Source organism: Mustela lutreola, chromosome 9 (genome assembly GCF_030435805.1).
Source record: "Mustela lutreola isolate mMusLut2 chromosome 9, mMusLut2.pri, whole genome shotgun sequence".
Classification (NCBI taxonomy): domain Eukaryota; kingdom Metazoa; phylum Chordata; class Mammalia; order Carnivora; family Mustelidae; genus Mustela; species Mustela lutreola.
In genome coordinates, this window is record NC_081298.1 from 56,729,011 (window position 1) to 56,846,906 (window position 117,896).

General features: G+C 47.2%; 1 protein-coding gene across 3 annotated transcripts; it reads left to right on the forward strand.

Moving 5' to 3' along the window:
- The first annotated feature begins 2,843 nt into the window (after nucleotides 1–2,843).
- On the forward strand, nucleotides 2,844–95,057 carry EDAR (ectodysplasin A receptor). Of its 3 annotated transcripts, none has more exons than XM_059134273.1 (12): nucleotides 2,844–3,140; nucleotides 63,251–63,319; nucleotides 64,045–64,167; nucleotides 64,943–65,124; nucleotides 72,886–72,971; nucleotides 78,941–79,021; nucleotides 80,508–80,633; nucleotides 80,749–80,823; nucleotides 81,127–81,199; nucleotides 83,692–83,848; nucleotides 85,063–85,123; nucleotides 90,870–95,057. In XM_059134273.1, exons 2-12 carry the CDS (start codon nucleotides 63,269–63,271, stop codon nucleotides 91,190–91,192), a joined length of 1,338 nt encoding a protein of 445 aa, XP_058990256.1. In that variant the 5' UTR covers nucleotides 2,844–3,140; nucleotides 63,251–63,268; the 3' UTR covers nucleotides 91,193–95,057. The 3 variants fall into 3 exon arrangements, with proteins under 3 accessions (XP_058990256.1, XP_058990257.1, XP_058990255.1); XM_059134272.1 differs by having other exon boundaries at nucleotides 2,846–3,140; nucleotides 78,935–79,021; XM_059134274.1 differs by lacking the exon at nucleotides 64,045–64,167 and having other exon boundaries at nucleotides 78,935–79,021.
- The last annotated feature ends 22,839 nt before the right edge of the window (nucleotides 95,058–117,896 follow it).

Sequence of the window (117,896 nt, forward strand, 5' to 3'; positions counted from 1 at the left end):
CTCCGAGAGGTGAACCATGCACTTGCTGAATGAGTAAATGGTGCCCAACGCCCAAGAATGCTATTCTGATAGCAGGAGCGGACATCAGGAACCTTCTCTCCAGCTCACTCAATGGTCATGACCCAGTGATGACCAGAATACAGCTCAGTGTTGCTCACTGGTTAATTATCTGATCTGCTAGATCATTCCCACCAACACATGAATGTTTTCTACAGGCTGGAGAGTCCTACTGAATCTCTGTGAGCCAAGGTTCTGCGGTGCTGGGAGCTGGCACCTGCCACAGGCAGCGAGCCTAGGGGGTGCTCTGGGCTCCCAGCTGCATCTGTGCTCGCTTGCTCAGGGAAGGGACACAGCAGGCTGGGCAGGGTCCCGCTATGTATATCAAGCATGAGTTCTAAATTACACTCCATTCTCCACAGCCCCAAGAGACCCCAGTCACCCAACCATGGTCTGCACTCTTGATTCAAGTTTTTATTTAAAGAAATTCTATTGATAAGCTTTTGCTATTTCTGCCTCAGTCTTCTGGAAAATGTACAAAACAGAAAATCACATATCTTCAAAGCTCTGGGGCCTTAAGTGATGGAGATAAGCAATAATCTCTCTTGTTCCATTCTTAATCAGCTGAATTAATTTGAATACTCCTTTTCATTTGGGCATGATGGTCATGAGCATTGCAAGTGTAACCATCTTCAACCCTTCTTAATAGCATAATGTTTGGGATTTTTCAAAAGAGAAAAAACTTTGGTGGGCTTCTTCTACATCATTCATATTCAGCACCTATTCTGATTCTTCCTCCTTTCTTCTTGTCTTTTGGAAATATCAGTGTCCTCTCTTTTTAGTGAATTTAAAGTCACCAAAAAATGTTGCATCTAAGATAATCTTTATCCTCAAACACATTTATCAAAATGAATGTGCTAAAGAGTCAAAATTATACACAATAGAAAACATTAGCCCAGGGGGCACCTGGGTGGCTCAGTGGGTTAAAGCCTCTGCCTTTAGCTCAGGTCATGATCCCAGGGTCCTGGGATCAAGCCCCGCATCGGGCTCTCTGCTCATCAGGGAGCCTGCTTCCTCCTCTCTGCCTGCCTCTCTGCCTACTTGTAATCTCTGTCTGTCAAATAAATAAATAAAATCTTTTTTAAAAAATTAGCTCAGAATACTTACTTCCTTTTCATTTTGTAGGTTCTTAGCTTAGTAATTTTTGGTGTTTTCAGTTTATCACAGACCCTCAGCTTGAGCTCCATGTGGGCATATAAAAGACTAAACCTGAAAGTTCAGGTTAAAATTCTTATTTGGGAACCTACGTTAACTGGATTAACCATTGACATTGCTCAAGTAAATTGGGTAAATACCATCCTGCCCCACCTCTCTGCCCCAGTCCCAGACATTTCTGTCTCTGTGTCTTCCTTAGGCTCTTCATTTTCTCATGTGTGAATTAACTTGCATCTATCCAGGACAGAGAGGACAAGATGGAAAGGGAGAATATAGAAGTTCAGCCCAAGTTGCTGCTCTGTTCCTCTGTGTGTTGGTGGGCTTGGGGGTGGGGGTGGGGTGGGGGGTTCCTCATGATTTAATTTGTGAGAAAGAATGGACAAACACTGAAAGGCAATGTCCTTTCAAAATGTTTGTGCTTCAGATAGCTTCCTGATTGTCAGCTGTAACTAGGGTAGAGGGATGGAAGAGCCCTTGGTGAGGGGATCACAAACAGACCAGGCTCGGCCACTCACTGCTGACAAAAGCCAAAGGCAGAAAGAGGAGTAGTGGCGAAATAAGAAGGCATTTATTTCAGTGAGGCCAACACTGGGAGGACTGTAGACTAACATCTCAAGACCATCTCCAAAGTGCTGAAAACACATCCAGGTTTACATAAGGAAAGCATGGAACAAAGGCTGGTGGTACGTGTAGGTGGAAAATAAAGGTCAGTTTGGTCATTGTCATGGGGTTGGTCATGGGGGCCTTCCTGGCTCAGGGAAGTCTTTACCACTTGAGGGAATAGTTTCAGTTCCCATAGAGGGGGCTTTACCCACAGGGTCTTTTGCCTGAGTTAAGAGATAAGCTAGAAAGAAGAAGTTAATCAATTAGGAAGTACAGACTGAGGTCAATATGGAGGAAACTGAGGTCTTCTTTTATATTTATATGTAAGAGATATGTGGAGTTACATGCAATATATATGGCTGTCTGGCATTTAATGGGGTAGATATGGCTATTTGGAATTTAATGGAGTATACATGGTATCTGGAATTTAATGGGGTGTAGGTGACTATCTGGAATTTAATTGCATATATTTGGCTATTTGGAGTTTAATGGGGTATACGTGGCTATCTGGAGTTTAATGGCATATATATGGCTGCCTGGGGTTTAATGGGTTATATGTGACCGTCTGGGGCTTTGTGGGGTATATGGTGGTGGGGTGTCAGGAGAAAGGAGAGAAAACAGATCTGGGGACTCAAAGCCTGCTGTAGGTGTAGGGGGAGAGGGAGAGGAGGACAGGAATGTGCATAGACATGTGAACATGTGTCGGAATGATGCAGGAGTATCCATGCCTGTGGCCAACTCAGTAGGGGGTCCTTGGGTGAACAAGACTTGATTAATGGAATTTTAATGCTAATTTAGTTTTTTGGTGCTCCAGTTGCCAAAGGCCTTGGTTGTTCTAATAGAAGCAAGTTTCCTTCTCTAAAAAGGAGAAAACGATGATTTTACAGATTCCAGCTGGTGTTTCTCAGGGTAGGAAGTCAAAAGCCAGGTGTGTGTGTGTCGGGGCGGGCTGCAGAGGGGGTTAACCTGCGCAGCGCAGCGCCGACATCTCAGTGCTGGGAGAGGCCTCTAGATGGTGCAGGTGAGTCCGCAGTGAGGGAAAGCCCCTCTTCAGGGACCCAGTTCGCACACTCGCAGACGGGACGGAGCAGTCAAGGAAGAGTTCCCGGACAGCCCTTTGGAGTAGAAGGAAAGTGGGGCCAGCCAAAGAGCAGTGCCTCGCCTCAGGCAGCTCTGCGGTCCTCCTGCGACGCTTGGCCACCTGCTGCTCAGAGCGCTGCCTGACGGCCATCTGGGAAACCTGGTGGCCCCGCACAGGTTCTGCCTGCCTTTCTCCACAGACCGTCTTCTGCTGGGATTAGAAACTGACCCGCCAGCAGGTCCAGGTAAGTCTCGGTCCTTCTCTTTGGGTTTCCTAAACTCTTTAGCTGTTGGAGACAGAGGTGTCATGGGCTGAGAAATGGCCTGAGTGCATTTTTGAAATGCACGTCATTTTTGGGTTGCGTTTGAACAAGCTTTACCAATTACTGTGCATCTGCACTACCAGTTCTAAGACCTGAGATTGTTCCTTTGTTTTCAGGAAAACATTAGAAACCCCACTTTGCTCCTGGTTGCACATTTGGTTAGTGAGTCAAATTCTCTGCGTGTTTAGCTGGCTTTAAGATTTTGGCTACCAAGTCCACAGGGGTCTCCGGAGAACATGAACAGTATGTTTCCGAGGTTTGCCCCGAGCCTGTCTCACGGGGAACACAGGCAGCTGCTGGGATTTAGCTGCATACCTGCGTCTCCCCTGAGTTACCTGCAGTGCGCTAAGAGACCTTCCCGGTGCAATTTTGTATCAAGTCTGAGACCCAATGTCTCAGATGTCTCCGTTTGGGGTGCACAGTGGGAGATGTATGTATTTCTGATGACTGAGGCATTTATTTACGGTCAAGAGGCTCTCCTGGGTGCTCTGACACACCAAGGAGGAGTTTGGGTCCTGCACAGGAGCCTGCTCTGATTCCCTGACATCCTTTAGCAACCGCTCCTGAGCTGCGGGGGCGGGAGGGGTTAGGGCCCGGCAGAAGGGGATCACTGAGTGGGAGGGTGGCTGATGGCGATCCAAGAGGGACAGTTAAAACAATAAGTGATGGGATAGCAGAGCAGAAGCCCATCAGCAGGGGCATTCCAGAGTTGGTGGGACGCAGGGTACAAGAAGGCTGGCGGGAAGGACAGACAGCAGAGGCTGACCCGCCTTCTCTGCTGTCCAGCTAGCCACTACTCTGTTCTGAGGTTGCATATCTGAGACACTCCCTAAGAATGAAACGGCAGCTAATTCAGAATATTAACAGGGTCAAAAGACATAATGGACTAAGGAGAAAGGAATCAATTCATATAGCTAAATAGAGACTATTCCTTGCCTGACTTGGTGCTCTGACATTTCAAAGGTAAAGCCATTTAAAGTTACTTTTTGACAAAGCCCACCAAAAAGAGAGTTACTCATCCAAGTTGGGATGTTCCCATTTGGCCTGGTGATTGCCCATGTGTCCACTTCCCCAGTGGAGGAGAAGACTGGGGGCCCTGCTCTGGGCTGGGTCAGCTTTCTCCCCATCCTTCCATGAGCCAGGCTGTACACAGGAATATTGATTTGTGATGGCACAGTGGAAGGGTAATCCTGGAAGCACATGCCTTGGGGAGGAAAAAGTAAATAGAATCTCCCTGAAATGTTTGGTTTTCACTCTCTGGCCACTACTTGATTTCTAAAAGTAAACAGATTTTCATTTTGTTGAAGATCCATATTCGCAAAGCTCAGAAGTGTCTGTCTTAAGCATCAGCATGTCCCCATAGCCAGCAGAGCACCTGCCACAGGAAGCAGCCCCATGTTGGCTCGGGGAAGTGAAGACAGACCTGGCCTTACCTCCTATTTCACACCTTACAAACCAGATTGACTCTTTTCACTGGGGAGCATCCTCTTATCAAAGCTCCTTAGATCCCAGAAGACCACAGTTAGAAGCCAGGTCATTCGAGTCTCCTCTCTGTGTCCGGCTGAGTAAGTATTGTGGTCTCTAAAAAAATGAAATTCATTCTCGAGGAATTGCCCAGGAGCCCAGCTGCAAAGACTCAAGCAGATCTGAAATTCAAACACAAGCTATAAACAGGATGGCATGTGTGAAGCCAGCCTGGTGCTTCCGTGGCTCAGCCTCTCCCATCGCCTTCCTTCCCCAGGCCTGCTGAACATCCTGCCTGCACGCCTCCCAGCAACTTTCCTCCAGGGCCTGGTTTGCCCAATTATCCCAGAGGACACCTGCCTACTCTCCTCTTTGATGCTGTGTGAGGCTCTGCCTAGGTGATTCCACACACCCCCCCCCATAGTATCATTAATTAACTTACATTAAGCTCACTTAGCACATTAGGTCAATTAGGAAACTGAGGCCCCAGGCCTGTCTCAGAGAGGGCTGCCCATCCCAGCGGGTCACGCAATCCATCCTGAAGTCACGTACCAGGGAAGGACTTTGATGCAATCTCCAATTATTATTTGCCAAAAGAGTGAAGAAGGGACGATACGCTAATTTCCCATCGCTTCACTTCTGCCCTACATTTCTAGATCATTTGCAAAAGTGTTTCCATGCATTTCTTCCCTATTTTCCAAACAAGGAAATGGAGCCTTAGAAAAGTTAAGTAGCCTGCCCAACCGCATATGGTCGATAATGACTGTGATGCCAACACTAACCCAGGGCATAATGTTGTGTAACTTGTAATTTGGAGGGGCGGGACTAGAACCTCTGTCCCCTGAGTCTGTGGTGGACACACTTGCCTCTGTAAGGACATGTGGCAAAGGTTCTGGGACAACCTTCCCAGATAAAACCTGATAAAACTGAGGGTAGCAAGAGCAAACTTCTGCTCTTTTTGGAGCTAGCCCTCACACCACACTGTTGGCTGGCCTCCCATCATTATCAGAGGCAGGACCAAGGAGGAAGTAGTCTAGGCTCCATTCTCTTGGGCTGTCCCCATGAAGGCTCAGTAGTAGAGGAGATCCTGGTGCGGGAAATACCAAGTTGCTCTTTGTATATAGTGCAAACAGTGTCGAATAAGGTGACTCCGTCCAGGAACTAAGAGAAATTGCAAATGGCTTTTAGGGTTCAGGCATCCCAATGATTTCTTGGCCTCTGTTAGTACAAATGAGACTGGACTCTAGTTTTTCACTGTTGTCTGTCGTGAGGTCATCAGAGAGAAGTGCCCAATGTGGGTAACCTGCATAATTAAAACCAAGGAAAAAACTTTGCCCTGGGTCTTAGCATCAGAGTGGGCCACTCATTTGCTGGTAAATAAGGGATCCTACAACCCAAGGTGTCTTCAGTCCTTCCATAGGACATAGTGGGCACTCAGCAAAAGTGCTGTTGACCTTTGAACAATGAAGGTTTGAATTGTGCAGGCCCACTTATATGCAGACTTTTCTTTTTTATAAATACAACACAGTATTTATACAGTAAGTGTGTTTTTTCTTCCGTAGGATTTTCTTAATAACATTTCCTTTTCTCTAGCTTACTTTACTATAAGACTATGATGTATAATACATATAACATAAAAAATGTGCATTAATCAACTGTTTATGTTACTGGTAAAGCTTCTGGTCAACCATTAGTAGTTAATTTTTGGTGAATTGAAAGTTCTCCATGGAATTTTGATGGCTCAAGGGTTGGCCTTCCTAACACCCACATTGTTCAAGGGTCAGCTGTATGTCCATGAATGAATGAATAAGATCCTTCCAAGAAAGGCCACCAGTTGCTCCAATCACACAATGGGGAGCAAGGGGTGCCTAACGTCAAAGTGTACCCCAAGTCAACAAGCAAATCATTACCAGTAGGCAGAGCTACCCTCTCTGGGTACAGAAATGCGTGTTATTTCTCAAAGGGTAGGTGCCCCAGGTGTCAAACACACTGTTTGGCTACAAGGTGAAACAGACACAAGCTGGCAAGGCTGGAGGACCTATCTCCAGGTTCTGCCCAGGCCTCCCCCAGAAAGGCCCAGGAGTCTGTATGCACAGTTTCCCACATAACCTGGAGGCCTTTGTTTTCCATTCTGACAAATCAAATCACTGTGCAAAGCAGATGGGTGGTAATGAGCTTTACATAGGGAAAGGCCCTTATGTTGATATCCACAGCTGTACCACCCACCAAGCCAGTTACTTCCCAAGATGGGAAATCAGACTGTGCTCTGCACGTGGTTGGAAGGTGCCCTGGTGTGTGAGTCCCGACAGAATCAGCAGACAGAGCCAGAACAGCCACAGTGGTGTTGTCATTACTCATAGTAGCAGGACCTAAGGTGCATGGAAGCCAAGCTTAGCTGTGGTGTTTCTAGATCCTTTAAGAATGGCACTGTTAAATGATACCATCCAGTAGCTGTGTACAAGCAATTAAAAGGTGAGCCTAAATACTGAAATAAGATATTAGTCTCTTGAAAATAATAGGGAGATAATTCTGCCAACAACACCGTAATCCTGACAAAAGGTGCTTTCTTAGGAGATAAAGAAAGACATGCAGATCTAGACTACAGATGAGAAATGGCAGGCAGTGGGGCGGGGGGCAGTGTCAGAGTTTTGACAACTGTCAGACCATTACAAATCTTTTCTGTTGAAGTTTCCATCCTGCCATAGTTCTAGTTCCGTATTTCTTAAATGCCAGGTACAGAAGAGAGAAGAAGGTAGAATTTCATGTTGGTTTTAATATATACATTCTTTCAGCGAATCTTTTCTGAGCACCTGCTTCATGGCAGGCACTTGATAGGGACACAGTGATGCAGTGTTACTGTGCCTGGGTGAGGACAGCAGATGTTCTGTTTTGTGGAACTTACATTCTAACGTGGAAAAAGAAGCCATAATACATTAATATGGATGGAGTTTTGGGTAAATCCAGGGCCATGAAGAAACAAGTAAGCAGGGGGAGCAGAGAGAAGGCCCTGGGGAAGGGGACCCCTTAACAAGATGTTATCTGGGTGAAACCCTAAGTGAAGTGAGGGAGAGAACCAAGGGGAGGCGCTGGGGATGAACTCAAGACGTGCCAGCACCAGCAGGAAGTCAATGTGATGACAGCAGAGGAAAAGGTGGGAAGAACAGGAGATGAGAGAAGAGAGCCAGGAGTCAGAGGATGTCAGGCTAGAGGCTGTGGTAAGAAGTCGGGGCTTTCACTGAGGGAGGTGGGAAGGCAAAGAAAACCATGTATTAATTCGGGCTGAAGTATTCACACCCCATGCCATTTGGGGACCATCAGTGCCCACAGCACCCTAGGTGGGACATTGTGAAACCCACGCCCACGTGCCATGAGTCTGGTCTCCAGCTGTGCTCTTCTTGAGAGGGCTGGTCTGGCTCATGTATAGACCAAGGTAGGACAGATCCCTTTCAACCCAACATCTGCTCCCTTTGCAATTAACAAAGGACAGAGGGGCCCTTCCTGAGAAATTTTTAAAGATACTAACTTGAAACACGTGCTTACTTTTCTTTACAATCTCAAACTCGAAAGAAAACACTGAACATGGGCGCCTGGGTGGCTCAGTGGGTTAAGCCGCTGCCTTTGGCTCAGGTCATGATCTCAGGGTCCTGGGATGGAGCCCCGCATCGGGCTCTCTGCTCAGCAGGGAGCCTGCTTCCCTCTCTCTCTCTCTCTCTCTCTCTCTCTCTCTCTCTCTCTGCCTGCCTCTCCATCTACTTGTGATCTCTCTCTCTCTGTCAAATAAATAAATAAATAATCTTAAAAAAAAAAAGAAGAAGAAGAAAAGAAAACACTGAACATTCCCATAGAGTCCCACATTGCCTCCTACCCTTTCGCACCCTCCCTGATCCTGGTGCAGCCAGCCCCAGGTCAGTTCCACTCACCCATTTCTCACTTGGAGAGATGAAGAGACACTTCCCAGCACTGGGAAAGATGGAGTTGGACGGGCAGAGCAGCTCTCATAGCGAAGCCCAGTGCCCTGACATCCAGTTAGGAAGCCTCCTCTCCCAGGATGCTGTGGAGGAACTAATTGAGAGATCAATTTCACAGCCAGTTTGGCATGCCAGAGCTATTCTTGTCCATTGCACACAGCCCTAGGAGTTTGGGAGAACCCTAGCTGCTCGGCCCCATGCAGCAGCAGGTGGCTCGCCAGCACCTGGCAAATTTGAGTTCCTTCCAAGTAATAGGGCTGTGGAGAAGGATGAGGGTGAGAGGTCAGCCTAGAGGAAAGAGATCCCATTGCAGGGAAGCCCAGAGCACTGAGGGCACATGCATGGGTCATGAGGGAAGAGGTCGGGGTGGACTCAGGGGTGTGGCATTTGGCCAAGCTCCTGAAACTATGTACGGGGCAAGGGGTGGGGGGCCTAGACCGCAGAGGACGGTCAGATGGGATGCACACGTCTGCTGCTTTGGCTGATTTTGTTTACCCGGCAAATATGGTTTTATGGCTTAATATTTTGATTGAGGTTTTTTGTTCTTGCATAACAAATATTACCTCTGGCCCAGAAAAACTGTAATCCTTAAAAATCCTGGAATGCACCACACTTGCTTAAAAGCACCTCAGAGGACTTTCAAGGTTCGTTTTCTTTAAGATTTAGTCCTTAATAACGGCTAGAAATGGCTGTTCCTAAACCCTCCTGTCCGTAATGAAGAAAATCCTTGAGAATGGACACTTTGGGGATGTGGCTGTTCAATGCTCCCCCCACCCCCCGCCACCTCCACAGAAAGCCGGCATCTCTACAGAGGAGGGGCTGGGCAGCTGGCTGGGTGGCACTGGTACATGGTACAGGGCGACTAGGCATGAGGGGATTTGCGGAGTGGTCTTCTGCTTGATGGATTCCTCCCTGGGTGATAAAGTCTTCAGTAAGTATCATTTAAGTTAGAAGACTTTAAAGCAATTCTGGAAGAACCCCTTTCAGGGTTTAGCTCATCCTTGCAGAGACTGGGGGAGAGAGACCCATCCACGCAGCAGACGTCTGATCTATCCCGGTGGCCTCTGGCAGAGACCAGCTCTGTTCCTACGACCACTGTGATGTGAGCAATTGCCTTGGTCCCCCTCCAGCACTCATTTAAGCAATTTCGCTCCTCATTTTATGGACAGAAGAAACCAAGACAGGGACATGCCAGTGACTTGGGACGCTTGGTTTTGAGTCAAGTCTGCAAACCAAGAGACCCAGTTTCCGCCACCATCGCTGCCAGTCAGTTTCCAACGTGAGTTTTCCACATGAAATTCATTATCCAAACAGACCACACACAGCTCTCTGACTTGACTTCTACAATTGGCGTGTGTGAGGGAAGAGGCGCTTCAGAATATTATTACCCTGATGATTATCACAGTTGTTGCTTTTGAAGGCAAATATTTATTTTGTGAGGATTGCAAAACTAAGAATAGTAGAATGTGGGGCTCCTCCTTATGTTTACAGAATAAACAGAACTGAGACACCGACAAATGCTATGTCCCCTGTTCTCGGAGCACCCAGCTATTCACCTCCTGCTTATAAAAAAAATGAAATAAAAGCAGGGGCCTCTGGAAAAGCAGGTATCTGTCGGGCTGAGCATCCTTCTGCCCACCCCACGGGGCTCCAGTCAGGAGGATGCAGGCTCTCTGCGGGTGCAGTGGCTGATGGGTTTGGGGGACATCTGTCCTGTTCACCCCGGTGGCCTGAACAACACTTCTCCAGGGTCTCCCTGGAGGTTTTCCTTGTGAAATTAGAGCGGCCACTGCATTTGCCATAGAATACCAGGCTGCAGATTTTGCTAGAGGTTTTGTAAGAAGAGCTAAAAGAAATGGAAGACCTGGCCCCTGTTCTTAGGGCATACAGTACCGAAAGGAAGAAGTAGGACAAACAGCCTATTCACACAAACAGAAAGACAGATTGATGTAAGAAATAGAAAAAAAGCAGCACTGGCCACGCTGCCTTGCATCATTCAGTGTAGGTCTCTGGTGTTGGGCTGCGTGCTGCTCTCTGAGGCAGGAGCACAGCTCCGTGGGGAGCATCCCAGAGCCTGTAGCACCGGGGATGTACCTGCCTCACACATAGTAGACACTCAGTTAATGTTTATATAAACCAGCCTTTATGAACACTTACTACTTTCACATTTGCATTTTATTTAATCTGTGTAACAATCCTGGAAGTTTGAAATTATCATCAAGGTGTCACAAATGTGTAAGAGAGGTGAGGTGACTTGCCCCGGAGCTCCCTCCTGGTAAGTGGCAGCATTTCAGCTGAGGTTCACAGACATCAACTTAGTGTCTTTTCCATGGGTTCCTTCAGAGATCAGGTCTGGGGTAGCTTGCTGCAAATTTGATTGAAATTTAACTTTATATCATAATCCTTTCAGGGGTGGGGCATGATTTTTCTTTGTCTAGATGTCTAGAACCCTAGACATCTCTGAGTTCCCCAGATCTCTTTTTTGGCAGGGGAGAGAGAGAGTGGTGGGGAGGGACAGAGAGAAGAGAGAGAGAATCCCAAGCAGGCTTCACGCCTAGCATGGAGCCTGAGCCAAGGCTCGATCTCATGACCCTGAGATCATGACTTGAGTTGAAATCAAGAGTCAGTCACTCAGGGGGTGCCTGGGTGGCTCAGTGGATTAAGCCTCTGCCTTTGGCTCAGGTCATGATCTCAGGGTTCTGGGATTGAGCCCCACATCGGGCTCTCTGCTCAGCAGGGAGGCTGCTTTCCCCTCTCTCTCTGCCTACTTGTGGTCTCTGTCTGTCAAATAAATAAATAAAATCTTAAAAAAAAAAAAAAAAAGAGGGTCAGTCACTCAATGACTGAGCCACCCAGGTGCCCCTCCCCAAATCCTTTGCAGTAGCCCTGTGTATATGTTATTTAGGGCAGCAGGATGCTGGGAACTGAGCAGAAAACAGAACCTCTCTTTCCATCCCCCAAGAGCAAGAGTAAACAAGGCAGCCAATGTCCTCACAATGGCAATGTTAGAACTGCACAAGACCCAAGACAAGTCAGATCCCACATCAACTTCAGAGGCCTTTCTTCCCTGATATTGGGCTGGACATGTCCTGTTGGGGTCAGACAGCAGTGGGCACACCATGGGAGGTGGACATAGCCACAGGAGGTGGCATGACTCAAGAAAGGATGCTGAGGCCAGGGGTTATGTGGAAGTGTGGGTCAGAGTGAGAGGGAGACATGGGCCCAAGTCCTGGCTCCTCCATGGGCTAATGATGAGATGGGACTGGTCGTCGGGGAACTATGGCCTACCGGTTACCCTGAGAAGGATAACAATACCCAGCTCATGCGATCTCTGTGCGGATTTAAGTGAGGTGAGGCAGGCAAAGCTCTGAGAACAGGACAGGGCACCTGTTAAGTCCTGCCGATAGTCTGCATGCTCTCATGGGCTGAACTTAATACATCAGCTAGACCTTGACTTTATTGGTCACTCACAGTGGTTTGGGGAAGGTCAAGGCCATCTGAGATGTCCATCTTTCCCTGGAATAATCTATCAGTTTGGCCAGGATCCAGAATAGCCCTGGGACCTGCAGTTTAGGTGCAGCTACACAGAGGACAGGGAAGAGTCTATGACCCCGTGGAGCATGGTATCTGGTTGGTCCCCCTGACGGCACTGGGGCCACTGCAGCCTCCCTGCTGCTCCTCACACATGCCACAAGGTGCTGCATTGCTGTTGCTTCTGCCCAGAATGTTCTTACCCAGGATCTTTGTGTCCTGTACATCCCCTTCCGGTCTCTGCTAACAAGGCACCTGATCCCAGAAACCCTCCCCAGCCCCACTCAGAATCAAAAAGTGGCTCCCACCTCCAAACTCCTGTTTCTTAGCGTTGGTCACTAGAGGACTCCTTATACACACAGTGTAACCTAGGGATCATCATATGGATGTGAGCCTAGGACTTGGTGGGCAATCAAGTTTAGAGTCTCATTTAGAAACCCGGGTGGCTGCTGAGACCAGACAGGCGTGCCCGCCAACCTGGGGATGGGAATTTCCTCCCCGGCTCCTGACAGCCTCCCAAGGCAGGTTTCACTATGCCCATCCCTGCTGCGGTTTCAAGATGGGACTCTCGGGAGACTTCCTGGGAGCCTCTCACTGCAGCTCCGTATGGAATCAGTGAAGCAAGTAGAGGAAAGGATGGACCACGCGGAGGTGGAAGATCTACTAGGAGGCTTGGCCGCTGTTGAGTTTCCTTCCCATGAGGAATTCCTAAAGCAGTGAGTGTCCCATGCCCCACCCACACCCCTGTCCCCACGCAACCTACAGTGGCCGGCGCAGCTCTGCACAGGGGTGGGCACAGTCATGCACACACAGAGCAGGCGTGGGGGGCGAGTTACCACACTCTGTTACAGGTCGGGGGGCTTCAGTCTCCTCCCCACCCCACCCCCGCCTGCCTCCCTAAGTGCGTAGTCAGGGGCCCATTAGGAAACACAGAAGGTCAAGGTAAAAACACTTCACTCAAGGGGCCAGTCATCCTCTGAGAGCCGTGCAGAAGGGTCGACAGCTTTGCCTCCCCGTACACCCCGAACTGTCCTTTCACCTGTTGGCAGCCACCGTCTGAAATCCGCCGGGGCCCTCCACCTGTCTTCAGTTCCTGCCCTAATGCCTCTAACCCTGGGTGGCGTGGCGGCGTCCGGCCCTCAGCAGCCTTGCTACTGGAACTCTCCCCATCTCCTGGGCCTTCTTTCCGTCCTTTCCTTCTCTTGTTCCTCATTCATCCTGCTTTGGCTAAACAGCTCTACCGCAGTGTGTGGTCCCTGCATCCAAATGACCAGGTGGGCAGGCTTTACCATCTCTGCTCCCCAGTCCCTGGCACCGTCCTCAGCGGCTCCGGAGTTGCACGTGGGGCGTGTGTGTGTGTGCGCAGTGCATCAACCAGAAGAGCTCAGGATGAGGCCGGGACGGGGCTGGGGTTGTGGAGGAGTGAGGGGCAGAAGCAGCCTGGCGTTGGCACTGGCAAAGGAGCTTGTTGGAGGAGCCGAGGTCCCCCCTATGGAGGCAGCAAACCTGGCTCGCAGTTTCTCCAACTGGATGATACCTTTACTTCCTGCACCTCTGGGGTCTAAGCTACAGTGAAGGGAGCTTAACTAACTGCAAGAAAGGTCTGTTCCTTAAGTGTGAGTTAAATACTTGAGAGGCATGACGAAGAAAGGCAGAGGGCGGGTGGGTGCATAGGTAAGAGTGCGTCGGCTTCCTCTGGTGGTGTGGTGTCTATGAGTTTCAGGTGAATCTCCTTTTCTACAACCCTGAACATCTTTTTTTTTAATAAAGATTTTATTTATTTATTTGACAGAGAGAGATCACAAGCAGGCAGAGAGGCAGGCAGATAGAGATGAAGGGAAGCAGGCCCCCTGCTGAGCAGAGAGCCCCATGCGGGACTTGATCCCAGGACCCCGGGATCATGACCTGAGCCAAACGCAGTGGCTTAACCCACTGAGCCACCCAGGCGCCCCCCTGAACATCTTTCAATCTGGCACTTCTCTGGTTTCCAAGTAGACACCTGATCCCTCACTGGAAGTGGACCATCTGCTCCTTATGCACCACTCCCCTCCCCCAACTGAAAACTCTTGAGGGTTAATGGTTTCCTTTTGGAAAACTTTCAAATTGTATTCATCTGAGTTTACATTAGCTGCTCCCTTCTGTTCTGTGTGTGGAGTATTCTCCTGCTGGGTTTAATTTAACCAGATTCTCAGCTGTGCTAACAAATTCATTGATGCCCTCCTGCTTTCAGAATGGATTTTTCTGAGCCTTTTCTCTGGCTTTACTAATAGACTGTGTCCATACTGAACACGCGGTGTGGGGCATTGTTTGGTGTTCCTCTTGCTTCGAAACCCATTTCCTCTGACCATACTTCTCATCTCAGAGGCTAACAGGTTAGTTTTAATATATTAATGGTTAAAATTTTTATAATAATCACTGTTAAACACAAAGAAACAACATAAAAAATGTTCCTCTTAGTGGAGACAGCCTCAGCAACTCCTAGAGGGATCTGTGTGTTCCATAATCATGAAGACCCCCTGGGGGCCTACTTTTTAGAAATACATTGTGAAAGTCTGAGTCTTGAAAAAATATTTTAAACATGCCGATTGGTAAAGACACCCAGAACTTGCCAATTTTAATTTTTTTTTTAATTTTTTTCAATTTCAATATTTTTGGTGAATTTTTCTTAAATGAACTTCTTGCATTTTATTTGACTTGAGAAGAGGCCTGTCCACCTAACAAGATGGTGGTTATTGGGAGCCAGAGAAAGAGATACAATGGGGTGTTCTAGGCCCACGGGGTATACTTTATCCCTTGAAACACTATTCCTATACTTTGCCTGAGTCCTTTTGTACTTCAAAGACCAAAGATGGGTTTCTAAAAGAGATTCTGGGTGAAGGCAGCACCCCAGCAGGCATGCCCCACGCAGGTCCAGAGCTGGCCGTCTTCGGGCCCTGGCACTTCCCTGTGTGGACGCCCTTTATCAAAAGGAAGATTGCCTGCAGCCCAGTTCTGTTGGAGGAGGTTGGTTGGAGGTCTTCTATTGGAAAGAGACTCCTTGAGGGATCTCGTCCATTTCCATTGATGCCATGAGTCCTGTCTATGAGTAAGAATACGCATGTGCTATAGGACTCCAGTCCATCCTACAGTATCATGTCTTGGATTTAGCGAGGGCTCAGTGATTAGTTTGTGTGTATGAATAAGAGACTGAGTGAGAAAAGAAAACACAAATGATGATTTTTCCCTCTTAGCAGTTGTGCTAAGGCCCAGAAAAGCCTACTGGCCTTTCACAGATACTGAAGCTCCCCGAAGCTGCCACAGTGGGCTCTGAAGTCTTATGTTAATTAGAGTCTTGCTGGCTTTTTCAGCAATGAAAACAACAAAGACTCAATGAGAAAGTGCCTTGAAGTCAAGGAAGCAGGTATTAGGACAGGGGACTTGCAGGCATGCTGGGTCCTTCATAACACCTGGAATCACTTTTTACTTAAAGACTACTCAGAGAGGGCAAGATCCTCAAAGAGCCAATGGCAAGAGGCCATGGACCTCTGAGGGCAGCACTAATGAGCTGTGAAGGCAGAGCTCATGGTAAGCAGTCCAGGATCTGGAAACATGCAGGGGCCAGCCACTGGCAGGCTGCCAGCATCATCAGGGCACAATCACTGACTTGCTGTCACAACACCGTCACCTGCGTAGTGGAAAGCTGGTTCTTTCCTGCCTTGGGAGGTAACGGGCACCCTCAGATATCTCCCCACCTTGCCCCACACCCAGACCCACATTTCTAAGGCCATTTGCAAGTGGTATCAGAATTCCTTAGAGAGAGAGGGCTCATCACAGGGTTGCGGCAGGGAAATAAAGAAAAGCCTGCAGCATCCTCTAGTGCCAGAAAGCAGAGAAGGGCAAAAAACAAACAAACAAAAATAAAAACAAAAACAAAAAACATGGGGTTAAGTCTGAGAGACATAGGAATCAAGTGAAAGAGCTCCCAGTCACCAGAGCCGGAATAATGGCGCAATAAGGTACTATTGGATTATAATCCAAAATTTGATGTACATATCCTTGCATCCAAAATTAATAATCATAAATGATTGCATGAATATCACCGGTGCAGAAGACTGAAATAGATTATGTGGACACACCCGTCTCAAGGAGGTGGAGCATAACTCCCCAGCCCTTAAGAGTAGCAGCTCACAGTCATCACTAAGAGGGTACAAAGGACAGTACAGGATGGAGAAACGTAACTGGAGAGTGGGAGGGCCTGGCACGTGCTCCAGGTCAGTATCAGCAGTGACACAGGAGGCTGACAGGATGTGCATCTGACAGGACGTGATGAAAAGGGTGCTTTACCCCTGTGGTCTCCCTCCCCCAAGCCCATAAACCCAGCCTGACCATAAGAAAAACCGAATGAACCCCTCAGTTGAGGGATTTTCTGCAAAACACCTTGACACTGTCCTCGACCAGACTTTCAAGGTCATCAAAGCAAAGAGAGTCTGAGAAAACTGTCATAGCTGGAGACGATGTGGAGATAAAATGTGCTGGAATATGCTGTCCGGGATGGCATCCTGGACAGAAAAAAACATGACGGGAAAACTAGAGACAGCTGAATAAAGTATGGATGTTAGCTACGTATCATGGACTAGTGAGGTCCATCTCTGGGTTCAGACCCAGAGCCCACCTTGCCCCTCTGGCTTTGGGAACGTTCCAGCTCCTGGGATGCTGGCCCAGGGTACTGCCCCATCTCGTGCCCCCTGAACACTGCCTGAGCCCTGTAGGCAGTGTCCTTGCACTTAGGTGTGGACTCAGAGGAAAAGCAAATTCAAGGACAGGTTCTGGTTCTCCAAGCCAGCTGTAAAGGCAGTCAGTCCTTGGGCAGGAGGCTACCAATGGCTGCCTGCAAGGTCTAGGGGACAACTGAGTTCCTGCCTCCAAGGGCTGCTGCAGCTCCAGCAGACTCCTGCAGGCTGCACGTGTTCTGTGCCTGCCCCAATGCAGGTGGTGACATGAGCTAGAATTCCACCTTTGCCACTTACATTAAATTCCTTCTCCTCTATGAATCCGTCAGTGAGATGAGAATAATGTCTACTTTCCATGGTTTAAGAATTGAAATAATGCTTATAAAGAGGGTACCTCTGATTCTAACCGATAATCCACCATCAATATGTGGCACCTGGTTGTTTCTTTTTTAAGGATCTTATTTGTTAATTTGAGAGAGAGAAAAAAAGAGAGAGAGAGAGAGAGCACAAGCAGGGGGATGGGCAGAGGGAGAAGCAGACTCCCCGCTGAGCAGGTAGCTGTACTCCAGTTGTGATCCCAGGACCCCGAGGTCACGACCTGAGCTGAAGGCAGGTGCTTACCTGACTGAGCCACCCAGGCACGCCTGGCACCTTTCATTTTTCTTATTCCTGTTTGGAGAATAAATGGACGGAAAGGGCTAAGGTCTCCTAGAAGCGGAATGTGGAGCCTTTTGAGAACAAAGCTGAGGCTTATAGGTCCATACTTCGTTGATGATGGGTAAGGACTTTGTGCTGAACATATCCTGGGGGGCTGATCTTAAACCCCAGGAAAAGTTATTAAGTTATTTTCATAAAAGCAGTGGCCAGTGGGGTGTCCAAAAGAGCCCTGTGTTAAGGGGCCTTTGAGAATCCTCATGTTTTTCTTACCAGGAGATGGAAAGCCAAGCTTGTGGCCAGATGCCAGGCACTTCGCTGCGTTCGGAGTCTATGGTGAACAAGTTATGAGTGCAGCCTGGGCTTCCCGACTGGCTCTCCGGAAAATGCATTCCTCGTTCCTTCCCTCCCAGAGAAAGCTAGTACGTTGGCAGGTAGAGAAGGAAAGGCAAGTGGTTCCCGGAGCCACTGCTTGTGGGCTGTGACTGTTCTAGCACAAAGTAGAGAGTCAGGGGCTTTGCTCAGTGCCAGGTTTCGGGCCCAAGATGTCCTTGGGCACCAGAAGTCTCTGGGCATCCCCACCTGTGCTACTGCTGGGACAGCTGGCCAGCTGCTGTTCACACCCCACTGCCCTCCTCCTCTGGCCACCGCTGGGAGGAGCCATCCCACTTCAGTGGCCTATTTTCACGCAGGGCAGGTACGTAGCATTATGAATACCTCGTGAAGGCCCTCCTAGGAAATGTGAAAGCCCAGCTTTGAAAGTTCACGAAGGCACAGAGAGAATCTCGCTAGCCAGGGGAGGTGGTGGAGAATGGGAGCAGGAAGAGGTATAGAGCCAGCAGCAGCAGGCAGCCTGGTGGCCACCACCTTTTCTCACACCCTTTCTGAGTCTCAGCATCTAGTTTCTGGGCCACCGGCCATTGGGTGGCCATGAACAGATCAGCTAGGTGTTGTTTGTTTGCTTTTCAAATTAGCCAGACAAGTTCCCACTCCGGTGCAATCACAGCCATGGCTGGGAGACAGGCAAAGTAGGGGAAAATCCTTCCACCCTGCTCAGACGCTGGTCCTGCCAACACTTGGCAGGCAGGGCAGACATCCCGCTCCGAACCCAGGTTGCATCTCTGTTCTCCGACGCTGCTGGCACCTGCCCCAGCCCTGCCCCCAGCACTCCCGCAGCCTGGCAGGGCAAGAAGGGGCAGTGGCTCGGAGGTTGCCACCGAGCCAGCCAGAAGGGCAGGGCAGATGCCTGAAGGGCTTCCAGAAAGGAGTGGGAACCATAGCACGATTGCGTGGGCTGGGGCTGGGCGACCACACTGTGCCAGGCCTTGCCTCCCTCTGAGTTTAGATTTCAATGTCATTGTCTGCTTTAAACCAAAGCTTCTAAAGAACTGGGGTCAGCTTGTCTATTTAAGTTCTGTAGAATAGAGCCTGATGCCACACGATGTCTCTCCAGGGCGCAGCCCACAGAACGGACTCACAGGTGAAATAGATCAAAAGACCCCAACACTTAGCAACTTCAGACCACATGCCTTTGCCATCTCACGCCATTCTGGAGGGTCAGGCTCAGGTGTAACTCAGAGTCTCACGAGGTTGCAGTCGGCTGGGCCACACCGCCTGAAGACTTGATGGAGGCTGGGGAGCCATGTCTACAGAGGCTGGCCAGCATGGCTGCTAGCTGGAGCCTCTCCATGGGCTGCTCCACGGGCTGCTTGAGCATCCCCACAACATGGCAGCCACACCGTCCAAGCCAGAGCAAGCAGGAAGCTGCAGTGCCTTTTAGGACTCAGTCTCTGAGGCAGCACAGAGCAACTTCTGCTTTTTCGGGTGGTTGCAGGTGAGTCACTAAGATCAGCCCGTAGTCATGGGGGAGGACATAGGCTCCACCTTCTGAAGGCAGGGTCAGAGTTTGTGTACACATTTGCAACCAGCACACCTGATTTCTAACGCTAGCTTGTCCCTGACTACTATGTGACCTTGGCCAAATCACTTCAAATCTGGAGGCTTCAGTTTCTTCTATAAAATCAGAGAGCTGACTAGGTGCCTCAGAGCCTCCCCTTGGCCCTCATGCCCCATTGTTCATTCATTCTATGTATTTGTTAACTAAACATTTACCCAGTTCTTCCTCTGTGTCTAGCTCTCTTTGCAATTCCCATCCTCATGCTAGAATAGCTGGAGAACTTCTAAAAAATGCTGGTGCCTAGAACCCACCCAAGAAACCCAGCTTTAATTTTTCCGGAGTGGAGCCCAGATCTCTCCCAAGGATGCCATTGTCCAGGAAGGATTGAGAACTGTTGTTCTAGACTCATAACCTTTAACATCATGAATCACCTGGGGATCTGGTTAAAATGCGGATTTTGATACTGTGGGTCTGGAGTGAGGCCTCATATTCTGCATTTCTAACAAATTTGTAGGTAATACAGTACATTCCAAGGACTATGCTTTGAATAGCAAGTTTGCAGTTGCTGGGGAAAGGTGAAGAAGTGCAAGGATAGTTCCCATCCCAAAGAGCAAAGAATCTAGCTCGAGGGGAAGACATAGCATGACAATGTAAACAGCACCCCAAGACCTCAATACCCCATATCTGGTCCAGATAGGATGTACCAGGAATTGTGTTTGAGGTGGTGAAGAGCATCCCAGGTGACCCGTTGACTCCTGCCTGGACTGTCACGGACATGACATCGTTCTCAATACCCCCCCAACCCCCGTTTCTCCATCAGCAACACGGAAGGTGGATAGAAAGCCTAGGTCCTTCTGTAAGCTACGAAAGTCTTTCACAAGTTAGTTTAAGTGAACGGTAGTTCTTTCCACAGGGAAAGGAAAAAATTAGCAAATCAATTATTTGTATTTGTTCAGTCTTGTAGTGTATTCCCAAGACACTTTTATTGTTTAGTAAGCCTGCTTTTATTGGTGCCACTAACAAATTAAAATGTGTTTTCTGAACTTATGTTAATGGCGTGAAATTCTAGGTTTATGGAAATTCTAGTAAAATTACTTTTCATGAAAGCTGCAAGTAACCATTGTCCTAGTTTTTCTTCTTTCTCTATCATGGCTTTTCTATTTGGTCTGCTGGGTTGTCTCCTGGTGCTCTGCATAGGAAGAAACTGAAAGATTCTCAGAACCTCAGTTCTTAGCAGAAGACCTGCTCCTCCTTGGTTACTCTCTTCCCTCAGAACTAGTCCTGACTCGGGTTCACTGCTGTGTGTGAGCTGACCACACTCACTCAGGCCCCGGCGTGGCTCCTGAGGGCTGGTCCAGCCGTGTCCACGTGGTGCCATGCTCTCTGTCAGACCGCATGACATCTGGAATGACCTCGGGCCCTCCTAAGCCCCGCAAACAGACTCCTAGTTGAACTCTGTCTTCCAGGTTCTCTTCCATTAACAGACTCGTTGTCCTGAAACAGTTCCTTTGCCCTGTTCCTGATTACACACACTCCTGGCTCCTCACATCCCAACGAAGTACTTCTCAGATTTTTTTTAAGTGCAGTATAGTTGACATTCAGTGTCATATTGGTTTCGGGTGTGCAACGTGGTGATCCAACATTTCTACTCATTATGCAGTGCTCTCCTCAGTAAGAGTAGCTACTGTCCATCACCTTGCAACATTATTACAATATTACTGACTACACCCCCTGAGCTGGACTTTTCACCTCCTTGACTTACTGATTTTATATCTGGAGGTTTCTATCAGTGCTTCTCAGATCCTGAGGTGCACCACCTGGGGACTCAGTGGAGGTGGGGACTGAGCTTGCAGTGCTGACCGGCTCCCTGCTGCTCCCCATGCTGGGGCTGGGTCTGAGCCGCAAGCTCCCCCAGGGTGCACTCCCGAGGGTGGACCATCCAGGGTTCACCACCCTCTGGCCGAATCCCGCCCATCCCACAGGGAAGCACAGGGCTCTGCACATCGCCCTGAAGCCCAGGATCCACTTTGTCGCGAGCCTTTGCACCGCTGTCCCCTCCATGAGCAGCTCTCCCACTTTGTTCCTCCCATGTTTAAATCTGTGTCATCTCTGTGACCCGCGTCAAATACTCACATCCCCTTGAAGCCTCCCTGGCTGTCGTTTCTTTTACCCTCTTGGCTCCCTCACAACTTGTTCTTGGCTGTTCTTTTCCTCTTAATCACACTCTGCCAGGCATTGTTATTTCAAATTTTTACATGTTTCTGACTGTCTTTCTAACTGGATGGTGAAGCCCCAGGGACTGGGACTTACTCATCTTTCACTTCTTTGTATTTCTTTCAGCACGGAAATGGTGTTGTGCATTTATTGGGCACTTAATAGATTTCTTTAAATGACTCAAGGTAAAATTCCTGCACTTAGTCAAAAATTAGTCTGAGAAATGGAATAAACAGCTAAATTGAAACAGAATCACCCTACTTTATAGCCGTCCCTGAATTGTGTAGTTGTCTGTGGACATTCCCCTACTGGATCCCCAGAGTGTGACCCGCCTATTGTCGGAGGCCTAGCAGGGTTCCTGGCCCAGCAAACATTTGGCAAATGGAGGGTTCCTGAGTTTGCTGACTCTTCTCTTCTTGCTGGAGGTTTAAGTCAATTTGTCTTCTGCTGTCACATTTATGAGTCGTACAAATCAATAGCAGCAAAAACAAGTCCAAGAGGAAAATGGGTAATTTCAAAAGAGATCTTAGAAAGACAGAATCTGTCTATCTTTTTAAAAGGTGGGGGAAGGGGTGCCTGGGTGGCTCCGTTGTTAAGTGTCTGCTCAGATCATGATCCCAGTGTCCTGGGTTCAAGCCCCATATTGGGCTCCTGGCTCAATAGGAAGCCTGCTTCTTCCTCTCCCACTCCCCCTGCTTATGTTCCCTCTCTTGCTGTCTCTCTCTGTCAAATAAATAAATGAAATCTTTAAAAAAAAAATGTTAGTGGAGGTACCTTGGGACCCAGACATAGAGAAGAACAGAAGTAAAGGAAGGGCGTAGGGCAAGTCAAGTTCAACCTCGCACATTCTCTTTGGCACGTCAAACCAGAGGGGACGTTGTCCTTTAGGCTCGTTTCTCAAAACCAGTGCCAGATAACTGAGAGGAAGAGAAGCCCTAAGAGCAGATGTGTGTTCTTCATTGGGTCTTGTGGAATCTCATTGTGAAGGAGCTAAAACCGGGGCTTTTACACAGAAACAGCATGTGTCAGGGACTTCTTCTGCTCATTAGTGACGGGGTCCGGGAGGTAACAAAGCCGCTTCCAGAAGCATCTGAGGAGCTGGATGTTTAGAGGCATTTTTTTAAAAAGATTTTATTTATTCATTTGACAGAGAGAAAGAGATCACAAGCAGGCAGAGAGAGGGGGGGAAGCAGGCTCCCTGCTGAGCAGAGAGCCCGATGTGGGGCTCGATCCCAGGACCCTGAGATCATGACCCGAGCCGAAGGCAGAGGCTTTAACCTACTGAGCCACCCAGGCGCCCCTTTTAGAGGCATTTTTAAGAAGAATGTTGAGGTAACAAAACTGCTTAGGGTTCTACAGAGCAATGAAACTGTAATCTTTGGGGTTACCTTTTCTACGAGGCCCAAATCTGCAAGCTGACATATAACTTCACAGTGATGTGGCCTCCAGACAGTGGCTAGCAAAGCCCCCACCGGGTACCCTCACCTGGAGAGTGACGTCTTCGTGGGCGGTCCTAGGTCATGATGGCCTGCACCGCCCTTCCAGGTTGCTTTATTTGCAAGTGTTGGTTCTTTGATCAGGCTCAAGCTTTAGGCCAGGGTGACCCAGAGGGATAAAGGGAATAAGCCCCAAGAAGAAAAGAAATTACCTTGGCTATTACCAGGGGACTATGGATAGTCAGGCCTCCCTGAGGCCAGAATGCAGCCCATGGTGCTGCTCTCCAAAAGCTCCTCCCTCCAGCCTGCCCCCCAAGGGGGGGGGGGGCTGGGCACAACCCAGCGGGCTGGTGACACGAAGGTCCTTCCTGCATCTTCTGCTTCAGCTCCCCAGGAGCCACAAGGGCAGCTCAGAAAAACCTGCCAGTTACTAACATGGAAAGCTACAACCCTGGTTTTCAAAGTTTAACAACCATAGGAGTTTTGCACCATTAGCAAATAAATAATTGCTTTTTTTTTTCATCTTAACCTCATGCTTTTACTTTCTGTATCTCTACATACAATGTACATAGTATCTTAGTATAATAAGATATCCCATATAGAGGATGCTTACTCCATCCAGATGCCAAAAAAAAGCTTGGAGACCTGTGTGCAAAGCCATTCCACCTCAGGTAGTTCAGCATTTCTGAATCACCTGGAATCTTGTTGAAATGCAGATTTTAGGAGCGCCTGGGTGGTCCAGATGGTTGGGCATCTGCCTTTGGATCAGGTCCCGATCTCCAGGTCCTGGGATCGAGCCCCAGGTCAGGCTTCTAGCTGAGTGAGGAGTCTGCTTCTTCCTCCTCCCTCTGCCTCTCCCCCTGCTTATGCTCCCTTTGTCTCTCTCTTTCAAATGAATAAATAAAAACAACCAAAAAATTTAAAAAAAATTTTTTTTTAAAACGCATATTTTAATTCTTATAGGTCTAGGAAGGCAGAAACTCTCCGCACTTCTCATGAGCTCACAGGTGATGCTGATGTAGCTGGTCTACAGGCCACACTTTGAGAAGACAGCATGTTCTGGCTCCTAATCCATAGAAAGTTGCTGATTCAGTGTCCCCCCCACAGGGGCGGTGTGCACCCAGACACCAGAGCAGAATGAAGTGCTCCCCAGCCCACCTGCTTTCAAGAGATGGGAACTGTGGCTGCGCTAGGGTTACCAAGCATGGGGCAATATTCCTAATCTATCACTCGCTGGTTATCATCACCTTAAATAAGTTATTTAGCCTCTCTGAGCCCCAGTTTCCTCCTCTGCAAAGTGAGATCAATAACAGTACCTCCCTCAGGTTGTTCTGTGAAAATCCAATGATACGGTTTCCGGGGTGTGCAGGGTGCGGGCTTCCGGGATGCAGGATTCTGTTTTGAACCCAGGAAAGCAGGATGCTTGGTCACATAGTCAGTGCTCAGCAGCGCATCTGTATGCTGTCTCTGTCGTCCAGGCTCCGCGGCTCCATTCTTGGGTGTTGGTGCAGTCATGGGAGAGAGCACAAGCTCTGCTCCTGCCAGAACACTGGCTGTTCTCAAAGCTGGGGCTGCTGGGCCAGGGGGCTCCATCACCCAGAGCTCTCTCTGACACATTTTAGGCTTTCTATTCTCTAGGGGTTTCCACAGTCTGTCCCTGAAGTTGCTGCTCTCGGTAACATTGTGACACCAGGAGAAATTTATCTTAATTGGCTCTTATTTTCCTTTTTTAAAAAATCCACACATGAAGCCCTCAAACAAACAGAAATCCATGGTCTACTTTTATTTGATAGATGGTGTTATCTGGAGCTCTGAGGGAGAAGAGGAAAGAAAATTATTTATGAAGTCAAAGTGAACCAATTAAAAGATCAAGCTCAGGTGCCTCGTTAGCGCAGTAGGTAGCACGTCAGTCTCATAAAAGATCAAGCTCATCTTAACTTTTTCTACAGAGACCCACTTCTCCATGTACGGAGAGCACCCAGTTCTCTTCAAGTTTTATAGCCACCTCATTTGGGCAGAAAAATCAGGAAGTCACTTGCTGCACATAGGACTGTTATAAGCCTTTTTGATAATAATAATTTTTTAAGACAGATGAAAAGCAAGGAAGAAACCAGTAAACACTCATTTTAAAACCCGAAAGTAGTGGGCCTCACCTTTCCTCTGCTCCCTTTCTCACCTGCAAACCCCCAACCATATTTTCCACAGCAGTCACTGCAGCCTCAGGGAAACATGAAGTACTGGAGTAAAAGAAAATTCTAGCCTTTGATATTCTTAATGTTTTTTTCTGGTTTTCTCTGTGAAATATGAACCCACCGCTGATTATCCCAGGGACTTGATCTCAAAAACACATGATGGGCCAGTGCCGGTGAGGGAGATCCTGGTGAAGGAGATCCTGCTCTCTGCCCCCTGCTTCTCTATGCACTTTGCCTTTGAGTACCATGTTTGCGGATTTGTCTGTCCTGTGTGGCCAGTGTTATAACAAAATGCCGTAGCTTGGTGCTCCTGAAAACAGATGGGTTCTCTTTCTATTGGGAGGAACTAGAGAGGTAGAGCTCTGTTATCACTGCTAGCCAGATGAAAGACAGAATCTCCCTCAGAGGCACTTGGCATCTTCTCGAGGAAGGCATGTGATGTGTGGCTGAGGTCACAGGCTCCATGCTATGGCCCCACAGGACCAGTGAGAGATCACACAGTGGGACTTCCTGTCCCCACGAGGAACACTGTCCCAGGGGACTCAAGCCTCAGTGGGCCTCCAGTGCCACTGCACATCTTAAATTCTCGGGGTGATCTCTTAGACCCTTCACCACAGCCCGTGCGTTCCTTGTAAAGATGACCCAGGGGTAGACGTTTGTAACAGACATGACAAAGATGGAAGTTGGAAAACTAGTCAAGGGCTGCCACAGATACACCGGTGAATACTTGGAGCGTAACTGGTGAGAAGAAAGCAGGGGCGAAAAAGACCAGGAGGAGAGGATTACATCCAAGTTAGTCTGATCTAAACCCTTGGTGTACAGATGCTACCAAGTACATCAGACCCAAGGATACGTGATGTCAGATGCTTTACCTGCGCACACTTGGAGCCCAGCGGGAGAGGGCAAGGCGTCACTTGCAGATAAGGGAACTGGGCCCAAACTCTAGAACCTAATTTAATTAGCACTGATCTGAGGTGGCTGGTACCCAGTTTTTCCAGTTTTCAGGAAATATATCTTGGCTGGGGGTGATGGGGTGCTGAGGGAGGGCGAGTTCGGGGAGGCTGGAGGGGGCTGGGCTGCGAGACTTGAAAGGCCTCGATATTGGATTTCACCTGTGATGTGATAAAACCTCAGGCCTCCCTCTCTTCACCTGCCAATGTGCACAGAGAGCCCCACCTATCCTACATCAAACATTCAATTACCATAAACCCCAAGGAAGGGCGAAGGAGACTTTCCACTGTGGCAGTCACTGGAAGGGAAATGATAGAAGTGCACAGACGCCCAAAGGTAAGAGGAAAATACCCAAATCCCTCTAAAGCCTGTGGAGCTCAGGAGGAGACCATCCTTAGGGGGCGAAAGCCTTTGAAGGATCCTCCTGTGTGTGCTCTCTCTTTCTGTCACTAGAAGACCCGTATCGGGGGACAACTGGGACATTTAGGATCATTAAAAGATAGAACACCTACACACACACACACACACACACACACATTTTCTGGTCTGTGGGATAATATTTAGAGGGGGGTAATATGAAATAAGGAGTAAGTTTTTAGGGAATTAGTGTAAAATAAGCTGGTTGTGTTACTCAAGGTGAAGAAACTTACAATATTCAACATACATAGAGTATTAAGCTGAACCTTATAGGATTTAATTAGAGTGAATAAATTATTCCTTATTCTCAAAATGCTGTTAAGTATGTTTCTATTGTACTACATGGCTTGGAGAATTTCTGCCCCACGTGCTGTATCTGCCACCCTCTGAAAGCTCATGATGAAGGATGAGTCTCCTGGGGGAAGCCTACCCAGGGGGCTGGTGTCAACCCTGAATGAGCCAAGAGCTCAGCCCAAGGGCAACAGCGAAAATCTCTTATCTTTTGAGCTTTTGTGTGGCTTTATCTTCAGTGTTTTTCTTTCTAGAGTTCTTTGCTATTTACTGTTCCGTTTTGCTTACAGAAACCTGGTTCTTTAAATAGAAGTGTCTAAGTTGTCAAAGTCTTATCCTCATTTCAGTCTTTGGTTACCACGTTTTGCCTTTTTTTTCCTCCCAAAAGTGCCTGTCTTTCTCTTAGTTAGAATATGAACTTTTATTGCCCATATTTTGGGTTTCATATTCAATGTAGGGGGAGGTTGGACAGTTGCAGGAGTCCCTTTTTTTAATCACAGTAAAATGTTGGTGGGGTTGCATTGACTCATCATGTAATACAAAGAAGGGGGGGTGATGTGGTCTAGAACTCACATGACTGTGGTGTGCTGCAGGCTCTAGCACAATTCACCAGTGGGACCTCAGAAAATTTCTAGAACTCTCTGAATCTCAGCTTCCTAAGGGTTAAAGTTCACCCCATCTCAGAAGGACAGCATAGCAGTGGGGCGGGGTGGGGGGGGACAATCTGGATAAGCTTAGATATTGTAATTAGAAAACATTTGAGAAGAGGGAGGAATCTGAAAGAGTTTCTCCTGTCCTGCCTGGTGGTATAGCCACTAACCCCATATGGCTTTACATTTAATTGATTAAAGCTAATAGGCATAAAAATTCAGGTCCAAAGTCACACTTGCCACGTTTCAAGCACTCAGCAGCCACACATGTAAAATGGCCATCTTACTGGGCAGCTCCAGCTCAGTGGCCCCATCTTATGGCCAAAGAAGAGGATCTGAGAAGAGAGTGCAGGACGGCCAGTGCTGGAGCCAGGGCTGATCTCTGTCTGGTTCACTGTTAGTGCAGAGGGTGTGGCCATCCCTCCAGCCAGCTCCCACTGTCCTCCCTCTGCCCACATCTTTTCACAAGAAGGTAGACTTACAGAAAGAAGGGGTCCCTCATTTGTAGTTTGCAGGTCAGGGGTGGGCACTTATATGAGACCTGCAGCCTGGGCATTGCCCTAAAGTTGTCACAATGTCCTGAAGAGCCCCGGTTCATTCTTCTGTCAAAAGAGCAACCTGTTCTTGCAGATGATAGAGTTTTACAAAAGAGCCTCTAGAAAGTCTCATAACTTATCTGCATCCTGACGGCATGAAGGTCAGCGGCCGCTGTGAGGTCAAATTACACTGTAATTTTGCAAGATGAAACCATTGGGGTCTAGAGGACACCGGATCTCTGCAGTATTTCTCATGACTGCATGTGAAGCTATAGTTATCTCAACACAAAAAGTTAATTTTTTAAAGGATTTTATTTATTTATTTGACAGAGAGACACAGCGAGAGAGGGAACAGGAGCAGGGGGAGTGGGAGAAGGAGAAGCAGGCTTCCCGCTGATCAGGGAGCCCATTTGGGGGCTCTATCCCAGGACCCTAGGATCATGACCTGAGCCGAAAGCAGATACTTAACTGACTAAGCCACCCGGGCACCCCCCAAAAGTTTGATTTCTTAAAAAGTCCTTTTGCAGCTCTTACAATTCACGTCTTTTTCAATTTAAGAACGTCTGCATTCTTAAACACCCTAGAAACAGATTGTGGACAGCCCCTAAATGCGAAGAGAATTTTCTTCTCCTAGCTCCTAAGGACCTTGGTTTTACTAAATTTAGATTTCATGATGATATTTCACTTACAGCAGCCATTTTGCATTGACACAGAATTTCAAATAAGAATACATAGCATAAAGCTTCCCAGTGCAGTTTTCTAAAACTAAAGCATCTCTATGATGGGGCTCGTGCACACGACACCAGTGAGCGAGGTGAGGGAAGGCACAAGGACGTGGGACCTGCACGTGGCAGTGACTGATCTTGACTGGCGCGCAGAGCCATGGAATTTTGTTCGGTTCCATTGAGTGTTGCTGCCAACAGGACTGGCAGGAGATGGGAGACGGCAACCATCCTCGGCAAATCCCTTTCCTCCGTATCTCTGCTGCCTTCAGTTCTCCCAGAAAATACTGGGATTGTTTGTGGACTTTAACACAACCATAGCAGAGTTAGGATCTTTGAATTTATGCTCGGGGTGCTGGATAAAAGGGTGATATATTTGGCCTTCAGAAGCGTGTGCACAATTGTCATGCTGGCAAGTGGAAAAGTGGTGCGGTGGCCACTGGCAAGAATGTGGGCCTCGAGTGGGAAGTCTTGGTTGGACTTCCTTTTTCATCACTTAGTATTGGTTGTGTGAACCTAGATAACCTCTCTAATCCTCCATTTCTTTATCTGTGAGACGGGCACAGCAAAACCCACCTATTTCATGGGATTGTCATGAGACGTAACTTCGGTTAATATGTGTGAAGTGGGGGCACCCGGGTGGCTCAGTGGGTTAAAGCCTCTGCCTTTGGCTCAGGTCATGATCTTAGGGTCCTGGGATTGAGCCCCGCTCCAGGCTCTCTGGTCGGCAGGGAGCCTGCTTCCTCCTCTCTCTCTCTGCCTGCCTCTCTGCCTATTTGTGATTTGTCTCTGCCATAGAAATAAATAAAATCTTTAAAAAAAAAAATGTGCAAAGTACTTGAAGGAATGAGTGCGGCTCTGCAGTGGGGAGTGTGGTTTGTGGGTTCACAGAACAACAAGGAAAGGCCAGGACAGGGGTGCCTTGAAGGCGTCCCATGCACTGGCCCCAGATGGGGTTCATATTCCCACTTAGATGTTTTTGTAGATTTCCCTTCTGTGTTTTACAGGCAAAGTCCAAGCAGGAGAAAAATCTCTCTAGGATTTTATCCAAACTGTTATATTCTGAGACCGAGTGTTGGGAGAAATAGCTCATGACTCATCTTACAGCTGCATATCCCTTCCTTGGTTTCCCTGAACACAGCTGGGGCTTTTCATACAAATATAAGCTTAGAAAAATGAGAGTTGGCCTGGCCATGTGTAGCATGGACACACAGCCTGTGCGCTTTCCCAGCCTGGCAACCACTCATGAGGCAGCGAGCCTAGCACACTCGGGCTGCAGAGCTGGGCCCAGAACCCCTTGCATGAGAACCAGTTCATTTTGATCCCAGAGCTTCAGAAAAGAAAACAGTTGTTAACACCTGCCTATGAATGCTCATTTAATATAAATATCTCTTCTTTTTAGCATCTCCACAACCAAAAAGGCAGCCCCACCTATGACACATAAATCTAATGTTTGCTCCACAAGAACTTGGTTTGTCTCTCTTGGGTCCCCTCTGCTCCAGGCATCTGCCTTGCCCAAGTCCACCAGAGAAAGAGTTCTTGGAAAGATTCCAGATGAGCGCCTGGCAGCAGCTCTCCTGAGTGAGTCCCAGAGCAGCTGAGCCCATATGAAGAGAAGCAGCTACAGCAGATCTGCTGCGAGAGGCCAGGCTGTGATGGAGTGGCTGGCCTCCAGGGGTGCTGTCCTCCAACTCTGCTTTGCCACACAGGAGCCCCCATCTGCGTGACCACAGCTAGGCCAGCCCAGGGCTGGTGGCTCAAGCAGGCAGAGGTGTAACCTTAGGCCCTAGCCTCCTTCCATGAGGATTTCCCTTCGGCTTATCTAGAAGGGAGAGAGCTGGATGGTGCCCCCTTGCTTCTATCTGATTCTTTGTTTCTGTCATTACAGATCATGCTCCCTTTTCTTCTTCCCTCTGCAACTCCAAAATCTAGTCAAGCACCACCAGAAGTCCTTGGTGGTAGCCTTCCTGCTGCTCCCTGCCTGCTGGGAGAGGCTCTGAGGGAGGGACGGTAAGGTGGCTGAGGTAGCCTCCATCTGTGGATCTTTGACCCAACAATTCTTTCCCTGGAAATTTATCCCAAGGAAAGGATTAGAGTTCCTCTTACTGTGTGAGTTACGTATATTGTAATGTTGATTGTAACAGTGAAAGGGTTTAGAAGATGGGTCAGCTACTCGTGGGTGATCCCTGTTGTGGAACACTGTGCAGCTATGCTCCTGGAGAACATTTCATGACAAAAGGAGAGGTGCGTTAAATCAGTAAGCAAAAAGAATACAAAACTCTATGCACAAAATGATTCTTGATTAGACATGTAGCTGAATAGATAAGATGATGAAATAAGATAAGATAAGATAAGATGAGATGAGATGAGATAAGATAAGATAGAAGATGATAATGAGAAACATCAAAATCTCAATAATCCTGGATGTTAGGACTATAGGTGCTTTCTAATTTTCTTCTTTATAGTTTTACATATTTGAAGGTTTCCTACGACTAGTAAGTATTGTTATTACATCCAGAGAATTATGAAAAACTGTCAGCGAGGCTGATGATGTGATGAATGAGATCATGATCCATTGTTCTGTTTGCTGGGAGGGCAGTGGAGACAGAAGTGTGAACCCCACCTGCTTCCTCAAGCTCCTTACAGACGTTCTAGGAGATACGCTTGATGATCTGGTTTTTTTTTTTAAGCTTTTTTTATTTATTTGACAGAGATCACAAGTAGGCAGACAGACAGGCAGAGAAGAGAGGGGAAAGCAGGCTCCCTGCTGAGCAGAGAGCCTGATGCAGGGCTTGATCCCAGGACCCTGGGATCATGACCAGAGCTGAAGGCAGAGGCTTTAATCCACTGAGCTACCCAGCTCAGATCATCACCCAGCTCAGATCATCACTTTTAAGAAAGTCAGGTATCAAGTATTTTGGAGGAGCTTAACCATGATCTGCAAAGAAATTCACCAACAGCATCACCTCATGAGCTCAATCCATCTTCCACTAAAAATTCTAAGGTATCGATCACCTGTTCTGTTCTCTTTTTTAAAATTAAGGTATAATGTATTATTTGCTGTGAATCATCAGTCTTGTACAATTCCCAGCCCTCACCATAGCACATGCCCTCCCCAGTGTCCATCACCCAGCCGCCCCATCCCCCCACACCTCTCCCCTCCAGCAAGCCTCAGTTTGTTTCCTGAAGTGAGTCTTATATGATTTGTCTCCCTCTCTGGTTTCATCTTGTTTTGTTTTCCCCTCCTTCTCCTATGATCCTCTGTCTTGTTTCTCAAATTCCTCACATCAGTGAAACAATATGATGATTGTCTTTTTCTGATTGACTTATTTCGCTCAGCATAATACTCTCTAGTTCTATCCTATGTCATTGCAAATGGCAAGATTTCATTTTCTGATGGCTGCATAATATTCCATCCCAATCACCTGTTCTTTGTTCAGTCTCCCAGGAAAGCACCAAGTCAGGTCCCAACAGAGAGTTAGAACTTCGGGGGTCCAATGCAACAATGTCCACCAATGGAGAAATGAGCCCAGAGAAACTGATGGTTGCCTAAGGCAGCCAGCCTGGCCAGGATTAGGGCCCACCCTCCCCACTCCCAGTCTCCTTGGCACTGTGTCAGACCTGTAAGTCCCTCCCATGCGCAGCCTTCTGTCCTCATTGCTAATCGAGAGCATTTTGTCAGCAGCATTTTGTCAAACTGCCAGGTGCCTCTCCTTAGTGCATCATGAGATTGATATAGTGGGTCAAGACTCATGTTTATTCGTTTTGCTGGAACGGAATACGTAGTATAGCATTGTATCACATAGTGGGAAATATCAGGTAGAAAGTGTGGTTTGTAAATCTTTTATTCCAGTTATATGTGTATGTGCCTCTGTGTACCCATGTTCAAAATACACTCATGGGGACAGACCCTTGGAAAAGTTAGCATCTCAGAAGACACATCTTCTTCATTTTCATGCAGCATTATGTGCCAAGCTGCAGAAAAGGTGTAGACATGCACTGAGGAAAGCCTTGGCCTCTGTCACCTCTGTGAGGCCAGCGTCCCACCATGACTGTGCCACTGGAGGGGCAGCCATTCACTGGGCACACGGAGCTGAGTGCTCAGGGTACACCCCACACCTAGGTGCTGGCCTGGCTGAGTGCCCCAGAGTGTGAGGCCCCAGCTCCCCCTCCGCCCAGGGACAATGGCTGCAACAGGGCTCCTGGAACACCTGAGACTTGAGTCATTTCACCCTAGGTTTGAATGTCACAGAAAAGCAAGCATTGAAAGAGGCACTGTTCTGGTCATGAAAAACCAGAAGGACCCCAGATTGGACCAGAGCAGGGGGAACTCCATGAGACAGGCCTGGCAACATGACACTTGAGCTTCTGCATACCAAGGTTGGCTTGCTTCTTCCCTCCAGGCCACACCTTCCTGGGACTTTCTCAACACCAGCTAAACAGTAGTTTGGTTCCCATTTTTTAGACTCACCTCCAGGCGTCTGGCTCCCTACATCCTCAGACAGTATCACAGACACCAGGAAACACATTTCCTTTGCATCCACTTGCTCACTGGGAAAGTTGATTGCCAACCTCATATCCCCTTCTCCTCTACCCGCTAGGCTATGTGAGCCCCCGACCTCAGGCCACAGGCGTCCGTGGAGCTTGGTTGGCCCTGCCCACACTTGGCCTTGCAATGCCTTCCTTTGGCTTCACCTGAGTCATCTCCACATCTATATATGCTGGCTTTATTAGGCACGATTCCAACATGTTCTCAGAGTCAGGAATTCCAGGGAAGCCACAGAGAGTTAGATGTTGACACAAAGGATTCTCTGGCTCTGGCCCATTTTCTAAGCATGACCTGGAGAGCACCGTGTTCCAGTCTCTGTGGGTGCCAATTTGAATTGCGTCAGCCCCCAGCCAGAGGCCGCTTTGTGCGGACTGGCCAGAGGAGGGTGGTTTGTCATGAGGGGGCCTTAGCTCCCAGATTCTTTCATGGCTCTGTTGTCATCCTGTCCCAAGTCTGGTGCCTTTTCTCAGCCAGCCATGAGCCTGGAGAGCCCACTCGCCAGACTGGTCTTTCAGATTGGCCTCAAGGTCACAGTGTCCCAAATTATCAAAGGGCTCGCTCTTGGGCTTTTAGGTTTCCTGAAGGACCTGATCTCTCAGGTTGTTAGGTCTGCTGCAAAGGCTCAAGAACCACACTCCAGCCCCTGACTCCAGGGGTGAGTGGCAAGAGTGGCAACGAGTCTTGACTCTTGGCTTTGCCATTTTAAGTGAGGGTCCTGAAGCATTGGAGGGGCTGTAGAGTGCCCCCCAGCTTCCTTTCCTATCCTCTGGGTCCTGTGCTGTGTCTGAGTCCTTCTGAACACTTCACTCCGTCCTCTGCTCTTCTCCTCTGCCCCATGCTCTCACCCTCTGACCCCTACCCTCACCCTTTGACCCCTGCCCCCACCCTCTGCCCTCTGGCCCCTGCCCTAAGGAAGCCCTTCCCCACAAGCCTTCAACCTCAGCCCATTGAGTGTATTTGCCTGTTTTCTTTTCTTTTTTTTTTTTTTTAACCTGCTGAAGGAAGGAATATTTCATGGTTATTAATGAAAGTGATAGCAATCCCTTGTGTATTTATCTTAGATTATGTGGTCGTTATAAGATGAAGTACCTCAAGCAGTCAGTCTGCGGTTGATTTGAAAACAGACGAGTCTCAACAATGAGCTTAAGGAAAGGTGTCAGGTATAAATCTTGTCTTCAAACAGCCAGGGTGCATTCCAGACTTCAGAGACACTTCTTTGTATAAAGGTGCTCCCCCCACCCCCCGCCTTTCTTTTCCTTGGGCCTGGAGGAGGATGAAAGTGCAGGGGTGTGTGCATTCGTTCGTTTAGTCTGATAATGAGGGCGAGGCTCACGGGCATGGTAATTTGGCAGCTTTGGCACTTCCTGTAACAGTTTTAATTTTTTTTTTTATCCAAAGACTGCTTAAAGACAAACATTTTTTGTTAAACTGCTGGTAGTTCATTTTCTGCAGGAACCGTGCAATTAATCTTGTTTATATTAAAGAGACAGGTTGCCTTTGTCAGCTTTCCTGAGCTATAATTAATGAAGATCAAAAACATTACAAAGACATAATATTTAGCTTAATGCAGATGAGGCTGGGCAACAGCTGCATCAATTAGAGGAGCAAAAGGGAAAACAAATATCCTTTCCTTTGGAGTACCTCCGATACATTAAAAAGCAAGGATCCCGAGGTATCCTCCCTCCGCCAGCCTTCCCAGGTAGGCCTGGTGAAAGACGGGGTTTGGATATCAAATGGTGGGTGATACCCCATCAATTACGCTTTAAAGGCAGTTGGAGGAACCGCACGTCTCTCTTCACTTAGCTGAAATGCATCCAGGTGTGTGGCTGTGGTCTGAGAATGTCCTCATGGAGGAGGTTGTGAGGAAACTGGGACGGCAGGTAGAACCTGGCAGAACCATCTAGCCCATGGGAAACACGAAACACAGCCAGACCACTTCACTTAGAGCCTCTGTTTGAGGGACCGTTATTGGGAAAGCCCGAACAGAACCGACGAGGTTGCTCCCAAGAGCAACATCAGCAGCCCCGCCCCGCCCGTGACTTCCTGACCTGGTGACTAAGACCTGTGGTCTCCAAACCAGAGCGTAAGAGGGATCGCCTCCGCCTCTAAACAACCTGGGCTTTCATCTGCTGCAAGAAGCCAGTGGCCTGGGAGCCCACAGCGGTACTTTGTGGAGACCTGGAGGGGCTGGGACTGGATGTTAGTGGCAGCCATGACAGACCCTTTCCCCCAAGCTCGGGACATAGGACTGGGGAAATTGGAGAAGATAGTGCAAAGTCAGCCAGTTGGAGTCATCACTTCCTCAGCTGGGATCCTAACTGCAAAAGTCCAGAACAAGGAAGAAAATGCAAAACAAACCATCAGCCAAAGATTTTCAGCAAATTCCAGTGATGCAGGATAATGGCTGAGCAGGTGGAAGGAGCTGCCCATAACTGGGTATCTACAAAGGAAAGGTCAGTCCATCAGCCAGGTTATAACCCTCTAACCAGAAAAGCCCCCCGTGGGACCCCTCGCATGACGCCACGTGCAGAGGCTACCTGGAGGGACTGACAAATGTCAGAAGCTTCCTATCTGAAGGACTTGGTGCACAGCTCGTGAGCAGTAGGTGGAGGACATGAAACGTTTTCAGTGGCATCAGGAACACCCAATGTTCAAAACCAAACTGTGTTCTTACCCGAAACTAAACCAGAGGTCTTGTCTGGGTCATAAAGGATGCCTATATAGGAACCATCCTCACACATCATGCCTTTAACTTTGTAATTGCCCTTTTATGGATCAGTGTCATCATTGACTATCATCAGACAGCCTTAAAGATGCTTATTGTTCAGTATTTGTAATAGTAAACATTGGAAAATGACCTGAAGATCAGATATTAGGGGATTTGTTGATTGAATTATGGTCCATCCATATAGAGGAAAAGTTCGGACCCATTAAAAAGAATGCAGTTTATGAATAATTAAAGCTATAAGGGGAAAAAAGGCAAATGCTGAGGAGCATGTATACTGCTATCCTAATTTCGTTCTTAGGGAGATCTATGTGCAAATAGAAGACTGAAAGAAAATGCATCAAAATGGATGGTTTGTGATTTTTATTTCTTCTATTTTTCTTTTATTTATCAGTTTTTTCATTGCAGAAAATTTCCAAAATTGGAAAATAGCTTGTGTTCATTAAACTTACTATGCACCAACCACTGTTAGCACTTTATACATCTCTTCTCTCTTAATTCTTGCATTCTGAGACAGGACCTAATGATATAATTTTACTAATGAGACACCTTAGACACAGAGAAAATTAAATGATTTGCCCAAAGTCACATAGCTAGTAAATGATCAACCCAGATTTTGAACCTAAGAAATCTGACTTAAGGGTCCTAAAGATATAGTCATCACCCTCTAATGCTATTATTCCAATCAGTTTGTGCGTGCCTTCCTGGGAAAGATGCCACAGTCACTTGCAGCCTTGTATGAATTTCTGCTTAAAATTATTTTCTTAGGGACAGTTGGCCGAATCTAAATCACGGAGGGAATGGGTAGAGGAAAGCAGGTAAAAACAGAGAATTCAGGGACCTGACAAAACACCATACAAGGCACAGGTCTAAGTGAGAAAGGCACTGACTGGAATGGAAAGACAAAGCATATGTTTCACAAGTTTGCCAAGAGGAGTTGGTAGGGAATCTTTTTCCAAATATAGTTTCTGGGTGGGTAGCCGTATGGATGGGGTAGAAGCCACACTTACCCAAACCTATCAGGGTCTCCAATTTGGAAGAGAGAAGACAAGTTGACTTCAGAAAATCTGTGAAATTCCATCAAGTCATTAACCATTTAAATGCTAAAAAGAAATTTCAGGCCATATATCCTTTGTTTCCATCCATAACCATCTGCCCAGCACACTACATTCATCCTGCTGGTTCTGGAATGGGTTTCTTGTTCTGAAGAGAACATGCTCCAAGATGCAGAATTCATGCCTTTAAATACTTCCTGTGCTCTTTGTGTGGCTGTAACTGAAGGATCTTATAAGGATGTGGTGAAGGAATTGGTGGGTCACAAGTGTTACATTTCTTCATCAACTTTCCTGAGTGATAATAGTTAGAAGTCTTGGACATGACAGTCTCCTACACAGAGAGGCTCCTTGAATTCTGTTTTTCTGACCCTAGAATTTTCATCATCCTTTTCAGGAGAGAGCTGAGAAGTGCAAGGATCTTGGCAATCTTTTGTGTCCCATTCGTAGTTTGTAGGAAAACATTATTTCAAAGAATAACCATGTTCTTGGTCCCTTCTACCTACCAGTCTGGTTCAACTTCAGTTGATTCTTGGACAAACAGATGACGGTAAAAGAGCAGAGAAAAGACTCGGAAACTCTGAACCATTTCCTTCTATCCAACTTGCCCCCTCCGTCAAGTTTTCTAGATGCTTCTTTTTTGTTTCCATTGCCACCACCCTACTTTAGGACCTTATTTTCATATACCCACCTCCAGTGTCTCATCACTCAGAGCTGTCCTGCAAGGACACCATCAAATTAATTTTCCTGTGTCCTGGCACATCAAAAAGAACTTCAGAACTGGACAGATATAGGAGCCAACTTCAACTGTTTTCAGGCATTGGGCAACAAACAACACAGTTTGTCTTGTGATCCTTAAGAGAAGAGAGACATATTCATTACCCAGCTTTCTGCTGGGAGGCACTTTCTATACCACAGTGAGACCAAGCAGAGAGGTCATCTCACTGAGATGAAAAGGCAGATGATATGGGAATTTGGGGCTGATAATGTATCTAGAATCTGTTGGACAGGACACCATATAGGAAAGAGCTACACTGAAGGGAACCCCATAAAATGACATGAGGGTTCCCCAAGGGTCCTTGGCTAAGACTCAACACAACACAGCAGAGAGCAGCTCCTACAGGGTTATGAGCTGAACAGAGCTCAGAAGTTTCACAAAGCTGGGAAAGTTTGGAGTGTTGGCACAACCAGGGTGGAAAAGCCTCACTGAGAACTTTAGGCCATCAAATGGCATTCCCAAAGTCCATGCCTTAAGTGTAAGGATCATGCATTAGGACTAAAGAGAAAAAGCTAAATAGATGTGCCCTAATAAAGAATGAAGTCCAGCCTGACGGTTCCAAAAGAATATGCCAGTAATATACACCTTCTGTAGTGAAACCCAACACTCTTCTGAAGTAGATGCTCTACAACAAATCATTATAATGTCCAGCATACAGTAAAACCACTACCAGACATAAGAAGAAGGATAATGTGACCCACAATTCAGGGAAAAGTAGTCAATAGAAACAGATCCAAAGACAACAAAAGTGTTGGAATTAACAAAGACTTTAGGACATTTAATATCCACATGTTCAGTGATTTAAAGAAGTTGGATGTAATGAGTGAACAGACAATAATTCTCAGCAGGGAAAGTGAAATTATTTTTTTTAAAAAGGGAACTCTAGGGCACCTGGGTAGCTCAGTGGGTTAAAGCCTCTGCCTTCAGCTCAGGTCATGATCTCAGGGTCCTGGGATCGAGCCCTGCATCAGGCTCTCTCCTTGGTGGGGAACCTGCTTCCCCCTCTCTCTCTGCTTGCCTCTCTGCCTACCTGTGATCTCTCTCTGTGTCAAATAAATAAATAAAATCTTTTAAAAACTAAAACAATAAAAAGGGAACTCTAGAATTGGAAAGTACAATATCTGAAATATATTCACCAGAGGGCTTAACAACATGTTGGAGATTGTAGAAGAAAGAGGCAGTAATTGAATTCAGATCAACTGAAATAATCAAATCTGAAGAAGAGAGATTTAGAAAACACATCCTGTTTTCCTGTTGTTCAGAAAACCCTTGTCTAGTTAATGAAAAGTAAATCCTATTATTTAAGGCCCTTTGCAATCAATCTCCAAACTACCCTCCAACCTAATCTGATAATACCTTTCATGTGAACACACCATTTCAACCAGAGCAGCAAACAAACTGCCCCAGCACCACCTTGTAACCTCCCCACCCTAACCCCTTCCACACGTCATCCCGACACCTCAAATTCTTTTCCCCACCTCAGATTCTTAAGACTATATCAAATGCCACTTCATAAATGAAATTTTCTTCATTCTGCCCAACCAGCAATGTAATTTTTCTCTTTTGATCTCCTCCCAAAAAAGCAAACAACAAAGCAAAGCAAACAACATCAAGAAAAAAACCCCGATGTTTGTGCTCCTTAATGGAAACATTCTTGATCCTACTTTCAAGGTCATTTGCCTGCTATCTAAGCCTTCTCGTTAGACTGGAAGAGCCTCAAGGGCCAGTCTGCATCTTACTCATCCTTATGTTCCTTTTGGTATCCCAGCAGCCCCTGGGAGGATGATGATGTTTGTTGAATTAATCAGGACATGATAAAGCAGTCCACAACACGGGTATTTGTTCTGGTAATAGTGTTGCCAAAAGTTTTCACTGCATATCATAGATCTAAGAGAACCTCATGGACTAGTAGAGATGGAGGAACATTTAGCTGTGATCTAATATAGTATCCCCACTTTACAGTTAACGAAATTGAGGCCTCTGGAAAGGAAAAACCATCCTAGTCCAGTGCTCCTTCCTCTAAAACCATGTTACCTCTATCTGTGTGCTGTGTCTATAAACAGGATTATGTATAGGATTTGAAACAAAGAATTTCAGTTTAAATTCTGGTAAGACTACCCTTCCCATCAAGATACGCTTGACATTGGAATTCCTTTTGATTCTAACTTTCACGATCTGGTAGAAAAGTAATCATCATACCCTTTCTGGTTGAGCTTTTGTCTGACCCCAGACACAGTGCTGCCCAGATAACAGAAATAACTGACAGATGACTTCTTTGTGATCATCTTCTAAGGTTAGGGTTCCTCTACTATGGTACTATGCTGTGGCCACTGGAATTAAGGTCCACTTGCCAGGACATATCTGCAAGATGGATGTTGACATGATTCTCACTCACCTGTGGGGTGACCAGGGAATGGGAAAGAGGGGCCTCTGCATGATGAGTCCACTGAGGAAGAGCATCAAGCTATACAGAATTCCTTCAGGATGCTGAGAAACCCCCAGATAGATGGGTCTCAGAATGGTGAGCAAGCACAAGAAACGGGTACCTCCCTGAGGCTGAGACAATGCCTGGAAGATGGCTCACAGCTGGGTCCCCTAACCTGGCAACTGTCCTTGGAGGTAGAAGGCTGCCTCACCATGGTCACCCCCTTCTCCTGGGTGCATCCCACATCCAGTGCGTGGCTGATATGGGGGTGTAAAGGCCTGGTCCCACTGCTCCAAATCAAGAAAATTCTGTAGGTCCTGCCTGGCTCCCTTGAGGTCTTTCTTGGGATTGCCTTTGCAGCCCAACTTCTCCCATCCACAAGTGTTGATCCCCGAAGCCCTCTCTGATAAATGATGTGTACTTCAGTCTCCAGTTCAGGGAGCTTTTTGGAAAACATGACCTGAGAAGGGAGATAAGGCAGGGGAAAGTTCCAGAAGAGCAGAGGTGAAGCCTAAAGGCCATTTGGTACTTCAGAAGCACCACTCAGAGCCCTGTTGACATGCTGTGGGGAGTCATGTCACACTGCAATGTGAAGGAATAAATAGTCCCTTGCACTTCCCTGATTACTCTGGCCCTGGCCAAGCTCACCTGCTCTTAACGCCTTCAGCCTTTATGAAAGAAATACACATCTCAGAGGGTATTATTGTCTGTTTTGCCTTGCAGGGTTGGGTATTTCGCTATGGCTGTAGCATTCAGTTCCCCAGCTGGGAAGCTCCTTCCTGTGATCAGAAATTGCGCCATCGGGCCTACCTCCCCACAGAGCCATAGCCCAGGCAGAGCTCAGTGAACACAACCATCTGGTCATTGACTTGTCCATTTTGCTGCAGCCAATCCTCACAGCTCTTAGAGGGATGCATTCCACCTCCTCCCAGACACACTAGCTTCTTCAAAAACTGAAGGAAATGAGGGCATTAGCCTCAGTGAGCTCATAGACTCTTCAATTTAGATGGGACATATTATTCTTAGGTCATTTTCCAGTCACATCTGCTTCGAAGGCAGCATGAAGACCTAGCCCATGATAAATCATAAGCAGCATACGTCATTATTTCAAGTGAGTCACTCTTTGGTGTTCAGGAAGAAATGAGAACATCCGTTTTCCATATGGCATACGGGGCTGGGGTGGGTGGGGAGGGCTGTCACCCAAGTGGGCTCTCTGACTCCACATCAGTCCTCAACCCCAGATGATTCTTGTTTACGATGGAGAAAGAATTGTTAGGGAAAAACTGTTTTCATGATAAAGCTAATCACAAGTTGTGTCCTCTTCTCTGAGGAGCTATGGCAGCAGGAAGACGATATTCACTTAGAGTGGGATGCACTAGGCAATGTCATTCCAAAGTGATGGGCCCTAGGCCCCAGCCACACATGACTATTTGTAAGGAAAGGATGGATGGGCTCAGGCCACCCATGTTCTTCTGGTAACTAGAGAGCAAAATCGCCAGACACTTCTTGTGCCTTTGCTTTTTCCCTTAGAATAATTATTTATTATTTTTATTCAAAATAGTGTATGCTCATAGAAAAAAATCAAGCAATATAGAACAATGTAAAAAGGAAAGTAAGAAAAATATTCCCAATTCTCCCACCCAGAAACAACCATTACCAACATTAAGTAGACATTCCAAGTGTATGCATATGTGTGTTTGTATGCGTGTGTGTGCATGTGTGTGTGTGTGTGTGTGTGTGTGTGTGAAGTCCTAGGGGTATCTTCAATACTTTTGCTTCTTACACTGGTGAAAACAAAGGAATCCATAGTACATGAAAGAAATATGAAGACCTCTATTTTAAAAATAGTCTCTTTGGAAAATAATTCACTCCAAGACCATTTTACTTTTTTTTTAAGGTTTTTTTAATTGACATGTAATTGACACATACCCTTCTATTAGTTTCAAGTACACGGCAGGATGATCCAATACATGTATGTATATATTGCAAAGTTATCTCTACCACAATACATTTCGTTCATACCCATCATCACACAGGTCAATTATTTTCTTGTGATAAGAACTCTTAAGATCTGCTGTTTTAACTTTCGAATATATAGTGACAATATTATTACTGTAGTCGCCATGCTGTAATTACATCCCCAGGACTAATTATTTTATAACTGGAAGTTTGTACCTTATAACCTTCTCAAAGCCCCCACCTTCTGTCTGGTTAACTGCCCAGCTCTTCCTTCTATCTGAAGTTTGAGGTGGGGTTTTGGTTTGTTTTTAGATGCCCTCTAGAAGTGAAATCACATGGTATCCATCTTTCTCTGTCTTCTCTGCCTTAGTTCACTTAGCCTAATGCCCTCGAGGTTCATCCATGTTGTCACAAAGGGCAAGACTTTGTTCTTTTCTGTGGTCAAATAGTATTTTGTGTGTGTTCATGTGTGTGTGTGTATCTGCGTGTGTGTCACATCTTCTTTATCCATTCATCTCTTGATGGACATTTAGGTCGCTTCCCTATCTTGGCTATTGCAAAGAATGGTGCAGTAGACATGGGAGGAGGGCAGATATCTTTTCGACTTACTGTTTCTGTTCACTTTGGGTAAATACCCAGAAGTGGAATTGCTGCATCAGATGGTATCATACGGTAGTGCCATTTTTAATTTTTTGAGGAACCTCCGTATCGTTTCCCATGATGGCTGCATCAATATACATCCCCACCATTTTTACTTTTTTTATTAAGATTTTATTTATTTATCTGACAGAGAAAGATCACAAGTAGGCAAAGAGGCAGGAAGAGAGAGAGAGAAGCAGGCTCCCCGCTGAGCAGAGAGCCTGATGCGGGGCTCGATCCCAGGACCCTGAGACCATGACCTGAGCTAAAGGCAACAGCTTAACCCACTGAGCCACCCAGGTGCCCCAATTTTACTTTATGATACATAAAAACTTTTTAAGTGTATAAGAGTTTTTAGCATATAGGCTCTGGACAGAGAATAAGCCCTGTAAGAACTGCTCAGTGCTCAGGATAGTCCTGCCATCAGTGCCCGGCGGGTTACAGTTACACAGAGTTGGGCTCAACATACCCCCCTAAGCCCCGTACTGTGCGTGAGCCTCAGAGGGATGCTGAGTGTGCTCAGGTGTTTGGGTCCCAGGATCTGCCTCCCATCACACCACATGGAGCCACCCTGCCCTGTAGGTACTGAGATGAATGTCTGAAAAGCCTCCGTGAAGTACAGGGAGAAATGGAAAGGGGCGGATTCCGAGGCCTCAGAATATCTGGTAGTGCACCCAGGTTAATCTTGTACCCTGACGGCCCCTTACATCTGGAATGCTCCCCAAGTACATTTTCCAAGTCCTGTAGAGGACTGCCTGGAGGAGGAGGAGGCTGGCGTGTCCTCAAAGACACAGCATTTGGAGGTCGTCCCAAACAGCTGACTCATTCATGCCCAGGGGGTGGATGCTTCTGGTAACAATGCAGAGAAATGGAGGAAATGCACACACAGGCCAGGAGACATCATTCTGGCTGATTGTGAGTTAGATAGATAGAAGAGAGGTCAGATGGGAGGACGGGTGGAGGGTCAACATACACATTACGAAAAAATTCTGTGAAGCTGGTAGCCTTTGCAATCTGACTGTTCTCTCCCATGGTCTGCACTCAGATGCACTTCAGCTCCCGCTGATCTCCCGGCCCCTCACTTCCTTCCCCTTGGACCTGAGGCTCAGTAAGCCCAGAATCTGTGATAGGAGCTTGTATGCAAACCCATGCTCTCTGCTCCTCCGGGAAAGTCTTCCTTGCCCTGCCTTTTCAGCTTTCTTTTTGATTTTTATTTTTTAAAAGCTTTTATTTCTGTATTTTACAGAGAGAGAGAGAGAGGGTGAGAGAGGGCACAAGTAGGCAGAGCAGCAGGCATAGGGAGAGGGAGAAGCAAGCTCTCCAGTGAGCAGGGAGACAGATGCAGGGCTCCATGATACCACCCTGGGATCATGCCCTGAGCCAAAGGCAGATGCTTAACCTACTGAGCCACCCAGATGCCCTGCCTTTGCTTTTATTCTCTATTCCCACCCCTCTCCACTTTAAAACCTTCTCACATCATACTCATCCTACCTGCCCCATGAAGCCAGGCAGACAAGGCCTTTTAGATTGCACTTCTCTTCCCTTTCTCTCTGCTCACTCTTCCCGGGGGCTTACCCATACAGCTGTACTTACATGAGGGTATGGCCTGCTGCCCTCAGAGGGGACACAGGTGGCCATGCAGGAGAGCAACTGTCCTCACAGACCTTCACAACTAGGCAGACTCATAGGCCCACACACCGGCCTGAGCCAGCATCTCCAAAACTCTGTTTTGCAAAGCTCTGGAGGGTTGCAAAAGTTCTACAAAGCAGCCATCACCACCATCCATCTCTGGAACTCTTCCATCTTCCCCACCGGAAATTCTGTCCCCATGACCCGCCAGCTCCCCATCCCCGCTGGTCCAGCCCCCAGCAACCTTCGGTCTGTCTCCAACTGGCAACTTGAGAGACCTCACATCAGTGGAGTCACCTGGTGTTTGGTCTTTGGTGGCTAGCTTGGCGTGGTATCCTTCAGCTGTGTGGCACACGTCCGTTTCCTCCTTTTATAAGGCAAACTAGTATTCCATTGCATGTGTCTACCATATTTGGTTTCTCCCTTTGGGATACACGCCATTTTAAAATATATATAGATCATTTTTATTAGCTGTATTTTTATTTTTAAATCATTCAAGATTCTTTTTCCTGGCACTCTTGCTGGCTGACATGTAAAACATTGGTGGTCCAAATAAACCAAGTTATATTCTTTCTACCCCGACCTCTAATTAGCTCCCCTAAAAACTCAAGAGACATTTTCACTATTTAAGAATTTAATATTTCTTTCTAATTACCAGGTTTCCAGGCTTTAAACATGTTTTTTTACATTTTAATACCAGTATATTCTAATTCCAAATCCTTTGGCATCATCTTAGGGCTGTTGGCATGGGAATAAATAGCATTCAGACTGCCAAAGTAATGAAATATGTAATGAAACACCTAATAAAAGGTGTCTTTAACTGTTGTGTACTTGGATTCGTTGGCATAACATTCCTTATCAGCCCCTGGAATAAACAGAGAGCTCCACTAGAGCAAGAATGGGGAGTGGGCTCGGGAGGGGCTCAGCCACACACACTGCCTTGGTTTGGCTGATGGCCACACAGCCATTTATCCTCCATGAGGACTCCTGTCCCCTCAGCACAGACAGTGAGGCAGCTTGGGATGCAGTCACAGCTTCTGAGGCTTTCCCCAGGTCAGAAAGCTATGAACTGCACTCATGCACGTTCTGGTTTAGAAGGCAGGGTGCAATTTCTTGAAATCACCAAATTCATATACCATGGTGATCCTGGAAACCCTCACTTCTTCCTACGAGGGGAAATGTCAGAACTTATAAATAAACAGAGCCACCACGGGCCCTGTGCTTCCCCAGATGTCAGCTCCTCAAGGTTGGTCCATATCCCTGGTCTGTGGAGTAAGAGTGTGGCCTCTGCAGCCAGATGTCTGGCTCAGCCACTCAGCCCAACCGTGTGACTTCAGGAAGGTCCACTCGTGCGCGGTGCTAGAGTTGCCTCATCTACACAGTTGGAACCCCGGCAGGACCACCTCATGGGCTGATGTGGCATCTGGACCAGTGCCTGCTCTGGGCAGCGCCCCAGGGGTGTGGGAGTCTGCACCCATCCTAACCCAGCACTGAGCTCAGCATGTCTTCACTGAGGTCTACTGAGTGTGTGAGTGCCAGCCTGTCGTCCTCCCCAGCAGGAGACCCTGCTTCACCCACTGTGAGCATAACAGCTGCCTCAGGTTAAAGGCAACAGTGTGGGCTCCATGGCCAACATCTTTCAGGCTTGGTCGGTCTATTTTACTTTTCTCGAAGAAAATACCATTCCCACGGAACAGAGGAGGACTTGCCCCTCTGTAGCTGGGCGGTGCTTGCTTGTGCACACTCCTGAGTAAGTACCTGCATGGAGCCTTCACATCAGGACACTTCTGCATAAGAGTATTACTCTCATCCTCTCATCAGAGAAGCAGGCAGGCAGGCAGTGCTGTGTCCCCACCATTTGAGACGTAAGGTGACTGAGGCGCAGGGAGTTTAGCCTCCGTCAAGGGCACAGGGCTATGGCTCATGGGAAATAGCGCTCTGCAGAGCTGGCTGGTGGTCACCCTTGTCCCACAGGGCCTGGGGCACAGTGCGGGGCACACTCCATGCACATGCGCAGAAGGGAGCCCACTAGCCCTTCTCCCAGGCGTGGAAAGCGGACAGCAGCAGCCAGGACACTCAGAGCAAGGGCCGACTCCTGCCACTCTCCTTCCACGCCCCAGCCAAGGAAAACACGCCGCAATCTAGGCTGGGAAGATATCCTTCCAAAAGCAAGCACTCCCCAGCCTGTGGTGGCTCTCCTCACGTGCGTCCTGGGTCATCCAGACTAGTCACTACCTGTCTGGGCGAGGGCAACGCACTACCTTCAGTTACTTTCTAAAAAGGATACGGTGACTCCAGCTCCTCCTCTTTGAAGAGAGGCGCAGGGTGGGAGCAAGATGAGGAGGTGGTGGCAGCACAGTCTGTGTCACATTCATGTATACCCTAGCCGTGCGAAGAGTGAAGGAAGCCATGGAGAAGGGGCTTCAGTCTCCGCCCCAGGGACTCCTTGGTGCCCCCTAAGGCTTGTCAGAGCAGATCCATCTCTGGGGGGCTCCGATGAACCCACAGGACGCCTTCCTTAGATTGCCCTCCCCAAGGCTTGCCCGTTACTGTGCTTGAACACAGAACATTAAAAAAAAAAAAAAAAAAAGAATCCTCTCTCAAACCGGTAGAACAAGACCTTGAGTTTGACAGGAAGGATCCAAGTGTACAAGTTGCTTTCTTCGTGCTGGGATTCCAATGCAGGCGAAAGGGCCTCTCGGAGGGGCACCGAGAGCAAGTTCCTGGCCCCGCACCCAGGTCAGCCACCGGCGGAAATGCCACCTGCGCTGGGCCGTTTCCACATCAGGAGACTAAGGCGGGAGGTGCAGCTGGTCCCAGTACTAAGAGCAGGGAGAGATCCATGGGCTCAGGAACAAACAAACAAACTCTGACTTCAAAGCCCAGGCACATGAGAATGTCGGTGTTGCTGCCCGTGGGTTGTGTTAGAGCCGGCCTTCCCAGGTTCTCGGGGCAGTCCACGGCATGTGTGCCCGGGAGTGAAGCAGCCGTGGTGCTGGCGCGGTGTTGAAAGGGGAGAGGAGATAACGGGAAGCCATCGCTGGAAGCCGGAGGCTGCAGGAGTCTTCAAAGGCCCCCTGTGGGAGGGGGTACAGAGCCCCGCTCCGAACAACTGACCCACTCAACGATGCTGCAGGGGCAGTGCCTCCCGGAGGACTGTCCAGCTCTCACGGGTCTCCATTCACGTTGCACTGACACTGGGCTCCTGTCCTGACTTGTCCCTCTCACCCTGTCCCCTCCCTGCTCTCTCTGCGGCTCTCTCTGTGGCTCCCCTGATCCCAGGATGAGCAGAATGGTGGGAAGTAGAGCAAGTCTGGGTTTGTGCCCAGCTCTCCAACCTCAGTCTGTGTGGCCTCAGGCGAGTGACTCAACCTCTCTGAGCCTCTGTTGGCTCCCAAGTTAAACGGGGAATAGTGAGGACCTACCTTGCAGTGTTCAGAGGATTAAACAAGAGTGTGTGTATGAACAGGGCCTGGCGCTGGGTACACTCTCCATAAATACTCCCAATAGGCTGAGAGGACATCTGCCTGCAACAAACAGACCTGAGGGCTCCATTCCCAAAACACGATGCCTGAAGAAACCTTCCACTCAGGCGCTCCCCGGGTTTTCATCAGACAAAGGTCACAGAAAAGGCCCCTGCTTTCTCCAGCTGGAAAGGAACCTTCGAGGGGGGAACTTGCCTCGCAGCAGAGTTGGAGTTGTGCCCGCTGATTTCCCCACACTTAGCATGTAGCCCTGCTTCCACCTTCCTGGATACACACGCTCCCAGCCTCTAAGGTCCCCAGGACCACAGCGTCCTCAGAAGTGAGGACCACATGCACATGCCGTGTTTGCTTCTTCTCTGAGCTGGTTCCATGTGTGACCATAAAAGCATCACAGGATAGAAGAATGTTGTTGAGGATGACTATTTATGGTGGCCAACAGGCCATTGTCTTCAGTACTACACCAGCAATCTTTCCGAAGTGACCGGAAAGCATCACTAAATTAGCTCTGGGCAAATGCTATCATTTTTCTTCTCCTTCGCTTTTGGCCACACTCAAGCTGGTGCAGGAGGGGCCTGCAGGTCTCATCTGTGGACCCTCACCTCCGGCGTGCTGCCTTTCTGTAGCAGCCATCAGTGGGGCTGTGGGTGGCCAGGGCAAGGGGTGGAGGGGAGCCCTTCGAAGGGAGCAGGTCAGTAGAAGCAGTTTGGAAGCTCTGGGGTGGTTCCTTCCAGACGGCTCTGTGACTAGAGGCAACTGAGAGTCCTTTTCTGGGAGCATCTAGAACAGACTTAGACCAAGCCCTGGAGCATCCATGCTGGGAAATTGCCTCATATTTAGGTCACTCACTGCAGATGCGCCGTCCAGGAGACAACCGAAAACGACTTCTAAAATGTACGCTGAGCAAAAAGAAATCAGACAAGTGAATGAATAAACATGGTGGTATATCAGTACCTAGACTATTTCCCAGCAAAGGAACAAACTAGGGACTCCCACACCTGGAGGAAGCAAGGAATTACATTCAGTGGAAGGAGCCAGATACAGAGAATGCGCATGGCATGGCTGCACTCCCGTGACAGCTCAAACAAGCAGAATCAATCCTTCCTTTCAAAACTGGCCCAGCGGGGTGGGCGGATGACAACAGGCTGCACCAAGACCTTCTAGAAGCGATGGAACCGTCCGTGTCACAACTGGGTGGTGGTTACATGGCGTACACGGCATTCACGGCCTCAGAGTCACTGCCCTGCACACGGGAAACCTGTGGGTTTTACTGTGAGTTAATTACACGTCAGTAAAGCTGATTGTTTTTTTAAAACACAGTCTTAGTGATAAGAACCTAGAAGTATGTACCCATAACCAAAACAGTAAGCCAGCGGCTCTTAGGAAACTCGTGGACTCTGAGACATGGCTTCAGTCACGCTGAACTGTTCCCCCTTGGATGTGCCCACCCACAGGTGGCCATAAGCGTGTGGCACACTGCACATGTGCGGTGATAGGGCTCACAGTCTCAGAAGCTGCCCTTCTCTCGCCCTGAGCCTCACTCCACACGCATGTTGCATGACGATGCTGTTGGGCTTTGGCTATAGACAATGAAGAGACTAGAAGCCCTGACCACCTCCAGCGTCTGTCTGAGGCTCAGGGCCTCCTGAGAGCCCAGAGTGCAAAGGCCTCCGCGCCAGGGGGCCATTTGTCTCTCTGGGCACAGACTTCAAAGAGAGGCGTGAAGCATAGAGCCCATTGAGGGTGCGGGGGGGCGGGGTGTAGGCACTGACGAGCGCCTGCCCTTCACCTGCCTTCTGCACACCCTCAGCTCACCTTTCCTCTCAGACAGCCGTCTGGGAGGCCCCCCTGCCCAGGCCTCTGCCACCCAAGTGGGAGCCATCTCAATTACCCACAATAACCATCCTGAGAGAGTAGCAGGCTGTCTGAGGGCCCCTCGGGGGCAAATAATAATAGCAACAATTTTTGGATCCTTCTTGCCTCATTGCTTGCCACAGCTTTGTAGCTAATTTAAGATCTATTGATCCCAGTGCCAATAAGTGGTTTATCTCCTTCAACTTCCTTTACTTAAAGGATATCTTCACCGTCAAATTAATGTCTCTTACTTGGCTGACATGGCTTAGGATTCTTGCAGTGCGTCTTCCGGTGATTGTTTTTTTTATGTTCTCATCTTTCCTGTGCTGTTGGGTAAAATCGGGTGCTTCCGATGAGTCTACACATCAGGCCTCACCTCCCTAACCCAGCCAGAGTCCTGTTCTCTAGTGGACCCAGGCCCAGGAAGAATGGCTGGATTCAGGACTGACAGGGTGGCCTGAAAGGATTGCTTTCCAGATATCACTGAGCTGCTGGGAGCAAAGAAACAAAGCCACTGAGCTGAGAGAGAATCGAGCATAGTAACCTCTTGCCAGAAAAGGAGAAGGAGCTCTTGATTTCTCCAGAACTCAGGTTAGGAAATAACTCAACTCCCTGTTGCTTAGAGAAGGGGACAGAGCGGTGACCTGGAGGGAGTGCTCTGCAGCTCTCAGTGGCCCCAGTGGGGCACACCCTGCCCAGGCCTCAGGCCACGCCCATCCTCCCTCCTTTCCCTGTCCCTGGCTGTTGTGATGCCAGACTACCCCCTCGGCCCAACAGCCCTTTCCCGGTCTATGCAGGCTTCCTGACTCCCCCACTGCTCCCGCTGCCCCCATCCCTCACCTCCACCCGTGTCCACCCCACTGTGCCTCCTTCATGTGGCACCCTTGGCATGGGGACTATGCTAGTTTGTTTGTTCAGCCTGGTCTGGAGTAGGTGTCCAATAACTATTGCATGTACAGAAGGACGGGGAGATGGATGGATGGATGGACGGATGGAAGGACAGATGGACAGATGGAAGAATGGATGGCATGCCTATTGAGGTGCTGGAGAGTGGCTGTTATTACGTCCCAGCAAAATTTTATTTATACATTTATATAAGAGCCCTAGAAAATCTTGGTTGTGTCATTTAAAGCAATGGACTGGAGTTACAATAACCTCCTTGATTTCACCCTCAAAATGCCTTTTGCTGATTTTGATAAGGCAATAAAAGAGGCACTCTTTTAAAGCTTCACCTGGCTTTATCTCTTCTACAATATCCGTTCAGCTCTGAGGCACAAAATGAAATAGAAATGAAATTGTGAGCACATATCTTTACAGCAGGAGCTCCGGGTAAGGATAATTGCTCTCCCTCTGAACTTTCCCGATGGATATTTGCTGGCCACATTATCTTCATGAGCGAGCCATCAGGACTGTGGAAGCATCCAGGCACCACATCCTGTCCCAAATGCAGGAGAGAGCCCCCCTCCTCTTTGGGCTCCAGCCCCAGCTCTCCCTGCACAAACGCAGATGCACCTGCTGAATGATGTAATTAGTATTCAGAGAAGCCGGGGCCTTGTCTGACAAACAACAATAATAATTTTGGTGTTTAGGGAGCGTTCTCGTGCCATGGCTGTCTAGAGTACTTCATAAACAATTACCATCAGCGCTGGTTTTTCTGTAGGAAAATGAAAACTGACAGGAACGGGTGAGTCACACAGAAAGATGTGATGTGAACAGAAATGCCTGAAATGCTGGTTTTCCTTGCTCTTTGCTGCCTTCCCGGATTCTGCTGCTGAAGAGCTAATGATCCCCATAGAATCTGAAATAGTTTGACTTGCTTATTTGTATTAGTAGTGATCCTTCAAAGGGAAAAGCTAAAAGTAGTCCAAAATAAAAAATGTTTCGTGTATTACATCCATCCTATCTGTGCAAGAGTGTCTATTTTCTGAGTATTATTTTGATTAAAACTGAAGAATAAAACGTAGGGGCTCTCATTTTCAACCTTCAGCTCAGAGCACCAGAGCCTTTGCCAATATCCTGTGGGAAAGCGCCTCCCAAGGGGTTTAGCCCAGCGGGTTATCCCAGCTGCCGGGTCTTCTGTGGGGGGGCCCTGTCTGTGGCTTGCCAGCAGAGTAGGTAGACTTCCTCTGGCCTTCCTGCCCAGTGGCTGCTCAGCCGGCCCCTTGCCCCTTTCCACTCTCGTCCTGCCCTCCCTGTGTATCACCCCACCTGCCCCCAGAACTCTGGGGAAAACAGGGTAACTCGTCCTGCTTCTCCTTGAGAACCCATCAACCCTGTGCCCTATTAATCTTTTTAGAGTACAAAAGGCATGAAATGATCATCTTATGATGAAAGCCCCCAACGGCCCCACTCCAAGATCCCACAGGCTGACACGAGAGGCAAGAGCTGGAGCCCTAGAATTATCCCAAGAGTAAATTCTAGTGGGTGCAGCTGGCTGGCACCAGAGCACAGTGCCTCCAACAGACATGGAAAGATCTTTGATCTTAGTAAAAATATTGTTATGTATATACACACATGTATGGATACGTATGTACATGTACATGTATATACACATATATGATGTGTTTATATTTTCAATCGGAATTATATCCTTGAGACAATGCATGGACACTGTCCCTACCCCAGAGATGTTGTTAAAGCTCAGTTAACCTGCCATGATCCTGAAACTTCTACCAAGGAGCTCTGGATAGAAGCTTCTCACTGCAGTGGTCAAGCATGGAGACTGGCCTTGGGACGCCTGGGAGGCTCAATGGGTTTAGCGTCTGCTTTCGATTCAGATCATGATTCCAGGGTCCTGGGGTCGAGGGGAGTCTGCTTCTCCCTCTCCCTCCAACCCTTCCCCTGCTGCTCATGCTCTTTCTCTCTCAAGTAAATAAAATCTTAAAAAAAAAAAAAAAAAAAAGAATGGAGGCTGCCCTTTAAAATCCTCTTGTGGTGTGATTTAAAGCTCTAAGATACCCTGACAAACTGCACTGCAGGAATTTCTCTGAGCCTTCCTTCTCGGCTCCTCTGGGATTGCATTCCTGAGTCCCTAGAGGCAGTGAGGGGCCTGTAGGCCTTGGCAAGGCTTTAGCACCTCTGCTCCTTTTCTTGTGCTCTTCCTGATCCCTGACTGCACTTTCCTGGGGCGGGAGGGTGTCCAGCAGCAGGCCCTGTGTGACAGCCTTGCCTGCCGGGCCAGAGAGGCCAAGAACAGGAGAGGCCATTGAACTTGCAGGGCCATGCAAAATGGAAATGGGGTGCCCCACCTTTAAAAATCACTAAAAAGTTCAAGACAGCAAGCTCGGGGTCTGCCCTATGGGCCGGTGTGCCTGCAAGGCCCCAGTCCCCTGTTGCAATGGGATGGCCTGTCCCAGGACATCTTCCAGACACTTCCAGTGAGACAGACCTGACTGAAACAGAAGTGAAAGATAATGAGTTAAGTGCTTCACAATCCAGCACTAATTAGCACTATCCAACTGAGGCGGGAGGTGGGGTGCTTCCTGAGAGCAATAAATCACATCAAATGGAAATGTTTTTAGCTGCTCTGATAATGACCTCCACAGGCTCCTGGAGGGTGAGCGAAGGTCTATCTCTGTTGGTGGGAAGTGGAGGCCTTCTGGGGAGTCTGGGGAGCAAAGGAATCCTGTGGATGTGTGGGGAGGAGGCCACCAGCAGCCTTCCCCCCAGGGCAGCCTTCTGTGGGAGGAGAGAGTATGGGAGGCCAGGGAGGAGAGGGTAGTGTTGGGTGGGCAGGGAGCAGGGAACAGCCTCCCCAGATCACAGGCGGCTGCCAGCACCCCGCCTCTCCACAAAGCACTTGTGCAGAGGACCAGGGTGGGCCAGCCACAGACCCTGCCGTCTCTGTCTCCCATCCCCCATGCTGCAATGTGGTCCGAAAGGACAGCACTGCACCCTGGGACCCTAGTGGGACCTCTGTCCCCAGTTGCTGCTGCTGGATGAGGATGAGGGGGCATAATCCGCTAGCACCACCTTCTGAGAATTCTCTGGTAGGTGAGCCCATGGGAGGGAAGGAAGTGGCCCAAAACATGACCCTCATGCTTCAAAAGGTAACTTGGAAGCCCTCATTCATGCAAAGGCTTCCCCAGCCCCATGGCCTCTGCCCCCTCCCAAGGATTCAGGGTGGGCAGTGCCTAAGGTGTGACTGTGTGGTTTATACCACCTTCCCAGGAGAGAAGCAGCCTTTTGGAAAGAAAGAACATCTTCACATTCCAGGCTGGCCCTACTGGATCAAGAAGGTGAAGCCATGGGCGCCTGGGTGGCTCAGTGGGTTAAGCTGCTGCCTTCAGCTCAGGTCATGATCTCAGGGTCCTGGGATCGAGTCCCGCATCAGGCTCTCTGCTCAGCGGGGAGCCTGCTTCTTCCTCTCTCTCTGCCTGCCTCTCTGCCTACTTGTAATCTCTCTCTGTCAAATAAATAAATAAAATCTTTAAAAAAAAAAAAAGGTGAAGCCATGAGACTCAACTGTCTGTTGGCCCCAGCCGTGACTGTCTGTTCCAAAGGTGATAGCTAATATGGAGCATGGCCATATTCTGCCATGGTGCCTACCAGCGACCTGAAGGTAGCTGTGATGACAAGTGTCTGCTGAGGCAGAGTTAGCCTTCTGAAGGTGAAGGTCATCCCAAGGGCAAACTGCTGTAGGGGAGGAGAATTTTTACTCTCCTCCTTTCTCGGTTCTTTGGCTGGTCTGATCATTAAGTTGACAAAAGACAGACGAACAGGGGGAAAATAAATTTAATTTTGTACCTATAGGAGCCCATAAAAACAGGAGACTCAAGTGGCCAAAGCAAGCAAGTTTCTACCTTTTAGACGGAAATGTAAATGAGGGAGGAATGGACAAGACAAGGAAGTTTTGGACTTGGGCTGGTAAACAAGTAAAGGATTTGTTTATTCTGCCTTCTGGGCCCTGAATTCCCACCTCTGGCAATAAGGATGTCTCCACCTGTGCAGGGAGGGCACCTTTCACTGGGAAGCTTTGCCTCTGCTTTCAGGGGCACAAAGGAGGGTCAAAGTGCCCTTCTTGTACCAGCTGTTCCTTGAGTGACTTAAATTCAAAATAATATGTCGACGTGGCATATGTGGGGGTGGCCCACCCTGAACCCCATTATAGCCCTGAATGAACTGATAGAGTGGCCCTAAGAAATGTAAGAAGTGGCCTGACATTCTATATGTAATTGTGTATCCTATGTCTGTCTCCTGGGCAGACAAAGATGTCCTGGGCCACAGCCCTTATCTGTCTGTCACAGTCCCCAGGGTGTCTGTCACACAGGAGCAGCTCACAGCTGTTGTTGCATAAACAATAAATGAATATGACTAAGAAAGCACACAAGTGAGTCCCCATGTCTAGTGCATAGTACAGGGTTGGGTGAGACCAAAGACAGCATTTGTTCCTTGGGAAAACATCAGAATTGAAGGAGAGAGAAACCCAGAAGAAGCCCTTGCCTGGGTCTGCAAGGACAAATCAAACAAGGACTGAGTAAAAAGTTAGTGGAGGTCCTTAGAGCTGCACTCCTCAAGCTTTCAGGTGCATACAGACCCACCCCCACTCCCACCCTCACCTCCCCACCCCCCTACCCTCCCACTCCCCTAGATGAGGCTGGAAAGCAGATCCTGAAGCAGCAGGTCCTCCAGGGGCCTGAGATGGCATTTCCACCCAGCTCCCAGGTGATGCAGCTCCTGTGGCTCCAGAGACTGCCCCCCCCCGGGGGGGGAGGCAGCAAGGCTGGATGGATACGATTTTTGGTATATTTTACCTTATTTCTGCCTTACCTGACTATCCAGTTCAGCTTGAGACTCAGAGGAAAGGTCTAGTCTGCATGTGGCTGTGTGAAGGGAAAGCCATTTCCACTCAGCTCATGTCCAAGGGTGAGATGGCCATGGCCTGAGGTCCATGGGCAGCCTCTTCCACCCCTGAAGGCTTTCAAAGACCGTGTTTCCCCATACCTCACATGTCCTGCCGGTTATCCAGTCCCCAAGGCAAGACAGGTGCCCATAATCCTTCCACACAAGCACGCAGAATCCTTCTGCTAGCCATGTGGCCTTACCAATGGGCAGGAATACCACAGGGAGCTTCTGAGAAAGAAAGGTAGGATGTCCTCTCCTGAAAAGACCACCCACATAACCCTCCTGACCTGCTGCCCTTGGAACACGGGAACCAACTGCCTAAGGACCCTTCTAGGAGCCAGTGTGGGAGAGAGTGAAACTGCCGAATGCTGTGAAAGAAAAAGTCATTCTTGTTCTTTCTAAGCCACTTGTGCAGAGGGCAGTAACTCCCAGCCTTGCCCTCAGTAACTCAGACCTGAGAAGGTCAAATCCCCTCCCACAGTCTGAGATGCAGCCACACAACAGTCAATGCTAAGAACATCATCAGCTTTTCCCTTAGTGGTGTTTCCAAGTCATTAAGCCCTGCCACACTTGGGGTCTCCTGCATTCCTCATAGCAATCCCTCAGTTGGAAAGGGAGCCAAATTTCCCCATTTTCATGGAGGAGAACGTGTGCTGCCCCTTGGGGTCATAGGACTACCAAGAGACCAAGAAAACAAAACCTGAGACCGGCCCCCAGGGGAGCCCACAGTCTTGTGGACCTTGTCATTCCCTTAGAATAAAAAGATATTTGGGGGACTTGGGTGGCTCAGTGGGTTAAACCTCTGCCTTCAGCTCAGGTCATGATCTCAAGTTCCTGGGATCAAGCCCCACATCTGGCTCTCCACTCAGTGGGGAGCCTGCTTCCTTCTCTCTCTGCCTGCCTCTGCCTACTTGTGATCTCTCTCTCTGTCAAATAAATAAATAAAATCTTTATAGAATAAAAAGATATTTGTCTACATCACGGGTAGCCTGGACTGTGTTTGCTTACATCCAGGGGGGGCAGTAGCAAGCAGTGGGAGCAGGTTGTGGGGACAGACTATGCGGGTTCAAATCCTGGCTCTGCCCCACTGCTGTGCAACCTTGGACAAGTTACACAGCCTCTCTGCGCCTTGGTTTCTGGCTGAGCAAACGGAGTTATAGAAGTTCCTACTGGCTCCGCAGCGGTGGGGATTAGGTGGCTAATACAGGCTAAAGTGCCCAGCCTACTGTCCGGGAGGTACCTAGCCCTCAGGAGGTGTTAGCGAGGAGGACGGTGGATGCTGTGTGCTGACACCACCAGCAAGCACCCCTGGCCTCAGGGAGTGAGTGAGCACAGGGTGTGCTACTGGAGAGGCCCTAGGCAGCAGGTCGGCACCGTCCGGCTTGTACAACTCCTGCACCCTCTGCCCAGATGGGGATCCAGCACCGGGGTTCTTGGGCTGCAGGGGCCAGTGAGGAACTCCCAGGGAGCCTGCAGCCCCTCGAGTCCCCACGGCCTCTCTCTTCACAACATCCTGCTTCACATGCAACTACAGGCACAGGCCTCATTTCTTGTCTTCTCTGGAAGACTGGCCATGGAGCAATTTATCTCCAAACAATCAAGACTTTTCTTTAGTCGAGGTGAAGCTAGGTGCTGGCATGTGGCATCCTTTCTTTCCTTTTTATCTTGAAATCATTTCCAACTTCCTGAAAGTTGCAAGCATTCATATCGTTTTGCCAGCTGCGGTGTCTGTTCGTCCCTGGTTTCCCTCTCCATAGGCGCAGAGGGTTATGCCTCCTCATCTGTGGGAACCTGGGCTTTCTCCGGAGTTCCAGAAAGGCTCCTGGAGTGGAGGGAGTGATCAGTGGTCTCCAGCCTGGAGCTTTTCTATCCAGAGAAAAGAAGGCTCCCGAGGACGGGGGCTCCTCTGTTTCGCTCTCCACCCTCCCCAAGGCCCAGACCAGGGCCTTTTCTCATGAACAGGTCCTTGGCCACATGACAGCGTGGGACAGCCTATTAAAACTGACACTGTGACAGCCATATAAACTCTCCCTTGCTCAGATCTTTCTCCCAAGCTCAACTTATATGTGAGCTGCCAGAGGCTGCCACCTCTTGGAGGCCCTCCAGGCTTTTCAATGTGTTCACATTTGTAACACCTCCCGTCTGCCCCCATTTTTGTTCAGTAGGAGCCTCACACACCTCCTGCGCACCCAGGAGCTGAGCAGAGGTGTGGGCCAGCCTCGATGCTCTGTCCCCTCTGACAATCTGTCTCTTTTTTTAAGTCCTGGACCCTCCACGCCCTCCTTTCCACCCTCTGGCTGCCCTGATCCGGACACTATCCGCTCCTTGCAGGCTTCCTCCCTCCTGCCTTGTCTTCATCTAGACCAGTGGTTTTCGGATCACACGTGGTGGTTTCCCCAGTCATTTTCGTGGGCTGCCGCTACCGCTGTTGTTCCCGTGGAAGGAGAACAACAGGATGGACTAGATCATAGTCCTCTGTGTGTGTAAGGTTTTATAGGCGAGATAAACACGACACCAGGCGAGGTAGGCACAAGGCAAGATTTATTAAAAGCACTCTCCGGCGAAGTTTCAGGGCTCAGGAGAAGGGGAGCCAGGAAAGTCGAGCAGGAGGAAGTGGGCACCCTCGGGCGAGGTTCCTCAACTCCAAAAAGGGGAGCGGGGAAGTCGCACTGGGAGGGAGTTCGTGGGGGGCGAAGGCAGGGCTTGGGCTCACATCCATATAGGTAGGGTATTTGGTGATCGGAGGATATGGGGTAGGGGGTCCTGATACTTCTGTTTCCTGCATAGGTATCGGGTTACCTATGGAGATGTGACCTGGGCATACATCCTTTTGGCGGGAGAGTCAAGGGTTAAGGAAGGGGGCAGGTAGGGTGCTGGAAGATGGTGGCCCCAGCGGTCATTTCTGTTGTTTCTCCTGCACTCCCGGAGCCCGCCGACCCAACAGTGTGCACTAAGGATACCGTTGTTTCACGTGACTTAGTGATACGTGTGTGTGTGTGTGTGTGTGTGTGTGTGTGTGTGTCTATGTATGTTGGGTGGCACTGTGACACATACTTCTTGCCAGACTGGCTCCTTCTGGCACTGCAGTGGGAAGGTAAGCTTGCCACTCTGTCACTGCCTTGCCCAGCCTGTGCACAAGGCCCATGACAGCCCCTGGACTTCCTCTGACCTTATGCTTACCCCTCTGGTCCAGCCGTGGCTTTGCCTCCAGCCACGTGGGGCCCCTTCCTCCTACTTTCTGGGAGACCTTTTTCCTACCTCTTTCCATGAAAACTCTTACCTGCCCTTCAAGACCTTTGTGAGACTTTGGCTGCCCTGATCTCCCCAAGAATGGGTCAGGTGCTTCCAAAGGAGCAGGCCACCTGCCCACCATAGCTTCTTCCTAGTCAGTGGCCTCTGTGGGTAACTTCAGTCAGAGTCTGAAATGGCCACAGGTGAGGATCTATCGCTGAAATAGCCCAACAGGACAAATCAGGCCCTTCCTGTCCTGCATACCACAGGCTGCCCCCGAGCTTCTTGGACTTCCAGGCCTGAAGCTATGGGTGACCGTCTGGCCCCCTCACTCCCCAGTCACCTGGAGGCCAGGAGGTGGGCCTCATTGTGTGAGTCCTCCACCTACAGCCCAGAATTGGCCCCGATCGGAAAGGCTCTGTAGTTTGGAATGCTATGAGAATGGCACCTCAGAGTTGATGTCTCAGCTGCATCCAACCCTCCAGGTTAACAGACCATAAGCTTCCTGAGGCCCGCACCTCTGCCAACTACCCGGAACCTTCTGGTTTTGTGTTAAGCCCCAAGCTCTCCCTGGAGCACTTCGAACCAGGTGCCCAACCGCACTCGTCCCAGCCCCGGGTCTCCAGAGTCAGCCTCCTTGGTGTCAGCCCAAGTCTTGCCACAAAGTGAGGATGTTATAGGAAAGACCTGTGCGGTAAATGTCCAGCTGGAGCTGAGGTGGTAGTCACAGCAAGAGAGGCCAAGTTCAAGCTCAGGAATAGTCAGGCCTGCCTTCCTCTCCCACATGAGGTAGGCATTCGTCTTATGCCCATTTCATGAATAAGTTCTATATAACTGAGGCACTGAGTGGCTACAGAGCATTCAGCCCTTGCTCTGAATCACCACCCTTTTTTTGTCCTCTTTGGTTAGCGGCAGGTCTGAGGCTGCAGGCTGAGGTCCCAGAGGGAGAGGAAACGAAACATGCCAGTAATCCCAGCAGCACTCGTCCCTCCACGTGGGCCCACAGTTCCAGCCTGTTCTCCCCTGACCCTGATTGAGAGCTCATGCGGTGAAGGTGGGGGTGTGGTGAGGATTAAGCCAGAGTGGTGCCTGGTCAGGAGTCAGAGGTCCACAGTCACCAGCTGTCGTTTTCATGGTTGTGTTGTTGTTCTAGGAGGAAATAGTACTGAGGAAGGAATGGTACAATCTGTGGGAGGCAGGGGAAGCCGTGAACAAGGGCCGGGTGGGCCACGCTTTCCTGCAAACGGCTCACCTGGTCCCGGGTCTCTGTGCTGTCACAAAAATGGCCACAGGCATGAGGCTGCAAAGACTTGGCCATGAGACAAGGCAAGTGTCCTTCCCAGACTGGGGGGGCGGTGGTGGACTCCCCTGCAGCCCCCTGAACAGGGCGCCCGGCAGCTGGACAGCTGTGCGGGGAAGCCAGAGTCTTGTCTCCCTGCCACCTGCGTGTCTCCATCACTGTGGGAGTCTACGCTCAGCTACTTCCGTTGGTACCTCTGACAGCCCGCAGGCTAAGATACTGCCCTCCTCGGGGCACTGGGAATCCCCCAAGGAAAGACAAGCAAGAGGTGAATTCTGGGAGCAGCTTGGGCCCCCCTGCTCCCAGGCCAGGCTGGCTCCCGAGGGCAGAGCTGCATCTCCAGGTGAAGTCAGGCCTTGGAAATGAAACCCTAACCAGAGGCCTCCCCCACTTTCCTCCCCCAGCCCAATCACCTTCTTGGAGACCTGGTAGACACGCCAGAAATGCACCGGACCCCACAGACTTCGTTTCCCCTTGTGTATTTTTTTTTCTTTCCTGTCTTCTTGGGTTCACCTGGAAACCTCCTTAACGAGCCTCTCAATAAATGCTCCAGGTTGACACTGAGGTGCACCCAGCCCAGCCCTTTCTCTATGTTTACAGGGAAGCCCTCCCAGACTCAGCTATAATTAGAAGTCAATTAAATTAGAAACCCTTAGTATTGTTCTTGGAAGGCCTCCAGGGCTGCAGCTCTCCTGGGGAGGGCTTCTGGCCCCACTGCCTGCACTCCTTTCTGCTACCCCCCATTCCGAAACAAGGGCCAGGCTGTCAGTTGGGCAGAGAGCAGGTTCTTTTATTTGTAAGGTTCCCTTCCCCCTGGCGGGACTGCAGGTCAGGCCTCCCTCTTCCTCCCTCCCTGCCTGCCCCAGCTTGCTCCATTGCTAGAAGGAAAACACCCAGAAGTTCACCGCTGGGGTGGCTGGGTGCTTTAATCTTGCCTCAGTCCATTTAGTGTGTTTCAAACGTAAATGTAGCACTGAATTGCAAAATAGCAAGCATGCTAGCAGGGGAGAAAAAGCAGCTTTTGTATCTCTTCAAGAGTTATTGGAAACCTAACCCTTCCAAAGGCCCCCTGATGTTACTCTCACTGGTGAGAACATCTTCAAGGTAAGCAGGGGAAAGATCCAGGCCCCCAGGGCACTGCCCATTCCCCAGTGTCTCCAGTAGGTCCTCTGTCTCCGGAATCAGGCTCCGGACATCCTTCTCTGCCTGTTCTCAGAGCAATCAGATGCTTCCTCCCAAAGCGAAATGTCTTTACTACCTTTTTTTTCTGATCACAAAGTTCACCCATTCGCTTGTACATCATTCTGAAGCTAAGAACCTTATGGAAAGGGAGACTTCCCCATAACCCTCCTCGGTCCGTAGTCACCCCAACTCTGTTTCACCCCTGCCAAAAAAATCTTCGTTGAAAATTCAGTGGATATCACTCCAAGGGAGGAGGCCTGGATGGCTCAGTCAGGTTAAGGGTGTGATTCTTGGATTCAGCTCAGGTCATGGTCTCATGGCTTATGGGAAGGAGCCCTGAGTCTCCACATTTCACAGGAATCTGCTTGGATATTCTCTCCCTCTGCCCCTTCTCTCTCTATGCCTTTCATAAATTAAAATAAATAAATAAATAAAATGCTTTAAAAAAAAAAAAAAAAAAGATACTGTATTGAAGAACAAAGGTCAGGACTTTTCTCCAGAAACAAGAGTGAATTTCCCCATTCGTCAGGTCTCCTGCTTTGAACTATCCTCCACAGTCTTTTTTTTTTTTTTTTTTTTTTTTAAGATTTTATTTATTTATTTGACAGAGAGAGATCACAAGCAGATGGAGAGGCAGGCAGAGAGGGAGATAGAGGGAAGCAGGCTCCCTGCTGAGCAGAGAGCCCGATGCGGGACTCGATCCCAGGATCCTGAGATCATGACCTGAGCCGAAGGCAGCGGCTTAATCCACTGAGCCACCCAGGCGCCCTCCTCCACAGTCTTTTTTGTGTGGATTTGGGAATTAAGAGTTTCCATGAGCAGACACGGCTCACCCAGATAGAGGGCTTAGAGGGTAAATGTTCTTGGGAAGTCTGACTCCTGTCTGAGTCCATAGTTTATTCTGGAAGTTTCCTCACACAACCCAGCCATTAGAAGAGGGCATGCTGTTTTGTCTGAAATTGTCAAAGCAAGACAGCAGTGAATCAGCAGTGGCCACTGACGGACGTAAGCCCTTCCATGAGCCCATCTCTTGTCTTTGTACAGGCAGGCTCCCAGGTAAGACTGCTTTTGGTTAGAAACATAGGCCTCCCATCCTCACGATGGAGAGGTGAAAAACAATACCTCCTCCTTCAAATCAAGCACCTGAACACCTGGGCCATAATCACCCTCTGTCCCTAAGTGGCTGTGTGGCCTTAGACAGGTCACTACACCCAATGGTCTTCCATTGTCTTGGCTATAAAATTAATTGGTCGGACTCGTGCACTCTTAACCACTTTGACTACAGCCTCTTCTCAACAGAGAGAGGAAGAACCTGGAAGCAGGGCTGGCAGTGGAGTGCAATGGGGCCAGGCCAGACTCTGAGTCCTGGCACCGTCCCCCGGAGCAGGAGGACTGGGGCCTGCTGGGACCCCCACCTTTACGCTCCGTGTAAGACCAGGCTTCTTCAGACTCGGTGCGTGGGTGAACATTTGGTCACTGCCCTGTCTTCCATGATGGGCCCTCCATGCTCTCTGGTCTTTTCTCCCTGGGATGGGTGTGATCTTGTCAGGGCCACTGATGAAGTCAGCCCAAGGGGCCTGGCCTCAGCTTAAAATCCACCTTTGCTTTTATGTTGTATTTGCTTCCTGCCCCACTTTTGGGGAGACCCCTCATCCCCGGTGGGACATGGTGGCGGCCACCGGACTGAGGATGGGGGCTAGGCTGTAGCCAGGCCATGGAGGCCCCTGGGTGCTATGAAGTGTGTCTTACAGGCAAAGCAGTGGGAGCAGATGGCCTACGTGGGAGGCTGCAAGCGTGTGCCGTGGCTCCCCATGCTGGTGGTAAGTGCACCCTCCCGCTGTGAGCACCCACAGCAACCCGGAGGAGGCCCGGGTTGGGGGGGGGGTTGGGGAGCTCCTCGGCCTGCCAGCCTACTGGAGGCCGGTTTCTCGGCCTCTTCTGTGCCAGTCTGCCCAGCTGTGCAGTGCGATGGAACCTGCTAGCAGCCCCTTCACTGCGCTCTGCTGAGCGTACAGAACCCTGAGCAAGACCCCCTTCAGATTAGACTGCTTGGTCGCTCCCTTTCTAGGGTTCCACGTAGTGAAAGGTCCTTAAATGCTTCTTTGTGTTGCAGCATACGGAACCCAACGCCTGTTAGTGAGCACCACGCCTGTGGCTCTACCGCCAGGAGGGACCCAGGCTTCTTGCAGAGAAGGGGCTGCATGTGACAGAAATCCACTGTTCCAGAGGGTCTGGGAAGAGGGCCGCCTCCTCCATGACCTTGGGGAGGGTGGAAGCAAGAGTTTGTGGGTGAAAGGAGTTTGGAACAGGCCTTGAAGATGAGATGGAGTTTTGATGGCAGGGTGAGGGGAACCCGCAGTGAGGCCAGCTGGCAGGAAGCAGGGTAGCCTGCCCAGTGTAGTGGCTGCTGTTAGAGGGACCCGAGCCCCAGGGGACCCCACCCAGGCTCCTTCCCCTGCAGTACCTGCTCAGGGTGCTCCCCTGAGGAAGCGTGCGTGTCTCCAAGGAGGCACAGAGGCCGGAAAGACACCCTTTCTCATGGCAGGTGTCACTGCTGTGCTCGGCCAAAGCAGAGTACTCCAACTGCGGCGAGAACGAGTACTACAACCAGACCACGGGGCTGTGCCATGAGTGTCCGCAGTGTGGCCCAGGGGAGGAGCCCTACCTGGTAAGGCCCCTGCCAGCCACCCTGGGGCCCGGGCAGCTGTCCTCCATCACATGGCGGATGTCACTGGCGCGTGTGTATGGCTCTATGTGTGGTCCCCAAGCTAAATCAGGCTGGTTGACTATGGGCCTCAGGCATCCCGGTTAAAGGGTTTGAGCAGTAGTGAGCCCAGGAATGGCGCATCCCTGACGCGCAAGAGACACAGAGTGACAGAGTGACAGAGAAAGCTGGCCATTGTGACAGATTTCTCAGGAGCTGTGTCCATTTATTTTAGAGGACAATCACTTGCCTATTGTACCTGGATCAGATGGGTTTCAGGGCGTCTGAAAAGGAGGCATGACTGATGTCCCGCAGTAGCGGCACACTGACTCCTGAGCGCGGCGTCTCCCTCTCCTGTGGGAGAGGCTCAGCTTGGTGTTCAACCTAGAGAAAGGCCCCCATCTTCAGCATTCAAGGTTGTCATGGAGAGCTGAGAATGTCAGAAGCCATGGGCTGTGTCACTGGCAGGGCAAACCTGGCCTGAATCTATTCAGGGACCCCGGGAAGCGCAGCAACATCTGAAGCCCAGGAGCACTGGGGAAAGGAGCTCAGAGTTGGAGCATGGGGGGCTTGCAGTTAGGACAGGTCAGGAAACCAAAGCCCAGCAAGAGAAGCTTCTGGAAGCAACCAGTGTGCCCGGCGTGCCTGGTATGCCAGTGACCCCAAAGACCATAGGTCCAGTCACAGCAAGTGTGGCTGGCATACTCACCTGTCTTCCCCTGTCCTGTTCCTTGGCCAGTCCTGCGGCTACGGCACCAAAGATGAGGACTATGGCTGCGTCCCCTGCCCAGCAGAGAAGTTCTCCAAAGGAGGCTACCAAATATGCAGGCGCCACAAGGACTGTGAGGGATTCTTCCGGGCCACCGTGCTGACGCCGGGGGACATGGAGAATGATGCTGAGTGCGGGCCGTGTCTCCCTGGGTAAGCATGGCCACTGCTAGGCCTCCTCCCAGGATGCGTCCTGCAGAAAGGCCCGAATGTCCCATTGGCGAGGCCCCAGGGAATATGAACACCTCTGACCACAGTGTAGTATCACTCCCACTGGCTCTACAGGGGGCGGGTCCATAGGGAGAGGCACCTGTCTGGAGTCAGGAAGCATGGGGTCTGGGATGGCCAGTCCCGCCACCTAGAGGATGGGCAGCCCACCCAGGCTCAGCTTCCATGTCTCATAAGTGGATGTTAGTCAGAATCACAATAAGATCTTCCCAACAACCCAAATCAAACAAATATGTTAAATACCTTAAGATAACACATGTGGAATGCTTTGAAGAAAAGAAAATTAATAAACTGTATAATACACTGTATAAATCCAGTGTTTTTTGGTATTCTGGAAAAATCTGAGGGTAAAAGCTATTAATAGGAATATGTGAATTGTTTGGTAGCTATAATTCCACCACAATTCTGTTATGTATCAAAAGTTTTCTCAAAAAAAAAGGAAAATGAAAATGTAGCTAGCTTGAAAGAAAGATAAACTCTTCCTTCTGACAGGCGGGACACATTACCAAGTTACGCCTGGAAGAGGGAAGCACAAGCTTGACACCAAGGATCTACCAAGCCTCGGCTCTTCTTGCTGCTGCCTCCCTCTAGTGGCCGCACAGCGCAGTGCTTGCAAGGGCTACAGAAAAAACCGTGGCAAAGGCTACAGTGTGGTAGTAGAGGTGGTAGATGTGGTAGAGGTGGTGGTGGTGGTATCAATGATGAAGGTAGTGATGGTGGTGATAGAGGTCGTGGTGGTGCTGGAGACAATGGTGATGATGGAAGCAGTGGAGGTGTTGATGATGGAGGTGGTGATGATAATAGAGGTAGTGATGATGGAGGTAGCGGTGGGGGTGATGGAGGTGATGGTGGAAACGATGGAGGCAGTGGTGGTGATGATCAAGGTGGTGATGTGATAATAGAGGTGCTGATGATGGAGGCAGTGGTGATGATGATGGAGGTGGTGATAGTGGTGATGGAGGTGATGGTGGTGTTGGAGACTGGTGATGATGGAAACAGTGGAGGTGTTGATGATGGAAGTGGTGATGGTGATGATGGAGGTGGTGATGATGGAGGTGGTGATAGTGATGATAGAGGTGCCGATGATGGAGGTGATGGTGGTGATGATGGAGGTGATGGTAGTGATGATGGGGGTGGTGGTGGTGACGATGGAGGCAGTGGTGGTGATGATCAAGGTGGTGATGGTGATGATAGAGGTACTGACGATGGAGGCAGTGGTGGCGATGATGGAGGTGATGTGGTGACATGGAGGCAGCAGTGGTGATGATGGAGGTGATGGTGCTGATGATGGAGGTGGTTGTGGTAATGATAGAGGTGCTGATGATGGAGGCAGTGATGGTGACGAGGGAAGAAATGGTGCTGATGATGGAGGTGGTGGTGGTGATGATGGAAGCAGTAGTAGTAATGATGGAGGTGCTGATGATGGAGGCAGTGGTGGTGATGATGGCAGTGGTGATAATAGAAGTGGTGGTGGTCATGGTAGTAGTGGCATTTTGAATAGCACACTATACTTTGAAAAAACCCATTTTGTGCACCATATCTTTCCAGATCACTGTACTGAATTAAGAAAAGAAAGAATGTAAGAAGGATATATTCAAATAAGAACACGAGGCATTAGTCTGTAAGAAAAAAGAAATACGAAGAAGGCAGAAAGACCCACCAACCTAAGAATAGATTGAAAGTGAATAACTCTTTAAAATGAGATCTTACAAATCTTAGTTCAGATTTGTTACAGAGAAGCATTGATTCCCATGGCTTCTTTCTGCTGGTGACCATCCCCCACCCCTACCTTCTCCAGTGTTCGATCTTCAGTTCAGAGCTTCCTCCAGAGCTACAGGCCTGCATTTCCAGATATCTGTGTGACAACCCCATGTCAGTGTCCCTGACACAGCATGTGATTCAAACACATCGGTAAAATGAATAAAGAAAGCAGGGAACCTTGTTGTAGAGCCTTATTTTTCAATATGCAAAAAAAAAAAAAAAAAGCAGGTAGCTATACCTAGGGAAGATATTAGATGGTTCTCTTAAAGAATATGATAAAAATAAAAGTTCTGTAGCTGAAAGTCTTTAATTTGGTTGTTGACGTTATTGCATTAGTGCAGGCTTCACCAAAAGGAACATGTTAAAAGAAGCAGAAGCTAGGCATTCCCACCCAATGAATGGTACAAACATCCATTGAGAGACTCTGGTGCACAGGTGCTGTGCTTAAAGGAGAGAAATTCAGTGTTGTCTTCCCATTAAGTGGGTACTGAGAACCCGTGTGCTTCCTGAAACTTCATCACCACTTATTCTTATTGGTGCAGATGCATAATTCAGGAAAGAAAGACAGAGTTTCATGGAGTAACTATAGGTATGCCAAGGAAAAGCGTGCACACATTGCCATGCTCACCTTGGAAAGCAAATAATCCTCTTTTAAAAATCCTCACTTATTTGAGAGCCCCTCAGTGTGAGGAGCTGACCTGACCATCACAGCCTAGCCTAACTGCTCCTGCATCTGCGTTAGTAAACTCGTGAGCTAAGAGCCTATCAGGTCAGCGCTTGTAAGGCCAAGAGGAAGGACATAGTTCCTCATTTCTGTGAGAGAGTGAGACAAGGAAATCAGTGACCCCAGCATCGTGCGGTGGTGTTCTAGAAGTCCAGGAAGGACCCCTCCCTTAATGGTTAGGTAGGTGGGTCAGGAGGGGTCTCTGAAGACTTCTTAGGGTGACGTTGGGACGGTGGAGTTGGTCAGGCTAAGAACTAGGACAGAGCTCTCCAAGAGATTCAGGACAAAGCTCAAAGGGGCAAGCAACCTGGTGGGATGTGAAGATGAGGGTCCCTGTGGTGACATGGAAGGTGCAGCCATGGAGGTATGGAGAAACCAGTGAGGGGAGGTCGGGGCCAGAGAGAAAATGGCTCTGGAAAATGATGTGGAAGACACTGGTCTTTAGCTCGATGCTGAAGCGGGCCACCATGCAGACTTTAAACTGGGATAGGACACGATTGGGCAGTACCTTGGAACAATCTTCTTGGCAGCAGTGAGGAAAAATGTGCCGCATAGGGAAGACATGGAGCCCAGAGGCATTGTGAGAACTGGGGCCAGATGGGAGCCTTGGAAGTCAGAGGGAGAGGAAAAATTTGAGAGTTCACTAGAAGATAGCACAGATTGGAGTTGCAGACCCAGGGCATTGGGGTTTCGGAGGAGGAGATCTTGAAGAGGAATCTCAGATGGCAGCCTTGGCCCCCTGTGAGGACATTGATGCCATTTGCTGGGAGGTGGGATACAGGAGGATTAGGATTAGTGGAGAGAAGGGGGAGGGAAGATGGAGGATGCATATGTGCATTTGAGGTGGTTGTAGCCTCCAGACCAAGGACTCTGACACATAGATGGATAAACAGGTATGAAGCTCAGGTCAGATCTGGAAGTCATCTCTGCATTAATGGCGTGGGAGCCACTGGTCCAGACAGGTTCCTCCAGTGAGGCAGCCTCACAGAGGGGGAGCATGGGTAGGTACTGAACAGAGGCTCATCCTCAACCTTGCCAGCTCTGACCCAGCCGCACAGCTGCAGCCCAGACCACGCATACATCCCACAGTGGTCTGGGAGATACAGCCATGATACTATTCCAGGTGATCTAAAAGGGGCAGCCATTATGAACTTGGAGCAACCTGTTTCATCCTTACCTCGATCCACAGATACTTTCTCGCCAGAAAGCACAGCCCTGGGACCAGTGCAGGTGCCAGCGCTGTCACGAGAAGGGCTGTGCTGTGGCAGTGAATACAATTTCTTTGGCCCTCGTACATTTCCCAGAAAGAGGATTGCCAGTGGTTGTGCGTGCCCTGCCTCTAGAAGGCTTCAAAAGATAACTGTGTAGAATTAGTGGGGAAGCTGACATCTATACTCTACTCTTAAATGGGTGTTCCCAGCTCTGAAGTCTTGAGTAACTCCCTCCCTGCTCCATAAGAAGAGCGACCCGCTTCTTCCACACCTTGTCTCGGCCCCCAACACCCTCGCAGAGTAGGTGAGGAGACACATCTGGACTTGCATAGCAGTGTGTCCTCACATTGCTCCACGGACGTGAAGGTGTAGCTGGTTTCCGGTTTGACCTTGTCACCCCCAGCCCCCGAGGCCACTGCCACAAAAGGCCCCTGCTGTGCCTCTCGTCCCCCAGCCTCCTCCTACAGGCTCTGTGGAGTTCGGTGCATGTCAGGGGAGGGCCGCGGGGCCTCCCACCTCCTGGTACCTGCCCTAGGTCTAGGGAACAAGTAAAGCTCTCATGCCGTGTTACAGGGGAGGAGTAAAGGAGTTTTAGTAAGCTGGTGTTGGTGGCCCGGTGAAAGGCTGTTTTCATTCCTAGTCCGCGTGCCTGCCAGGCTGCAGCGCAGGCCTCCTCAGAGCTGCCTTCCTAACGCCACAGGTTGCCTTGGCCCTGGCCCCCTTGTGGTTTGGCAGGCACGCTCTCCCTCTCCTTTGGCCTCTGTGCTGTGCACCATTGTGTGGCTCAGAGGCTGGCAGAACAATGAGCTTTCCTGTGGAGAAGGCTGCGTGGGAGGACCAGGAACAAAAACAGGAGAAGAGGAAGACAGCTAAGGCTGGATTTCGTAGCCTGCCTCTGCCCCCTACCTGGGCATCAGCTTACCCAGGCTGGCTATGGCCCATCTCACCTTCTGCTGGCCGGCTTCCACCTCACGTCTACTCCCATCAGATGAGGCATTGTGGGGCAATTGGAGGACCAAGCAAAGACACGGGTCTACATACCACATTGTGTGGGAAGACAGAGCATCCGATGGCTCAGTGGCATCCACGACAAGCTTAGGAAAGGAAGTCTTTGGAGGAAATCTATATATCTATTGACATGGAGGAAGTCAGTCGCTTCATAGAAGATTATAGAGGTCCCAGTTATCTTTTTTTAAGATTTTATTTATTTATTTGAGAGAGAGAGAGAATGAGCAGGGCAGGGGCAGAGGGAGAAGACGAAGCAGACTCCCCGCTGAGCAGGAAGCCCAACATGAGGCTCAAGCCAAGGACCCCAGGATCATGACCTGAGCCAAAGGCAACTGCTTAACTGAGCCACCCAGGTGCCCCTAAAGGCCCCATTTAAACTGGGTATTATCTTCGTCTACTTACCTTAATCAACCTTCAAGGAAAAAAACAAGAAAGAAAAAGAAAAGGAAAAAAACTAAGAAAAGTCTAAACATAGATGGAAGTATAGGAAATTAAGCCTCTACAAAAGGACGGGGGGACCCAATACTCTTTGTCAGGGCCACAGACCCTGAATGAACGCCCAGCTTCAAACTGTTGGGAATGGGTCAGAAGGAGGCCCCCAAACAATTATTCTACACGTCCGCGCAGCTAGGATGAGAGATTTGGGAGTAAGTTGCAGCAAGAGTTGCTGAGGCTCTTCCTGAAAAGGAAGCACTCACAGCACAGCAGACCATGCCAGGAAGTGTGTGAGGTAGTCAACACCCCAACTCCAGCAGTGCGATCCCACAATGGCGGCCTGGAGCCGACTTACTTTTTTTTAAATGGATAGTCCCGGTATTTTGTTTCTTGGCCAAGTTATTTAATACGTCACACAGCTTGGTCCGGACATACAGTCAGGACGGGAGGCCTGCTGTTGAGAGGCCCCGTGGGAGTCAGGCAGAGCCACTTGGGAGCGAGAAGGAGCCCTGTGCTGACAAGGGGCAGCAGACCGGACCCCCCAGCAAGGGTGGACCAAGGCCTCCCTGGAGCCCAAGGGGAGCTGTCCTGAGCCGGCTATGCCCCACCCACTGGGGGGCTATGGCTCTTCATCTAAGACTGAGCTCAGCCCCTGGGGCTCAGAATTCTGAGGTTCTGGTTTTTAAAAAGGGAGGAAAGAGGCACAGAACTCCCTCAGTCTGTGAACTTTGAACTTCCATGGAGAAGAATTTCATCTCATTCATTTATTTTTCCAACCGATGTTGGCCTGAAACTGTCCCTCCTCAGTACCCAGCACAAAGGCCAGGAGGACAGCGATGAATGAGTCTGGCCCTGAGGGACTCCCTGGTCAGGCACGGAGACAGTCCTGACCTGGCAGCAGACTGTACTGGAGGTGGGGGGATGTGGCTCAGGGTCCCCCAGTGCCAGCACTGGGTCTGGATGTCAGACATCTGGCAGCTGACCTGGATCCTGTCACCCTTGTGAGGCCACACACAGACAGAGGCAGGCCGCCTCCTAGGAGCAGATGCGCCAAGGCCCCATGGTTGCTTCCTGCGTCCCAGGCCCAGATGGCTTCTGGAGGGTGGCAGCATGTGTGTTTGAGAGAGGCTTTTTCCAGAAGGTTTAACTGGAAAACTGGCTGTTGTGGCTTCTCTGAGGGGTGCTTTGAGATTGGTTAAGTAATGTTTACGAGATACACAGGGATCTGAGGATAAAAGGCCCTGAGGAAGGGCAGGCAATTATGATCATAATGTTATTGGTAATGGTCCAGCTTATGGCGGCTGGAGTCCAAAGACAGCCCCCCGTCCCGCACCCCTGTCACGCTGACACCTCCCCCGCCATCAGCGGGGGCCTGAGTGTGCACGGCTAGTATAAAAGAGATTAAAAACCAACCATGGAAAAATCCAGTAGTGCAGAGGGATTTTTCATCTCTTGAATTGTAATGAGGGAAAACTTTGGCACCAGCTTATGTTACTTAATCGACCTCTCATGATGTGATAAATGGCTCCATGATCATCGCCGAATGTGTGTTTATGGAAAGCAGGCACGCGCCAAGAGAAGTGCCAAAGTCTGAGGGTGGAAAGGAGCCAGAGCTGTGAGCGCCGGAAGCGAGGATGGCTGGGTCGACAGGGTCGCAGGTCCCATAGGGAGCTCTGACCCAGGGTGCAGAGCCCAGCAGGGAGGGCATCCTGAGGGTGAGCACGGTCACTGCAGCTGCCACATTGATGCCACATCTTTCGAGTTTCCCAGTGTCAATGGGGGGAAAGGACTCCCTGTTTTACTGGGAATGATTTGTCCTCTTCCTTCACACTCCAGCCCCGGTGTGAGCGCTTGCCCTCAGGCAAAGGAATGTCAGTCATGACCTGGTTGTAAGCCGGGCCACTCCGAAGGCCTTCTGTGCTGACCTCTCTACATGCTACTGCTGTCCTTCTGTCCACTGCGGACCCCCTCTGTCCAAACTCAGCAGGCCTGCAGGAGGTCTGGAAAGTGCCCGTGTCTGAGGGGCTCAGAGATGCATTCACCAGTAATCCCACCAGGCTAAAGGCTATGAGATGGGCACTTGCTGGATTGAGCGTCCTCCTCCTACAGGGGGTTCTGGTTCGCTGTCTGGGACACCCAGAGAGCTAATTGGGGTCTACTGGCAGATACCCCAGTGACCAATGGTGGGGACAGGATGATCACTCACACTCTGAGCAAATCCATCAGTGAAAAGAGCCAAACAGGAGAAGAGACGGAAAGGCCCAACGTGCCCCAATATTGGAAAAAGAATGTTCCATTTCAAGTCATACCAAAAGAGCGCTGGGGTGGCTCAGTGGGTCAAGTCATACCAAAAACTCCTGAGGAAACTCAGTGGTAAAAATGGGCTGCTGGCTCCGAGGGCTCCTGATTCCCAAGGTGTATGTCTCATTTCTGACTTTGGTGATGCTAGGATCATGCCTGAATCATGGGCATGCCAAGTGGTCAGTGATTGCCTATAGTGACACCAGGCTCAACTGTCTGCTTTGTCTTGTCTCCCCCTTCCTGCAGCTACTACATGTTGGAAAACAGACCCAGGAACATCTATGGCATGGTCTGCTACTCCTGCCTCTTGGCACCCCCCAACACCAAGGAATGTGAGTGCTTTTATCCTGCCATCAGAACTGTACTGCTTCTACACTGTATCTCTCATTACCCGGGGAGGGAGAAGAAAACCAGTCCCAGCACCTGGACAGATGAACTACAGTGAGGGCAAGACCAGGAATGCTCCGTGGACTGGTCAGCTGGGTGCAGGTCCCTGAAGGGAGGTTTGCTATAGCATGAGACTTAGGTCAGTCAGTCACCTGCCACCTGGAAAGAGTTTTCTCATCTGTGACACGGGGACACAAAAATCTGAACCGCCCTCTCATGCAATTATTGGAAAAACCAATGAGATCACAGTTGCTGAGGTGTTTTGCCACGTCCTGCAAAGCACTAGATGATCCTAAGTTCTCATACATGTATTTTCAAAGCAGGTAAGGCCAAGGGAAAGGTGAGGAGTGGTCACAGTGAATGAACCAGATTCCACGAAGCCCGCATGAGCAGTGAGGCTCACGAGTTCTGAGGCCAGCTGTGGGCTGGTGCTTTCCTGTTTTCCTTCTGGTTAGTCCTCACTGCATGTCTCTGTGAGGAAGGGAGTTCTGCTCCGGAGAATGTAGTGTGTGGCCGCTTGGAGCTGTGATCTGGAGAGACACCATGGAGGTGGGTGGGTGGACAGCTGTCCCTGGCCGCAGGAGCCCTTCCTTGCTCTCCTCCAGCCCCACCCTCACTGTCAGGGGTGCACCCCCTCTTTCCTAGGTTGCTTCAGCAGATGCCCCAGCAGTCATGGATTTGTGTGTCTTTAAAGTGGAGCTTTATACCCAGCCACATGCTCATTAATTCACAAATTAGAGGAGGCCCAAGGGCTCCAGGCTGCCAGCAGATCCTGTGTTGAAGTCAGCTGCCACACCACGGTCTCCTGCTAAGGAATCCTGACCAATTCAATACCAGATAGTTCTGGGATGAATGGAGCCCTCACCAAGATGTCAGGCACTGCCCACCCATGTTGAAAAGGCCCTCGGCCTGTGGAACCTGGAACACAGCTCACACGCAGGTTTTGTCCCTATGCGAGACTTCCATAACCACCTGGCCAGCTGGAAGGTCACCTCCCTCCTCACGCCATCTGACAGTGGGGTCCATCACATGGAGAGAGAGCTAAGCCCCTGAGCCCTGGACACTTCTAGGAGTGCATCCCTGCCCTAACTTCACCCTTGAATTGCATAACTGAAAACCAGCTCCCAGTAAGGCCTCACAGCAGGTTTGTAGCAATCATCCCCGAAAGGGGCCAGCAAAACCACTGAAACCTAGAGTCAGGGTGCAACCAACCAGACCTCTGTGTGTCCGTGTGGGATATGGGGAGAGGCAACGGGCTAGGTCTTGACAGATGACTTGGTGCACGGAGCCCCATCTGGGTCAGGGCCTCAAGTGTGGACATGAGGGTTATCCTCTCCAGCTCTGGGCTCTGCACCCCTCTGCTCCATCCTCAGTCCAGGGACCTTTTGACCCCAAACCCCTGCTCAGGAGCAGCAGATGGAACCAGAAAATCTGGTTGTGACTATAGCCTCCATGAAAACCTTGGGACTCAAACTCCCAGGCCTGCCCCTGACAAGGTCACCCCAGGAAAACCAGGAACTCAGGGAAACCTCATGCATCAGACCCTGATGTCGTCAGCTGGCTGCCCGAGCCCCACCAGGCACTGTCCTTCTTGAGCCTGCAGTCAGTGGCCAAGAGCGCCTTGGCCTCCAACCTGAGACACTTCCCCTGGTTTTGATGTGATGTCCCTGGGCCCTTGCTGCACAAAGCTACGTTGAGTCAGTGAGTACTGGACTGTGCAAACCCGTGGTCAGAGAAGCTGGCACAGACCTGGGGAAAGCGTGCGCTGCGTGTATTACATCTGGAGCAGCCAGGGACAACAGGCAGCTCCCAAGAAGACACCTGTGCAAGGGGAACCCCGGGTGCCCTGGTCGGGAGCTCCTCAGCACAGACAGCTGGCCAGGTGCTGCTTCCTGGAGAGCTGCTCCCCTCTTTCTCTGTGTGGCAAGTGCTCTCCCATCTTGGAGTAAGAGCAGGTTCAGCACATGGCTCTGTGAAGTGTCAGGCCATGGGGCCATTGGTTACGAACTTTGGACCCGTGGTCATACCTGATGGAAACAGAAGTTATTGGAAGTTGCTCCAGAGCCTGGTACTCAGGGGACTCTAAAACACCTTGCAAGCCACAATCCCTCTGTCTATTTCCTCTCCTGGACCATTGAGAAAATACCAATAGGGCTGACACAGCCACGCCCCAAATGCTTAGAGTATTGATACCACAAAGCACATGTAAAGGAGGACTCTTCTCTAAACCACCAGAGCCCAACAGGAAGGCCCCCAGATGCCTGGGGCACCCCCAGAGTGCTGAAGAGCCTTGAGAGAAAGGCTTCCCCATCTCCCTTGCTTGTGACTTGCCCATCAGGAGAGCGTAAGGCTTCCTTCCACACACCGCAGTGACCGCAGCCACTTCCATCACACCACTGTGTGTCCTGGCAAATCAGCACCAGATGGAAGAGAGAGAAGAAGCCCTTCGGTTATTTTTCAGTGAAGTCGAAGAGCGACATCCCCTTGGTGAAACAGCACTGTCTGGCTTTCTTTCTTTCCTGAGAAATGAAGTCATGAGAACTCGTGCCAGAAAGCTGGCATGGAAGGGATCCGTGTTGTAATGACACAGGAATGGCCTGGGGTCATAGCAAGGAAGAGATGGTGTGCTTTCAGATTTGGATTTCGTAGCTCTTGGGAAAGTTACTTAATTTTGTGCCTCAGTTTCCCCATCCTGGGATGGCACGTCACCTGCTGCCACAGTGCCACACATGGCACTTAGGGAGCAGGAGGCAGGTCCCCAGCCCGGTGGGTGGGCATGGCTCCAGCCCAGGCCTCCCAGGCCCCCTCAGGCCACACATCCTGTCCTCCATCTGCTCTCCTGGGACCCCACTGGCAGAAGCCCTCCCTCACAGAGTGTTGTAGGGACCAGCACGGCAGTTCACTTGTCCCATCGTCATCATTTTTATGAACACTCCTCTTAATTTTTATTTTGACACCAAGCCGTGTGCCAGGCCCAAGATGGACTCATCTTTTGGAAAAGTCTGCTCACGAAAGCAGATGCCATCGTGCGATGCCCAACAGCAATGCCACTCAAATGTGAAGCCTTCATGTCCCCAAAGACCAGCGGCCAGCTGTTTCTAACACACTGTTTCTCCAACTTGAGTGCATACACCTGTCACCAGGGTCCTGTTAAAAAAAAAAAAAAAGATCCTGACACAGCAGGTCTGGGGTGGATTCCCAGGCTGTATTTCCAGTAAACTGCAGGAAAATCTCACTTGGAGCAGCCAGGTTCCAACAGCTCTGCCCATTGTTCCAGGATCCGCCACTGGGGGGCGCTAGGCCGCCGCAGCAGCCGGGGGACACCCTCGCCAACGACTCTTAAGAATCAATAAATCACTCCTGAAAATCCAGTCTGCTTGCCCCCTGCAGAGAATCCCAGCAGTTTTTAAGACGTACAACATATTTATAAATTGTGTGGATTAACAAACCTCAAAGGCCCCGTAAATCCTGTCATCGCACTGAATGCAAGCATTACTGCGTTAAGCCACATGCTTATAGCTCTCAAAGTCCTCTTGAGGAAGGTGGATGAACACTGCCCGGGGCGCCAGCTCCTGCACCGATTGTCCCAAGTCAGTGCTGGCCCGAGGACACCAGTGAGCCGGGTGGAGTCAGGCCCCACCGACTTTCGTTTTAAGGTAGCCTGGTGTGGAAATCCATGCCGATTTTCCGGGACCACAGTTTCCATCAACCCTCCCTCACTCCTCTCCTAAAGGGTCTTCCCTCTGCTTGCTCAAAGCTAGGCTCCAGTGGGAGCATTATGCAGGGAAAAATGGATCGGGAGTGGACCACCCAGGGGAAACAACAACTGAAGAACACTTCCATCTAATGCTCTGTTCCAAGGAGACCAAATGAACCCAAAACACAGCACATATCAGAGTGCAGGGGGAGAGGAATGTCCAGACACCAAATACTCATTAGACTAGAGCGGGGGAACTTGCCATGCAGGGACCTGGTGGCTGTGGCATGCTGTCCTGGAGGCACCTGCCCAGATTGATAGACCTCTGTCTTCCCGCCCATCCTCCCCCTCCCTCTGGGATGTGCTCAGAACAGAACGTTCTCCTGGTCGGCTCAGGGATCATGGAACAGCCGCGCACACCCCACCCAGCACCTGCAGCCCAGGGCTGTTCAGTTGACCCTGGCTGGAGCTCAATTAGGGGAACGTCTAGTACACCTGTGGACGTGCTCCGGCCTGTATGCGGTGTTTGCTGCCATGGGAGCAGCCCTGCCAGCCGGCGCAAAGGCATCTCTCGAAGTCTGCGTGCAGCCCGGCTGTTCTCATTGTTCCTCCCTGGACCACAGGCCTGGGCACATGTGTGTCCCCAAGCCCAGCCCCTGTCACCCAGCCTTGGCCAGCAAGCCCTGGCAGAAAGGGACAAGAAGAGACAAAGATGACAAATCCACAAAGAGAGCCCACGGGTATTTTTTTTCCCCTGAGGAATAGCTTAAGCTCCCTTCAGTCCCTTACCAAACCGATAGATTAGCTTTGTTTTCAGTGTCATGTTTTCTTTTAAAAAGGAAAGCAGGTTCTGCTTGAAGCCATGCCCCATGTCACTTCTAGCACTTGACTGGATGCCATTGAAATCTCCTGTCCCACACTGGAGGGGAGCCTCGTGGTCTGCACTGAGAGCTGTCATGACTTTAGGGATTGGGGGGCAGGAGAAAGCTTTGATCTGTCCTCCAGAAAGGCAAAGGAACATCTCTAAGCTCTGGACACCAGCAAGGCCCCTCCCAGGGAACCGCAGGCACAGGAAGGCCCAGTAGAGGAAGCAGAATAGTCCCTTCCAACTGTCATCAGCAGTGTTCCTGCTTCAGACATCCTCCCACTCCCATGTCCCATTGTCCGGCTTCCCATGGCCTCAGAGGGCAGCCACTAAAGGAACAAGGGGTGTGGCCATGGGCCTGAGAGCTGGTGGGGGGCCTGGGCTAGGATGGGCGGCCTCTGTTCTGAGCAGGTCAGCTCTGCAGTCTGCGTTCATTCAAGGGCTGCCCGTACTGGTGAGCACTCTTGTCCCGCAGGCAGGCCTGCTGCTTCCAAACCCGTTGCACCCCTCAGCATGCCTCTCTTATGGTGGGAGGGCTAAGAAGTGAGCCCAGAGACCAGTAGTTGAGAAAGAAGGAAAGAAGCAGGAGCCACAGAACTCGTGGTGCCCTGCAGGAGGCAGAGACCACCCCGTTCACTGGGCAGTGGTCTGTGCCCGCCAGCATCTACACCTGAGGCAGCCCCGCAGGAAGAGAGACCCGGTGAAGGACCCAAGGCCAGGACCTCCAGATAAGCTGGGTCCCTGGGCTCCGGAAGCAGCAAAGAGGAGATGCCTCTGCTCTTAAACTGTTTGGTCACAAGTCTTTACAAAAATTAATCACAGGAAAATCCTAAAGGAAAACATACCAAATTGTAATCTCAGGTGGTAACGCTGTCAGTGATTCCTATTTTCTCCTGAGTTTTAATGATGACACATATTACTTTTATAACTAGAAAGGGGATTAAAAATGCACTCCTGTTTTACATAGCTGAAGAAATTTCTCAAGTATTATTTTCCTCCTACCCTTTTATATATATACGGACTCTTCTCGTCTCTGTAGATGGCATATATTTTACTTTCATTCATAGAAAAGTGAAGTTGGTGAGACACCACTGTTTAGTCTTAGCAGATTTACTTATGTGTCTTCTTCCTGAAGAACAACCCTTGGGAGGTCAAAGTGCTCATTAAAGATTATGACACACGCTAAGAAATGAACACGTTCCCTGTCCGCCGACCCCGCTGCAACACCCATGTAATCTAGAATTCTAGATCTCCCGGATCTGCGGCCACACCTTGCTTCAATCCTCGAAGGTGGGGTCTGTCCAGGTCATCCTGGGGAACACGCAGTGACTGGGTTTCCCTTGCAGGTGCAGGCGCCAGCCCTGGAGTCTCAGCCAACTTCCCCAGCACCTCCGGCAGCAGCACCCTGTCTCCTTTCCAGCATGCCCACAAAGGTACGGATAGTGCTTCTTCAGGTAGCCAGCTGCAAATAAGGGGCTAAAATGAACGCAAAGTGGGAGCCTGCAACGGCACTGGGGCTCCTCGGTGCCCCCAGGAGTGGGAAGTCGGTCAAGATCTCTGCAAGGACGGAAATCCATCTCTCCGTGGGCGCCCTCGGCCCCTTAGAACACACTGGCAAGAAAGGCACACCTAGAGGGGCGGGGTGGCGCTCCGGGGAAGGGCGCCTGGGCGGCAAAGAACGAGCTTCCTGGCTGTGGCTGGGCCTGATGGCAGCAGCCATTCTGTTGCTGGCTTTCAGATCAACCTGCAGAGCCCAGCACTTGCCTATGTGTTACCAAGAACTACATTTTGCTCTCCAATCCCTTAGGGATGGAAAGGCTTTGAGGAGGGAGGAGGCCCCTGAGGCTGGTCCCTCCTGCTGTCTCACGCTGCTCCTTTCTACCATCTGGCAGTTTCAGTGCCGTCCATTATTTAAGCCTATTTAAGGCCCAGGTCGCCTTGAGGTTCGCCCACCCGAACCTGGCCTTCCTGCACATTCGCAGAGCATCAGAGCAAGAAGACTTGGCCAGGATATAGGACTCTTATTTCCACCAGGCCCCCGGTTGGGGGCAGGGAACAGCACACAACACAGCAAATATTAAATCATTTATAGCATCCATTCCTGGGGTCCAAACAGTGAATTCTTGCAGGCACACCCGCCCGGGAAGACAGGCACGGAAACCAGCAGCGCCGGGCCTATGAGCCCTGGCACATCTTTACAAAACAGCCGCTGCCTCCTTCAGGGAGTCCCTGGTGCTTTAGATCTTGTCCCTTCCCTGTGGAAATGGTGGGTCACCTGGGTCCTGCCTCATGAGGACCAGAATCCTGTTTATTTCAGAGAACGAGTGTCAGGGTATTGCACATGTTGACAGCAGGGATTATGGGGGAAACCAATGAGACTCCCCTGGGGAAGGGCACCCAGTGGTGGGGGTGACAGAACAGGGGAAGAGCTGCGGCAGCGCCTGCCCCACCTTTGCCCTGGGAGGCTGATTATTGACACTTAGGCTGAAATTGCATGAGACATGGGACAGCATCAAGCCAAGGTTCGAATCTCTGGCTCTCAGAGGCGACTTCTGCTTGGATGGGACTAACTGTCTTCAGGACACGTGCTCGTGGGCTGCTTCCTCTCTACATCCCAACCCACCCCAGGCTCCCAAAGTAGTAGCACCAAGAGTAAGCACCTCAGGAACAACTGAGCAAACCCAAAGCCCGGCGTTCCAGATGCGTCATCATCAGCCTCAGTTAAGACCAGCCAGGGTTCCGGAAACGGTAGCCAAGGCAAACCTGAGGCTGAGCAAGCATTTGGGATTCTGAGGGTCTCCCAGACGCGTCCCCTGCCGTAGGCACTGCAGTCTTCTTGGAGGGCGGACTCTGTGGGCCTCAGGGGTGCCTGTAGGGAGTCCTGAGCTCTGTGTTGCCCTCTCTCCCTGCCTCCAGCAGAGCTCTCAGGACAAGGACACCTGGCCACCGCCCTGATTATTGCCATGTCCACCATCTTCATCATGGCCATAGCCATTGTGCTCATCATCATGTTCTACATCATGAAGACGAAGCCTTCTGCTCCAGGTGACTGGTCCCCGATGTCCCCACTCCCTCCCCGCACACCCTTGCTCTCTGATGGTTTTGCCAGCTTACCCAGTCCACAAGCCAGACTCCTCACACCTTCCCTTTCTCCAACCAGCCTGCTGCACCAGCCACCCAGTGAAGAGCGTGGAAGCCCAAGTGAGCAAGGAAGAGGAGAAGAAAGAGGCCCAAGGTCTGCAAACCGAACCTCCAAAGCACGGGTGTCCATCTAGGGTGGAGGTTGTGTGCCCCCCTTGCCCCCCCCCCCAGAGAAGCCTGGCCTCCCAGCTGCTGGCACTCTCATGCCACCTAGAACACGGCTACAGGGAGAGGCGTCGGGGGCCCCACGTCACGCTTAGCCCTGGGGATGGTGTGGCTTAGTCACTGGGAAGGCCTGCTAAGGAGGAAGTGAAGGGGAGCAGGGACGGATGAGCTCAGAGCCAGGGGCTGACTCCAGTTCCCACCCCCACCCCCCAATCTTCTCATTTGCCTGCAGACAGTGTGGTGATTTTCTCCGAGAAGGACGAATTTGAGAAGCTGACGACAGCTCCAGTAAAGACTGCCAAGAGGTAAGTCAAGCCAAAGCAGCCCCTCATCATGGGGTGGGGCAGCCTCCACCCCCAGGTCAGGTCAGGGATCCTCCTGGGGTCCTGAGCAGAAAGAGGAGTAGGCATGCCAGATGGGGAGCATCCCAAGAAGCCTGGCCACTGGCCTGGAGGCTCCAGAGGGAGCAGGGCCCTGGGACCAGCAAGGCAGGAGAGTACCAGGCCTCAGGGCCGCCTCTGACCTGCAGCAGGGGCCAGGCAGTGTGAGGGGCAGTTGGTCAACACCTTGCTTCGGGGCCAGCTGCCTGCCACCCCCTGCTCCGGCCTTCCTCTTCAACACCCACTTTCTGACCCAAAGCTAGAGAGTGCCCCCTTCTTCTCCAGCAGCCCACCATGGCCAACAAAAACACTGGTGTCACTAGTGCTAAAGCCAGAACTGGTGTCCCTAAACCCTGAACAGCGCTGGTGATGATGATGGCTAATGGACATCCGGGACTGATTGCCCACTGGGTGCCACGCTAAGTCTGGGAGCACCCCACGTGCAAGGTCTTCTTATTACCCTGATCTGTGGGAAGCTGAAGTTTAGAAGCTGTCATGTTTCTGAGCACATCCAGGAGCAGCAGGGCCGGGGAACCAGTCCAGGCCGTCTGGCCCCACAGCCCATATTGTGCACACTCCAGACCAACCATTAACACTTGTGAAGTAAGGCCTCTTAAGGAAGAACTGGGACATGTGAGATTTTTTCCATATTTACCACACATTAGGATGTAGAATCAGCTCTGGCTTTAATATCCAGGATAGAGGAAAGTCAACTTTTCCTTTGCCCCCTTAGATGGTCATTTAGACTCTGTCCTGCTTAGGTTCCACAAATCCGCCCCATGGTGTTGGTCCCCTGTCTCACCTCTTGCCCAGAGGCCATGCGGAGCCCCAAACTAATTACAGAAAGAGCAGAGGAGCACTGTCTCCTGGCCTGGCCTCTGGCCTGGGACCTTCCCGAGGTTGGTGGACTCCTGCAAAGCCTTTCGTTTGTAGGAAGGGTCCTGAATCCAGGGTTCGTGGAGAGCTTTGGCATTCACTGAGCACTTCCAAAGTTGTTACCTCATTTAGAAAACTCCAGCATCTCTCAAGACCCCTGACGCAAGGGCAGGAAGCAGACTTAAATCATGAAATCTGGGCATGCTGGGAAAGAAAAGAAAAAAAAAAAAAAAGAAAGTGTGGATCCCCCTGGGCAATCCCTTAGGTGGGGTCACTTCCTGTGAGTGTTTCTGTTCCCACCAACTCCGTTTCCGAGCCCCAGGCTGGGCCAGGCTGGGCCAGACTGCAGGGGATGGCTCTGCAGTGTGCATCCCCGGGACGAGGCTCTCCTCCACCCTCCCGTCTGCCCCAGCCTCGTGTTGTGGCAGCCTCTCCCCTTCTGGGTTCCAGCCTTTGCTCATTCTCAAAAGTAGGAGAGAAGAGTACCCAAAGGGCAGAGATGTATCCCTAGGTCTTAAGTGTCGTCTAAGGACTGGGGAAAAGGGGGACTTGGAAGAACGTTTGGAAAAATAATACTTGTTTCATATGTAAATATCAAATAAAAATGAAAACAGGACAGTCACTCTGTAAAAGACAAGGCACAGAGATCCTGTCCTCTCTGTTTGCTCTCGGGCCTTAGCGGAAGGACCTGGGGCTGTCAGTAGTCTCTGGGGACAACTGTGCTTTTGTTCCTAGCCTGCTGTCGGGTGGGGACAGCGGCAGGCCAGCCAGCTCCGAGAGAGCCCTGAACTTACTGGGCCTCACCGGCATCCCCCTCTAGGGTTGCATTTGACTGTGGGCTTCGTTACCGTAACCCTGTGGCTAGAAAAGAAGAATTCTTTGTAAATTGTCAGCCAGACCACAGGAAGCAAACAGGATGCCTTAAAAAAAAGAATGTTGTTTTTCAGATATTTGGAATGATTTTGAGAGTTTCAGCTCCAACCCACATGTGCCTAGGGCTGTGGACGGTGGACCGTGGTGGGACGTGGGCCCACCTGGCTTCCTGGGGGAGCTCCTGAGGCCCCTTGCTGTGACCCCACCCACAGTGCACATGTTTCAGCAGGTCACCCCCTGGTAACAGGGGGGCTCCCCAGGAAGGCTCATTCAGCTTTGTTTTGGGTTGTTCTGGAGAACTTGCCCAGATTCAGCGCCAGCCACATAAACCTGTTTGCCTCTGGACCCATGGCTGAACTTGGAGCAGGCCTGCATTGAAACAGGAAGCTGGGACCTATTCAGGAAGGCTTAACTGAGCCAGGTCAGGGGGACAGATAAGCGGAGGCTGTCCCCCTCCCTGATAAACCCCAGCCCTGTAGCAGACCCCGCAGCCACCCTGCAGCCAGGTCACTAGTTGGGAGGAGAGCAGAGGACGAGGAGTAGCGGGTGCGGCATGTCTCTCTCACCTGGTGCCCAGGAGCTGCTGGTCCCTGCACCCCAATCGATCGTCTTCCCACTGGGAGAACGTGTCAGGGACACTGCTAACAAGCACCCTCCTGTTCCCGCAGCGAGAACGACGCATCATCGGAGAATGAGCAGCTGCTGAGCCGGAGCCTAGACAGTGACGAGGAGCCAGCCTCTGACAAGCAGGGCTCCCCAGAGCTGTGCCTCTTGTCGCTGGTCCACCTGGCCCGGGAGAAGTCGGCGGCCACCAAGTCAGCCGGGGTGAGGCCCTAGTGCAGTACCTTGCACACTCATTGTCGCCCAGGGAGACAGAGGCATGAGGCAGGCGACCACAGGAACCTAGATAGGGTGGGGGGCTGAAAGCAAAAAAATAGGAAACTTGTCCTTGTATCATCTAGCTTTATAGAAGAAAATGGAAGCTAGTAAGCAAAGGGAGAAATGTTAAAATTGCTTGGAATACTGTAGGACAAAAAAAACCTTTGTAAATGTATGGGCATGTGTCTAAGCAGACCAAAGAAAACCACAAAAAACACACACACATACACACATACACCCAGTGTGCACACTCACACATACATATACACCCACAGAGTGTACACACATTCACACTGAGTGTACACAAACACACACACCCAGAGTATTCACACTCACACACACATACACACACCCAGAGTGTACGCACTCACACATACACAGACACTGCTGAGTGTACACACTCATGCATACATAATATGCATTTTGCATGTGAAATGGTCCAAAGAGCTTGTCGCCCAAAGCAGGGCACCGAGAAGGAGCCATGGCAGGGTGCACGGGCAGAGGGCACAGCGCTGCCCAGGCTGCCTGAGTGTGTAGCACGTGGTTCACTGGCAGCCTGATCCAAGCATAGGTCAGTGTGTGCCTAGGTAATGTTGTTAGTGGTGAACATGTCCCCGCCTGGGAAGCTGGTCCGGACAGGGATTCCACACTGTGCTGCTCTCAGTCCGGGGACATCTGTCATGACAGCCATCACTTGCAGGGACCCTGGAGGTCTATGGAGTTGTTCTGAGAGGTACCAGCTCCTGTGGGGCATGGGAACTTTCAGCCAGGACCCCTCCTGTGCCGATCCAGCTTGGCCTCATGTCCTTATCCGGAGCGGTGGGCTCTGGGAGAAGAATCTGTGGATGGCTGCAGACACAGCCATGGCGTCTCAGGCCCCCACTGGCCAGCTGGGGTCCCCACCACTCACCCTCCCACACAGATTGATGCCAGGTGTCCTGTGAGCCTGAACGTCCAGGGCACTCTACAGAGCAGCTCCACCTCTGTGAACACGGAAGATGCTTGAATTTCCTGATGAGACGGTCATGTGAGGGCGCCAGTCAGCATTTCTGACTCAGTCGGGAGAGCAGCTGCCAGCACTGCACTGGAGAACGGGCATTTTTGTGGGCTTCCACTTTCTCTTATTCTGAAAATTAACATTCCCTTAACTTTTCCCATAGATTCAAAGTCGAAGGAAAAAGATATTGGACGTGTACGCCAATGTGTGTGGAGTCGTTGAAGGTAAGCCATGGACATGCTGTTTGGGGATCTGTATGCCAGATCTCCCAAGAATCTTGTCCCAACCGTCAGTGTGGAGGAGGTGGCTCTGGCAGGAGTCCCAAGGTCCCACGGGGACCAGAAAGGCCACCCATCCCAAATTGTCACGTTCCTCATTCCAGTGGCTGGCAAACCCACGTCATGTGTGGAGGGACATGGAATTTGGCATCAAACTATTTAAGGCCTTTTCCGTGGCACTCCCCAAGCCCCTTTTCCTCTCAGGACCAGGAGATGACACCCAGCCAGCCCTGGGACACAGCATCCCTGGGGGACAGACCATGGAGTCAGGAGAGAACAGTAGTGGAAGGAGCCGGCGTCCTCCAGTGTCCGTCAGACGCTGCCCTGCACTGGTCTTTTCAGTCACTTACCCAGTCATTAGCAGGCCTTTTCCTTGGGTACCTGCTTCCCTCCTCAAAGATGCTTCCCGAGCCAGCAGAGTCAGACTGTTTCACAACAACTACATGTTGTGTCTGGGCAGCAGGACTAGAAATATAAGCATTTCAACCTAAAATCAGAATCCACAGTTCCCATTTCTTCCAAATCTAAGCTCTAAATTACCTTTGTCTTCACAAAACCCCTTATCGCTGAGGTTAGGGAATGCTCCCCAGCCTCACCAGGCCACTTGATCCTGGTCTCACGGGCATCCCTCCTTGGACTTCTGGGTCTGGCCCAGGCAGGAGGAGTGGAGCCAGGGGGCCTCTCATTTCTCCGCAGAAATGGAGCCCAGCACACCAAACCCGGGGAAGCTTTGCTGGCTGAGTGCTCCTTTAGCCAGAAGTAACTTCCAGGGACCAAGACCTCAACTTGCCTGCCTGTTGAAACACAGCATCTCTCCAAATGAACAATCCCCATGTCTGATAAGCCTGGCATGGCTGCCCTATGATGGATGGTCTGAGGTTTGCTTTCCATCACCCTGGAAAGTTCTTCTCTGTTCCAAAAGATGTCTTGGCTTTTAGCACCCACCCCTGGGACAGTGGTTTTCAAATTAATTTCAGGAACCCCACAGAAAAGAGGAGACTTTCCAGTGAGACTGGGAGGATGAAGTGTGTGAGCCCCATGTGCCTGACCACCCTCTCTCAGCCTGGGGTGTGTGGTATGCTTATCAACCCTTAGGGACCCTCACATCACCAAGGCAGAAAACCTTAGACCAGTGCCCAGTCTTGAGGAAATAGTATATTCATCCAGACATTCACCCAGAGTTTTCCACTATCTGCCCTCTGCCCAGCCCAGCCCCCAAATGCCCCAAGATCCTGATCTAATTTGGCTGGGGTGAGTCTCCGGCATCCATTTCTTTTGTTTATTTGTTTAGTTTTTTTTTTTAAAGATTTTGTTTATTTATTTGACAGACAGAGATCACAAGTAGGCAGAGAGGCAGGCAGAGAGAGGAGGAAGCAGGCTCCCTGCAGAGCAGAAAGCCCGATGCAGGGCTCGATCCCAGGACCCTAGGATCATGACCTGAGCTGAAGGCAGAGGCTTAACCCACTGAGCCACCCAGGCGCCCCTCTTTTGTTTGTTTTTAATTAAACTTGTAATTCTGAGATCACAGCAGATTCACATGTGGTGGTAGGACACTATACAGAGAGTTCTCGTGGACCCTTTCCACAGTGTTCCCCAATGAGACCACCCACCTGAACCATCTCTGAAAGTCACAATCAGAACATTGACATTGATACCCAAAGGCAGAGCCCATTTCTTTCACCACAGGATCCCTCTGGATACCCTTTTTAGCCTCACTCTCTCCCCCACTCCCCGACCTCTCCTTAGCCACAGACTACCGCTAATCTGTTCATTTCTACAGTTTTGTCATTTTGTGAACATTAAGTGGACTCAGGCACCATATAGCCTCTTGCCAAAGGCCCTTTTCCTCCACCTAATTCCCAGGAGACTCATGCAGATTGTTGTGTGTTGTGGATTTTTCCTCATACCCCTAGTGCCTGCCCACATCATGGACGAATCACAACTCGTCAAAGCATTCATCCATTTAGAACATCTTGGTTGTTGCTATTTTGGGGCTATTATGAATAAAGTCACTATAAAGAGCCATGAATATATTTTTATGTGAATATAAGTCATCGTTTCACTGGATAAATGCCAGGAGTACAGTTGTTGGATTGTATGATAGGTGTATGTTTTATGTTTTTAAAAACTGCTGGGGCGCCTGAGTGGCCTGGTGGGTTGAGCGTCCTACTCTTGGTTTTGACTCAGGTCGTGATCTCAGGGTCGAGTCCAGCCTTGGGTTCCAAGCTTGGCACAGCACAGAGTCTGCCTGTGATTTTCTCTCTTTCTGCCCCTCCCACTCATGCTCTCCCTGTCTCTGTCTCTATCTCAAAGAAATAAATAAATCTTTAAAAAAAAAAAAAAAAAACTCCAAATGGTTTTCTGAAGTGCCTGTACTGTGTGCATCCCCACCAGCAATGTGTGAGTCATCCTGTTTCTTTACTTTCTTGCCAGCATTCGGTAGTGGTGCTGTTTTTTATTTTAGTCACTCAGTTGTGTTTTCTTATCTCATGGTGGTCTGAATTTACATTTCCCTAATGCGGCATCTTTTCATGAGGTCACTGCCATCTGTATGTCCTCTTCAGTAAAATGTTTCACTCTGTCTTTTGCCCATTTTCCAAATGGATTGAGGGGGGTTGCTGTATCCTTTATTGGATATGTGATTTGCAGTTATTTTCTCCACTCTGTAGGTTGTCTTTCCATTCTCTTAATAGGGTCTTTCATAGAAAGGTGAAATTTTGATAAGATTGTATTTTTTATAGATTGGGTTTTTTGTATCCAGGCTAAGATCTCTTTGCCTAGACCTAGATCACATAGATATTTTCCTGTGATTGTTTTCTAAAAAGCTTTATCATTTTGCTTTGCCTTTGAGTCCATGTTCAGTTGGAGTTAATTTTTATAAAAAGATGTGAGACTTAGACTGAGGTGAGTTTTTGTTTTGTTTTGTTTTGCTGTTTGTTCATTTGTTGTTTTTGCCTGTAGATGTCCAGTAGCTCCAGCACCATTTTTTGGGAAAAACTATATTTTGTCTGTTGAATTGCTTTTGTGCCTTTGTCAAAAATCAGCTTGGGCATATTTGTGTGGGTCTAGTTTATCATTTAAGATTGCTACTTTATTTTTTGTTTACTCTTTTTTGTTTCTGTTTTTCATTTTCTCTATTTTCTTTTTCCTGCTTTCCTTTGGGTCACTTGAACATATTTTAGAAATCCATTTTGGTGTTGTTTTGAGCGATGCATTTTATAAGTTCTGAGTACATAGCCTTTTCTGTAGTTATTTTAGGATGATTGGGGCCATCCCTTTACTAGTTTGAATGAAATATAAAAAACTTCCCTTTATGTCCTTTCCTGTTTAAAGTTGTCTTAAATATTTCCTCTACATATATTCAGAACCACATCGGTTGTTTCAACTAGCAAACATAATTCAGAAAACCTAAAAGGAAAAGGAAAGCTATTGTGTTTACCAATATTTTTGCTTACCATGCTCTTTTCTGATGTTCCAAGTTTCCTTCTTTCATGCTTTCCTTTCTGTTGAGAAACTTCTTTTAGTCATTCTTTTAAGGTAGTTCCGTTGGTGACAAATTCTTAGTTTTCCCTTAATCCTGAGATTGCCTTGATTTCCCCTTCATTCCTGGAGGCTATTTTCACTGGGTATGGGACACTATGTTGACAGTTCTTTCCTTTCAGTAGTTGAAAATACTGTGCCATGTTCCTCTGGTCTCCAGGTTTTTGATGAGAAATCCACTGACCTTCTAATTCTTTTCCACTGTAGGTAAGGTGTTGATTTTTTTTTTTCTTCTGTCTTCAAGACTTCTTTGTCTTTAGCTTTCAAGAGTTTATGATGTGTCTTGATGTGAATTTCTTTGGGTGTACCCTGTTTGGGGTTTTTTCAGCTTCTTGAATCTGTAGGCTTATGTCACTTTCCAAGTTTGGGAAGTTTTCAGCCATTATTTCCTTTTTCATCCATATTCTCTCTCTCTCCTCTTCTAGGTCTCCATGGCACAAATGTGAGATCTTTTGTTTCAGCCCCACAGGTCCTTGGGACACTGTTTTTTAGTTTATTTTATATCTGTTGTTCAGATAAATAATTTCAATTCTATTATCCAGTTAACTAATTCTTTCCTCTGTCTATATTCTGCCAATGAGCTTATCTACTCAACTTTTGATCTCAATTATTGTCTTTTTGCAGTTCTAACATTGCCACTTGGTTCTTCTTTATATTTTGTCTTTTGTGAGGATTTCATTTTTTCATTTTTTTCAAGCATGCATGTAATTATTTGTTGAAACATTTTTTATCATGACTTCTTTAAAATATGTATCAGATAATTCTAATACTTCTGTTATCTCTGGATTTGTCTTTTTTCGTTCATTTGAGATCTTCCTAGCCATCAACAACAATAGAGGATTTGGCTGACTTGCCTCACATTCTTTACCCCTTTTTGGAAATATTTTTAAAAATAAAATTAAGAACATTTGAGATCTGCCTAGTTCTTGATGTGATGAGTGGGTTTCTATTGAAACTGGAAGATTTATGTCACATTATGAGACTCTGGATTTTATTTAAGCTTTCTGATATAGCTTGTTTCTTCTGATATCTCTATGGCGGTAGATGTCTAGGTTCCCATTCACCCTTCATTGACACCCAAGTAGGGGCTTCTTTTTGTTCCTGGCAGGGGGGTAGGGTGGGAATCTGTTTCTCTGTGTGGTCTCCACTAAGACACTGGAGTGGGCAGGCTCTCAACTTGGCCTTCCCTAACAACTGGTACAGTGTTACAGCCTTCTGAAGGTGGACCTCCAGACCTTACAGCCTTTACTGGCCTTAGTGGGGACTGGGCCACAGTTTTCTCTGTGGTCTGTACAAGTGGGTATCATCTATAAATGTTTTCTTCTTGATGAGCTTCTCTTTTCCTAATGCTTTGGCTGAGAAAGCAGGCCTCTGTTGGGGTTATTTTTGATTGTTATTGGTATTTCTGGGTTTCTGGACTCTTCAGCTCTACGTCTGTGATAATGAGGCAAAAGGAAACCAAGGAACTCAGCACTATGTCACGCATCATTGCTCTACTCCCAAGACCCCCACGAGTCTGTCTTTTTTCTCCATAGAGTCTCTTTATGATTGCTTTGTACATACCATTCAGGGTTTTTAGCTGTACTTACCAGGTGGAAAAGGGAAAAACATATTTACTCCATCATCCAAAAGTGAAAATACATCACTCCCCCCGACCAATATCCCAGGTAATCCTAATGTGCAGGGAAGGCTGAGAACCATCAGATGGTGGTGACTTGGCTCAGGTAGCACCAACTTCAGGCTATCTTTGAAAGTACCTTCATAAAGGTGATTGCTATCCCCATTAAGGAATGTGATACTCCCTCCTCAGCACAGCTCCAGAGGAAACAGGGTCACCCAACTAAAGGTAGCCCATACTCAAGACTTTGGTGACTGTTGACAGTGGTATTGAGGGGATTACTCTAACACTGTGGTGGCTATTTTCCTAGGAGGAGAGGGGGCTATTACTGAGGTTAGGATACTTGGGCTTCTCTTGGGGCTGGCAAAGTTCTGGGTGTAGTTAACCTCAAACTATGCACTTATTTTGTGTGGTTTTCTGCATCTGTGTTTTATTTTAAATTTTTTTTTAAAGTTTTTAAAATAATTTTTAATTGTGTTGTACTTCTGTTAATTGCCATTCACAATGTCTGATGGTGGCCCTTTGTCTCTGCAGGTCTCAGCCCCACAGAGCTGCCATTTGACTGCCTTGAAAAGACAAGCCGAATGCTCAGCTCCACGTACAACTCCGAGAAGGCCGTTGTGAAAACATGGCGCCACCTGGCCGAGAGCTTTGGACTGAAGAGGGATGAGATTGGGGGCATGACAGATGGCATGCAGCTCTTTGACCGCATCAGCACAGCAGGCTACAGCATCCCAGAGCTGCTCACAAAACTGGTGCAGATCGAGCGGCTAGATGCTGTGGAGTCCTTATGTGCGGACATACTCGAGTGGGCCGGGCTTGTACCCCCGGCCTCCCAACCACCCACGACATCCTGAGGAGCCGGCCTGTGGGCTGTCCTCCCTGGGAGGCACCAAGGATCCAAGAAGGGCTCTGGAGTTGTGAGTGCTGCCAAGAGACTGCTAAGAATTGAGGCTTTTTCTGCTGTCACAGGCTTTGCCCTAGGCTGTTCCCAGGAACAAGAGGAAATGAAGCCCATCTTCTAATCTAATCAAAGATAAAATATTAAAGCTGGGATATTCCCAGCTCCCCACCTGTACCTCACCTCACCAGGCAGGATGAGTATTTATTCATGAACTCATTCAAGGGACATTGCTGGGTGCTCAGATGAACCAAACAATGTGGGGATGACAGAGGTGAAGAATCTATTCCTGTCTTTAAGGAGTTTACAACCTAGGGAGAGATAGAAGATGTGTTTACAAACCACCTTGCTAGAAGACATCAAAGAGTCTGGGTGAGGGGACGCTAAGAAAACGTGAGATAAGTTCTGAGGGAGGAGATGACTCCCCAAGCATGATGAAGGAGGGCAGCCTCATGAGGAAAGCAGCTTGAAAGACTGGTGACATGTCTACAAAAGGCAGACACCCACTCCATCTAGTGTGTCAGGTTCGGTACTTGTCTATGGCTTCATTGGGATAACTTTGCCTGTTCTTGAGGCCATCCGTATTCCTACAGCCCTTCCAGTCACTGATGGAAGAGTTCACTCTGTGGTCTGCCTTCTGTCACTGATATACAAGGTATGTGTTTGCTCAGTCAGGTAGACCTGTGTCCAATCTGTGGCCAGTTTCTACTGCATGCATCCCGGGCCTGGGACCGGGTGATTTTGTATTACACATGAATTGCTTTCCACTCTCATCCTAGTCAGGTTTGACCCTTTGTGGGAAGCAATGCTCAAGAACATTATCCATGATGTGTCAGCCTGTTTTAGCTTCAAACAGAAAGGAGTGGTCTGCTGTATGTATAAAGAGAAATGGTGACTTTCTAAGAGTTCAGCCAAGCACAATTGTAGAATCTGAGCATCCAAGACTTGTGGATGAGACTTGAGGCATGAAAGCTTCTGAACCAGTCAAGGAAAGTGGGGCCTCACAGCACAGGTACGGCCTGGGCTTGGAATCAGGGACCTGGTTCTAGTTGTGTCAACTTGGACCATTTTCTTCTCCCTCCCAGGCTTCAGTGTCTCTTCTGATAAGGAGAGGTTAGCCTGTGGCTCTGCAATCAGGGGAATTAAGGTGCAGGTGGGCAACAGGGAAGTGGGGCTGTAGGAAATCCCAGGCCTTCAAGGTGTACATCCAAGTGAATACATCCAAGTGAATACCGGGAGTCATCAAGTAAGATGAGACTAGAAGCAGAAGAACTCAGAGTAACTATAGTTGTTTGACATATGTTTAGAGATAAATAAACTGGCATTGTTCTTGGAAGATTCTCTTACCACACATGCTGTTGCCAAGAGCGTGGGAGCCAGTGTACTAATCATACCAGGGGGTTAATTTAGAGTTCATGCTGAGCTTCCTAATGACAGATCTATGGGTTATTACTAAATTAAAACCAGTCTCTGGCTTACAAAGCGATGTTTTTAAAATTACAAGTCGCATGACTGAGCAAATGCTTTGGGGGGAGGAAATCAGTCATATGTTCAGAGCCAACAAGCAATTTCCCACCAATGAATGTAGAACATACTGTGATAGGATCATAATTAGGTCCTGAGTATTTAATATCATCATTTGCTGTGTCTGTTTGCTGCTGTTTTTCAGAACCTATCTGGTATATCCTTGCAAGCTAAATAGTCCATGGCAAAACTTAATTATCCTTTTAATTCCTCTTTGAAATTCTATGGCACCCTTTTCTCATGCTTTGTGATGATGATGATGAGAGGCTCCCCCTGAATCAGGCAACAAATGTCACATGTGATGAGCGTACCATTCCAGAGAGACAGCCTGCAGTTTCCCAAGAACAACATTCTCAGTGAAGGAGCAGGGGGTGCTGTTCCCAGGCCCGGAGCTTGGCCTCATTTCATGGGGCCAGATGTCCAGCCAGCATCACACCACGTTTTGGTGACTCTAAACTTGCCATTTTTAGGGAGCTCGTCCTTACAGAGTTAAACATTCCTTTGTCATTCACTTATTTGGAAACAAATCCAAGAAAAGTCTATTTTGATGGACTTTAGCCTACGTTATGAAATTCAAATCAATGAGACCACAGTGATTACCACTGACCAGAGCCGGGAACTCCACCTTGCCATTCTGTATGGGGACAGGCATGGTTTTGCTATCCTGAAAAACATTTAGGGAACATCCGAGGCTAAGAGCTATGGGTCTAGCCAGTGAAGTCTTAATTTTCAATAGTTTTGTCTAATTTTGTATACATAACTTATTATATTTTACAATTTCAATAAACTAATAAAAAGGAGATCAACAGATTGCTACAAAGTGAGTTCTTTCCGGGGGTGGATGAAAGGAGGAGGTGGGTGAGTGGAGAAGCCTTTGATTTCTCTGGTCCTGGTTATTGCCCGTGTATGATGAGACTGTAGGATTGTGACCAGCCTAAATGAATTGCCTACATTTTTTATGGTCTAGGTCATGTGTTCGACAGAAGCAAACATTACAATGAGATTGTGTAAATAAACTCCTGGAGCATTGCTTTCCAAGTTGCCATCACTGTATCACTTAGCTCCTGCTGTGTAATGCTAAAATGCCCAGAATTCAGTGGCTTAAAGTGACAATTTATCACTATAGTTCAGAGGTCGATAAGGATCTCAGCTGATGTAAGGTGGTCTCAGTTGGATATGGCTCAGTGGGGGCCACTGTCTGTTGGGATACTCTCACCGCACGGTTGCTCTGTTCTGTCTCCCCCATCCTAGGCCTCAGACCGTCATTTAGATTAGGCCTGCCTCCATGACGACAATGAAAGAAGAGCAATAGTGCGCAGACATACAAAGTTTCGTCAGGCTTATACCCAGAACTGGCACATCATGCCTTCTAGCTCATTCTTTTGGCCAAAGCAAGTCATAACCCTAACTCTATGAAGAACAAAGTCAAATCACAAAAGGTAAAATATTAGGCCAGACAATGCAAATACCCACAGGTATGTTTGTTTCCTATGACTGCAGTAACAGTCATAGGACTGTTTTTAAACCACAAACTTAGTGGTTTAAAGCAACAGAATTTATGGTCTTACAGTTCTGGAGGTCAGAAGTCCTCAAGTCAAAGGTTGAATGGAGTTGTGTTCCTTGTGGAGGCTATAGAAGAAAATGTTGCCTGTTCTAACTTCCAGCCTCTGTCCATATTTGTTGGCTCATGGTTCCTTTCCATCTTCCAGGCCAGCAATCCTGTCTCTCCAACCTCTGCTTCCTTTGTCACATATCCTTCCCGGTCACCCTCCTGCTTCCCTCTCCTTTCCCTTGTGATCACATGGGGCCACCCAGGTAATCTGGAATCATTTCTCCATCTCAAGCTTAATCACTTCTACGAAGTGCATGTGAGGTCACATGGTCCCAAGACATAGGGTTGATGGACTTTAGCCTACGTTATGAAATTCAAATCAAGGGTAAATGTTTTTGAGGAACCATTGGTTCTGCCAATGGTTGGATTTTTTTTTTTTAATTTCCCTTCAGTTTATTTAAATTAAAAAAACAAAGAGACAAAAAACAGTTAACTCATCCATTCCTCCCACTCCCACCCTCAATTCTCAGAACCACCGATCTGTTCTCTGTGTTTATGAGCTTGCTGGGTTGGGTTCTTTTTTAGAGTCCAGGTAAAGTGAGATCATACAGTACGCTTGTACAGTTCTTTGGGCATTCAAGGTCTTTTGTGGTTCCATACAAAGTTTAGACTTTTTGTTCTATTTCTCTGAAAAATATCATTGTAATACTGATAGGGATTGCATTGAATCTGTACATTGCTTTAGGTAGTATGACAATTTTAATAATATTAATTCTTCTAATCTCTGAGTAAAGAATATCTTTACACTTATTTGAGTCTCCTTCAATTTCTTTCACTAATATCTTGTATTTTTCAATATACAAGTCTTTCACTTCTTTTGTTAAATTTATTCCTAGGTACTCAACCTATAGTAAATATATGAAAAACCAACAGCTAATATCATGCTAATGGGGAAGACTGAGAGCTTTTCCACCACGGTCAGGAACAAGACAGGGATGTCCACTATCACCACTTTTATTTTACATAGTATTGGAAGTCCTAGCCTCAGCAATCAGACTACAAAAAGGAATAAAAGGCATCCAAATCAGCAAGGAAGAAGTCAAACTTTCACTATTTGTAGATGACATGATACTCCAGATAGAAAACGTGAAAGATTTCACCAAAAAGCTGCTAGAACTGATACTCAAGATCAGTAAAGTCCCACAAGACAGGGGCACCTGGCTGGCTCAGTTGGAAGGGCATGGGACTTGATGTCAGGGTCAGGAGTTTGAGCCCTACACTGGGTGTAGAGATTACTTAAGTAAATAACAATTTTTTAAAAGGTGGTAAGATCCAAGATCAATATACAGAAATCTATTCTATTTCTATAGGTCAATAACAAGGCAACAGAAAGAGAAATCCAGGAATCAATCCCATTTACAACTGCACCAAAAACTGTAAGATACCTAGGAATAACCAAAGAAGTAAAAGAACTGTACTCTGAAAACTATAGAATGCTTATGAAATATGTTGAAGATGACAAAAAAAATGGAAAAACATTCCATGCTCATGCATTGGAAGAAGAAATATTGTTAAAATATCTATACTACCCCAAACAAATATTTTGATATCTCTATCAAAATAGCACCAGCATTTTTCACAGAGCTAGAACAAACAATCCTAAAATTTGTGTGGAACCACAAAACACCCCAAACAGCCAAAGCAATCTTCAAAAATAACAGCAAAGCTGGACGGTGCCTGAGTAGCATAGTCATTTGGGTGTCTGACTCTTAGTTTCAGCTTAGGTCATGATCTTGGGGTTGTTGAATCAAGCCCCATGTTGGGCTCCTTGCTCAGCTTGGAGTCTGCTTGGGATTCTCTCTCCATCTCCCTCTTCCCCTACCCCCACCACACTCTCTCCCTCTCCCTTAAATGAGCAAATAAATCTTAGGAAAGGAAGAAAGGAAGGAAGGAAGGAAGGAAGGAAGGAAGGAAGGAAGGAAGGAAGGAAAGAAGGAAGGAAGGAAAAAAGAAAGGAAGGAAGGAGCGGGGAAGGGAAGGAAGGAAGGATGGAGGGAGGGAGGGAGGAAGGGAGGAAGGAAGAAAAGGAAAGCTGAAGCATCACAATTCTGGACTTCTAGTTATATTGCAAAGCTATAGTAACCAAAACAGTATGGCATTAGCACAAAAATAAACATACAAATAGAACACAACAGAAAAACCAGAAATGAAGCCACAACTGTATGGCCAATTGATCTTCAACAATGCAGGAAATCATTTTCAATGGGAAAAAGATAGTCTCTTCAACAAATGGTGTTGGGAAAACTGGAGAGGAACATGGAAAAGAATGAAACTGGACTACTTTCTTACACTATACACAAAAATAAAATCAAAATGGATGAAAGTCCTAAATGTGAGATAGGAAATCATTAAAATCCTAGAGAACACAGGCAGTAACTTATTTGACATTGGCTATAGCAATTTCTTTTTAGATATGTCTCCTGAGGCAAGGGAAACAAAAGTAAACATAAACTATTGGGACTATGTCAAAATAAAAAGCTGCTGTACAGTGAAGGAAACAACAAAACTAAAAGGAAACTTATGGAATAGAAGAAGATATTTGCAAATGGCATATCTGATAAAGGGTTAGTATCCAAAAATCTATGGAGAACTTATCAAACTCAACACCCAGAAAAATATAATCCCATAAAAAATGGACAGAAGATATGAATAGATGTTTTCCCAAATCAGACATACAGATGGCCAACAGACACAAGAAAAAATGCTCAACATCACAGATTATCAGAGAAATTCAAATCAAAACTACAATGAACTATTACCTCACACCCTCACATCAGAATGGCTAAAATCAACAACACAAGAAACAACAGGTGTTGGGAAGGATGTGGAGAAAAAGGCACCCTCTTGCACTGTTGGTGGGAATGCAAACTGATGTGGCCATCTGGAAAACAATATGGAGGTTCCTCAAAAAGTTAAAAATAGAAATACAAATAAATAAATAAATAAGAAATATCATATGACCCAGCAACTGCATTATTAGGTATTTACCCCCAAAATGCAAATACTAATTTGAAGGGATACATGAACCCTGATGCTTATAGCAGCATTATCTAAAAGAGCCAAATAATGGAAAGAATCCGAATGTCCATCAACTGATGAATAGGTAAGGAATATGTGGTATATATGCAAAATAGAATATAGCCATTAAAAAAACAATGAAATCTTGCCATTTGCAGCAACATGGATGGAGCTATAGAACATTATGCTAAGAAAATGTGTCAGTTAGAGAAAGACAAATACCATATAATTTCACTCATATGAGGAGTTTAAGAAACAAAACAAAAGAGTGAAGGGGTAAAAGAAGAGAGAGAGAGAGGCAAACCAAAAAATAGACTCTTGATGATAGGGAACAAATTGATGGTTACCAGAGGGGAAGTGGATGTGGAGTTGGGTTAAATAGATGATGGGGATTAAGGAGTACACTTTGATGAGTACTGAGTGTTGTATGGAAGTGTTGAATCACTATATTGTATACCTGAAACTAATATTATACTATATGTTAACTAACTGGGATTTAAATAAAAACTTAAAAAAAATTATTCCTAGGCATTTTATTCTTTTGGGTTTAACTGTAAAAGAGATTATTTTCTTAATTTCTCTTTCTGCTACTTCATTATTAGTGTTAAGGAATGCAATAGATTTGTGTATTGATTTTTGTCTTCTACAACTTTACTGAATTTGTTTATTAGTTCTCACAGTTTTTTAATGGGGTATTTATGGTTTTCTACATATAATATCATGTCATCGGCAAATAGTGACTATTTTGTTTCTTTTCCAGTTTGGATGCTCTTTATTTATATTTTTAATCAAATTTCTCTGGCTAGGACTTCAATACTATTGTAAATAAAAGTAGTGAGAACAGACATCTTTGTCTTGTTTCTGATATTAGAGGAAAAACTTTCAGCTGTTCACTATTGAGAATGAGGTTAGCCATGGCCTGTCATATATGGCCTTTATTACACTGAGGTACATTTCTGCCTATACCCACTTTATTAAGAGTTTTTATCACAAATGGATGTTGAATTTTTCAACTGCTTTTTCTGTATCTGTTGAGATGATCATGTGACTTTTATCTTTAATTTTGTCTTTGTGATGTATTACATTGAGTGATATGCACATGTTGAGCCATCCTTACATCCCTGGAATAAATCCCACTTGATCATGGTGTAAGATCCTCTTAATGTACTGTTGAAATTCAGTTTGCTAATATTTAGTTGAAGACTCTTTCATCTTTGCTCATTAGGGATATTGACCTATAATTTTGTTTGTAATATACTTGTCTGGTATTGGTATTAGGGCTGGCCTAATGCCTCATAAAATGTGTTTGGGAGATATTCCCCTCTTGTACTTATTTGAAGATTTTGAAAAGAAGTGGTATTCATTCTTCGTTGAATGCATTCTAGGACTTTCCAGTGAAGCCATCTGGTCCTGAATTTTGCTTGTTGAATGGTTTTTAACTATTAATCTATCTCCTTTCTAGTTCAGATTTTCTATTTTGTTATGATTCATTTTTGGTAGGCTACATATTTCTAGTAATTCTTCCACTTCTAGACTGTCCAATTTGTTGGCATATAATTGTTCGCTGTAGTCTCTTAGGGGTCTTTGTATTTCTTTTTTTTTTTTTTTTTTAAAGATTTTATTTATTTATTTGACAGAGAGAAATCACAAGTAGGCAGAGAGGCAGGCAGAGAGAGAGAGAGAGAGGAGGAAGCAGGCTCCCTGCTGAGCAGAGAGCCCGATGCGGGACTCGATCCCAGGACCCTGAGATCATGACCTGAGCCGAAGGCAGCAGCTTAACCACTGAGCCACCCAGGCGCCCCGCGTCTTTGTATTTCTTTTTTTTAATTTATTTTTAAACTTTTTATAAACATATAATGTATTTTTATCCCCAGGGGTACAGGTCTGTGAATTTCCAGGTTTACACATTTCACAGCACTCACCATAGCACATACCTTCCCCAATGTCCATAACCCCACCACCCTCTCCCGACCCCCCTCCCCCCAGCAACCCTCAGTCTGTATTGTGAGATTAAGAGTCTCTTGTGGTTTGTCTCCCTCACAATCCCATCTTCTTTCATTTATTCTTTTCCTACCCCCCAAATCCCCCACATTGCATCTTCACTTCCTCATATAAGGGAGATCATATGATAGTTGTCTTTCTCAGCTTGACTTATTTTCCTAAGCATAATACCCTCTAGTTTCATCCACGTCATCACAAATGACAAGATTTTATTTCTTTTGATGGCTGCATAGTATTCATATATATATGAATTATATGATTATATTCATATATGAAATATATATGAATATATATTTTATATATGAAATATATGATTATATATATATATATATATAAATATGAAAATCTCACATCGTCTTTATCCATTCATCTTTTGATGGACATCTAGGTTCTTTCCATAGTTTGGCTATTGTGGATATTGCTGCTATAAACATTCGGGTGCACATGCCCCTTCAGACCACTACATTTGTATCTTTAGGGTAAATACCCAGTAGTGCAATTGCTGGGTCATAGGGTAGCTCTATTTTCAACTTTTTGAGAAATATCCATGCTGTTTTCCATAGTGGCTGCACCAGCTTGCATTCCCACCAACAGTATAGGAGGGTTCCCCTTTCTCTGCACCCTCACCAGCATCTGTCATTCCCTGACTTGTTAATTTTAGTCATTCTGACTGATGTGAGGTGTTATCTCATTGTGGTTTTGATTTGTATTTCCCCGATGCCAAGTTATGTGCAGCATTTTTTCATATGTCTGTTGGCCATCTGGATGTCTTCCTAGCAGAAATGTCTGTTCATGTCCTCTGCCCATTTCTTGACTGGATTCTTTGTTCTTTGGGTGTTGAGTTTGCAGAGCCCTTTATAGATTTTGGATACCAGCCCTTTATCTGATATGTCGTTTGCAAATATTTTCTTCCATTCTGTCAGTTGTCTTTTGGTTTTCTTATCTATTTCCTTTGCTGCGCAAAAGCTTTTGATCTTGGTGAAATCCCAATAGTTCATTTTTGCCCTTGCTTCCCTTGCCTTTGGCGATGTTCCTAGGAAGAAGTTGCTGTGGATGAGGTCGAAGAGGTTGCTGCCTGTGCTCTCCTCTTCATTGAGGTCCTTCATCCATTTTGAATCTATTTTCGTGTGTGGTGTAAGAAAATGGTCCAATTTCATTTTTCTGCATGTGGCTGTCCAATTTTCCCAACACCATTTGTTGAAGAGGCTGTTTTTTTCCATTGGACATTCCTTCCTGCTTTGTCAAAGATTAGTTGACCATAGAGTTGAAGGTCTATTTCTGGGCTCTCTATTCTATTCCATTGATCTATGTGTCTGTTTTTGTGCCAGTACCATACTGTCCTGATGATGACAGCTTTGTAATAGAGCTTAAAGTCTGGAATTGTGATGACACCAACTTTGGCTTTCTTTTTCAATATTCCTTCAGCTATTTGAGGTCTTTTCTGGTTCCAAATAAATTTTAGGATTATTTGTTCCATTTCTTTGAAAAAAATGGATGGGATTTTGATACAGATTGCATTAAATGTGTAGATTGCTTTAGGTAGCATAGACATTTTCACAATATTTGTTCTTCGAACCCATGAGCATGGAACATTTTTCCATTTCTTTGTGTCTTCCTCAATTTCATTCATGAGTACGTTATAGTTTTCTGAGTATAGATTCTTTGCCTCTTTGATTAGGTTTATTCCTAGGTATCTTATGGTTTTGGGTGCAATTGTAAATGGGATTGACTCCTTAATTTCTCTTTCTTCTGTCTTGTTGTTGGTGTAGAGAAATGCAACTGATTTCTGTGCATTGATTTTATATCCTGACACTTTACTGAATTCCTGTACAAGTTCTAGCAGTTTTGGAGTGGAGCCTTTTGGGTTTTCCACATATAGTATCATATCATCTGCGAAGAGTGATAATTTGACTTCTTCTTTGCCGATTTGGATGCCTTTAATTTCCTTTTGTTGTCTGATTGCTGAGGCTAGGACCTCTAGTACTATGTTGAATAGCAGTGGTGATAACGGGCATCCCTGCCTTGTTCCTGACCTTAACGGTAAAGCTTTCAGTTTTTCTCCATTGAGAATGATATTTGCAGTGGGTTTTTCATAGATGGCTTTGGTAATATTGAGATATGTGCCCTCTATCCCTACACTTTGAAGATTTTTAATCAGGAAGGGATGCTGTACTTTGTCAAATGCTTTTTCAGCATCTATTGAGAGTATCATATGGTTCTTATTCTTTCTTTTATTAATGTATTGTATCACATTGATTGATTAGCAGATGTTGAACCAAACTGGCAGCCCTGGAATAAATCCCACTTTGTCGTGGTGAATAAATCTTTTAATGTACTGTTGGATCCTATTGGCTAGTATTTTGGTGAGAATTTTCACATCTGTGTTCATCAAGGATATTGGTCTGTAGTTCTCTTTTTTTATGGGATCCTTGTCTGGTTTGAAGATCAAGGTGATGCGGGCCTCATAAAATGAGTTTGGAAGTTTTCCTTCCATTTCTATTTTTTGGAACAGTTTCAGGAGAATAGGAATTAATTCCTCTTTAAATGTTTGGTAGAATTCCCCTGGGAAGCTGTCTGGCCCTGGGCTCTTGTTTGTTTGGAGATTTTTGATGACTGTTTCAATCTCCTTACTGGTTATGGGTCCATTCAGGTTATCTATTTCTTCCTGGCTCACTTGTGTAGTTTATATGTCTCTAGGAATGTATCCATTTCTTCCAGATTGTTGAATTTGTTGGCCTAGGTTTGCTCATAGTATGTTCTTATAATTGTTTGTATTTCTTTGGTATTGGTTGTAATCTCTCCTCTTTCATCCACGATTTTATTTATTTGGGTCCTTTCTCTTTTCTTTTTGATAAGTTTGGCCAGGGGTTTATCAATCTTATTAATTCTTTCAAAGAACCAGCTCCTAGTTTCATTGATTTGTTCTATTGTTTTTTTAGTTTCTATTTCATTGATTTCTGCTCTGATCTTTATGATTTCTCTTCTCCTGCTGGGTTTAGGGCTTCATTCTTGTTCTTTCTCCAGCTTCTTTAGGTGTAGGGTTAGGTTGTGTACCTGAGACCTTTCTTGTTTCTTGAGAAAGAATAGCTTGTATAGCTTGTAGTGCTATATATTTTCTTCTCGGGACTGCCTTTGCTGTGTCTCACAGATTTTGAACCAATGTGTTTTCATTATCATTTGTTTCCATAAATTTTTTTCAATTCTTCTTTAATTTCCTGGTTGACCCATTCATTCTTTAGAAGGATGCTGTTTAGTCTCCATGTATTTGGGTTCTTTCCAAATTTCCTCTTGTGATTGAGTTCTAGCTTCAGAGCATTGTGGTCTGAAAATAGGCAGGGAATGATCCCAATCTTTTGATACCGTTTGAGACCCGATTTATGACCCAGGATATGATCTGTTCTGGAGAATGTTCCATGTGCACTAGAGAAGAATGTGTATTCTGTTGCTTTGGGATGGAATGTTCTGAATATATCTGTGATGTCCATCTGGTCCAGTGTTTCCTTTAAGGTCTTTATTTCCTTGTTGATCTTTTGCTTGATCTGTCCATTTCAGTGAGGGGAGTGTTAAAGTCCCCTACTATTATTGTATTATTGTTGATGTGTTTCTTTGATTTTGTTATTAATTGATTTATGTAGTTGGCTGTTCCCATGTTAGGGGCATAGATATTTAAAATTGTTAGATCTTCTTGTTGGACAGACCCTTTGAGTATGATATAGTGTCCTTCCTCATCTCTTATTATAGTCTTTGGCTTAAAATCTAATTGATCTGATATAAGGATTGCCACCCCAGCTTTCTTTTGGTGTCCATAAGCATGGTAAATTGTTTTCCACCCCCTCTCTTTAAATCTGGGATTGCCTTTGGGACTAATATGAGTTTCTTGTAGACAGCATATTGATGGGTTTTGGTTTTTTATCCATTCTGATACCCTGTGTCTTTTGATTGGGGCATTAACCCATTTACATTCAGGGTAACTATCAAAAGATATGAATTTAGTGCCATTGTATTGCCTGTAAGGTGATTGTTACTGTATATTATCTCTGTTCCTTTATGATCTACTACTTTTATGCTCTCTGTTTGCTTAGAGGACCCCTTTCAATGTTTCCTGTAGAGCTGGTTTGGTGTTTACAAACTCTTTTAGTCTTTGTTTGTCCTAGTAGCTTTTTCTCTCTCTTGTTTTCAATGATAACCTAGTTGGATATAGTATTCCTGACTGCATGTTTTTCTCACTTAGTGCTCTGAATATATCATGCCAGCTCTTTCTGGTCTGCCAGTCTCTGTGGATAAGTCTGCTGCCAACCTAATATTTTTACCATTGTAATGTTATAGACTTCTTGTCCTGAGCTGCTTTCAGGATTTTCTCTTTGTTACTAAGACTTGTAAGTTTTACTATTAGATGACAGGGGTGAGGTGGACCAATTCTTATTGATTTTGAGGGGGATTCTCTGCACTTCCTGGATTTTGATGCTTGTTCCCTTTGCCATATTAGGAAAATTCTCTACAATAATTCCAATCCAGTGCTTTTAAAGCCCTTATTAATTTTCAGACTGCTCTAATGTCTGTGCTCCTGTTTGACTCAAGGAGGCAGGTGGTGAGTGTTACTGACTATTGTTGTCTCCTGCTGTAATGCCCTGTACTCTAGGATAAGCAAACCAAGAATTTTTGTCTTTCCTAGTGAACAGTGTACCTGTTTGTCCACAAAACTTGGCTCTGACAGTCTAACCAAAACAGCCTTGTCAATAGAATGTCTCCTGGAAGAAGTGGGATGAAGGGAATTTCCTTTTGGGCATTTGGAAACTAGAAACTGATTATTAAGGTCCCTCAGGTTGGACACTTTGGTGTCCAACCTGGAGAGAGGGCAGCTTACCCCCACCCCCGGGGCTGATGCCTGATAATATTCTATAGGGTTTCACCCTCTATTCCTCAGTTATTTCTGATTGTTCCTCATTTCTTATTGCAGAGTCATTAATTTCAGTGTTTTAAAGTGTCACACCATATAAAGAAAAATATTAGATTTAAAAAGTTGCTTAAAGAACTGAAAAATCTTCACGATTCAAACAAGCTTGAATAATGGGATTTCAGAAATATCAGATGGGATGGAAGCTTTTTATCTCTCCTTCTATTTTCAATGATAGCCTAGCTGGATATAGTATTCTTGGTTGCATGTTTTTCTTGTTTAGTGCTCTGAATATATCATGCCAGTTCTTTCTGGCCTGCCAGGTCTCTGTGGATAAGTCTGCTGCCAATCTAATATTTTCACCATTGTATGTTACAGACTTCTTTCCCCGGCTGCTTTTAGGATTTTCTCTTTGTCGCTAAGGCTTGTAAATTTTACTATCAGGTGACAGGGTGTGAACCTATTCTTATTGATTTTAAGGGGGGGGTTCTCTGAGCCTCCTGGATTTTGATGCTTGTTCCCTTTGACATATTAGGGAAATTCTCTACAATAATTCTCTCCAATATACCTTCTGTTCCCCTCTCTTTCTTCTTCTTCTGGAATCCCAATTATTCTAATGTTGTGCCATCTTATGGTGTCACTTATCTCTCAAATTCTCTCCTCGTGGTCCAGTATTTGTTTGTCTCTCTTTTGCTCAGCTTCTTTATTCTCTGTCCTTTGGTATTCTATATCACTAATTCTTTCTTCTGCCTCATTTATCCTGGCAGTAAGAGCCTCTATTTTTGATTGCACCTCATTAATAGCTTTTTAAATTTCAACTTGGTTAGATTTTAGTTCTTTTATTTCTCCAGAAAGGGTTTTTATATCTCCCGAGAGGGTTTCTCTAATATCTTTCATGCCTTTTTCGAGCCTGGATAGAACCTTGAGAATCGTCATTCTGAACTCTAGATCTGACATATTACCAATGTCCATATTGATTAGATCCCTAGCTTTCTGTACTGCCTCTTGTTCTTTTTTTTTGTGGTGAGTTTCTTTGCCTTGTCATTTTGTCCAGATAAGAGTATATGAATGAGCAAATAAAATACTAAAGGGCTGGCAAAGACCCCAGGAAAATGCGCTTTAACCAAATCAGAAGAGACCCCACCCCAGATCATGGGAGGAAGAAAGGAGATAAAAAGAAGCCCAGGAAAAAAAAGTTAAAAAAAAAGAAAACAAATAAAGAAAATACATTAAATGTGTGTGTGTGTGTGTGTATGTATATATATATATATATATATATATATGCCTTGCCTTACAAGCTCATCTGCTTGTACTAAAGCCTCAGTCTGAGGGACAGACATCTAATTTAAAACACACATTGGAGTCTTCTGGAACACTCTCCAGGCATGGAACTGTAAGACATCATATTCACATTTTCCCTTTGCCATACTCCAAAGCACCAGTATCTTCTGGAAAGGAACCTTTATGTATGTCTGCTGCTCCAATTTTTGTAGCTCCACCTAAAAGATGCCTCTTGATGCCTGGCTCTGAAGACCAGGGGACTTATGCTTGTGCCCCTTAGGACTGTATATATTTGTATACTTTTAAAAGCTTCTACTTGGGTATCTGGTTTCCTGTCAGCCTGAATCTAGGTGCTGAGATTCTCCCCTTTGGGATATTGACAGCTCTTGGTATATCTTCAGCTACTGGGAGCTATTTAAAAAGGGACCTTTTAAAAAATAGGTCGCTTGGACCAACACAGATTTGAGAGATAACCAAGTCCTGGAGTAGTGTTGAATGACAAATTTCATCTCTTACAGGAGACGGGAGAGGTGGTTTCCTCTCTCTTCCTACCTATATCTGTCTCTTCCAACACAGACAATAAAGCAAAATGAAAAACAGAGGGATATGTTCCAACTGAAAGAACTAGATAAAATTTCAGAAAGAAAAAAAAACTTAATGAATTGAAGATAACTTGCCTTATAAAAAGTTCAAAATAGTGATCATAATTGAGTTCACCAGACTGGGAAGAAGAATGGAGGAACAAAGGGAGAATTCAACAAAGTGATGGGAACTATAAGAAATGAACTAGAGTCACAGAGCTGAAGAATACAGTAATTAAACTGGAAAATACACTGGAGGGGGTTCAACTGCAGCTTAGATGAGGCAGAAGAAAGGATAAGTCACCTATAAGGCAAGGCAGTGGAACTAACCCAATAAGACCAGCAAAAAGAAAAAAATGTGAAAATAGCTTAAGAAATTTATAGGATAACATCAAACAGATGACCATTCATATTATAGGCAGTCTAGCAGGAGAAGGCAGAGAAAAGGGGGCAGAAATCTTATTTGAAGAAATAATGGCTTAAAATCTCCCTAACCTGGGGAAAGAAACATACATCCAGATCCAGGAATCCCAGAGAGTTCCAAATAAGAGGAACTCAAAGAGACCCACATCAAGACACTTTATAATTAAAATGTCAAATTAAGAACAAGGAGAGAATATTAAAAGAGTAAGCAAGAGTAAACCAACTTGTTATATACAGGAGAACCCCATAAGATTATGGCAAATTGTTCAGCAGAAACTGCAGGCCAGAGAGAGTGGCATGATATATTCATAGTGCTTAAAGAGAAACCTTCCAACCAAGAGTATTCTACCCAGCCAAGTTATCATTCAGAACTGAAGGAGAGGTAAAGAGTTTTCCAGAGAAGCAAAAGCTGAAGAAGTTCATTATTGTTAAATTGATCTTATAAGAAATGTTAAAGGTATTTCTTCAAGCTGAAAGAAGAAAGGGTACTAATTATTAGCAAGAACACATATGAGTGAATGAGTCTCACAGGAAAAGTAAATTTATAGTAAAGGTAGTGACTTAATTCCTTATGAAGCTAGGATGGGGGCTCCTGGGTGGCTCATTCAGTTGAGAGCTCAGACTCTTGATTTCAGCTCAGGCCATGAGCCTGAGTCCCCTGTCAGGCTTGAGATAATCTCGCTCTCTCTCTGGCCCTCCTCCCCCCTCATCCTTTCTATCAATACATAAATAAACAAATAAATAAATATTGAAAATAAACTTGGGATGAAGATTCAAAGACAAAGTAGTAAAAATAACTATGATTACAATAATTAGTTAAGAGATACACAAGGCAAAAAGATGTAAAATGTCACATCAAATACATTAAATGAAAGAGGGGAGACTAAAAATGTTTAACTTTAGAATGAAATCAAACTTAAGTTTTATCAACCCAAAATAGACTATTACAGATATAAGGTTTATTATGTAAGCCTCATGGTAACCACAAAGCAAAAATCCAAATACACAAAAGATACCACTAAAGAAAGTCATGAAATCACAAAGGAAAAGAGCAAGAGAAGAAGAAAAGAACAGAGAGGAGCTACAAAAACAGCTAGAAAAACAATTAACAAATGGCAATAAGCACATACTTATCAATAATTAAACAGAAATGTCAATGGACCAATTTGCCAATCAAAAGACACAGATGACTGAGTTAATTAAAAAAAAACAACCATCTATATGCTGCCTACAGGAGACATACTTTGGGTATATGGACACACATGGACTGAAAGTGAAGGGTTGAAGAAAGAAACTTCATGCGTATGGTAGCTATTATTTTTATCAGACAAAATAGATGTTGTTTTAAAACAAAGATTGTATTGGGGGCAGTTGGGTGGCACAGTCAGTTAACTATCTGACTTCAGCTCACATCCTGATCCCAAGGTCCTGGGATTGATTCCCACGTGAGGCTCTGCGCTCAGTGGGAGTCCCCTTGAGATTCTTTCTCTCCGTCTGTCCCTTCTCTCACTCTTGTTCTCTCCCCCGCTAATAAATAAGTAAAATCTTAAAAAGAAAAACAAACACTATACTAAGAGACAAAGAAGTGATCATTCTAACAAGAGGATACAACATTTGTAAATACCTATGCCCCAAAGGAGCACCTAAGTACATAAAGCAAATATTAACAGATATAAAGGAAGAAATAGACAGCAACATAGTAACAGGGGATCTTAACAGCCTACCTATATCAATGAATGGATCATCAAGGCAGAAAATCAACAAGGACACATCAGCCTTAATTGAGAGACCACATGGACTTAACAGATATAACAGAACATTCCACTCAAAAGCAACAGAACATATATTTTCCTCACATGCATATGGAACATTTTTTGAGATAGACCATGTTAGGCCACAAAACAAGTTTTAATAAATTTAAGAATACTGAAGTCATATCAAGTATCTTCTCTGACCACAATGGTATAAAACTAGAAAATAAGTACACAAAGAAAACTGGAAAATTCACAAATAAGTAGAGATTAAACAACAAGCTACTGAATAACCAGTGAATCAAAGAATAAATCCAAAGGGAAATCAAAACACACTTTGAGGCAAATGAAAACAGAAATAGAACATACCCAAATTAATGGGATGCAGGAAAATCAGATCTAAAAGGGAAATTCATAGCAGTCAATGCCCACGTCAAGAAACAAGTCTCGAATAAACAACTTAATTTTATAGCTCAAGAAACTAGAAAAAGAAGAGTCAAGTCCACAGTTGGTGGAAGGAAAGACATATCAAGACCAGAGGAGAAATAAATGAAATAAAAATTAAAAGACCAAAAAAGATCAGTGAAACGAAGAGCTGCATTGGTTGTGAAAGCAATCTGCCTGGGCAGCCTAGATAACTAATGCCAAGTGATGGTGATATCTCAGAACAAAGCAAATATCTTACAATTCATCGGCAATTCAAAGTTTAGCGTATAATACAGATGAAAGAGAGTACTTAAAAACCGCACTACATCAAAAACCACTAAGATTGCATTACATCCAGAGTTCAAATGAGAGGTGCCTGTAGGCCTTTAATTCAGGGAACAGTTCAGGACTGGTTTAAGAAAATTACCCAAACTCCCTCTTGATGTTAGTAGGGGTGTTTAAAATGTAACCCTTCCTCACAAGGTCTGTGTGGCTTCAGATCCAGTTATGTAGAACTGATCTCCAGGAGAATGGACCACATGTTAAGAATTTATGTAATATTATTAACAGCTCGTGTGGTCCTTATTAGTGTCAAATAAAGCAGGAAGAAGAATAATTACACAACCACTTACATTTACTCACACAGGCTAGGAGTAAGCCCTGCCCTTTACATGTGACATGAAGTCATGGATGATCCACATTCAAACTTGACAGTGCCCATAGGGGAGAGCACACCCTGTGGGGACAGGTAAAGCTGGCTTGCCTTCTTCACACTCGCATCTTAAAATACAGTCATCTAAGGGTTATTTGGGTTTTACTTAGGGCATTGGCCAGTGGCTGCTGCTCCTTGTCTTTAATGAAGTGGGAAAGACTGGAAACGCCAGCCTTCGTGGGGCTGCATGCTGAACCATTGCCTTGCTGTTCTGTCACCCTCTCCATCATAGAAATTACTCTTGGCACCACCACCTGAGGCTCCGAGGACCAGAAGCTGACCTGCTGCTTCCTGCACATGTTTTGACATAGTCTGTCCTGTTTCAAACACCACTGCTGCAGAGCTCCCTCTTCAGTAAGAATTCACAAATTCTAGGGAGCTCATGATCCTAACTCAATATCTTTGTTTTTCTGCATTATTCCAAAGCTCTGACCCTTTCTTTCAGAGTACACAGTTTTAGAGACATGCAGATGTGTAACTGAGCCAAACTAAGCTTACTTAATTCTCACTAACTCTTCCTTTATAAATCCAAGCTCCCATGTATGTAATTAGAATGTGTGATTCAGCTCTGAACTTTCCCCACCATGGTGGGTCTTCTAAGTGCCAGGCTCCCTGAAACATGGCTGAGTGTCTGTGCCCCTGCTGTTGGTAGGCGCTTACCAAGAAATGGAGACCCATGCCTCCTCTCTTAATGTAGCAAATTTGTATGGAGCTGGATCCACAGGAAATATACAATACTATAGGTTGGGGTTTTGTTTTTTTGATTTTTTTGGTTTTTTGTTTTTTCACTTAATGCTACTTCATTTAACTTTTCCCATGCATATAAGCAGTTGTTGAATTTATTATGTGAATGTTTGCATAATACTTCCTCAAGTAAACCATTAAACTTTATGCTCTATTATACTTAGATATACACCATATTTCTAGGGATATTTTTCTATCACAAATTATGTTGCCAGAGACACTTTTAACATATCTTTCTTCTTTGAAGTTGGTTATTTAGGCTAAATTTCCAGTCTAGAGGACTCACTCTAATACATTTCATTAGTATATTTCAAGGATAAAGTGGACAGATGAGACATTGTTGTAAGGAAAATGATTATAGATATAAATTACCAGACTGATAGGGTTAAAGTTGTACTTAGAAAGTATTAGAACCATTAATTCCAAAATTCCAAGTTGGAAAGTCAAGTGAGATATACTTTTTACAAAGCCTATATACATTAAAGAGATAATTTCACAAACCAGATACCAAAAAACAAAGCAAAACAAAACAAAAACCAATCTAGTTTAAAAAAAAAATAGGCAGAGGAAGGTACCTAGCTGGCTTAGTCGGTAGAGTATGTGACTCTTGATCTTGGGGTCTTGAGTTCCAGCCCCACATTCAGCATAGAGATTACTTTCAGAAAAAAAGTCTAAAACCCCCCAAAATTAACATTTTCAGTAAAAAATTAAAATTAAAATAAAAAGTAGAGGATCTGAACAAATATTTTTCTAGAGAAGACACACAGATAGCCAACAAACTATCTTATTGGCTTTTCATGTGAAAAGGTGCTCAACCTTTCATCATGGAGATTCAAATCAAAGCCATCATGGAGATTCAAATCAAAGCCACCATGAGATACCACCTCACACCTGTTAGAATGTCTATTAACAAAAAGACAAGAAGTAACAAATGTTGACAAGGATGTGGAGAAAAAGGAACCCTTGTGGACTGTTAATGGGAATGTAAATCGTGCAGCCACTATAAAAAAAATAGTATGGAGGTTCCTCAAAAAGTTACAATAGAATTACCATATATGATACAACAATTCTACTTCTGGGTATCTATTCAAAGGACATGAAAATACTAACTCAAAAATACTACACCCCCATGTTCAGAGAAACATTATTTACAGAAGGCATGGAAACAATCTAAGTGTCCATTGATGGATGAATAGATAAAGAGATTATGGTGTATATGCATACATATGGTATATATATGTATACATATATATGTATACATATATATATGTACATAATTTTAAATATTACTCAGTTATAAAAAGAAGGAGATCTTGCCATTTGCAACAACATGGATGGACTTTGAGGGTGTTATACTAAGTGACTAAGTCAGACAGAGAAAGACAAATAAGACAAATACTGTACAATCTTACATTTTGAGGAATCTTTAAAAAAAAGAACTCGTAGATACAGAGGACAGATTGGTGGTTGTCAGAGATGGGATGCGGGGATGGGTGAAATGGGTGAGGGGATCCAAAGGTGCAAACTTCCAGTTATAAAATAAATAGTTCTGGGAATGTAATGCACAGCATGGTGACTGTAGTTAATAAGATGGTATTGCATATTTGAAAGTTGCTAAGAGAGTAAATCTCAAAAGTTCTTACCACCAGAAAAAAAGGTAATTATGTGTGATAATAGACATTAACTAGGTATATCGTGGTGATCATTTCATAATAGATACACATATTAAATCATTACTTCATATACCTGAAACTAGTGTACTATGCCAAACATATCTCAATAAAAATAATCTCAACAAAATGACATGGATAAAATTAAGTTAAAAATCAAATATGGTGACCACCAAAGCAAAAGGGTAACAACTTCTTGGAAAGATGTCACACAAGAAAAAAGTTAAATACTTTATCTCTAAAACTAGAGATAAAAACGACCTCTTGTATTCTGAAGTCTAAATAAGCAAAATGTATTAATAGAAGTCTTGGTTATCTGTCCAAATGAGTCTAGAGACCTGAGAGTGGAAGGTAGCTGGACTTCTTGTGCACATTTCTCATTTCATCAAACTAAACATGAACTCCGAGGAGGAGTTCATCTCCCAAGAGACTAGAGGTAGAGCAGTCTGAGGTTCGTGTTCAAAGGGCCTAGCACCCTGGGTGTGTGCTAGGATTGTTCCCAGCTGCCTGCTGCAGTGAGGCAAGTACGGTGGCAGAACCCTGGGTTTATGCTCACCTGTGACAGAAGTCCAGAGGGAGCAGCCCAGTGTCGCCAGCAGCAACGTGGGCTCCCCCTGTGTTTATGTCCTGCATCAAGTTTAGAGACAATGACCCAGGCAGGACGCTGGTGGGTGAGGGGCGGGTGGCAGTCCCAGTAGCTGTCCTGGAAGCTGCTAGCGACTTCATTTCATCCCCAGGGTGAGTCGACAGCCACCCTAACAGCAAGGCAATCTGGGAAGTTGAGTCTTTTCAGTAAACCATTACCCTCAATTAACTCGGAATTTTCTTGGGAAGCAGAAGGGAAGAGTGGGTATGGGCTAATGGTAGTGTCTGCTGTGTTCACTGCATTCCTGTACCCCGAGCTGGTTATTCATCAGAAATCTATCTCCATTTAGCCCTTCAATTTACAAAACTTCATGAGGAATAGCTTACATTAGACACAAAGTCATCATCCTCATTCAGAGCATTTTCCCCAGGAAGACAGGACAGTCTTCCATGCAAAATGCAGCTAGACAACTGTTCAAAATTTCCAGTGTGTACAAGTCACAATTCATTATTCAGTTAGTAAATAAAACACACCTAAATAAAGAAAAACTGCTTGAGGACCTATCAAGTTTGGTTCTTTAACTTTTATACAATGCTTATGAGATGTAAAGCCTATTTGTTTAAAACATCTATAACACATTGACAGCCATTTTTTAACAATAATTTTTAAAAATGCATTCGGTTCCTAAGCAATAAAATGTTGGAGCCCAACTTCATCTTCAGGAGTCAAGCACCAACGGAGTGAACAGGGAGAAAGCCCGGAGGCCTGAGCTCCCATCAGATTCCCCAGGAAGGACGCACTGAGGAGTAAACTACACCCGCAAAATCGTAATTCCGCGTCTCTCCGGCATCCGCCCTCTGCAAAGGTTTTTGTTGGTAGTATTCTGATTAGCTGCTTGGGAAGGAATGTTGGTATAGCTGTTCTCATTCTACAGACAGGGAAATTCCAGAAGCCTCTGCTGACAGGGAGTGGGGAGGTGCTGAAACACCTGGCCACGGAGCAAAGGTTTTTCAAATGAGGGAGTTTGGCTTGGCAGACACATCTTCCATTCCTGTGCCTGCACCCAGGGGTGGCATGCCTGGGCTCACGGCTGCCTGGCTTTTGAAAGAGAAAGAAAAAGACCAAGTGGCCCTTTCCAGCTTGAAGACCTCCACGGCAGCTGTGGCGAGTTCTAGCCAGGCAGGGCCGTGATATGCCCTCTGGCACGTGCTCTCTGAGAAGGGACCTGCTAGGACAGCTGCTGTGCGTTTACTTTGCTTCTCAGCCAAGATTATCACCTTAGATAGAACCAGTCCCAACTATCTGACGTTTTTATTATGTGTAGCTTGTCCACAGGGTCCTAAGGAAAGAGTCTTTTTAAATACAACAGCACTGCCACCAAAACAAAAGAAAAAACAAAGCGAAGATCTCCTTTACTCTTGTTCTCTTCCACAATATTCTTTCCTCTATTTTGCTCTTTAGAATAGAAATGTACTCAAATTCTCAGAGGCTCATTTTTTCTCACAAAGGATGTTCTAATTCAAGTCAGGTTAAGTGCCGCACAGAATTTCATTGCTAGCACACATCATTTCTGTTTTCCAAAGTGCCTTTCCACCTGTTATCTTCTTCAATATTCACAGCAAGCGAGGCCAGGCATCATCATCCCTGTTTGACAGGTAAAGAAAGTCAGGCCCAGGGAGCTTAAGTGCCTTGCAACTTCACATAATTCCAGAGTGAAGCTGGTGAACTGGTCAGGCTCCTAGCAGGAAACAGATGGCCCACTCAAGGCAGGTGATTGATGACTCCCTTACAAAGAGAGGAATGGAGTCTAAGGAAACCAGAAGGAGCAGGGGAGGCAGCAGTTTCAGACCTGGGAGCCAGAGGGCACCATGCAGAGGGGCAGCCTGACAGGGCTGTGACCTAGGGTAAAGGGATTCCCCTGGCCTCAGGGACTCAGCAGGAAGGAACCAATGAATGCCTCCCACCTCCCAGTGATGCTCCCTGCTGGCCTGACTCAGCAGGAAGCCCACACCCCTCAGTCTCCCCAGCCCAGGAGAGTGGATTAGCAGGGGCCAATGGAAGATTCCAGCACGACCAGGCTCTGGAATCTGACACACACAGGGCCCATCCCAGCCCCTGCCACTTACTGGCTGTGGGACCTTGGGGAGAGGTTAGATTTAACCTCTCTAAATCTTGGTCTCTTCATGTAGGTGGAAGGGATGGTGTAAGTACTGAGCTCAGACTGGAAGAGGTCATAGCTGAAAAGCACTTGGCCCAGTGCCAGGTAAGGGCTCAGTAAACAGTGGATGTTCTGGTGGCTGATCTCATCTGCACCGCGTCTCGCAGACCTATAAAGTCCCTGGAGTTCTTCCAGTTTAGTCTCCTCTCAGCTGGGGGCTACAGATTTGCTATGAGATACTTCTAGAGCTTTGAAAAAATACATGTAGACTTAGTGAAAGAAATTACTTGGACAAATTTTGTGGACTTAAAGCTATATCCTAACTTCCTCTAGATACGTCTAAAGCCTTCAGATTCATGAAATGAAAGGGATGGGTTGAATCCACACTGAAACGAAATACAGGTTAGGGGCACCTGGGTGGCTCAGTTGATTGAGGATCCAACTCTTGGTTTTGGCTGAGGTCCTGATTTCAGGGTCATGAGATTCTCTGTATCTGCCCCCTCCCTGCCCTCTATGAAAATAAACAAAAAAATCTTAAAAAAAAAAATACAGGTTAAAATAGGAATGGGACTGTGTACTACTGAATTTGGTAATGAGTTCTAGCTTTATGGGAATCATTAAACAAGAAAAAGGCTTTTTCTTAGCCAACCTCCAACTGCACCACCCTGGAACCCCAACCTCACATCTTTCAGCTCTCCAGGTCTGTGCATGACTCTTCAACTGCAGGGGACTAACGTTCCTTTAGAGGCTCACCTTTCAGTGCCTGGCCAGGTCAGCTTAGGCACTCAAGAACTGAGGGAATAAAGAGTTAGAAAGAGGCGGAAAGAGAAGGAGAGCAGGCCCAAGAAGAGAGGAATGTGAAAGGCGTGTGGCATCAGAGGGGTGAGGAAGACGGCATGAGATGGGGGATGGAAGTGGACAGAGGGGGTTAGTGGAAGGATTTGGGGGCTTCATCTGTGCTGACAGCAGTTGGGTTCACAATGGGTGGAAGGTTTGAATAGGTAAAGACAAGAGAGAAATAAAGCCCATGGGTTTGACCAGTAACATCTTTTCAAGAGTTTCTGCTTCTGGGGTGCCTGGGTGGCTCAGTGGGTTAAAGCCTCTGCCTTCGGCTCAGGACATGGTCTTAGGGTCCTGGGATCGAGCACCGCATCACGGTCTCTGCTCTGCAGGGAGCCTGCTTCCTCCTCTCTCTCTGCCTGCCTCTCTGCCTACTTGTGATCTGTCAAATAAATAAATAAAATAAAATTTAAAAAAAGAGTTTTTGCTTCTGAAGAATTCTCAACCTTGAAAACCCTTCACTGGCACAGGAAAGGCTCTGAGACCAGTGTACATTCATCAGCAGGATGCCAACTCTGCATTTTGCACACATTCCACTGCTATCCTGTGGTCCTCTGATGTCTCTGCACCAGGTACAGCAGTGACAGTGAGGGGCTCACTCTCAGGCATCGTGCCACCTGCATGGCATGGCTTCCTATCCACCCAGGGCTTTCCTTGCCTTTAATTTTCACAACAATCCTGTGAAATAATCATTTCTCTCATTTTATTTAAACCAAAACTTTTGTGTGAATATAACACACATGCACAAAAGTGCCCACCATGTAAATGCACAAGTTCATACATTATCAAGTGAGGGTCTGCATAACTGCCTCCCTGTCATGAGATTTAACACCGCCAGGCCCCAGAAGGCCCCCAATCTCAAACCTCTCCCCGACCGCACAAATTGTGACTCAGAAACGTGATTGCTTGGGTGGTACCTGGGTGGCTCAGTTGGTTAAGTGGCCAACTCTTGATTTTGGTTCAGGTTGTGATCTCAGGGTCAGGAGATCAATCTTCACGTTGGGCTCTGTGCTCAGTCCTCTTGAGATTCTTTCTCTCCCTTTCCCTCCTCTGCCCCTCCCCTCACTCACGCTTGCCCTCTCTCTCTCTCTCTCTCGCAAATAAATAAATAAAATCTTTTTAAAAAAGAACTGATGCACTGGAACACTGAATGAGCCCTGAAGAAAAAAAGCTCTCCAAGTACAGAGAAGAAAAGGATAGAGGAAAAGATGAGAGGGAAAAAAAAAAGTTATGAAATAATAGAGTGAAGACCTAAAACATAAATATTTCAAAACAAAAACAAACTAGAAAAACTGGAACAGAATAAATAGTCCAACATGATTAAGTATTCTGAGAAAACGAGGTAAAGAAAGATACAAATCTAAGTAATTACCACATTTCAAACAAAATAAAGGGTCCCTGGATACACTATGAGTAAATTTCTAGGTTTAAATGCATGTACTACTTTTTTCCACTTCCTAAAGAAACAATATTCAAGCTGGCCAGTAACTTCTACTACTTTTCACTACTAATATGAGACTTTGTGTTGTCTCTTTCTTGTTGACTATCGATCTTGTCAGAGATTTATTTTAGCCTTTCAAAACACCAGCTTTCAGTGTTGATCCTGTATCCTTGCTTTGTTACATTGCTTTTTTATCTTTTTAATATTCTTTCTTTTCACTTTATTTATATTCACTTTTTGTTCTTGTTCCATTATCTCTAGATGTTTGGTTCACATATTTTCAGGCTTTTTCCCTTTCTGATAATTCAATCCCACATTTCTGTGTAAAAATTACTTCAGTTAGCTGCATAAGGTTTGGTTAAGTAGCATATATATTAATTGTTAAACATATTTTCTAATTTCTGGTATGGTTTTGTCTTTGATCCTTCTGTTATTTAAAAGAATGCTGTAAACGTACTAGTTTTTATACTATCTTTTTTTTTTTTTAATTTGACAGACATCACAAGTAGGCAGAGAGGCAGGCAGAGAGAGAGAAAGAGGGAAGCAGGCTCCCAGCTGAGCAGAGAGCCCCATGTGAGGCTCGATCCCGGGACCCTGGGATCATGACCCGAGCCAAAGGCAGAGGCTTTAACACACTGAGCCACCCAGGTGCCCCTACTATCTTTTTGTTATTGACCTCTTGTGATTGTACTGTGGTCAGAAAATGTGCTCTTCTTGATACTAATCTCATTGAAACTTGACTTGATTCATGCCCATGTATTCATGGTTAACTGTTGGAAATGTTTTGTGTGCATGTAAAGAATGTGTATTGTTCAGTCAACATGCTATATAAAGCTTATTGCCTTGTTCAAATTTTTCAGATGCTTAGTACTTTTCATGACATGATTGATTACCTGAAAGAGACATATGAAAATCTCCACTTATGATAATGGACTTGTCTTACACCAAGTCTTTAAAAAATTTTTACTTACTATGTTTAGATCTTTTTTTTTTTTTTT

Bases quoted from the DNA above. Each gene is read 5' to 3' on its own strand.
- EDAR (XM_059134272.1), top strand. From the start codon at position 63,269: ATGGCCTACGTGGGAGGCTGCAAGCGTGTGCCGTGGCTCCCCATGCTG. The intron at 63,320-64,044 runs GTAAGTGCACCC...TTCTCATGGCAG, and splicing joins CGTGGCTCCCCATGCTGGTG to GTGTCACTGCTGTGCTCGGC. The intron at 72,972-78,934 runs GTGAGTGCTTTT...TTTCCCTTGCAG, and splicing joins ACCCCCCAACACCAAGGAAT to GTGCAGGCGCCAGCCCTGGA.